The following is a 123812-nucleotide window of genomic DNA, read 5'->3' as shown; positions in this document are numbered from 1 at the left end:
CTGACGCTTTAAATGAACGCTGTCAAAATTAAATACTTTTTAGTAGTTTACTGGTTTGGGTCCGCACTGGACAACGTCTGGGTCCGGACCCGGACCGCAGTCCGCATATATGTGATCCCTGGCCTCGACCATATACACGGTTTTGTTTTATAAAACCACTCTTTGCTGCCCTGCAGAGAACAACAGGTTCAATGTTCAGTTTTACAGTGTTAAATATTTCAGGTCAAGAAAGACTTTCTTTATTTTTCTTTTTTATAAAAACAAGTATTTATGTTAAGTGAAATCAAGAAAGACCATATTTTATTTTTTATTAAAAAAAATGTATGTTAAGTTAATTCAAGAGAAATTTTCTTTTATTTTTAAACGTATTTTTTCAGCAAATAGTTCAACTTTAAATGTCTAGAGATACATTGTTGATGTTAAAAATGCTTTTTCCAATAAAGGGAGTATTGGCAAAACTGGTTATAATGTTTATGTTAAGGCGGCGGGAGGTGGTGTCTGCAGCTGCTGAAAGTAACTAATAAAGTAACTTGTAAAGTAACTTAGTTACTTTTAAAATCAAGTAATCCATAAAGTAACTAAGTTACTTTTTAAAGGAGTAATCAGTAATCAGTAATCGGATTACTTTTTCAAAGTAACTATACCATCACTGGTCTTGTGGACCTCTCTTAAGACCCCATGGTTGAAAAGCATTCAGTAAAACGCCCACTAGAATGGCACAAATGAGATATGAAAAATCTTAATCAATGGCTTAGCATTCGCTAGTGTGACTCTAGCTCATGTACAAAGTTTATTTGTAATGTTATTGTGTCTAAAATGTGTTTAAAATAACATATATAAGTTCCTGCCTTTACTTGTGGTGCCCAAACTTTTGCATAAGACTGTAATATAAGAACATAATATATTACTAATAAATTACTAATAAATTAATTATTGATTTATTTATGAATGGTCATTAAAAAAATAATGAGGTTGTTTATTATCGATTATCATTGCATTATGTAACATCTGTAATCAGAGTATAATAAGCTTGAATGGTATTTATAGTGGAAAATGCCCTGGACCACAACACATTTATAAACCTCTTATCAATTTAAACAGATTTTAAAGTTAAGTATGAAAACATCTCTAATTTTAAGATACAATTTCATTATTATTATTTTTTAATATATATAAATTAGTTTTATATTCTCTTTTTGATTGCTTTATTTTGGTCATATGTATTTTTATTAAATAATTTATATTTAAATAAAAAAAAATAAAGATAGCATTAAGTAAAATCCCCACTAGAATGGTACAAATGAGATACTAGTGTGCCTCTAGCTTATTAATATTTTTGATAATGTGTCCTAATGAGTGCCCATCTATTAATACCCTCCTGTCCTTCACTAGAAAAGGGTGCCATTATGAAGTGCCTTCTATGCCACCTACAATGAGTTTTAACTTAAATTAATTAAATCTGTTTTATGTAAAATGTGATATTTCCAAATATTACTCAACTATTATAAATTAGGTGAACATTTGCGGACACAAACAGAGACCTTAGAGTTGAGTCAGCTTATAATAACTGTGTTTAGTCTGTTTGGGACAAACTATTTGCATTTTGGGTGTGTCCATCAGTTTGTAGTCATTCCCCCCAGGGCTACCTTTGGTAAACTTGTAGATCATTTATAGAGATTAACTGCCTGGCCTCTAAATTCACCTTTTCCAGGCTTACAGTGTGAATATTTATTAAAAAAAAAAAAAAAAAAAAAAAAAAAAAAAAATATATATATATATATATATATATATATATATATATATATATATATATATATATATATATATATATATAAAGTTAAATGGAATTCTAAAAGAAAAGTAAGAAAAAAATCAACATATTTATTTATTTGGAACAGAAGATACTAAGTGGAATTTTTGGGCAAATTAATTAAATTGGTATAACAAAAATAAAATGCCTTTTAGGTGTAATAAATTGATGTTTTAATTTATGCTAACTTAAAAAAATGTAGCAAACCAGTTGCCTGAAAAAGTTAATTAAACTCAACTTATTCAGTATTACAGTATAACAAAAATAATTTACAAAAAATAAATCAACTTCCTCTTTTAGTTTAATTTAACTTTTATGCTTACTTAATTTAAGTTTTCATAACCCATTACTTAACGTTTTTTTAAGGGAACCGGTTTGCTCAATTCTTTTTTAGGTAAATTCAACTTAAATGGGCTTGAAGTGTAGAGTAAATTGGAATATAGTGTTAAACAGAGTTCTTATTCTCCTACAAGTGAGAAAACAGGAAGAAGGGTCCGTCCATGGATTAAATGTGATGTGGTGCCCGTATAGGAGCCCATCAAAGTAGGATAAATTGCATTTGCTGGTAAAAAAGGATGTTTGTAGAAAGTAAACTGTTGTCAATGATGGCACACAGTTTAAAAACTCAGTTCCATTGTTAAATTCTCATCTATTTCATCCATTTATATTTTTTTAGGTTCAGTCACACCCCCTCTAGAATAAACAGGCTTCATGTTGTGCATCAGATGACACCAGTCTTCCACTGGTGTTGCCTGTATACAATGGTCAATATTACCTACCAAAAATGATTCAAGGACCACTGGTGAACTGGCAACTGATCACCCAAAGCTCTTACAGGACCTAAAGGATCTGCTGTACTGTCTACAGGTGTCCAGATGCCACATGCTGCCTTTTTTCGAGGTCTTGTGAAGTTTATTTAGAACTGTTTTGATGGCCCAAAATTGGCTGATTATGGTACGTTAAAATACTGGTGCTGTTTCAGTGAGTGACTTTTGGCTCCATCTGTTGGAATAACAGCAAAACTGACATTTAGTCTTATAACTGCATGTAATCATTGATTTTCTACTTTTAATAATACATTTACACCTTTCTACCCTGTACCCTGACACAACACACTTCTGCACATTTTTTTTATTTACATTATTTAATCAATCAAAAAATATAGCATGCACAAAATGTATTTATAGTATTACTATATTTATAATATAAATGTATATTTATTTATTTATTTTTTTAAAGTGTACTCATTTCCTCTAAATATCAGCATTACTAACCAGTCAAATGGACGTGTATATAAGTTAACATGTATGTGGTTTTCTTTGCTTTTTTGTCAAAATACATAAACTATACTTTCCAAAATTAAATTAATACTCTGTAGTATAGTTATTAATGTTTGTATTTGTAGCTGTTTATTTTTATTCACATTATTCACAGTTTTATTCACATTCACAACAAAAAAGGAAGAGGGCAGTCTATGCATAAACAGGTTATTTTTTTTATATTCTCGCTCGTTTCATTGCTTTATTATTAGTGATTATTATTATAAACACTAATAAAAAGCATAATATTCTAGAATTTATTTCAATAGATTCTACAATGTATTTCAAGTATCGAAAAATAATATATACATAATATTATACTAACTATATAATATTTAATCACCTATAGACAAAAACACTAAAAATTAGAAAGGGTTTAGAACAAGTATATTAAAAGAACAATAAAAATTGTAGTTAAATAAATAATGTAACATAAAAAATAGTGTATTGTTTCCTTAAGCTCCTGTTGTTATTTATACTTCATATGTTTTAGAAACCTAAAAATATATTTCATATATGTGTTTTATATAAATATAAAATATATAAAATATATTTTATATAAACATACAATCTCTCATATTTTAAAATATAATAATCCCTTTTTGTAACGTTTTCACCGGAAGTGACGTGGTTAGCTGCGTTCACCGACCAATCAGAGGCCGCGGCGCAGTTTTCGAATGTTAACGGGCGGAGGAAGCGCTGAGAGAGGAGCTACGGGATTTCAGATAAATGAGATTTAATAACGCTTTATAAACGGTGAGTTATTCTATATACAGTAACCGGGTAGTAATTATGCGCGTTATTACTGTAGATAATATAATCTGGCTCTCTGTGATCCGCTGGTTTATTCCGTGGAGCTGTAGGGCTGGTGCTGCGGAGCTTTAACGGCAGCCTGTTTCCTCCCCGTTCACCAGACTCAGCCTGTTTAAATTAGCTTAGCTACTGTTTTGTAATAAATACACATTTAGCATATTTTCTTTAAATTCTATAAATTGTTTCATTATTATACATGACAGTATGTGTCACTCATGGAGATACTAAGGGGCAGTGGCTATAAGCAATAGTTAGATGTTTTAACTAGCTAGGGTTAGGTTAAGTCATTGGCCAGGTCTGTTCAGTTACTTCACGTTAACTAGATTATTTCGGTGATCCTGTGAAATATTAACGTTTTTGTTATATTCTGCTATGTTTATCTAGCCTATTTAGCTACTGAAGTCTGAAATGGTTCATAACTAGATAACTTAATTATAAATTATAACTTGCACTCTGCTCTTCATGTTGCTGCTAAGGTTACTTTCCTACTTTTCTTTAACTATATTTAGTGTATTTATATTGATATCTATTTTATTTTATTGTATATACAGCTCTGGAAAAAATGAAGAGACCACTTCAGTTTCTGAATCTGTTTCTCTGATTTTGCTAATTAAAGGTTTTTTATTATTATTATTATTATTATTATTATTATTATTATTATTATTATTATATTGAGTCCCAGTATGACTTTCTGTTTATGTACTGATCTTCATTGATTAAAAAAAGAAGTATTCGATTTTGTTTTGTCTTGCAGAGCGGTTCATCATGGTCCGGGAGCGGGTGGTCCAAAAAAAGTCGTTCCAGCAAAGCCTGGACGACATCAAGGAGAAGATGAAGGAAAAAAGAAACCAGCGGCTGGCAAACGCTAGTGCTAGTGCTGCGAGCCGCGGGCTTTCAAAACTGAAGAACAAAAATGCAGGTAACAAGGAGTGTTGTGAGACACACTGCCTGGCCAAAAAGAAAAAGTTACCCACTCTAATATTGTGTTGGACCACCTTTAGCGTTGATTTTAGCACACATTCACTCTGGCATTGTTTCAATAAGCTTCTTGCAAGATTTATTTCAAATCCAGTGTTACTGGATTAATTTTTCACCAAGATCTTGCAGCAGCATTGATGATGGTAGAGTCTGACCACTGCACAAAGCAGCCCTTCTCCATCCAGCACATCCCAAAGATTCTCAATGAGGTTCAGATCTGGACTCTGTGGTGAACTCTCTCTCAATCCATGTGTGAAAATGATTAATGATGATCTCATGCTCCCTAAACCCTGAACTCTTTCACAATTCCAGCACCATGAATCCTGACATTGTTATCTTGGAATATGGCCGTGTTCATCAGGAAAGAAAACAAATCCATTGATGGAATAACCTGGTCTATATTCAGTACATTTAGGTAGCTGACCTCATTCTTTCAGCACATACTGTTGCTGAACCTAAACCTGCAGACCAACTGCAGCATCAACCAACCAACCCCACATCATTTACTTACTTACATCCAAGTGGAGACTCCTTTTTTTTTAATATAGTTTATATAGGTATAGTAGTTAACACAGCCCTACTAGCCATGCATTTTGCTGAAATCCTACAGAGAATACAGATCAGTATTATATGCTAAATATAACAATAATCGTGGACCTACATTCATTATACTTTCTTTCTACGAGGAAAAATACCATCAGCTGCCCTGATGATCTGTGCATTTCAAACAATAATGAATATGATACTGTCCTAATTTACATCCTTTGTCTGTGGTTAGGCTTAATGTAGAACATATAACTCATAATTTCAGTGTTTTGTAAGCCCTGCTGTTTTCTTCTCTACAGCAACAGTGAAGCCGTTCGTGCTGAAGAGCGTGCAGGTGAACAACAAAGCCCTGGCCCTGGCTCTGCAGGCAGAGCGGGAGAAAGTACGGCAAGCGCAGGGCATCATTCTGCAGATGAAGAGAGAGAGGCAGGCTCTTATTTTCCACCTGCTGATGCTGAAGAGGGCTCTGAGAGAAGCAGGGGCACTGAAACCTGCACAGGTCAGTTTTTATTACAAATATTTTTTTTTTGCGATAGTAAAAAGCTCTATCTATATAGAGAAGAATTGGTGCCAAATTGAAAAGCAAACAGTATTGTGGAAAAAATTTAAATTCTGTCCACATGATGCAAAACTTTTCCATACTAACATGCAGTATATGGAAAAACCACTATTGTATTACATTTATATTACATTTCACTACACTACAGATCTCTTTATTGAAAACAAATACACAAGAATTTACATTTTCAAAACCAAACGCAGAATTTGTGTCTAAATTTCCCTTACAATGCAATGCCATTCTTTTTAGGGGTCCTCTACTGATGAGCCGAAGTTGAGTCTTCCTGAGCCCACCAGCCCTGAGTGAGTGTGGTGCATTTCTGTATCTAAGCATCCTACTGTCAGAACTTACGTAGTATTAATGTGTTGGGTATTTATAGTCAATCAGAAAATGTCTTTTTAAATATTACTCCTGTAAAATGATTCATTTATTTATTTAGCATTTTTCGACTGTGAAACCAAAAAGTTCTGACTAGCTAACGCACTGGTATGTTCTCTTATTGTTTGTTATTATTCATGTATTGTCATTGTCAATTTTTAAACTTTCATGCATCTGTGCTTCAGGCCCATAGATACAGCAGAAACTGTCCCTCAAGATGATGAGCTCTGCCCAGCTGGTTCCTCAGAATCTGGTAAGAGTTTCCTACACAAGTTCAATTAGTTTTTTTTATCAATACCTTATCTGTACAGGGCATACAGAGAATTGAAATTGAAGGGGGAAAAAAATCATTTAAATATATTTTATTTGAAAAATGCATTGCGTCCATGATTGGTGGGATGTAGACGATGTTCCTTCCAATATTTACGAATATTTGTTGATTTGTAGACCTCTTCCTATGTATTATGAATTCCACCTGGTTCTTCAGCCTTTAGTACAGTTCTTTTGAGGGTCTGGACACCACAAGACAGTCCAGATACGTGCTATATTTACTCCAGAATAGATTTATACTTATAAACCTAAACAGAGACCATAGAAGATAGTAATAACTAGGGTTGGCTACCACCACTGATTTTCTGGTTCGATTTGATGCTGATTTAGCTTGATTTTCACTTTAATATTGATGATGTATGTTAGGATAATTCAGTTACTGTAAAGAAAACATTATATCTATCATTTTTAAAAAAAATAGTGCTTAAATTAGGAATTACTCATAAGCAGTTACAAAAAAAAATTGACATATTTGCTTTTGTTAAAAATAGGCTTCATTTGAAGTATTCCAGGTAACTGATTGATGTCTTATTTTAAAGGACTTTTTTATTTTTCTAAATTCAGATAACTAGTTAATAACCAGGTAAATGTGATAAACATGGAGGGACAATATTGAGAGCACTAAAGACTGGTCTGAGAACAAGATGAAGCCAAATAATTTGCTGAATTCTTGTGAAATCTTTAACCGAAACACATATTAAACCATGTTAAAACTGTTTTGTTTTGTTTTTTTAAACATAGTTTCCAGTGGATCTCAAGATGGTCCAGCTTCTTTGCCAGCGACTGTGGGAATGCGGCGTCGTAGAGATGGAAAGAAACGATCTGAGCGTCTGCGGAGGCGGAGCTCGCTGTTCGACCCTGCCTCTGTGGGAGGTACTGTCACAGAAGAGGTGGAGCCACCGTCCTCAGACATGATGGAGGGACTTTCTGAGCAGGACCCTGAGCTCAACCTCGACGCAAATGTAGATCAGAAGCCACTTCCTCCCAATTCAACTGACGGCTCCAAACCAGGGCTGGACTCAGAACCTCCTGAGATATCAGCCGTCAAGCACTCGACTCCAGAGCCGCCTCAGCGCAACGTCTCCAGGCAGACCAAGAAGAAGAACACCCAGGTCGCCCCACGTTCCAAACCCGAGAGGGGTCGCAAGCCGGACCGCGCCCCTCTGAAGAAGCCGTGGGAGAACACAAAGCCACGAGCGCGCTCCAAGAGCCGGGACCGCTCACGCACCCGAGCCCAAACGGCACCAGTGCCATCCGACCGTCTCAACTCCTCTCTGGGGGGCAACGATACGTTCGATTTTGACTGTGAAGAGGCGGTCCACATCACGCCCTTCAGAGCCGGCAGCAAAGCGTCAGAGAACCAGCCGGAGAAGGCCCCGCCCTCTCCTATTGCCCCTCCCTCTCCTGTCACTATGGAGGTGGAATCAAGTCCCTCTGAACCTGAAAAGGAAGCGGACGACAGTCTGTACGTTCCGGAGAAGAAGCTCAGACGAGCTCGAAGCCCACCACCCAGACGAGCACGGTCCAAGAGAAGGTCCACTCAGAGAAAGGGGAAAGAGAACGCACCCCCAAAGAAGCCCCGCACTACCTCTGAGAACACAGGTGAATATATATGAATATAGAATATATGTAATAAGCAGACGTATAAAGTGCCCGTTAAAAAGTGACGAAGTTAAAGTGTTGTTTTGGTGCCACACTAAAGTAGTCAGTACTGTTATGAAGCTATTACAGAAAGCAGTGGAAAGTTCTCTTTAAGTTTTCTTTTTTTTTTTTTTCTTTACTATTTCACAGCCAACTGTCAGTGATATTATAACACAGTGGTGCTTGTGATTTTGAGAGGAACATAGTAAAAAATATTGTCTCCTTCTCACAATTAACAAAATTATATTTAGTTATTTCTCAGCTCTTATCCATTATTTTGATATAATCAGCACTACACACACTATTCAGTGAGGGAAATAAGGTTGTGCAGGCTTAGATGGCTTTTTCAACGTTTTTATTACAGCAGTTGAATGTGAAAAATGTTCTATTATGTGAATAGAATACCTACTAATGCTTTGGTTCAGCCAGGTTCATGCTGGAAAATGGTTATATCACATTTTTATAGCTGCTCATTTATTAGTAGTAATATAACACTATTAGAAGTTATGCCAGGGTTTTTTTTTTTCATTAGACATAATTTAATATTCTTTCTATTTTTGGTATCTTTTTTTTTTTTTCAGAAGTCAGCAAAACGTGTGGTTCAGCCTCGAACGATGCTCTACCGACCCGTACAGGACAACATCTCCCACAATCCCCGGATACAGGCCTGCTTTTCCCAGAGTCCCCTATATGTTTGCCTCCTGAAAATTTCAAGGAGTCAACCCCAAGCCTAAAGACTAATAAAGGTAAGCACACTTAACCCTCAACTGCTTCATCAGATTCATCGGTTACATGTCTGCTAAAGGATTCATAAAAAATATACTGTAAACAGTAACAAAAGAACATAAGCTACACTGAAATAGCAGGTAAAGTGGCTTAAATCTTATGAGTTCTTGGATGATATTTCTAACTGTACAGCTTTCTGTGTCTTTATTGCTTCTGAACTGTAGGTTCCGTTCCACTGTACACTGTGCCACGTCGTTTATTTATTTATTTTCTTTCTCCGAACATACTGATTTTCTGATGATGATAATCATAATGATTAATGATAATAATAATGATTTTCTTTCCAGCTCCCTCCCCTGAACTGGACACCGCATCTCCACTGCCTGTAAATCCTGCTGAGGAGGCAGAGCTGATGATCGACAGTCCTTTCTTTGAACTGGCAACCTGCCCGAGCCAATCATCCGAGCAGGAGAATAACATGCCTGATGTGATGAATAAACCTAAAAGGAGAAAAGGTACCATCTGGGGATGTCCCTATCACATTTTGCTCCCGAGTCATTTGATATTAAGTATTTATCACAAAATAAACTTAAAATTAATAGCCATATAAATGAATTAAATTTAAATACTATAGCATCTTTTCTTAAATAAACAGTCTAAAAAATGTCACACAACAACAATTCTGTGATTTAATTGTTTTTAATGCTGGTATTTTCCTTTATTTTTGGGAGGGAGACAGTAATAATAGAGTACGGTAGTGTGGTTTAGGCACAGCAGAGTAGATTTAGACTTTTAGACTTAGTTCACAGAACTATAATAGGGTAATTTTAATGCTTTTCAAGTTAGAATATTTTAATGAGTTGCTAAGTAACTGAGTGTACATAAGAAGCTTTAATGGAGGAAATAAACAATATGACAAAACACTGAATTAAATAAACTATTTAAAGAATACACTACCACAACAAAATAGAAATTATATTTTATTAATGCGTGCAATATAATACATGCATAATAATGCATTTTATTTTCAGCTTTCTCCTCTGAGCTGGACACCGCATCTCCACTGCCTGTAAATCCTGCTGAGGAGGCAGAGCTGATGATCGACAGCCCTTTCTTTGACCTGGCAACCTGCCCGAGCCAATCCTCCGAGCAGGAGAATAACATGCCTGTTCTGATGGATAAATCTAAAAGGAGAAAAGGTAACACCCTGCAACTAAATATGGATTTATTACATAATAATACAAATGTAAATTCAATACATATTCAGTGTGCATATGTTTCATGTTCCAGCATTTCTTATTCTTCACAGATTCCTATTGGTTTTCTTTTCATCACGTCACATTTTTTCTCCTGTATTGTCACATACTTTCTTCCTCCACTGGCTTTTCCTAATGACACATTTATTGCACATTTATATGTGATCTATTGCTTACAGAGACATGCAGAAGTTTGGGCAATCTTGGTTTAATGTTAGTGTTGAGTAGGGCTGGATGATATGACTAAAAATAGTAAATAAAACAGTATCAGTATTTATTTGTAACATTTTAAATAGACACGTGTGAGTGTCGGGTTGGACAATGAAACTGAAACACCTGTCATCATTTTAGTGTGGGAGGTTTCATGGCTAAATTGGAGCAGCCTGGTGACCAATCTTCATTAATTGCACATTGCACCAGTAAGAGCAGTAAGAGTGTGAAGGTTCAATTAGCAGGATAAGAGCACAGTTCTGCTCTAAATATTGCAATGCACACAACATTATGGGTGATATACCAGAGTTCAAAAGAGGACAAATTGTTGGTGCACGTCTTGCTGGAGCATCTGTGACCAAGACACAAAGTCTTTGTGATGCATCAAGAGCCACAGTATCCAGGGTAATGTCAGCGAGATACCACCAAGAAGGACCAGCCACATCCAACAGGATTAACTGTGGACGCTGTAAGAGGAAGCTGTCTGAAAGGGATGTTCGGGTGCTAACCCGGATTGTATCCAAAAAACATAAAACCACGGCTGATCAAATCACGCAGAATTCAATGTGCACCTCAACTCTCCTGTTTCCACCAGAACTGTCCGTCACCACAATCAATTACTGTGCTCTAAAACCAGGTGTTTCAGTTTCATTGTCCAACCCCTGTATATATGTGTATAACTTGCGTAGCTGTTCAAAATAAGATATTTTGACCAAAGATGCCCAAACCTTTGTCTGCTACTGTAACTTCACCTGCACTGTAGTTGTAATATATATGTCTTTCTTTGCACACCTGCACTATTTATGTCTGTCTCTACAGGTGGGCTGGTTGTACGTTCCTGTCTGGGGTTGGCTTTGAGTGATGTGACAAATCTCTCCCCTGCAGCCTATCAGAAGCCTCTGCCTGGCCGAGACTCCACCCCCGCTGCCGGCCGTAGGAGACGCTGCAGTAGTAGCGTCAACTACAAGGAGCCATCGATTAGCTCGTAAGTAAATCTTTTACTGTGAGTTACAGTGGAGGGGAGCAGAGATGGATGCAATCTGACACAAGGTTTTGCTAAATATTTAATTAATAATTTGTATATATTTATATATTTTAACTTCAGAAAAACGCTAGTAGAGATGTTAAAGTTTACCCTGTTAACGGGGATTGGTCACTGTTTAAAGGTGGTGATTGCTGTGTTTAGAAAGATTAAGCAGGTTTCCTGATGTGAATGAGTTTCGGTTTAGTTTTGCAGCGGTATTAGCGTTAGCCGCCGCGCTAGCTCTTTTGCCATTTTGAGGTAAGTATTATCAGACTGTAGCCTGTGTGTTTATTATGTTAGAACAAACTTAATGGGACGAACCGCTAGCTGATAGCGCCCTGGCTTACCAGAACACTCAGATTTCCTCAGTGTAGCGCTGCCAGGAGGCGTTAGCAGCTAACCTTGGCTAGTGTTAGCAGTATAGCTGCTAATGCGTTTTCAGGAGATAAATCTCTGTAGATCTTGATTTTAAAAGAACATGTTTTTTAAGAATTATAGGTTTGTTTACTTAGCTTAGCTTTACAGCTGAATTAGAAGAAAAACACATGACACCCCTGTTCCTTACTAGTATAGTGCGAAAAATATGGTAAAATATTTTAAAGCAGCAATTCTTAAGATCTTTTTTTTTAAAGTTGAAAATAGCAGTGTTCCTAAGTGAGGAAAAGACAAAATATTAGAATAAATGGCATCAGTGTGCTTCTGCTACCATTTATGCAGAGCCACATATATTCATTCTAAAAACATGGAGCTCTGGTAGGGTTTCTTTTTTTAACTACGTACTTATACCTATACCTTGGAGACATAGAACAATTTGGTATGAATATTTCATAATTTGCATAGTCAGTGTGCTCTGCCAACAACATTTTGCTTAAAAATGTAGATAATTTACTTTATATTTTCACTCACGCTGTGTTTCTGTTATTTTGTCTGTTAGGAAGCTTCGCCGTGGAGATAAATTCACGGACACCCAGTTCCTGCGCTCCCCCATCTTCAAGCAGAAGTCCCGCCGCTCGCTCAAAACCATGGAGAAATATAACGAGTCGTTCGTTGGGCTGCCGCTGATCTGAGTCTGCAGCTGGAGCAGTTTTTTTTTGTAATGTTTGTGTAATTTTTGTTGGATATTTTTATTGTTTTGTTAAAGTATTGTTTTGTGTTGTAAACAATATATTCATAGTGTAAATATATCAGTGTGGTTTTAACTCATTTTAATGGCGAACCATGAATAATAAAGTTTGTCTTTTAATAAACACACTGGTGTGATAAAAGCGATTACATAAAGGAACATCAGACACCTGCAGGTCTGTCTCGATACCATTTTTTTGTGGACGATATATTGTCCCAGAAATTATTGGGATAAATTATATTATTTCCAATTTAAAGTCATTAAATGCCACTGATATAACGATAGTGGAACTGCATAACAAAGCAATTATACACTTATAAATAAAACACATTTTAATTTATCATATTTAGGGAAATCTATATTTTTTTTCTTTATCTACTGCAGTCTGTGCACACTGTGTGTTTGTTATTGAGTCACAGTTATTAAAACGTTGGTCTGGTTTTGCATGACCTGATAAAATGTCATCTGCTGGTGTTGATCCACTGTGTTTTATTATCAAGTCTAAAGTCAGTGCAGTTTTGTTTTCCCACAAAATCTTACAGCAGTTCATGCTTCCCTCTGCTACTGGCAACTTTTAGGGAGATGCAGATTTCATTTTCCAGCAGGACTTGGCACACTGCCAAAAGTACCAATTGGTCTCATATAATTTTCTAATTTTCTTAAACACTGATTTAGGGGGTTTTATTGGTTGTAAGCCGTAATCATATAATCATAAACATCTAAATGTGTTCCATATTGTGATCTGAATTACTGAAATAAAGTAGAATAAGTTTTTTAATGATTTGTATTTTATATTTTGTTGATCACAGTGCAGGCAGTTATTCTGCATATAATCATGTACATTTTGATTTGGATCAATCAGATCTATTGATTGGTTAGAAAACGTGGGCTCGTCCGGGATTTGAACCCGGGACCTCTCGCACCCTAAGCGAGAATCATACCCCTAGACCAACGAGCCGCGTGACCACCGTTAAGCCCAAATTCAGTCTCCACAGGTCGCCACGTGCGCTGTTTTTATGTACTACTGTAACTGTACCTGTTATTTTGGCGCCATCCTTTGGCTGCTTTGTGGAACTACAGCGTGGCTGCAGCTGATTTGTGTTAAATATGAAAACTTCAGATTTACAGAAAAATAAAGCGTTATTACGTTTTTATTTGTTTTTAATTTTGGCAGTTTTGGTCCTCCATACTGTTTAACCTTAGTTAGGCTGTGAAGTTTTTTGGCTTATTATTTAATATATTTTTCCTTTTTTTATGTAATAAATCTATAATCAATTTAATTTCATGAACTGTTCTCATTTGAATACAACTTCATATAATTTTCATAAACTGCCACACTAATAAATAATTAAAATCGTTATATTTACATTTATGAAATTTAGCTAACGCTCTTATCCAGAGTGACTTACTTACTTCTTATTACAGAGGTGGGCCAATGTAGTGCTAGGAGTCTTACTTAGTGTTATCCACGGCAACACACCAACTGAAACAGTTTAATACTTTTAACAAATCTTTCACTTAGTTAAAAAACTATTTATCCTAGTTAAAACGCTATGTAATGATTAATTTACTAATTTAGTAAATCAGTATTTCCATTCAAATGTAAGTATTTCTTCTAATTTAATTAATAAAACTTGTTTTAGTATATTAAATGATTAAATATATATATTATTTAGACATTATAACACTGTGTGCATGATTGTGCAGGGGGCATGTCATGACGCGCCGCGGTGTGTTGGAGTGCGCATGCGCAGGAAGTAGTATGAGCGCTGAGCGGATGTTCGTCCGTCCTTTCTACCCCGATCTGCCATCATGGTGAGTGTCGCTGCGCGGAGCGAGGCTCTAATTTAATCGATTTTCGTTTTTTTTCAGGCTGTTCTGGGCTCCGGAGTGGCTCGGGCGGTGTTGTAAAACCCTTGTGTGCAATATAGCCGGTTATTTACGGGGTTTTAATCGCTTGTTTGTGAAAGTTTGCTCGGTTTTGTGGACCGAGTTCAGAGCAACGTGGTGTCGGAGCTGAGTGTCCCGGCCCACAGCGGCGCCCCCTCCGCAGCGCGGCCCGCCACCCAGCCCCCGTGTTAGAACCGCGGTACAGCGCTGTTTATGTCCGCGATTACAGGATTATTACACTGAAAACCTAGTAAATATGATTATCTCCCAGGATCTGTGTTGTTAACCCAGCTAGTTTAGCTATCTTAGCCTGTTAGCTTTAGCTCCGTGGCCACCTAGTGGTTTATTGGGCTGCCTTCACTCAGTGTAATAATGTGGTTGTGTTCTCTGTTTAAAAAAATGGTGCCTCAAAATGGTCATTTTTATGTTTTAAATATTGTTAACAGCGCTTTTTATATAGTTATTGTGTCCCAGCACTATACCATGGGTTGTACACAAGAATCCAAATGAACCCTGGGCTGTGGGCAAAACTTTGGAAGTTACATATGGAGTTAGGTTAGTTATTTTACATTTAATATTGTAGCTATAATGTTTTCTCTTTAATACAGTTTCAGTGTTTTTTTGGATGTGTGGATATCTTGATAAAGTTGTAGCTTACAGGTTGAGTGTATTTGTGTGCTTTTAACACTGAGAGTTAACTGTAAAGCTAGTTAACTCTGTTCTTGTTTTTGTCTTGTGTTCAGTTAAAGTATACTAACATTTTTGAGCACTATAAACCAGCTCTTAAACCAGTATCTTTGAAAGTTGAAGAAAAATAATCAAGGTTGTTTTTAGGATTAGTATTTGTATATTAACTTGTACGTATAATATACTCTAGTTTATCTTAATTTCTCTAAACATAACATGCTAACCTAGCTATCTGTTCTGGTTAGATGTCTTATAATTAGTAAAAAGTAGACTGAACTTTAAATACTGTGTAGTTCAGCTCATCTGTTGTCTGCGTCTTTGAATGTAAAAGAAAAGTCAAGAAGAATATATTTAAAATTGTATGTTTAAAATTTATATATTAAATTATACATGCACCCAAACTTAATCTCTACATATTAACTAAGTATAAAGCTTAATTTCTCTAAACACAAACTACTAACCTAGTTATCTGTTCTGTTTGGATATCTTATGTTGTCTTGTAGTCCGTTAAAACGTGATTTAAATGAAAGTTATATGAATGTGTTACAATAACACTAAGGTAGAGATTAAAGTAGAGAACACTATAAACCGGTTCAGTTGTTGTCTGCAGCATCTAGGACTTCTAGTATTTTTGGTATTCTAGGAAAGCTTTCTCAAACCCTGGACCTCTAGAGGATTTATTAAGGCCTAATTAGCTGGTTAGCTGTGTTTTTGTCTGTGTGAAAGCTTGAGTGCAGGTCAGGGAACTCTCCAGGACCAGGGTTGGAAGCTTCTCTGGTGTAGATTAACTTTAGCAATTAGTGCATTAGCAATGTTGGCATACTGTCATCGACAGTCATAAGGTAACATTTGTGTCACTGGGACCCTTTAAAGATTTTACTTTTAAGATTCTTCTTGCAATGCAAACTGCATGTAGGAATAGTTTTAAATTGGTATAAACTGAACAACGATTAAATAAATATTTTTCCCCTTCTCTCCAAACAGGTGTTCAAGCGCTTCGTAGAAATTGGCCGCGTCGCCTACGTTGGCTTCGGACCTCACGAGGGAAAGTTGGTGGCGATCGTAGATGTCATCGACCAAAATAGGGTATGAAGGAGTCTAAGAACAGTTCTGATCTGTTTCTGTATCAGTATACCTGTTACATATGCACTGCTGTCCAAAATGCTGTTTTTGTTTTTGTTTTTTTTTATTAATGAAGCAAAAAAAAATAAAATACATAACTTTCAATGGAAGTCAGGTTCATTATGTAATAAATTGCTTGTTTTGGTGTGTGTAGGCACTGGTGGATGGTCCCTGCACTGGTGTGAAGAGGCAGTCAATGCCATTCAAGTGCATGCAGCTCACCGACTACGTCATCAAAATCCCACACAGGTGAGTTAATATGGTTCTAATATGCTTGATTGAAGCTTGAGTGCTGCAAGCCACTCCCACCTACTTGGGTATAATGCCTTTCATGTTATAATAATCTATATATATATATATATATATATATATATATATATATATATATATATATATATATATATATATATATATATAGTTTGTTTCCTGTCTAGTTTAAATGAGAGATTTGTTTATGAAGTTGTTGTTCAGAATGATGGTAAATAAAAGTTACTGACTTCAGCAATACTTATGAAACAACCTCTCAAATATCACAATATCTAGTGAAACTTGGACCTAATTTTGATGGAGTATCTAAATTAACTGTTCTAGAAAAATAACATTACTTCTATAATTTAAAGTGTTAATCCCAATTCTACCCTTTTGAAAATTGAGTAATCTGCAGGACAGTTTAAATTATTATTTAGTTAGTTTTCATTGTCATTTTTTATTTAGCTCTGACAATTAAGCACTTTTGTGTAAATTGCTAACTATTGCAAACTAGCACAGGAGTGCAGCATTATCTCTTGCTGTATTTTCCACACTGTAAGGTGAAAATCCTTTAATATTCCCCCAAAAATCACCAGTGTGCTATGTAGTGTTCAAAAATTGTTGGTTGGGGTGTTTCCATAGAAGTTAATGTATTTTGATTGTGTTTGACCTACATCTCTTACAGTGGGATTAAATTGGGCATGTGTAAAATAGGCATTTTTTGTGGTTTAAGAAATTGGCCCTTCTTTGTAATAACGGTCGCCTCGAAACGCACATTAAACCCTGCACTTACCGGTTGAGTTGAATTTGTAGTGATTGGACAGGAAAAGGCACAACTGTGCATGAATCCCGTGGTTATTTGTAATTACTATTGAGAGAAAATACTATCCAAGTTTCAAAAAACGTAAAGGTAACTCCCATGAGAAGTAATCACCTTCCTGTTTACCTCCACAGTGCTCGCCAGAAGTTTGTGAGGCGTGCCTGGGAGAAGGCTGAGGTCAACAAGAAATGGTCCGAGAGCAGCTGGGCCAAGAAGATCGAAGCCAGACAAAGGGTAAGGAGTTCTATAGTGATTCATTACATACTAAATACCAGCACCTATTAGTGTTGTGAAGTTGCTAGAAGTTAAATCCTGGAATTGAGAACTTTTATTAACATACTTTATCCTCATGTGAATTTTTTTTCTTTAACAGAGAGCCAAGATGACCGACTTTGACCGCTTCAAGGTCATGAAGGCCAAGAAAATGGTGAGTTTTATTAATTAATGTTTTATAAACTTGTCCTTAAGCATCACTTAACTAAAGTAAAGCTCAGAGACTAACCTGCTTTTTCCCTGATGTTTTTCTCCACAGAGGAACAAGATCATCAAGCAGGAGGTTAAGAAGCTCCAGAAAGCTGCTTCAGCAGCTGCTGCAAAAAAGGCCTGAATGCTCTTTAATAAATCTGTTTGACTTGTTCACCTCGCCTCTGTGTGATTCAGTTCAGTGCTGTTTATCATGAGTATATTTACAAACTTTAAACCTGGTCGTGTGCACTTAGATATATCAGAATATTATGACCACCTCAGGATGCTGTTGGCTGGATATTTCTGATTGGTGGACTATTCTCAGTGCAGCAGTGACTCTTAGGTGTTTAAAAACTCCAGCAGCACTGCTGTTTCTACTTTACACACAACACACTAACACCTCATGCACCACCACCATGCAAATCAGTGCTGAAAAGAGGTGGATTAATCTTTCTAATGCAGATGTTTACATCTAAGTGGTTTCTGTACATTTGATTGAGTTCAATAGTTGCTAAATGAAGTTAGCTTTTTAGAATTTGACAAATTAATTATAGTAGCAAACATTTGTACTTAAGTACAGTGCTTCATTATTATTCAGTCTAAATAATGAGTAATCATCTCCATATAAATATTTGCTGTTGTAAAAACCAATAATCTGCATAAATGGGTTTCTAGTATTAAAAAGACTTTAAAAAAAGAATTGCTTTTTTTTTCTCTGTGAAAACCCTCGAGTCTCCTCACGAAGCCTTAATGTTTCAAGCTACCATACAATTTTTACAGAGCTAGGTTCTAAAAACGAAAAACTGGTTTAAACTTTCACTGAGAAAGGTCTTTAAAACTTTTTAAACTTTAACTCACTAAAATGGTAAGGATCCTGAGAAATACTAAGCATCTTCATGTAGTTTGTAATGATTGGCCTACAAGTCCAATAATATAAAAGAACTGAAACAAATTAGAATACCATTGATGGACAGATTTGGCTGCCATCTCAAAATACTGAGACCTACTATCTCAATAATGTGAGAGAATTACAAATTAAGAGTATGTCAGATGGATGGAATATAGTTTGCTCACGGTAAGCACCTGTCCTCTTAAACTAAAGATATGATGTGTAAGGTATTAAAAAGACTGACAAGGTAGTCTAAAAGTGTAGTTCGGTACGGTACGTTTTCTGTACGGTTGTTGGAAAAAATAAAGAGGCTGGTCATTCTGTATAACCTCACATTTATTAACTTCATATTTGGGATGGAATATTGTAACGGGTCTCAAGCTCTTTTTTATTAAATGCTTAAAACCAGAGTTATTTCCTACTGTCATCATGAAAGGCTCTGGTTTTTGGATCTTGTTGGAACAAATGAACAATGAGTCTGATTGTGGCTCTTTTTTACATAAAAAAGTAAAGTGTACTTGCTTTACACATTTCTTCATTCAATAAGACACTTAACATAACTTATGGTAGTAAATAAAACAATTGCTTTCTCTCACAAGGCAGAAATGTCAGATATACTGTGTACTGTATGGTTAAGTGTTTGAAGGGTTTTATTGTGGCAGGCATAATTAATAAAGAACATAAAACAAAAATGGGCCCTGGGTTTCTTTTTAATGGTGGGAAAGAGCATCCATAAAGTAGCAAAAACAAAATGTTTCTGGTAGTACTTCAATTTTTTATCCATTTAAACTCTCAAAAATAGCTAACAACAGTTCCTGGTAACAGAAAAGGCAACACCCAGGCCCACTGGGACCAGCAGTGAGGACTGGAAGTGGGAGTGAAGAACTGGGAGACTGGGTGAGAGGTCCAGTTGTTTCTTTTCTTCAGGATTGTGTTCCTCAGACTGCTGTTACACGTTCTGAAACAGAGCGGCCGTGAGAACACAGCAGAACTATGGACAGAGCTTTACAGGACTTTACCGTCTACAACCAGAGGTGAGCAAACAGTTATTAACAGTATGTGCTGTTAAATTTACCCTAAACCTCTATATTGAGGGCATTTACAGTCATCACAGTCCAACTGATACGTCTTATACAGAGGTCATACAGTGGTATGAAAAAGTTTGGGCATTCAATTATTTTCATAATTGTTCTTAGTAAATCATTGGTTGTTGGAATCAGCATTTTCATTTAAATATATCATATAGCAGCTGAACACAGTGATATTTAAGAAATGAAATGAAGGTTATAGCATTTCAAACAAGTCTTCAAACAACAGAACCATTACATCAATATTTAGGAGATCCTTCTTTTGCAGAAATAACAGCCTCTAAACTCTTCCTGTAGCTTCCAATGAGAGTCTGGCTTCAGGTTGAAGGTATTTTGGATCATTCTTCTTTACAAAATATCTCCAGTTCAGTTAGATTTGCTGGTTTCTGAGCATGGACAGTCGGCTTTAAATCACACCAAAGACAAACCTTTGTCTTTTGGAACAGTTTTACGCATATGAATATATGAAATTCATGTGAAAATTACTGAGAGACATACACATACAACTTAGGAGCGGGCTTCGGCTTTGCCGTTCCATTCCATAACTTTCTGTTTCTTTTTTTAAACCATTCCTTTAAGGATTTACTAGAATATTTTGGGTCATTGTCATGTTGCCTGACCCACCTGCGCCTCAGTGTCGGTTTTGCAAGATGTTGTCACATTTTCCTTTTAAAACTATACAAAAGTGATACTGTATTTTATGATGGAGAACTCTCCATGCCCTGCCATGCCATGCTACCCAGCTGGTATGAGGACATGGTTTTTATGGTACATACTCAGAAACAGGTGATTTAAGGTGTGGTTATGAGGAACTCTACTATCTCACAACACAATGTGAAAATAAGGAATACTCATGTTGTGTAGTATCCTGCCATACTTACATCTTTAGGATTATAATACAGTTTATTCCTCATATTATTATTAGTGTATAGTACGCAATTGGATGCAGCCTTTGGCTGAAGTTTAAACATAACAGGCTCCTCCAACATCTAACTTAAAAATTAAGTTTTTATTTATTTTATTTCTAGAATTGTTTAAAAGCTGTTTTTTTTTTTTTCATTTGTATCCATCTCTCAGTATTGCTCACATAAAGAATTCCAATTTATTGTGAGGTAAAATAAATTGAGGCACAACAGAGAACAGCCAATCAGATCTGGTCATTTACATACAGCAGTTGTAAAGTCATAGTGAGACGTTTTATTTATTTGAATTGTATATGTCTAATCATTGTGTGTTTATTATGTTATGTATCGCAGGTCCTGGTGGATCCTGAGCTGGTTGCCCTCCTGGTGCCCCAGTTCTCCATTCCTCCTTAAAACTGCTGAGGACAAGATTCTCCAGCGTAAGCCTCCAGCATACATTTATAAAACACGCAAATAAGTTTTATTAATGCCTAGTAAATGTGATTTATTCAAAAGAACACCTTTTTGTTTACCAATTAATTCCACATGCTTTTTTTCATAGCTTGGATGACTTTAATATTAATCTAAAATGCACTGAATTTAATATGTGTCTAAACTTGACCAGACTGGTACTGTATGTTTGTAAATTTTATATTATTATTTAGACATCCTAGTTGTGGAATCACTCACAGATAACTCAGAAACAAGATGAGATATTAAGCATAAAACGAGCAGTTCAGCCTATAACTTTTAGTTGAGTTTTTCTTTTTTCCTTTTATTTATTACATTTTTTTGTCGTTTTATTTATTATTGTTTTATTACTGGTTTTACATTTGGCCTTTTACCTTTTTATTCCATTTATCTCGTCCTTTTTATGTACTTTGTTAACTTATTATGATTTATTTATTTATTTATTTTAGTTCTATCATTTCCTTTTTCTATAATTTTGGTGTTATTTCAGCCCTCTATTTCTTAATTGTGTTTACATTTTATTATTGAAATCATTTATCTTTTTGTTTTATTGCTTTACATTTTACAGTCTGCATATCCTTTTATTCTGATTTTTTTTTCTTAATTTTTCTTAATCTTATATTGTTTGCTTGTTTTTATATTTAAACTTATTTTTCATTCCCTTTAATTTTGTAAATAAAGGTTGACTGATTTACTGATTGATTGATTGATTGATATTTTATGTTTCATTTTTCCCATCAGCCATCAAGCTCCAGTTTAACAGAGGTCATGTGCCCATCTCTGATGGAAACTACATCTGGACTCTTTCTATTAATGAGGCCCAGCTCTCGGCTCAAGCCTCTGCAGAGGAAGACCCCCAGGTCTCGTTTGTGCTGCTGCATGGGTTTGGTGGGGGTCTGGGCTTGTGGGTGAAGAACCTGAGCGCCCTGGCTCAGACCGGACGGCCCGTATACGCCCTGGACCTGCTGGGCTTCGGGCGGAGCAGCCGGCCAATGGCAGGCAGCCAGGCAGAGGAAGTTGAGGAACAGTTCGTCCAGTCTCTGGAGGAGTGGAGGGAGGCCGTGGGGGTGGAGCTTATGGTTCTGTTGGGTCATAATCTGGGGGGATACGTCTCGACGGCCTACGCTCTAAAATACCCCCACAGGTGAGCCGAGTGAAGCCTCTGCTGACTGTGTATCATATATATCTTTCAATACTCACCAGGGGTGGGACAAAATATCGGTATTACGATATATCATATGTTGTTTTTTTTTTTGTGCGATACAATGTGCTTGAGGTTGCATCAAATATCGATGTATTTATTGAAAAATAGACTTGACCCCCAATCTGACTTACTAAAGTTACTGCCGGGTGGTAGCACTATAATCAAATGAATAGGGTTAATAAACCTGTGGTGAAGAATATTTATTGTAAACCTTTGTGAAACTGACACCTATAAATTATTTTAATTGTATTAATTCCCGGTATTTGCTTATTTAGGACCATTAAAATACATACATACATATATATGTGTATTTTTTTATTTTGTTATTATGTTTTTTAAGCTGTAATATGCCATTTCTATCACTCATCTTAGCATAACCTCGCCAATTTAAGAAAGTAATCTTTGCCATCAGTATGTTTTAATTCAAGGGACTGCAGACATTTTATGCTGCATGTTCATTAAATTATAATATAAATTTTTATATAATATTTCTCATGTTGTTTTTATATTTCATAGCTGAGGTAAAACTTTAAAAAAGTGTAGAAAATCAAAAATTAATATTTGAAATAGAACAAGGTCATCATAAACAAATGCTAGTTTTTACTAAAATTATCCACCATGTTGCATTACAGCAAATAAAAAGTGAAAGCAAAAAGAACATTAACCCATAAGAGCCCAGACCAATTCTGAATGATACACAATTCATAATTGAATCAGATAAATTCAGTGAGCAGATCATTCATGTTTTTTTTTTTTCTTATTGTGGGCATATTACTGTAAATATGTAAAAGTTAAAATCCTGATTTAACATAAATTACAACTATATGTTAACACTTTTCTACAGAAATCCTCTAAGAACTAGTTATATGCAATGTAAAACATTTTATTAAACAAAAATACACCTTTAAAAGGAGCTAGTTTAGATTTGAGCACTAATATATCACTCCTACATTCTGTAAATAAGGTCAGATAAAATAATGCTCACAGGAGGTTTATTGTGTCACTTAGGGGCTTTATGAGTTAAATTGACTGAGAAGCTGCTGTAAGGCACACAGCTTTTAAAAGGTGATCCACCAATCTCTGAACCTGCTGCCCTCTGCTTTGTGTGTGTGTGTGTGTGTGTGTGTGTGGTGTAGGGTGAAGCACTTGGTGCTGGTGGAGCCTTGGGGTTTCCCAGCAAAGCCTGAAAATCTGCAGATGAACTGCAAAGTCCCCATGTGGATTATAGCTCTGGGCACTTCTATGAATCCGTTTAACCCCCTGGCTCTGCTCAGACTGGTCGGTCCTTTAGGTAACTATAAACACACACACACACTTTCACAATAGCTGTGATCCAAAGTCTAGGCTGTTCTGAACAATTTGGAAGATGTAGTTGTGCACATCCAACATCAAGCGCATTTTGAAATTTGAAATTTACACTGTTCCATATGTATGGCCAACGCACTACTGATAAGGAGTTTTTATAGGACAGTTCTACAGAAGATCCATCCTACCTCAACTGCAGCGTCGACTCAAAAACACGGCTAGGTGCAGCAAATTGCAGTTAAAATAACTTAATACAAGATTGCAGAGATTTTATTCCCTATTCTCTCTCTCTTTTTCAGGACCCTTGTTGCTGCAGGCCCTCAGGTCCGACTTTAAGCAGAAATATTACTCTGTTTTCAAGGACGACACAGTGCCTGATTACATTTACCATCTTAACGTTCAGACTCCAAGGTAAACACCCTTAATGTGCTAACACATTAGTTGGTTCCTTTGTGCACTACGCTCCTCAGCATCCGCTGACCCCGCTCTGTTATTTTACACTGACAGAGCGCTGTCGTTCCCAGTCTCTTCCACTGTGTTGACCGTATAGAGTAAATCTCTGTTTGTCCTTGTTATCCGGCAGCGGTGAGATCGCCTTTAAGAACATGACGATCCCGTACGGCTGGGCCCAGCGTCCCATGATGCACCGCATTGAGATGATCGATCCCGCAATCCGGATCTCCGTTATCTGCGGATCGCGCTCCTGCATCGATGGCCAATCAGGACGAACCATTCAAGAGATGAGGCCCCATTCTCAGACAGACGTTATTGTGAGTATGGATATTGTGAAATGAATATTGACAGGGTGCAGACATACAGGGCAAGAGCATGCATTTGGGATAGAGCCATGTGACGTACAATATATGGTATACAGAGGTATTGGTACACCTGTTTTTTTGATTGTTTAAACGTGGAAAGTACTGATATTTAGTAGTTAAATATATAACCTGTTGTGTTTGGGCACTTTTGAATACACAAACTGAGTTAAATTAAACTGTGTAAGTGAGCCATTTATCCATCTCACATTGCACTTCTGTCCCCAGCACTGTGTGTAATGCAGTACAATGCAGACTCTTACAAATAAACGATTAGTCGACAATGAAATTTGTAGTCGACAAATTTAAATAATCAACATTGTCGATTATATTGACTAATCGTTGCAGCCCTACTTTATACCCCTATAGCCTGGCACTATTAGGTATGGTGCAGATAGTTTCATAATTATTTAATCCAATTCTATTGGCAGTAGTTCTCTACAGGAAGTAGGCATTCATTAAAAGAGGTGTCCACAAACATTTGGACATACATGGTAATTATCCAACATCCTATCCTCACAGTAATGATCCAAATACTCTTAGTTTCTTAGAGAATACAGTGCATTGTTCTCAAACCATAATCTTACATAATCTTTCTTGCTTCCTCTTAGGTAATCTCAGGAGCCGGACACTATGTGTTTGCAGACCAATCAGAGGACTTCAACCAGGCCGTGCTGAATATATGTAGCAAATATCTGGACAAAAAGGAGAAAAGGAAAGAGAAGGGACTGGGGAAAGGGATGGAGTGAAGATGGGTGGGACAGGGGTGAGGAAATAACAGGGAAACAAGACTAATGGACAGTGGATTAAATTTAATTTAATTTACTAAAAACATTTAATACGCTGTTGATAAACTTTCAACACAATTTAGTTATTTTTCTAGTTATTTTACTAGATTGCAAAAAATAAAAGGCTTTATTGAAAAAGGGCAATCCAAGGACGGTGAGACAAGACAAGTCAATAAAACAGCAGGGTAGTATAAGAGGGCAAGGAAAATCGTAATCATAAAGGTAATACACAGAATAAACAGAAACACAGCCAAGAGAAATGCTTTGTAATAACAGACAGAACCAGATCAAATACTCAGCAGGGAGTGAGTGAAAGGAAGGGGTGTATATATAGTGAGGGGAACAGGTGAAATCAATACTCTGGTGATTGTTGTCTTAGCAGTGAGGAAAGGAAGTGTGAAGGAGTAAATGAGTAATGTCAGTGTGTTGCTTAATGAATAATCAAACATTTTGTAATATTGAAATACACGCTGTATTAATTAAAAGCTTTCACTACGGTTAATGATGACTTTTATTAGTTATAATAAAGTGATAAGCTTGTGTGTTGGACTGTATGGTGTGATGTTTTGGCAGCATGTGTGCCTGTACTGTTCTGTTGTTCTATTTTTAAGCAATTCAAAAATGAAGAAATGATTCAGAAATGCAGAATTTGGGTCAGAGGCTGAGAACACTTTGTACGCTAACTGTTAAAGACTGCTTTTACAAAGTGCAACTGCCCCTCTGAGGCATCCTGGGTCTTTGTTTTTATAATGTGGATACTATTTTTAATGAAATACTGTACTGCAATCCGAAAACAAATACATACTAATACAGATTTATAGGTAAAACCTACTGGTTGTATAGTTAGCATAGCTATAGTTAGCATAGCTATTAGTGATGTTGTGAAAAAAATGGATAAAAGAGAATAAAATCATTTAAATCCATTTCAGAGCCCGAACACCTCCACCTCACACAGGCTCAGAATCCTGTCCTCTCCTGGCAGAATCACGGTCACGTGGCTCCCCTCCAGCAGACTGCTGCAGGTATAGTGCTCTGTATGTCCTGCAGGGGTGGAGGACACAGTGGCACATCTGGAGAAATAAAATACAATATGTGAATTTAAACACATCTGACTGCATTTTATAGCCCAGAGCATCTAGCGACCAGCATTCACCAGCAAATTCCACCACTCTCACTATCAATTCACCTTTACAGTGTTGTATTTCTAGAACAGGGGCGGAGAACCAAGGGCCAGACTCCAGCTGCTGGAGCTTTCTCAGTTATAAAAAAAAAAAAAAAAAAAAAAAAAATATATATATATAGGGCAAGGCAAAAATCAGAGTCGAGAAAAACAAAAACTAGGTTACAATAGGTAGGTATGAGTGAAGTGAGGGGTTTAAAGGAGAACTCTGGTGTTAAATGGACTTTGAGTGTATTAAAACGTGATAAAAAGTCCTTACCTTTGTTGAATAGCCACAATAAGTCAGCAATCGAGCATGAATAGTAAACATTTTGTTGTTGATTCGTTGCATTTTAATATCGACAGTAACAGAAACAGCTGAAATTCATGCATTTCCAAGGAATTCATTTTGCAATCTGCTCAACTTTCCTACCTATTCGCTTGTGCTCGAAGGTTGACTTATTGTGACTTAAATTTAAGATTTGAGTCACTATGTGATGTAAAAAGTGTCTTTTAATAAACTTCTTGTGCAGTTTTGAAGTTCTAAATGCCTCATATTAAATGTCAGGGCTCTACTGATTCTACCAATGAATTGTGATGCTACTTTGAGGCTGGATAAGGGAGGAAAATGTGTTTTATCTGCAGGGGCAAGACATGCCCCGTCTCACTCATTCCAAAGCCTGTTTGGGAAAAATCTCAGAAAGCTGGAGATACCCCTCGCTGCAGAACCACAAGTCCAGGGGGTGGGGCTGGATCTGATCCAACTCTTCCTACGTCGTGTTTTCATTGGTCTGAAGCAGATCGGACTCTTCCCCATCCGAGTCAAGTAAACAATCACGAACGGGGAAGAGGAGAAAGAAAAAATATAAATAACAATCTGGCAGTAACAACATCCTCATTCTATACTCTCAGTGTACTGGGCATTTTTCCAAGCTCTTTGGAAAATTATACATCGTTACACTCTTTTTATAGAACTCTGTTTTTTGTTCGCCATTTTGATTGTGTATTAATATCTGTAATAATAAATGAACATGGTAGCTGGTAGATAAGACACTCATTGGCATCCTTTATTTTAATTATTTATTTTTTATTTTGTCTTTAGGCCCTTTTTATTAAAGATAAAAAATGAAATAGTTAATATTTATATAGGAAATGTACAGCATTTTATTATGTTTGTAATCACAGACATGTTCCTTCTTTTAAATCTGTATTGTGTGATTTAAATGTGCTACGTAGCAAATAACATTTTCCAGGATTTATTTGATAAGATAAAAGTCCTGGTCGGGAAACGTAAGCGACACGTGTTAAGTTTAACGACGAATTGAAATGCGATGACTTAAAACCAATGAAAAGAAGATATGGGTGGTCAGGAGGGCAGGCTCCACCCCTTGGATCAGATCCAGCCCCACCCCCTGGACTTGTGGTTCTGCAGCGAGGGGTACTTGGAAAGCTGTGGGAGAAAGAAGGAGCGCTATTCAACAAAGATGAATACTTTTTATCACATTTTAATACACCCAAAGTTTATTTCACACCAGGGTTCTCCTTTAATTAGAGCTGTGGACAGGTGTTCAGTATTCAGGTGATTGGCTTCCTGGAAGTGCAGTGTCATGTGATTCACTCGAGACAAATGACACTTGTACTCTACTTACAGTGGATTATCTTTCCCGTCATTGTGTAGGGAATCGCCAATCCGGATCTCGGCACCGTCCATGCACTGAAAACAGTGGTCAGCTTGCCTTGTCAGAGCCACAGAGAATATTGTAGATTTGTTCTGCAGGCTCACCCTCCACCAGGGGGAGCTCTCCATGTCCGTCTGCGTGCAGGAGCCCTTCCTCAGGTCCGAGTTTCGGTTCCCATCGACGGCGTTTCGGGCAAGAGCAAAGCCAGCCAGCAGACCGTAAGGGTGGATACTGGACTGGTTGGCAAGTCCTTTAAGAGCAACGTTAGGCAGGACATCATAATCTGAGGAGGAAACATTAGCTCAGGTCAATTTTTTTGTGTTGGTATAAGTTGGAAATTAATATTAGCTTTTAATATGAATTAAAGTATATTTAGAGCAGCACTTATGTGTATATTTGTGTGTACTGGGTGCTAAGAAAGAGCAACAATGGCCAAAAATTACTACTAACAATCACCTAATAATCATTACCACTGCATTATAATGCCGACTACCAGCCTCATGCATCGTCAATACTGTGGCTTTAGCACAAACTGACTACTGTCCTCATCCTCTATCAGTGGTTAGACCAATACCTTAACCCTTTCAAACCCTGCGTCCATTACAATGGACAGCATGTGTTTTCTTTTTTCTTTTTTTATGCAAATAAGGCCAATTAAAGCCAATTGTCCATTAGAATAGAACACTTTAAACAAGCCAATGTACAATTTATACTAGCTTAGCAACTCAGACCTCAGAACATGGCAGCACTAGATCCAACAAAGCAGAGTAAGAGCAATTCTTTTCTGGAAATCTACCTTTCAAGCATTCAAGCAAAATTCAACATCTTTCCAAATCTAACATCTCCCCTCCATTCAGCCAGCCAATGACTTCTGGAGGCAGGTAGGAGCCAATGGTAGCTCTTCAGGATCAGGGCTAAAGACCATTATCATATACTCACCATGTAGATGAAAGGATTCAGGGCTGGTTACTTCATCTACACTCAAACAAATGCATTAGTCAGTTTTCAATCCTTTTTTAAAATTTATTTTGTCAGGTTATTATGGAAATATCATTATTACTCTCAGATAGCATATACTAAATGTGGTGGGGCTTGTATGGGTAGCACCAGTGGCCCCACATGGTCAGTAATGGGACCAGGAGGGTGTAATATGGGCCCTATGTGGGTTGTACTCTGCACATTGGGCCTAGATGGGACCCATGTTGCATTAAGGTGGATTTAGATGATTGGCCCCAATTAGAAAGCCCAACTTGGTCCTAACAACACACCATAGACTGTGTATAGCTGGACAGGGCATCGTCTCTCAAAAGTAAAGCCACCACAGGTCGGGCGCCCCCTGCTGTTCGGTTGCAGAAAGCTGTGTAACCCCACCCATCCCCATAGGTTTTAATGGCAAAACAGACAAATTTCAATCACTTTTTTTCACAATATACTGTAATTCTCCATTATTCCCCATTATTTAAATGCAGCAGCTAGTGTAACCTCAGCTTATATTGTCAATTTTTATATCCCCACAGAATTCGTTTTTCAAAACGTTACTCAGCTCTATTATTAAAAAAGGTGTGGTTATTGGTGTGTAAAAGGGCTGGGTTACACCTAGCCGGGGTGGCACCAATGACTGTATGGGTGGAACCATGGGCTGTGTGAGCTCTTTGGAGGCAGCCCTCAGGGGCGGGGTTATTTAAATGAGTAGGCTGTCTCTCCACAGTCTTTCTCCATCCTCTGGTCTCTACTGCGCTCTACAGACTCGGGTATCAGGATCGCCAACATGGTGGAAGATTTTGGCTTCATTTTCACTGAATGAATGGTAACGGCGACATGGCGTCCATCTTTTTTACAGTCTCTGGAATGCACATACAAATCCTACTTCTGGAACCCACATAGCCAGCCAAGTTCTACCCATGTAAGCCCTACAGGAGCATGCTGGCTGGGTACTTCTCTTCTTTTACCTGTTTTCTTTCTTACCTGCGAACACCTTCACCTCACACACTGTGAGTATTTTCTCCTCTCCTGGTAAGAAAATGTTAACGTACCGCCCCTCAGTGGCTTTAAACCTGTACGTTCTTGTGGCGCCATCCTGTAGGGGGCCAATAACGGCAACACTGCAGATACAATAAAGTGTACAAATCTGAAAGTTCATTGTTAATCAAAATAAAAGGACTTCTTTATCTGATTCAATTAATAAAATATATTCATGTAAAACTCTCTCACAGTTTGTTGTCATTGCCGTTGTTCTCAATGCTGTTCCCGATGCGAATTTGAGCTCCGTTGATCCTAAATCCATAGCCGTCTCCACGGTTAGTGATGGCTACAGAAGTCACGTCATAGACGCCAGGCAGCTCCACCCTTAACCAGGGATCCTTTTCATAATTGGTGTGACTGCATGAGCCATTCAAGTAGTGTGAATCACTGTTGCCGTCTACAGCATGCTCAGCGTCTGCTAATTCATTATATGTAGACGACTGTACTGCTTTGACTGCGGGCACAATATTTTCTGTTAAAGAAAATGAGTAAAATTTAAATTTTCTAAGACCTATTAGCATTTAATGCATTTAATATTCAATTATATTAGAATTATGTGAGAATTGACATTCATTGCTCTTAGGCTTTCCCCACAATCAAGAAGTGTGGTTAGTGCTTTGAGCCCCCAGTAAAAAGAACATGCACTACACATGCATTTCTGGACAAGCTGAGAGATCACTGAGAAAACCCTGATCACTGATTGGTGGAAAATTCACACTAGACCTCGAGCAGTTTGGACTGTGTGTCTCTCCACTCTTCCTCCAGACTCTGCTCCCTTGATTTTTAAACAAAATGTAAAATTTACTGATGATCAGTGATGGTTTGAAGAGAGATGTCATCTGCTGGTGTTATATTTGGTCCACTGTGTTTTATTATCAAGCCTAAAGTCAGTGCAGTTTTGTTTTCCCACAAAATCTTACACATACACTTCATGCTTCCCTCTGCTGACAACTTTTAAAAAGATGCAGATTTTATTTTACAGCAGGATTTGGCTCAATGCCCACACTGCCAAAAGTACCAATTGCTCTTATATATTAGTCAAATTTTCTAAAAAAAAAAAAAAACAATGATTTTTTTGGGTTTTCATTCCATTCTGTGTGTAATACATCTATATATTTGAACTGAATTACTAAAATAAAGTTACTTTTCAATGATATTCAATTTTTCATATGCACTAGTATATGTATATAAAGTAAACTGAGTGAACACTCACCGTAACGCTGAAGAGATTCCTCATCTGTAAGAAAATGATGATGAATAAAATATGATTTTTTTCTCCATTATTTTTCTTTGTTATAATATTCTGCATTCTCTTTCTTCGTTCGTTTTTACCTGCAAACACCTTCACCTCACACACAGTGAGTATTTTATTCTCTCCAGGTAAGAAAATGTTAACGAAACGTCCCTCAGCTGTAAAGTTGTATGTTTTTTCAGCTCCATTCTCAAGGTTGCCAACAGTAGCAACTCTGCAGAAGTGATCAAGATAGCGAGGGTCATTGAGAGTATTCAATATCACTGACTCTTAATCGAGACTCCAGCTGAACGTGCCAGCAAACCTTAAAAAAAAAAAAACACAGGAAACTCACAGTTTGTTTTCGTTGCCGTTGTTCTTGAGGCTGTTCCCGACACGAATCTGAGCTCCGATGATCCTAAATCCACAGCAGTCTCCGCGGTTAGTGATGGTTACAGAGGTCACCAAATAGACGCCAGGCAGCTCCACCCTCCACCAGGGATCTTTTTCATGCATGGTGTGAGTGCAAGAGCCTCTAAAGTAGTGTGAATCACTGTTGCCGTCTATAGCATGCTCAGCGTCTGCTAATTTATTAAATGTAGACGACTGGACCGCTCTGGATCCAACTGCAATGTTCTCTGTTGAAGTAAATTAATACATTTGAGTATTTCCCAACCCAGTGTCTGTCCAGTAGTTACATTCCCAACTCTCAGCGCACCAAGTTTTCAGTGTTCTTGATGGCAGTCCTGGATTTATGGATAGGCAACATAGGCAGCTAACCAGTACTGTACCGTATTTTTCGCACTATAAGGCGCACTCTCAATGAACGCCTATTTTCTGATATATTTTCATATATGAGGCGCACCGAATTATAAGGCGCAATATGCAACACTAGTAAGGAACAGGGGTGTCGCCATGTTTCCCTTCTAATTCAGCAGATCTCACCACTGCCGGGTGGTGGGGAAGGGTAGTTAACTAATTTAAGTTAAGCTAAGTAAAGCTAAAGAAACAAAACTGTAATTTAAAAAAATAATTTCCTTCAAACAAGTCAAATGAGTGCTGGATGTTAATCTACACAGATTTCTGTTTGAAACCTGTTTATTTGGGTGAGTAAAGCACTTCTGTTTACTTAAAGTAAGCATATTCTGATACTAGTGCTTAGCATGGTAAGCCAGTAATGATAATACTGCTTCTGCAGTGCTAGCCAGTATTAGCGGCAGGCTACAGACCAATAATACTCACCTCTGAATGGTAAAAAAGCTAGCAACTAGCGGCTAATGCTAATGCTACTCCAGCCCCTGTTCTGGAAAACTAAACAAATTTTTTTGGGGGAAAATTAAAATATTTTTAGTGCACCTAACCCTAATTATTATACCAGGCTACTAGATTTTTACTGTTTAGTCCAGTATCATTTGTTTTACTTTAATCCTGGCTATATGGAGAAATTTGAAAGAGTGCATTATAAGTATCGTGACATTCCGGTTTTCTGACTTTTGTTAACTATCTGTAATATCTCAGTTAGGGGGGTGCCATATCACATCGTACGCAATAATAACATTTAATTTTCATTTTGTATTTCATTTTGCAGTTTTGTATTCATTTTGTATTATTTTTTTTATATTGTGTTTTTTTTTTCATATCGCGAAAATACCATTAAATATTGTGATATTATTTTAGGGCCATTTTGCCCATTCGTAGCCTACATATACACATGTTATGAATATGCAGCTGCAAATTGTTTAACTAAATCATATTTTGTTTTAACATTAATGGGTTCTGAGGTTATTATCATGTGGTTCTGTCATAAATATTACAGATATCCTGTAGTAACATTATATTATTCAATCAGTGTTAATTATCTTTAATGTTAAGTTTACTCACCAGGGAGATGGACTGATTCCTCATCTGGAAAAAAAGCATTTTTTTATAGTTATTATTTTACAGTTTTGATCTTTTGTTCACTTATGTTTTCTGTTGTCTCTTTCTCACCTGCAAATACCTGCACTTCACACAGAGTGAGTATTTTCTCTTTTCCTGGTAGGAAAATATTAACAAATCGTCCCTCTGTGGCTTTGAAACTGTAGGTTTTTGTGGCGCCCTTCTGAAGAAAGCCAACAAGGGCAACTCTGCAGAATATAGAAAACAAAAGTTTTTTTAGGCTAAATATCACTTTAAATATATTATACCATTTTTAAATTAATAATGGGTAATAATATAAAACTCTCTCACAGTTTGTTTCTATTGCCGTTGTTGTTGAGGCTGCTCCCGATGCGAATCTGAGCTCCGTGTATCCTCTGTCCACAGCAGTCTCCACGGTTAGTGATGGTTACAGAGGTTATATTGTAGATGCTGGGCAGTTCCACCCTCAACCAGGGATTTTTCTCATAATTGGTGTGACTGCATGAGCCATTCAAGTAGTGTGAATCACTGTTGCCGTCAACAGCATGCTCAGCATCTGCTAATTCATCATATGTAGACGACTGGACCGCTTTGGCACCGATTGCAATGTTCTCTGAGGACATTAAAGAGTGAAGCAAAGATATGAGTCACTATTAGACTCAATGGGAGTGCAGGGGGGGCAACTGCCCCTCTGGTTCCCCAATGATCGAAAAAGCACCACTTAAGTGCCCTATAGAGTGTCAAAAAAGAGACAAAGTGCCATATTTGCTCCACAAATTGATTGAAAGTGGCTACTACTCGTGCAGTAAATTATAATGATTATGTGCCTCAATATCAACACTATTCATTATAGCACACACTATTGTTTCTTGGTGTGTGCCCATCTATCTGTGCCCTTTAGCCATAATGATTTTTTGTTTAAACCCCTGCCCTTCAAACAGCCTGAGTTTACCAATGGAATAAGTAATTTTTCATCATTTATAAATAAGTACCTTTGGCCGCAGCAGCTACCGCTCCAGACAGGAGTGTGAGCAGCAAAAGCACAGTTAGCGTCATATCTCAGTGCCTGAGATAAAAGATTAAGTAAATTAGTCCAAATACACTGACACACTATTTGTGTCAAATTGTGAAAAAATTACAACATTTTTACATGAAATTGATAAAACATTTTTAAAGATTTTTACAGGTTATATTACGCATTTAAGTTATTACTGTCTTAATCCATTGCATTATTAACAGATGCAGAGAGTATTACCTGTCTCTTTTCAGCAGGAAAGTTTGAGGATTGTGGTCTGGATCAGCACTGCTGGATTTGTGTTTGTTCAGTCAGAGCCTCTGGACTTTGATCTGACCACAATGAATGAGAACCAATTAAAAAAGGCACGAATAAATGAAAATATATTCATAGTTTTACAGGTACATATATATATTTTAAATGTAATTGATTTTTAAATAATCACTAACCTACAGACAAATAAATATAATATAATTTATTCTTTTTATAATATATATATATTTGGTAAGCGTAAGTCATAAGTCATTATATATGAATTAATGAATCAATGTAAGAACATTGTAAAAATGGTTTTAAAAAAACAAGGACAATTGAGAAATGATTAACCTATATTAAATTAATATAACCTATATATTAAAAAATAATAATTAAATAAAAAAAACATTTATCCAAAAATGCATATATATATATATATATACATATATATATATAGCCTATATGTACTGTAGTTAGTCCGTACTGTAGTTAGACAGACCTTTTTACCTGTTTCTTTTAGGAGAGATGTTTGAAGTCTGAGGTTGGTGACTTTGTAGTTTAACAGGTACAGTATATTTCACATATAATACAAATACCACTCATAATTAACTACAGGATAAATGAAAAGTATTTTTACAGGAAATTAATGTAAAGAACAAAAAATAAGTAAAAATCTATTTTATATATATATATATATATATATATATATTTCACAGGTACAAATATAATATACATATCAATGAGAATTCCATAGACTATTTTAATGAACCTGTTTTAGAATGTATTTCATATATATATATACTTGATACTAATGAATGAACTGTGGTTTTGAGGTCAGTTAAACTTTACTGGCAGTGTTTTCCCAGCATGTCAGTATTAGAGGAACCCAGAGTAAACAAAACAATTGAGCAGGCAGTTATATGTTACATATGTTGTGTAAATTATAAATACCATAAGTAACATTCAATAATTTGAAACTATCAAAACATGAACAAAAAATTATTAATTTTTTTATTAATCATTATTCAATTACTCACCAGTGCTGGTATGTGAGACCAGCTGAGACATTTTATGAATGAAAAGACCTGGTACTAGTTGATAAATGAACAGGAGTTTAATGTCCAGTACTGGTTAATTAATTATTGAGTATTTAGCTATTTATATATATATATTTTTTAATTATTTATTTTATTTGTTCCCCAAATGTCATGGAATTGCATATAAATATAACCTGTTGGGATATAATCACTGCTATCATATACAGTGTGTACAAAACATTTCACCAAGTATCCATTATGGCTGTGGTTCTCATTAATAGTGTCTCTAACTAGACCCAGCAGGACAAGGGGATAGTATTAAAAAAATCAATTATTATGTATCAAATTTATGAATAAATGGTTGTGGAAATGTTGTAAAGCTGGATAACATTAAACAGAAAAAAAGACGAAAAAAGAACTCCCTTAAAGCTAATTTTTCAACAGAATGGGAAATAAATAGAGATGAAGACATTTAAAGTTTAGTGAAATCTTGAATTTAATTGGCTACAGTTTTGAATAATACATTTTGTAGTAATGAGTAAATAAGTAAATAAATTTTATTCGAATGCATCGACGCACTGGTCCGCTGGCATCCCGAACACCTCCACCTCACACAGGCTCAAAGTCCTCTCCTCTCCCGGCAGAACCACGGTCACGTAGCTGCCCTCCAGCAGACCGCTGCAGATATAGTGCTCCGTCTGTCCAGCAGGGATGGAGGACACTGTGGCACACCTGGAGACAGGGATACTTGGTTAATAAAATATACAGCTCTAGAAAAAAATCAGTTCAGTTTTTCTAAATCATTTTCTCTGATTTTGCTATTTATAGCTTTATGTTTGAGTAAAATGAACATTGCTGTTTTATTCTATAAACTACAGACAATAAAAATATTGTCATTTAGAGCAAAAAGTATTTGCAAAAAAAAGGCTGAAATAACAAAAAAAGATTCAGCGCTTTTAGACTTAAAATGCAAAGAAAACAAGTTCATATTCATTAAGTTTTAAGAGTTCAGAAATCAATATTGATGGATGGAGTAACCCTGGTTTTAATCACAGTTTTCATGCATCTTGGCATCATGTTCTCCTCCACCAGTCTTACACACTGCTTTTGGATAACTTTATGCTGCTTTACTCCTGGTGCAAAAATTCAAGCAGTTCAGTTTGGTTTGATGGATCCATCCATATCACTCTTGATTATATTCCAGAGGTTTTCAATTTGGTAAAATCAAAGAAACTCATCATTTTTAAGTGCTCTCTTATTTTTTTCAGAGCTGTAAGAATTTCAGCACAGTTTTTCGAGAACAAATATAGATCTTGTTTTTTTTTTTTTTTTTTTTGAGCCCAGAGAAGAACCAACTTTCTAACTTTTTAAAATTCAAAAATGCCACAAATGTTACGTAAGTTGTCTAAATCATAAAGGTGCCAGTCTCATTTGTCTGTATGTACCCAAATACTATATGTGTCATTTAATGATTTTAAATCAACCAAATTTTTAGTTAAGGCGTAAAATCGTGTGATTATTAATCATTCTTCTATTATTCACCAGTGCTGGTATGTGAGACCAGCTGAGACGTTTTATGTTTTATAAAAGAGAAGACCTGATATTGGTTGATATACAGTATGAATAGAAGTTTAATATTCAGTACTGGTTCATTCTAAGGAGCAGGGGCACGCAAATGACCTTGACTGCTTCTCTGTTAATGGCTGTGGCGAGCAGCTGCTCACCGTGGCGAGGATCAGCCTTGAGCACCAGCGAGCCGCCACTAAACCCTTCAAACACCACACCTACGACTCATTGGTGGTTCTTTTCAGGGCTTAAAGAATTAGTATTTCTAACTCACACCTCTGCTCTTCTCTACTTACAGTGGATTATCTTTCCCATCATTCTCTAGGGAATCACCAATCCGGATCTCGGCACCGTCCAGATTTTCAGCGCAGCAGTCTCCTCGGTTCGTCAGAGCAACGGAGGAGACAGTCTGTCTGTGATGCAGGTTCAGCCTCCACCAGGGGGAGCTCTCCTTTTCCGTTTCTGTGCAGGAGCCCTTCCTCAGGTCTGGATTTCGGTTCCCATCAATGGCGTTTTGGGCGAGACCGAAGCCTGGGAACTTCCCAGAGGTGAGCAGACTGGACTGAGTGGCTCTTCCTTTGGGGGCAAGATTGGGCAGCTCACCATAATCTGAGGAGGAACCATAGGAGAACATTTAGCTTAGGTTATTCACTGAATCAATGTATGAGTTCGAATTTGGCTCATTTGAGTTTAGAATTGACATTCTTTTGTTTTTGGGACCCAGCAAAGAAACAAAAATATTGTAGCATGATGTTTAATATCACTTGAAATTGCAACACTCTCAATTCAACTATTGCAAATAAACACATTGCAATGGTGATATATTCCGATAGAATATATTATTCCAGGTACTAAAAAGGAAATTCTAACTGGAACACATGCACAAGTTGTATTTGCTATTTGATAACTCTGGAAATCTTCACTAACATGAGTTCAAAAAATCCAAGAGTAGTAAAAGTAACAGTAATAAACCGTAGTTTAATACAAATGCAAATGTGTAAAATTTAATCTGCTTTGATTAAATGATTAAAGTGTTTAACAGGACACCATTTCCCTCATCATTACCCTTCCACGGTAGTGAAACACTGCATCTGTATTCTTTATTTAATGATTTAGCTCTTTAGATGGTTTGGAGGCTCTGGGGAAGAACAATAACTCTCTGCTGTTCCCAAAGGCCTTAACAGGATCCAGTCATAGATTGAACGACACTCACCATGAACATGAAAGTCTTCTGGGCTGAATTCTTCATCTGCAATGGAATGAATGGTTTGAACAGAGAGTTATCTCACTGTTTTGTGTTGTTTTCAGGCTTGATTTTTCTTTCTCAAGCAATTTCTTACTCTAACTCTTTCTTACCTGTAAACACCTTCACCTCACACAGACTGAGTATTTTGTCTTCTCCTGGTAAGAAAATATTAACAAACCGTCCTCTGGTGGCTTTGAACTTGTACGTCATTGTGATTTCAGACAATGTGGGGCCAATCACTGCAACTCTGTAGAGGCCGATAATATAGAAATCATAAATTATTGATTGTAACAACAATCAATAATCAAGAATATTTAGTATATAATGAGAGCCAATTTCTCTCTCTCACAGCTTGTTGTCGTTCCCTTTGTTCTTGAGGCTGTTTCCAATGTGAATCTGAGCTCCCTTTATCCTGTCGGAACAGCAGTCTTCCCGGTTGACGATGGTGACAGAGGTCACGTTGCAGACGCCAGGCAGCTCAACCCTCCACCAGGGATTGGCCTCAGTCAGAGTGTGACTGCATGAGCCTCTTCTGGAGTCTGTATCGGTGTTGCCGTCTACAGCGTACTCAGGGTTTCCTAAAGTAGGGGTTGTAGACGACTGGACTGCTTTGGCCCCAACCGCGATATTGTCTGTTGACGATAATAAACAAAGATCATCAGACACCAGAGACCTGTTAGGTAGGTGTATCCTGAAACAGTACTGACTTCGGTTTTTCAAATTCATCCCCTTTGTAGAAGGAGTAGAGTGGGTACTTTAATGGAAGTGACCAACGTAATGTTGTTGATACTGGAGAGCAGCACATCTCCTCCACTGTTAGGTAGGTTTACATTTTAAGTTAGAGTTAAGTTAGAGAGACATACGGACAGTCCACGTTTTAACTAGACTGCAATCAGATGTGCATGCAACTGGCTAGTCGGGTAAAGAAATAACATGAGTTGTAAGTAGTCCTCAGGGACATGCTTGGGAAACATTGTTGTTTAAGACAATAGATTTCGATTTACATTTATTTATAGCATTCAGCTGACACTCTAATACATAAACTCTATTACAGAGGTGGGCCAAATGTAGTGTTAGGAGTCTTACCCATGTCTCCCACATGAAAAGGTAACTGGGAGGTAGTGGTGTTATCCACTGCACCACACCAATTGTATGGAATAGAACTACAGTACACTCACTGTGGACACCAAGAGGCTGACTGAATGCCTCATCATTTACTATAAAAAACGATTGTCTATCATCATTTTTTTTTTCAGATTAATTGTGTGTGTTAAATCGTCAACATTGACAGCAATAAAACCAACAAGAATGATCAATGGCGCTACACTCACCATAGAAATCAGGAGACTGACTGATCACCTCCTCATCTGCAATCAAAAACAATTGTGGAGTGTTATTATTTCTTTTTCTCTTTTTCTTTCTTTCTTTCTTTCTTTCTTTCTTTCTTTCTTTTTTTCTCTTACTTTTTTCTTTCTCTCACCTGAAAACACCTGCACCTCACACAAAGTGAGTATTTTGCGCGATCCTGGTAAGAAAATGTTAACAAACTGTCCCTCAGTGGCTTTAAAGTTGAATGAATTTGTGACGCCAGATGGGAAGGAGTTTATAACGGCAACTCTGTAAAAATAAATACAAAAAAATACAAAGAGTTAATCATTAATACGAGGGGCATCTTAAATACTAAAAGCCGAAGATTACATGAAGCATGTACAGCACAAGATCTCTCAAAGGGGGGTGCGATATGATTTCGGCCCTTGCTTATGAATATTCATATATGCAAACATATTGCTTCTGATTGGCTAACCACACTGCGAGGCAGTGAGTCAGACAACAGTTAGAAAAGTTTCAAAATAAAGAAATTTTTACACTTGGCTGGTGGTGTTTTTCCTCCATAGTCAAATTCTAAACATTTGTTTCTTAGCTCTGAATTACTGGGTAAAGCATAGAATACTGATGTGTTATTTGCACAAATAACTCAGGAATGACCTGCCATGCTGTTCCTAGCGCTGTTAGCTCCTATCTGACGAGACTCTAACCAGACCTATCTGGGCGGCCCCGAGCTGAGGTGGGCGGGGCCATGAATACTAATTCACGGGTTGATGTAGACACGGTGCTTTTCCTGATCGACTTGTTTTTCTGATTTTTTTCCAATAATGTAAAGGCTTCTCACAGTTTGTTTCTGTTGCCGTTGTTCTCAAGGGTGTTTCCGATGCGAATCTCTGCTCCAATTATCCGCTTTCCACAGCAGTCTCCGCGGTTAACGATGGTTACGGAGGTTATGTTGTAGACTGCAGGCAACTCCAGTCTCCACCAGGGATCAGTCTCATAACTAGTGTGACTGCATGAGCCTTTCCAGTAGTTTGCATTGCTGTTGCCGTCTACAGCATTCTGAGCGTGTCCTGAATCGTATGTAGACGACTGAACTGCTCTGGCTCCAATTGCAATGTTCTCTGTTCAGGGAGAGAAGTCTGCTTCAGTTCAACTTAAATTCTTAAATAGGCCAAACAATAATTCAATATTGATATATATTGCAATACTGTAGAAAATGTCAGGTCACTGTGATATAATTTTAAACACATTTCCAATAATTCAGTGTACATTATTTACAGTCTCTGTCACTGATCTGCATTTATTACAGGGCGCATTGTCATATTTCAATATTTCAGAAGTGTGTTGGTACAGACATTTGTATTATATATATAGGAATTACATCACATTGACTGAAATATATTGTGATATATATTTATCCATATAATGCAGCCCTTTATTAAGACACTTTTTAGTTTTTTTTTTTGTTATGTTGGTTTGTTTTAGCGGGTTTTATTTATTGTTAGTTTCTTACTTTTTCTTTTACTATAGTTATTGCTTGTTTATATTTTACTATTTTATGTGTTTACTTTTTTTATTTATTCATCTGGAGTTGAATTTTTTATTAGTTCTATTACCTTTTATTTACATATGATTATATGATTCGTACCCTTAAATTATTATATTTACCTTATTTGTATTATATTTTGATATATTTTTTATTATTATTATCCTCTTTTTAAAATAATTCTTATAGCTTATTATAATGCTGTTTTTTATGCTTTTTTATTACTTATTTTATCCTATCTACTTTTTTGTTGTTGTTGTTTCTGTCAATCCCTTCCCTATGTAAATACTCGGCTGCATTGTAAATGAGGGCCACCCTCAATGTACTCCGAGTTTAAATAAAGGTTGATTGATATAGATGGGCCCTTTGAGCACAAACTGCAAGTTTGCCATTTAGATAACCAGGAAATCCCAAAAAAACCTCCCATTTAAGGGGTTTGCTGTTTCTGTTTTGGGTCATTATCTTGGTGCATAACCCAATCACATTTAAGTTTCACCTCATTCTCTATTCAAATTTGCTTCTTTTTTTTTAAGTAGTAACATGTTGTACATATGCTGTGGCAGCACTACCACCACCATGTTTAATGTGAGTATACATACATTAGATATTTTTTTCCATTAATTAAAAAAATAATAATAATTTAAAAAGTACTTTTTATATTTACTCAGGTTATATTTTTATAATAGTAAAGTTTGTTTGATAATCTGGAAAATGTAAGTATGATCTATAAGGGGTCAAATACTTTTTCACATCACTTGTAAAAGCGAAGAAGCATTTGGAACAGTGGCAGCTCAGTGGTTAGAGTGCTGGGTTTTTAAGTACTGATTTGAGGATTATGAATAAATTTGGAATGCTTGTGTATAAATATATTTTATTGGTAGATATTGGTAGTTTTTTTTTTTTTTTTGTTTAGACCTTTTTCCCACATTATTTAGATGTTGTTACCTCTGATGGCAGTGACTCCTGGTCCAGGCAGGAGGGCCAGCAACAACAGCACAGTGAGGATCATCTTAGAATCTGAGATCAGCCCTGTCTGTGTGTGGATATGAAGTCATTTTATGTTTAAAGCATTAAAAATCAGTGCATTTAAAAAAGCACAAGGCTTTTCAAAATATGTAAGGCATGCATTTCTAAGGACTTTTTTTTTAGCAAAATTCAGCAAAACATTCCTGGTAAAAATAGTAAAAAAAAGTAAGTAATTTTTTTATATTTTACTACAAAAACATGAATATATGTTCTGTACAGTGGTACATTTCTGTAATTCCTAAAATATAATTACAGGTGCAAAAAGTAATGGTACATTAAAGACATTTTTGACCACTTATGGCCAAGCCCAATTTTTGCAAAAAAAAACTGTATATACAGCACTGGGAAAAAAATCCAATTAAAGACACCACTTAAAAAAGTGTGTTTTTTATTTTATTTTACCAAATTTGAAAACCTCTGGATTATAATCTAGAGTAAGATGGATGATCACAAACCATCAAACCACCAAACTGAACTGCTTGAATTTTTGCACCAGGAGTAAAGCAGCATAAAGTTATCCAAAAGCAGTGTGTAAGACTGGTGGAGGAAAACATGATGCCAAGATGCATGAAAAAAACTGTGATTAAAAACCAACAGGGTTATTCCACCAAATATTGATTATTTCTGAACTCTTAAAACTTTATGAATATGAACTTGTTTTCTTTGCATTATTTGAGGTCTGAAATCTCTGCATCTTTTTTGTTATTTAAGCCATTTCTCATTTTCTGTAAATAAATGCTCTAAATGACGATAATTTTATTTGGAATTTGGGAGAAATGGTGTCTGTAGTTTATAGAATAAAACAACAATGTTCATTTTACTCAAACATAAACCTATAAAAAACTAAATCAGAGAAACTGATTCAGAAACTGAAGTGTCTAATGTAAAAGATTAACTTTAATCAGTGATCTAATGCAATCAGAACTGAGTGGATGACTCCAGCTCTGGTCATTTCTGATTATGGTCTACAAGCTCAGCACTGTTACACTGAACTGGACCGGCCCAATGCAGAGATCTAATGATTCTTACCTGTCTCTCTCTCTCTCTCTCTCTCTTCAGCTGGGATGTGGTTCCAGGTTTGGATCACTAGTGTGGTGTGAGCCCAAGCTCCCTTAGTTTGGGCAGTGCTATTGGACTTTGATAAGTCTGTGACCACAGGATGTAAGGGCCAATCAGAAACAAGGGTCACGATTAAAGCATAATAATAATTTCCCTAACTAAACTTAAAAATAAATTAATTTTAATTTAAATACAGATTGGATTCAGCTTCATTTTGCTGCAGAATGTTTGATTGGTAATTTGGTACTGTGGATAATAATGTTAAATATGTTTACAGGTGGGTAAGGTATGAATGAGTAAAGTATGAATGTGAAATTACTATAATGGTTTCTCTCATAATATTGTATTCTGTCGCTAAAATAACTGAGTTCAGCCTGTTCTAAAAAAAGACAAAAGCATGAGGCAGTGTTTTTGTGGGAGTTTTTATTGCTCTAGCTGTTAATATTTACTGGGTTACGGTAAGGGACTTGTGTAAATAGTGGGTTTATCAGTTTTTTACAGTGCATGACCTTTATTTGGGAACAGTCCAATAACCCATCCACAGCCAGTGTAAATATAGAGCATACTGGAGATCCTCCACATACATGAGATCAGTTGTAACATTAAATTGCATTGCTTTGCATGTATTTACCAATTAATAGTCCCTGGGTGTAATAAAAGTCAGACAGCATAAAGCAAACTGATAGAATAGTTCATTCTTAATTTGCACCCTTATATACTTATTTACATTCCTAACTACATTGGTGTCAACAGATACTTCAATATATGCTTCAATCGGATTTATTTAATGTGCAATTGTGTCTCAATATAAAGTTTTCCCATATAATGTACAAGTCTAAAGTCTGGACATACCTTTTAAATCAATCTTTTAATTATTGTTTTTTCTACATTAATAAATTAATATTGAAGTGATCCAGACTATATGAAGGAACCCATAAAGAATCCTGTAGTTAATTAAAAGTGTTACACAAGACAAAATACTGTATACAGCATTTAGGTGCTCTTATCTAAGAAACTGTTTCTGAGGCTGAACTTATCCTCGGGCAGTCCTGATTAGTGCCAGTTCCATCATCATCATGTTTTTGATGGTCTTTGCAATGACTGCACCTGAGGATACTTTTAAAGTTCTTAAAAAATCTTATTTCGGATTAAATTACCATTTATTCTTAACATATTTTTTATTCTTTAATTAGTTGAGTAGTTCTTGCTTCTCATAATCTGGATTAGAACAGTACTCAAATATTCACTATTCACTGTATACCTGTAACTCTACCTCTTCACTACTTTACTTTAACTGATGCTCTCAAACACTTTATTAAGAGGCAAGAAATTCAAGTTATTGACTCTTGATGAGTTCAGCACAGCTGTTAACTGAAAGCCTGAATTCCAGGTGACTCTAACTCATAAATCTGACTGAGAAAATGTTAGAGAAAACTCTTGCTTTGATTAATCTAATATATAAAATATATTCTGGTTTCTTAAACACTTTTTCTGTTTATTAAATAATTCCATATGTTTTTCTTCATAGTTTGGATGACGTTAGAATTAATCTACAATGCAGGAAATAAAAAAAAATGAAAAAACACAGACAGACTGGTCTTTAATTTATGTGTGTGTATATATACAGTCATGGAGGAGATAATGATGTCATTTTGTCTACATGATTAAAACTGGTGATAATGGTAAATGTACATAGGTATTGTACATAATCCATAATCCCGCCCCCCTGTTGACGTCAAACCATCTGCGTCTCACAGCTTTCAGAGGCACAATGCTGCTCCTGCCCTGCCCCTAAACCCATACATCACCCAGTGCCCCTCCCAAACTACCCCTCCCATTTTCTTTTTTTATTTGAGCTGAGGAGGGAATCAGTAAAAATCAGGGGGTTTAGTTACCCTTTAACAAATTGTACCACATACAGACCCTTGAGGGTATCATCCCAGTGACACTTTTGTACTGTTTGTTTTTTTAACAAGCAAATTTACCGTGGATTGAATTTGCCTTAATTTTTAAGGGAATTGGGAATTACCAATCCAGATTTCGGCCCCGTCCCACCATTCTAAATACAGCAGTCTCCGCGCTTGGTCAGCACCACAGAGGTGACCACAACTCACGTCCTCCCATATGAAATGAATGATCGCATATTCAGGTGAAATGAATACAGTTAAATTTTATTGAATATAATTTTTTTTATTAGACCAAAAATCCACAACGGGCAACCGGAAGCCCGAACACCTCCACCTCACACAGGCTCAGAGTCCTCTCCTCTCCCGGCAGAACCACGGTCACGTAGCTGCCCTCCAGCAGATCTGTGCAGTTATAATGCTCAGTCTGTCCAGCAGGGATGGAGGACACTATGGTGCACCTGGAGAAAGAGAAGAAATAGAGAGAATATTAAGCCCTTTCCAGATGGGATTTGTTTTTTAGGAGGTTCTGGGGTAATTTTCTCTTTTATGAGAAAATTATCTCTTTAATTTTCTCATGACAATGAAATGTCATGTGACCGAGAAAGCCAAAAACTCTCACTGGTTCTCCTGTTTTTCAATTGCAGTCCGGACGCAAGAGTTTAACCACTGAGTAAAAAGCACTATCCGAAGGGAATTCGCTTCTCCGGGGGGCATCCGTGAAAAATATTTCACACTTCTACTCAGTGATAAAACTCTTGCATCCATTTAAATGCAAGTTCAAGAGTTTAGAAATCAATATTTGGTGGAATAACCCTGGTTTTAAATCACAGTTTTCATGCATCGTGGCATCATGTTCTCCTCCACCAGTCTTACACACTGCTTTTTTTTTTTTAGAAAACTTTATGCTGCTTTACTTCTATTGCAAAAATTCAAGCAGTTCAGTTTGGTGGTTTGATGGTTTGTGATCATCCATCTTCCTCTTGATTATATTCCAGAGGTTTTCAATTTGGTAAAATCAGATAAACTCATCGTTTTTTTTTAAGTTATTTCTTTTTTTTTTTTTAAGAAGATAACAATGGGTGAATAATGAATCACTAAGCAATCTGTGTACCCTGATCAATTTGAACTTCTCAACCATCCTACTTACAGTGGATTATCTTTCCCCTCGTTCTCCAGGGAATCACCAATCCGGATCTCCGCCCCGTCCACATGTTCTGAACAGCAGTCTCCTCGATTGGTCAGTGCGACAGAACTGATGACGTATCTGCGAGGCAGGCTCAGCCTCCACCAGGGGGACGTCTCCTGTTGCGTTCGCATGCAGGAACCCTTCATCAGGTCTGAATTTCGGTTCCCGTCAATGGCGTTTAGGGGCAGACCAAAGCCGGCTGAGATCTCTGAACTGTGCAGGCTGGACTGGGTGGCTGTTCCTCTGAGAGCAATGTTATCCAGGTCTTCTTTGTCTGAGGAGCAACCATGTGACCAAAGCATCTTAATCATGAACATCACATCAACTATGAATCAACTTCAATTAATGTTCTGATACTCACTGTACTGGGCATTGAGTGGTGTACTTTTGAGAGGGGTATCCAGTTAATGTTATGATACTTACTGTACTTGGTCAAGTCATGTACTTTCAAGAGGGGTATCCAGTTAATGTTCTGATACTTAATGTACTGGGTTTGAGTAATGTAGTTTTTAGATAAGTATAAGTAGGAATCAGTCTTTCTCCTATAGTCTCTAGCAAACTTAAAGCAGGTGTTCACAGATATTCAGTGTTACTCAGTCATTATTCTTGATTGGTCAGTCTCACAGGAGTTTAAAGCTAAACTAGATAACAAAAGAGGACTGTCTGGAACTTCCCAAGTCCCAGACTGAATGACACTCACCATGTAGATAAAATGATTTAGGGTCGAATATCTCATCTGCAAAGAAATCAATTATTAGCAGTTAGCATCTATCAATTTATCCATTCATTCAGCTTTATTTTATAAATTCAGGTTCTTTCTTATCTTCTCTCTCACCTGCATACACCTTCACCTCACACAGAGTGAGTATTTTGCGCTGACCTGGTAAGAAAATATTAACAAACTGCCCCTCGGTGGCTTTGAACTTATACGTTTTTATGACCTCAGACCCCATTGGACCAATAACAGCAACTCTGTAGATGCAAAAAAAAAAACAAGTTAGGGCTACAAACTTCACAACATGTTCAAAAGCATTAACTAGTTATCTTTAAACATTTTTATTCATTATTATTTAAGTATTTTTTTCTTTTTTACGATCTCACAGTTTGTTGTCGTTGCCTTTGTTGTCGAGGCTGTTCCCGATGCGAATCTGAGCTCCGTTTATTCGGTCTCCACAGCAGTCTTTACGGTTCACGATGGTAACGGACGTTACGTTATAGACGTCTGGAAGCTCCACCCTCAACCAGGGGTTGTTATCAGAATGGGTGTGACTGCATGACTTTTTCAAGTAGTTTGTGTTACTGTTGCCATCTACTGCATTCGCAGCGTCTCCTAAAAAATCATATGTAGACGACTGAACTGCTTTGGCCCCGAGTGCAAGGTTTTCTGTTGAAGATAAGGAGCAAATATGAAGCATCAGAAAATAGCCAGCATAGTCAGATTCAATTCAAAATTCTAATTTATTTATACACTGTAAACCGGCCTGTAGCCTCCTGTTAACCCCAGGTAGCCCTGCTGGGGCAGCATTAGCATTACCCACTTACCGTGCTAAGCGCTACCTCTTTTGCCGTTTAGAGGTGAGTATATCGGTCTGTAGCCTGCGTGTTTACCGTGTTAAAACAAACTGCTAGCTAACAACGCCCTGGCTTACCAAAACACTCAGGGTTCCTCAGTGTCACGCTATCGGGCAGCATTAGCCACTAACCACTGCTAGTCTTAGTGGAAATCTTGAAATCTAAGCTTACTGTAAATAAATGGAAGTGCTTTTCTCACCCAAATAAACAGTTTACAGGAAGATACACATACATCTGTGTAGAAAATGTTTTTTTTATAAAGAATTACAGTTGTGTTTACTTAGCTTAGCTTTACAGGTCTCACCACTGGGTGAATTAGAAGGAAAACATAATGACACCCCCGTTCCTTACTAGTGTCACATAATGAGCCTTTTAATCTTGTGCGCCTTGTGTATAAAAATAGACGTTCATTGATAGTGTGCCTTATAGTGCGAAAGTAATGGACCTGCAAGAGAATGACTAAAGCAACAACAGCAGAGTTAGGATCATCTAAACATCTGAAATAAGAATTTTAATCCAAATACATGATCAGCAGCAGCCAATAATTTAGCCAATCTAGTCATATCTTATGATCCGCATTTCGCAATTTGATGCAGCTCTTTGCAAGGTCACATGACCCTGCAGTTCCTTGATATGATACCAATACATAGCTGATCAATCCTTCCATCTCTACGAACAACAAGTAAAAGCAAGAAACATTAATACCCCACAATATTTAATGTCAAATACTTGGAGAAGTCAGCGTAACAGCTAAAATAGACCTAAATGCAAACCTACATATAGAAACACATGTGGATGTCCTTTACCTACAGCATTTAAGCTGAATGAAAAAAGAGTGTCTTTAAATTGGAGTATAGTGAGAACTAGGGACGTTTTTGTCTGTTGTAACATGAACTTTTTGCCTGAGAACTACAATATGTCTTTTTCCAGATTATACGCTCTTTTTTTTTTTTGTACAAATTGTTTTTAACATCTAAACGATAGCTTTAAAATATGTGCATTAGCTTTGCTATATTGGTCGTTAAAAAAATTTGACATCAAACCTTATGAAGTATTAGCACCCCCTGCTGGGCTGGAATGTTTTTTAGTAATGCTGCTGAAGATGAAGGAAAACAAATGTGATTTAAAAAATATCCAGATATGTGTGGATGGGGTCTTAGATAAGTGTTTCTCGGTCCAGTCCATAGGAATAAGTATCTCATTAGATAAGTCTTTCCCAGTGCCGAGCACACCTAAACAGGTGTTCACAGGGATTAAGTGTTATTTAAACATACTGTATAAATCGTGTTTAAACTTCACTGTGTAGAAATTTCTAAGAATTGGGTTTAGAAACACTTTCTTGGATCAAACTGTACTTACCATGTAGATCAAGTAATTTAGGGTCCACTTCCTCATCTGCAAAGAAATCGATAATTGGGAGTCAGCATTCGTCCATCAATCCATTTATTTAATCTAAATCAATTTATTTTATCTTCTCTCTCACCTGCAAACACCTGCACCTCACACAAAGTGAGGACTTTCTCCTCTCCTGGTAGGAAAATATTAACATAGCGCCCCTCAGTGGGTTTAAACCTGTATGTTTTAGAGACTTCAAGCCACGTTGGACCAATAACAGCAACTCTGTTCATCAAAACAAAAGAAAATGACAAATTACTCATTCCATCGTTTTTTCATTCATTTTAAAATGTATAGTTGTGGTCTGTAGTATGGATGAATTCCATGTGAGCCGTTTTTTGTGGAAAAAAAGTGCTCCGTTTTTTCTGTGTAGACTTGTTTTAGTTCACTGAATTAGAGGTCTCTGAAGAAAGACAGGATTTCCGCTCTCATGAATATACGTACATGCAAACATATCGCCTCTGATTGGCTAACAGCACTGCAGCAGAGAGCGCCTATGTGCCTTCCCCCACAGTCAATTTTACAGCTCAATTTTAAAACTCAAAAAACAAAAATGTTTTCAGAGATATAGCCTTAGTTGTAAAGAGATAGCACTGAGTGCTAGGTAAAGTTAACCCTTAAAGGCGAGGGGAGGGACACCGTGTTATCAATGTCGCACTATCAGCTAAACTAACGCTACTTAACTGTTACCTCAGACTTAGTGATTCGGTACCTGGGTACTATATCATAAAATTGCCTATTGTGTAATTAGGTTCTTTGTTAAACACAGAATCCACCGGAGATCCAATTTAAACCTATAGTAACTTAAACAAGATAGCTAACGCTAACTAGCTCTGTAAACAAAAGCTGTAAGCTCTTTATCCAACAAGACAGTGTCGGCTCTGCTGTAGCTCGGTTTCAGCTCTGCTTGTGGGTGGTCCCGAGCTGAGGTGTGCGAGGCCTTGAATACTAATTTTACGGGTTGACGTAGACGTGGATGCTTTTCCTGATACAACTCAGAGAGACCTACTGTATTTCACAAAGAACAAGAAAAAGTGGAGTGTAGCGAAAGGAGACCTTTAAAGCTACCAACAGAAGGATTTCATAAGCATTGACTAACATACAAAAATGCTATGAAAATCATGCATTGGAACGATTCAAAAAGCGAAAAATAAATAAATCTACACTCTTGGTTGTGCGATTGTCCCAGATTTGGTGGTTGTAGCTCCTGAAGCTCTGTATACAGGAACAATATTCCAGATTAAGTTATTATTAGGATTGTTTTGTCAGTGATGGAAAGGGGTTGACTTTAAAACAGGTTTATTGTTTACTGTGATCACACTAATGATTTTTCGGTTAAAAACATGAATACTGAGAATGTAAAACTCTCACAGCTTGTTTTCGTTGCCGTTGTTCTTGAGGCTGTTCCCGATGCGAACCTGAGCTCCGTGTATCCTCTCACTGCAGCAGTCTCCACGGTTAAAGATGGTAACAGATGTTATTTTGTAGACTCCAGGCAGCTCCACCCTCAACCAGGGATCTGTTTCAGGCATTGTGTGAGTGCATGAGCCTCTCATATAGTTTGAATCACTGTTGCCGTCGACAGCATGCTCAGCGTCTGCTAATTCATTATATGTAGACGACTGTACCGCTCTGGATCTGACTGCGATGTTCTCTAAAGAAAATAAGGATCAAATATTAGTGCACAGAATCAAGAGTTTTCTATCATTTAGATAGAAAAAAGGTACCTTTGGAGGCAGTGACTCCAGGTCCAGGCAGGAGCCCAATCAACAACAGCACAGTTAGGATCATCTTAGTTTCTGAAGGGAAAAGAATAGATTAGATTAGTATTGTATCTGCTGTACACTGTAATATATAACGTGTTCTTTTTCTCACGCACCAAACTAGTTATTTTATATTGTTCACAATACTATACATCACTGCTGTCCAGTGCTGCCTGTTTTAGGTTTTCACCATGGTTTGAACACTGTTGCTGCTCCTTACACCGTGTGATTAATTCTGGAGGAAAAATAAGAGACCACTTAAAAATAATGAGTTTTTATTATTATTATTTATTTATTTTTTTTACCAAATTATAAATCTCTTGAATGTAATCAAAAGGAAGATGGATGATCACAAGCTGATCTGCTTGAATTTTTGCAGCAGGAGTGGCGGAAAGTTAACCAAAAGCAGTGTGTAAGACTGGTGGAGGAGAACGTGCCAAGAAAACTGTGATTAAAAACCAGGGCTGTTCCACCAAATACTGATTTCTGAACTCTGAAAAACCTTATAAAATCTTTTTTGTTATTTCAGCCATTTCTCATTTTCTGCACATAAAGGCTCTGAATGATAATATTCATATTTAGAATAAAACAACAGTGTTCATTTAACTTATAAGTTCTCCAGAGCAGGTGGTAGATCGAACAGCAAATTTACTGCACATTAATTATCTGTCAACATAAAAAATAAATTCTATACTGAACACAAACCATTGGGATCTTAGGCCAGCTTCTATTCTTATCTGCATGTTTAAAAATCATTCAAGAAGCTGAAAGTCTTACCAGCAGCGTCGTTCTCCAGCAACAGTGTGCTTCAGGTTTAGGATCGTCACTGTGATGTCTGTATCAGTATAACTCAGTGTCAATGGACTTTGATCTAACAGGCTTTTTACACCAATCAGACGACCACACAGAACAAAACTGTACAAAAATGGGTTAGAAACATGTCATTTTATTTCAGTTTGAGGTTAATAATGCTGTTAAGATACAAACGCACCAAAGTCAGAGCTCACCTGCTTCTTAAAGGGAATGAAAACTGGCACATTGATTGGTTTATTTTACGTCATGCCCAAAATTCATTAATTAATCACACCCACGATTATTTAAGAGAATTAGTTCATGCCTTTTGCCTTTTGTGTTTTTTTGCACACCAACACGCCCTAAACCAGCTGCAAGATCTGCAATTGACTGGTGCACTATAGATCACTAATATAGGGCCATCCTGGCATGTTGCAAAAAATAAAAATAATATCCATACAAAAAGTGGTGGATTTAGCTAAAATTATAACTACTTCTAATGCATGATTAAGAATTACACTGAGGAAGGTCAGTTTAATGTTTTCTGTTTATCTAACTGTTAATATTCACTGGATTACCGTAAGAGAGTTGATGACCTCAGGTACGCTTTTTTTTTTTTTGTGCAAATAAGAACCAAACCTCAGGTTATGTAAATAAACAGACAGCAGGGATGATCTGGTGGGTTGGGGAGGCTTATGACTGAACGGATGCTTTGAGGATTTGATCTAACAGGCTTTTTACACCAATCAGACGACCACACAGAACAAAAATTGTAAAAAGAAATTACATAAGCATCATGTCATTTTATTTCAGTTTGAGGTTAATAACATCCTTTATAATATTATCTTCAGCCAAGCCAACAGTAAATCAGCTGATAGGTGGTTTCAGATGGTCTAAGCTTGGTGTATTTAGGCTTGTAGACCAGCTAAACCATCACAGTTCCTATGCTGGCTAAGAGCTTTGCTGTTTAACAGCTTAACCGGCTTGACCACTGTTCCAAAAACTAGGCTGCACTGGGATCTGTTAAATGTGGTTTCATGCTGACCTCACATGGGAATGTCAAGTGATGAGACTGAGGAGCAAAACCTGTGAATAAATGAAATAAAGTATAAATAAAATTTTAGATAATAAAAATAAACATTTTTGTGTCAAAATCTGTTTGACTGTGAATGTGCAGGTCCGTATTCTCTGCTAAGATGCACAAAAGTGCCACGCTGTTAAGATACAAACGCGCCAAAGTCAGAGCTCACCTGCCTCTTAAAGGGAATGAAAACTTGCACATTGATTGGTTTATTTTACGTTACGCCCAAAATTAATCACACCCACGATTAATTAAGAGAATTAGTTCATGCCTTTTGATTTTTGTGTTTTTTTGCACACCAACACGCCCTAAACCAGCTGCAAGATCTGCAATTGACTGGTGCACTATAGATCACTAATATAGGGCCATCCTGGCATGTTGCAAAAAAATAAAAATAACATTCATACAAAAAGTGGTGGATTTATCAAAAATAATTATAACTACTTTTAATGCATGAATAAGAATCACACTGAAGAACGTCAGTTTTTTGTTTATGAACAAAATGATGAAACTTCTGTTTATCTAACTGTTATTATTCACTGGATTACTGTAAGAGAGTTGATGACCTCAGGTACGCTTTATTTTAGTGCAGATAAGAACCGACCCTCAGGTTATGTAAATAAACAGACAGCAGGGATGATCTGGTGGGTTGGGGAGGCTTATGACTGAACGGATGCTATGAGGATTTGATGATAAAGAACTGAGAGGGAATGCGGAGTTCACCCATTAAACAACACAAGACGAAAAAGAACTGGTGTTGTGTCAAAACCCGACTCTCCATGGCGTGCAGGTGTGCATCATGCAGCAGAATGGGTCCAACAGATTACAGTGCTGGTGATTCTGTATCTACTGTAACTGTAGATTACAGTAGATTAATAAAGTTACTGTAGATTAATAAAGTTAAACAGCAAGATACAGACATATCCAACACTGTTGTACTGAATCTTACTGTAAATAAATGTTTGAGCCCAAAGAAAAAACAGACAATATATATATATATTTTTTTTCTTTTAAATGAAAAGCTTTATTTAAACAAACTTTATTTTTTCAACTTAATGGAGAAAATGATTTCAGAAACATTTCTGTTGAGGTCTACTACTTTTATTCTGTAATCGCATAGATACGAGAGTAACCGAACACCTCCACCTCACACAGGCTCAGGGTTCCCTCTCTGGGCAGGACCACGGTCACATAGCTGCCCTCCAGCAGACTGCTGCAGTTATAATACACAGTCTGTCCAGCAGGGATGGAGGACACTGTGTCACAACTGGAAAAAGAAACAGAAAAAAACATGGGTGTTAAAAGTAGTTATTTTATAGTATTAAAGGGAGACCACAAAAACTAGCCCCACGAGTCCAGACCTCAACATTATTGAATGTTTTTGTTTAGAAGGACGTGGATGGTGAGAAGCAGAAATGCTCCAATTCCTTAGACTCTCCTTTTAAGCCGGGGGGGGGGGGGGGGGGGTATGGGGGGGGGGTGTCCCTCCAAAGTCATTAACACCCCCAGCACCATGTTTAACAGATAATGTGACATGTTTACATGTCACATTATCATTTTACATTAACACTAGTGTGTTTTTTTATCCATATACATATAACCCTGATATTTAAGGAGTCTAAAACCAGATACAGATCCAATCAATGAAACCACTTCAGGAGGTTGGTTTAAAATCTGTCTTCCCAAGACTCTTTGCACAACGAACCCCTTACAGTACAATTGAGACACCAGAAAATTTGAACAAGAAACATTATATTCTGCCCAACCCAGCACTTACATTTCTGGAGACTCTACCAAAGTTAAAAGCATGAATATAATCCAGATACTAATCACATGGCAAGAACTGGGCCAGAATCTCCCCACAGATTGTATTCCACCACCACCATGTTTAACAGATGTTGTAATCAGTGTTGGGCACGTTACTTTGAAAAAGTAATTATTTATAGTTACTCGTTACTTCTCCAAAAAAGTAACTGAGTTACTAACGGAGTTACTCCACTATAAAAGTAATTAGTTACCAGTAAAAGTAACTATCGCGTTACTTTTTATTATTCGCCTGTCAAAAAAAGGAAATCAATTATGCATTTACTATTATTATTAGAAAAATAACAAAAAATAACAAACGAAAATAAACCCAAAATGTTGACAAAAATATAATCTAACGAATTTCAAAAAAATAAAACGAAATTCTCCACACAACCAAAGAAAATTACTAAAACTTGTAATACTGAAAAAAGCGGAAAAACGCGTCTGGGGATGAAATTTAACAAACCAAGCCACACTCAAAAGAAATATGTATATATAAAACAAAATAATGGACAAAAACAACAATTTAATGCCCCTTAAAATGGTATTAATATAACAGCTTCACCAAAAGAGAATAGAGCTTAGATCGTGCCCAAAAAATACGACCCAGCCGGAGCCCGTGCACATTCTGCCCAAGCCCCAACCATAAACTGTCATTATGAGCCTGACCCGATCCGCCCCATAAACTGTCTGTTTTCGGGCTGATTGAATGAGCGAAATATAATCAGAATTATGTTAATTAACACTGTAACATAGAAGCATAGAACTATTATTTAATTTAAATGATTTTTAAGAACAGCTACACACAATGCTGCAAGTCAAACGCGGAGGCGTTCACGTGCGCCCAGAGCTACGTGATTACAGTTTTCATTTTTATTATAGTTTAATTTTATTTTGTTTTTATTTTTTCTGTTCATTTTAGGGTGGGCTTGCTAGCGCGAGCGCTTTACACAAGAACTAACGGACCACGAGTGCCGCGCGCTCGGCACAACAACTCCCGCTGTACAACTCCGCTGTACAACAGCGCTTATAAATAGATTAAACACAAAAATGAGGGTATTCTATCAGTAATTTCAGTTCGTTTTAGTTAGTTTTATAAACACAAAATACAGTTCGAGATAGTTATGTTTTTCCTTTTAATTACCGTTTTTATTAGATTCAGTTAACACAAATGTTTTTCACTTTCAATTTTCGCTATTTCGTTCGCTTTAGTGAACAATAATAATTGGTTACTTAGCAACATTGTGATTATCACACCAGAGCTTTATATAAAATAAAAATAGGAGCCTGATTTCGGGTCGGTCCTCAGGTCAGGTGGGATTCGGGCAGAGAATCTAAGCTCTAAAATAGAAAGCAGCAGCACCACAAAAACCGGAGCAGCTAAAAAGAGCTTAACGTCCTTAATTCGGAACTTGGGTTGTCCACAATCACTGAATTGATTAGAGCACGCAAATCGTCACAATTGTGCCTCACTTCACCACGCCAAACCACAGGCACAGCGGCCAGAAGCTCAAGTTCACCGGACAGAGGAGGGGTTAACCAGGGCAAAGCGAAATAAAAAAAAAAAGTTAATAGAGCTGCTAAAGTAACGTGCAGTAACGGGGTGTCGGAAATGGTAACGGCGTTATAGTTACAGTCATAGTAATTAGTTAGATTACTCGTTACTGAAAAAAAGTAACGGCGTTAGTAACGCCGTTAGTTTTAACGCCGTTACTCCCAACACTGGTTGTAATATGCTTTGCAACTTGGACAGGAGAAAAAAATGATTGCAGATTCCTGCAAAAATTAAAACAATGAAAGTTAAAGGGTGGAGCGCTAAAGACCCAAACATCTGGAATTAGATTTAGTTGTTGAGACGTCTCTGTGATTTACTGTTTAACCAATGTTTACTGTGTTTTTTCCCTAAAGTCAAAATGGAATACTACGTACTTTATGGCACTTTAATGAATGAAAAATGGGTACCTGAATCTTGCATCCTGAATCCTAATTCTAATCCACAATATAACCATATAAACCTATGTAATAATACTTACATTGGATTATCTTTTCCTTCGTTCTCTATGGAATTCCCAATCCGAATCTCGGCACCATCCAAACCGTCTGAACAGCAGTCCCCTCGGTTGGTCAGTGCCACAGCAGAGATACTGTACTTTAGATGGAGGTTCACCCTCCACCAAGGAGAGCTCTCATTTGCTGTTTGGGTGCAGGAACCTTTGGCGAGGGCCGAGTTTCGGTTCCCATCGATGGCATTTCCAGCGACACCGATGCCGGCCCACATGCCAGAGCCGTTCAGACTGGACTGGGTGGCTCTTCCTTTGATGGCAAGGTTACGCAAACCGGCTTCCTCTGAAGAGAAGACACAATCTTATCTATTTAACTGAGCACAATTTTTGAAAAATCATTCATTCTAATTCTGCTGCACATTTTGCGTGGCATAGGATCCTGGTAAAACATCAATACCACCAAGCCTAAGCGTACTCTGTATCATAATGCCTGGATTTTAACTGAAGTGGGATTTTAAATCAGGACTCACCAGCTAACTCAAGCTCAAAACTAACAATGTATGAAACACTTCTGTTAACTCTTGTGTGGTGTTCGGGTCTGTGGGACTCGTTTTTTTCATTTTTCATCAAATGATACTAAAAAAAAAACATTTTTTCTAACTCAAACTCATTGGCATATCACATTTTTTGTGAAAAACATATATCAAAACACATTTTCGATAAACACACTGTACACAAAATTTGAAACTACACAAATTTTCTACTCATATCTTGAGTTTAATTCATTTTCTTTTACATTTTATTAAAAAAACTAATAAAAAACAGAGCAGCACTTTTTGAAAGAAATGTAACATAAGAAAGGTAAAGGGCAAATATTAACCATGTAAGCTGTTTATATTGCTTGCAATTTAGATGAAGCAAGCATGTGTAAAGCATTTTAATGTAAAATTGCTTAATTTTGCTGAATTAAATACAAGTAACAAAGTAAACGAGTAACAAAAATATGAACACCACACAAGGGTTAATTTCTTCAAATGTTTTACTTACCAGGAAGCAGCGATGCCTTGTGTGCATCAGTCAACTCTGCAAAACGACACATGGTAGAGTTACATGACAGTGGTATTGTTAATACATAGGTACGTATTAAGCTGATTTTTAAGCTGGTCAAAACAGATAGTTGTTAGTGTTGTAATACTTGAGCCCAGTCTTTGTCTTAAGACAATAAAATGTCTTGTAGATTGTTGTCGAGACCAGCCAAGTCCAAATTGTCCGTCTGAGATAACATTTATTAGAAACTGAACTTTTCTTCTATATATTTCCTAATGTTATATTTTAGAAAAGACTACAATAATTTTTTTCTAACTTTGATAACCAATTTATTTCTGCTTTTCCATTTTCCACTTGTTCTTGACTTGACCAACTTTAAGTCTTGGTCTTGACTCTAGCAGTAGTGGATTACAACACTTCTAGTTGAACCAGTGGAACAGTGTGGTTAGGCTGATTTTTATAACTTCCACAATTATGATAAATGTACCATTAGCATGAAATGAGATAGATAGATAGTTACCGACAAACACCTGCACCTCACATAACGTCAGAATTTTTTCCACTCCTGGTAGGAAAATGTTCACATAGCTCCCCACTGCGTTCTGTACCTGGTATGATTGCGAGTGGCCACTTAGAATAGTTTCTATAACAGCAACTCTGGGTGAACAGAGAAACAGAGAGAGAGAGAGACAGGCATAAACCTAAACGCATCAAAATGCGCACCAATAAACCATAAACCACACAAGCACATTCTCTTCTCTAATTGGAGTGCAGATGTACACATAGTAATTGAAGTCACACAGCTTCGAGCAGTGAACGCTGCACATTACTGCACGTATATACAGCATGGAGCAGCAGAGACAGAGTTTGTTCATAGCTGTGGTAATTAGCATTATCTGGCCAATATATCAGATTAAACTGTGCCTTATCAGTAGTTTAGCTCAAATAAAAGGAGTATACTGGATAGCTGGGTCGGATCGACACCGGATCACGTTCTCACTACAAGTGAATCACTCCAGAATTCGTTTGGGAGCAGACCGAGAACACTTCCTCTAGTTTGGTCTCGATCCAGTTGTTTTGATCCGCACCGAGTGTAATTACTGTGTTCACATCTGCTCAATCAAACCGAACTAAGAGTACAAACGATTAACTGGACCAAATAGTGCTGGTGTGAAAAAAATGCCCTATGACCACTCCCCCCCCAGCACTTTATCATTACAAAAAAAAAACTATGTTATATTTTCATTGAAAGTAAAAGTTGAATAGTCGTCATTTTAAAAAGACCTCTATTCAACTCTCACTGATAACCAAATCTTTTCCAACCATGAGGCACCAAGGGGTTGGACGCCCTTACAACCCCCCCAAACCCCAAAGTTCGCCAGAGTTCGCCACCCGAATTGCCCCAATAGTTACTCACTTCTCGTTGCTGTTGCCATTGTTCCACAGGCTCTGGCCGACACGGATCTGGGCTCCACTGATTCGCTCTACACAGCAGTCCCCTCGGTTGGTGATGACAATCCTGCTGATGTTGTAGGTTCTGTTCAGGTCCACTCTCCACCAGGGGTTATCCTGTTGTGCAGTGTGAGTGCACTTCTTAAGGTGGTAATTCGTTTCCAGGCTGCCATCTACAGCATACCTGGCCAAACCTCCATAACCGGTGGAAGACTGTACCGCCTCGGCTCCGAGGGCCACATTTCCTGATGGAAACACATAGCGTTAGCCTTAGCGTTTATCAACCTGTTAGAAAAACTGCTGGTGTTATTTGGCTTGCTGTTATTTAAATGTGTTTTACGCTAATAGAAGCCTTACTTTCTTCAAGCCTTGGGATTGCATGAGTCCTCAACAGTCCTGAGACCCCACTCAGTATCAGCATCAGCAAAGGCAGTTTGGATGCAATCATCTTCTTTCTACCTCAGACAAAAGCAAGAGGAACAGCTATGTTTGTTAATATTGGCTTAGCATTAGCCTGTCTCTATTAGCATTTACATGAACTCAAAAATCCATTCATAATTGGATTTATTCAGTTATCTGGTTATTTGAGTCATATGAATAGCATAATTAATGAATTAATAAATAATAATGAATGCAGGCAAAACATATTTGTTTCTCTCATCAACTCTCTGCACTGTTATTTGCAAGTGATCAGATCAGATTTGTGCATGGGTTGCTGTAGTATCTGAATGGGTTGCTCTGGTATCTGTATGGTTTTGCTGTGGTATCTGTATGGGTGTCTGTAATATCTGCATGGGTTGCTCTGGTATCTGTATGGGTCGCTGTGGTATCTGCATGTGGGTTACTGTCATAACTGTATGGGTTACTGTGGTATCTGTATGGGTTGCTGTGGCATATGCATGGGTTGCAGTGGTATCTGTATTGATTGCTGAGGTATCTGGGTGGGCTGCTGTGATATCTCCATGGGTTACTGTGGTATCTACATTGGTTGCTGTGCTATCTGTATGGGTTACTGTGGCATCTGCATAGGTTGCTGAGGTTTCTGCGTGGGTTGCTGTGTCTGCATGGTTGCTGTGGTATCTGTGTGAGTTTGATGGAGTCAGTGTTTGTTGCCTTTTGAGTGGCGCCAAAGACAATCTAAAATCTGATTATTGCGTCTAGACTGAGACATACTCTGTATACATCTTTGTAAAATCGCATTTCAAACCAGCTCTAAAATTACAAATGACAAATTTCTGATCAAAAGTCAATCTGGATACAAAAAGCCAGATCCTTCAAACACCAGTTACTGTCATATTTCATCTGAGCAAATCTGTAGGACTGCCATAGTACTGTCACCTTAATGAACAACTTCCACTAACAATTTATTGTTAACTGAATAAGTAAAAATAAAAAAGAAATACATCCTGAAAATCATTTAAATCTTCTCACCTTTCCTGATAAGCTTCAGCACCAGTGGAGATATGCAGAGAGAGAGGTCCGGTCTGCGTCAGTTCCCCCCGGGAGTCAGGACTAAATGTGTGTGTAAACTGACTGGACTTTAGCCACACACTTATTCGGTTACGTATCATTGAAGGGGTTACTGACCCCAACCATCCTAAATTGATTTTAGCTCTACCAGCTGCTCTCAGTTGATTTGCACCATTTTTGACATATAAATGTCAAATGTCAAAACAAAAAAATATATAAATAGAAAGCAGATATTGTTTGTATTTGCTTTGCAATTCACTGTATTTACTTTTGTTTGTTTGTCTGCTGTTTATATGCGTGAAATAAATTCTGCAATTCTGCAATATTTCTGTTGTTGCATTACTTTATTTTGTTACATTTTTAATACTGTTACGCTACTGTTATTTGATAAGTTCTTGGTAAGTCTTGGTAAGTTACAGTTTACAAAATAGCTAAACGTTTAGAGTTTTGCGTTCCTACTGAATGTATAACACTGTTTTATTTACACAAAATATTTATAAATATTTATTTAGTTGCAGTAGTTTATTCTTGAAATTAATAAAAAGCACCAATGTTTTGACATGTTGCCAATAATATTGTCATCACACAAAAAAACATATTATAAAATAATATTTTTTATATATTCTTTTATATTAAATATTTATATTAAATATAATAATTTTAAGGCCATATCCCCCACCACTTAATGTGCAGTACTCAGAATAACACCTAATAAGGTCTAATGTAAGAAAATCCAATAATAATATGGGAATAGGAATAAATGTGAATAAAAATATTACTTTTATATTTTAAAAAATTCCAGGCCACACAGTTAGATCTTCTAGACTAGTGGCCTCTGATCCTGCATGGCAAACTACATAACAGGGTGGGCAATTGAATGAAAGCTGGGGATTTACTGCTGTGTATCAGCAGCTTTCAACCAGTAGGCTGCAGCCCTCTAGTGGGCCATAAAGCTACTGTCAGTTCCTTCTTTTAAACTTTAAAAAACATGGTTACAATATACAGAAAATTAACATAATTTGGAATATAACACGATCTTTTTGTGATAATTGTGTGTATGCATATATAATAAATTAAGCATAGATAGTGATAAAAATGGGTACAAATTAATTTACATCTTGGATGATTTTAGTGTTTTTATTGAGATGAAATTGAATTAAAAAAAACATTTCATCTTTACTATACTGAATGGAAAAAAATTAAGTTTTATAACGAATTTTCTATTTTCAATTTAAGCTTGATACAGTCAGAAAATTGGTGTTGATTTTGAAAAAGTGAATCATTGTTGATATGGCAACGTTGTTTCAACGTCGGATGTTGCACTTTTAATGAACCGTGGCTCACATTCGGGATGCTAAAAATTTAACGGAAGTGAAAAAAATATTTATGTCATGATAAAAAATAATAATAATAACTTATAGAGAGTAGAGAATATTCTTTTTTGATTTTGTTAATTGTGAGATGCAGAAAAAAAATATGAAAAAAACATTTTTCTATATTACACCAAATGGTAAAAGGTAAATAATATAAGTTTTACAGTCAGTTTGCTAAGACATATAAATTGTCAGATAATAAACGTTACACTGACCCTATAAACTAGGTTTAGTGTAAGAAAATATTGTTTAAAAAAACAACATAATCATAATAGTAATAATTTATTTTTACTATATGTTTTAGTATAATGTATTAATTTATTAAGTAATTAATAGAATTACTTAAAATGTTACGAAAATCCTCTGAGATACAGCTCTGGAAAAAAAATAAGAGTTTTACCAAACTATAAAACCTCTGGAATATAATCATGAGGAAGATGGATGATCACAATCCATCAAACCACCAAACTGAACTGCTTGATTTTTTTTGCACCAGTAGTAAAGCAGCATAAAGTTATCCAAAAGCAGTGTGTAAGACTGGTGGAGGAGAACATGATGCCAAGATGCATGAAGACTGTGATTAAAAACCAGGGTTATTCCACCAAATATTGATTTCTGAACTCTTAAAATTTTATGAATATGAACTTGTTTGAACTTGTTGTCTTTGCATTATTTGAGGTCTGAAAGCACTGCATTTTTGTTATTTAAGCCATTTCTCATTTTCTGCAAATAAATGCTCTAAATTACAATATTTGGGGGAGGGGAAATTGGGAGAACTGTTGTCCACAGTTTATAGAATAAAACAACAATGTTGATTTTACTTAAATATATAGCTATAAATAGAAAATCATAAAAAAACTGACTCAGAAACTGAAGTGGTCTCGTATTTTAAGGATAGACGGTCTTCATATGGGAAATATGGGCGTTAACTTTATCTGAGCAGCTGTACGTCAGTTAGCTTAGCAAGCGGTAGCTAACGGTTGTCGGTTCCCCGGGCGAACGCGTATTTACACGGGTTTTGCTGCTAGGTCACATTTAATACCGTAAAGTAGTGGTTTAACACCTATAAATATTCGTAAAATCGTTTGAAGCGGTGAGTAGGTAGCTTAGCTAGCGTTAGGCTAGCTAGTTTAGCTAGTTAGCTTTGCTAAGCTAACTAGTTATGTTAGCGTTAGTTAGGTAGTTAGTTGGCTAGTTAACTTAGCCAGGTTAGCTAGGTTAACCTAACGCGCTTTTATAGGCTTTAGCGAAGCGATGCTGCCCTCAAACTCATCAAACCGGATTAAACTGAACCGAAACGCGTTTAGACTTGAAAGCGGTTCAGCTCCGAAACGGCGGCGGGCTGTGGGCGAACCCCGCGACCCCCTCCTGGGCACGGATCCAGCGTTAACCGGCTGCGGCCCCCGAGCGTCATCGCCCCCCAATGCGCGGGAGCCGGTCAGAGAGCCTCCGGGAGACACCAGCGGCGGAACCGGAGAGGGTGCTCTGGATCCGTTCCGCTGCGGCGTTACTAACGACACAAACAACAACGATACCGTGTCGGAAAATCCAACGCAGCCACAGCCGATTAGTTGCCATTTGAGTTTCGCCTTGCGTTTCTCCGACGCAAAAAACGCAACGCGAAAGCCCAGCACCGGGCCAGGGACCGTGGCCTGCTACGTTAACGGTAAGGTGTGTGTGGAGTCCTCTCTGAGGTTTGGACCGGCGGAACCCAGCGGACTTGACCGCACACCTGAAGGGGAGCAGCGGGTGGTATCACCGGTGCGCCGCGGGAGGGGAACGTCGCGGTGCACCCGCAGCTCCGGGGATAAACCGACCCCGGATACCCAAATAAAGCCGCCGTGGACTCGAGCCAGCACGGCTGAAGCTTCAAGTAAGAGCCGGTTAAGGCACCACGTGGTGGTAGTTGTTGTGGTTTTGTGTTTTCTGCACAAATGTTTGCAAAAGTCAGAGACCCTCCCTCCTTTGTTCATATAAAATAATTCAGAACAACCAGATCGTGAATTGGTTAGTTGTAACGTTAATAGGTTTCAGGTTTTCTGTTTTTGCAGATTTTTACTTGCTTTTGCTATTTTTCCAAAATTCCACAGCTGGCATTTCAGCGTTGAATCAACCCAGCTTGCACACAACTGATCTTTAACGTTGAAATGTGGTTAAACTAATGTCTAGTGTTGTTTTAACGTTGAAACACCCTTTAATGATAAATAGTTGTGCAAACGGTAAAATTTTAACGTTGCATTAACATAATGCCCTTAAACTTTAACATTAAACCTTAAGCATTTTACATTTTGTCACCATACAATTTGTGAAAGTGTTTTCCTTCCATTAGCAGTAATTGCTTTTTAATTTGGCACCAATTCTTCAAAATACCTGTTCTATTTGTTTTACTGTTGTGTTTTTGAGTTTAAATGTTGAATCAGAATCAGGAAGTGGTGGGTAACATTCTTAAGTTTATTGTTAACACTGTTAACCATAAGAGTTTCTAGTTTTTGAGCTATAATTTATTAAAAGTAGAACGTATGACGTTGAAACAATGTTTCCATGTCAATGTTGATTCATTTTTCAAAATCAACACCAATTTTAACGTTTAACCATAACATCAACATTCCCAGCTGGCATTTCAGTGTTGAATCAATGCTAATGTTATGGTTGAGTTTGTGTAAAAATAAAAATATTTTTTGTTAGGATTTTTATATAAGAATGTGGCTTTTCTATGGTCAGAAGTATGCAGAATAGAAAACATTAGGCTTTAAATGAATGTTTTGGTTACTATAGGATTTACTTTGTCCCACAAAATCACACACTATATGAAGGAATCAGTCTGCATTTGCAATTAAGCCAGTATACAAGATAAAACTGTTAACTGCCCAGCGCTGCTATCTTCATTGGAAATCTTATTTATACTTTGATGTGCTTTAATATTTTTCTGCACCCCAAAGTTGAGCCATGTCAGATTTGCTGTGTGACTGAAAGACATTCATTAAAGGTAGTTGTGAAGGAACCTAGATGAGGGCATTGGCTGCATCTATGAAATTGGCTATTTACTTTTGCCTTTTGTCTTCTTCCCTATTATCTGTTCTTATTCCAGATTTGAATAAGAAATCTAAAGGGAAGAAATGCTTCGATTTAGTCACAAGATTTGGTTCAGGGAGACACGTCAAACGATCTGTGAGAAACCCATGCTGTGCTTTGTGTGGCGATGTAAAATACACAGCTCCTGTTCATAACAACCCAGCTGGTTTACGTAAACCAAGGCTGCGGTTCCCTGGCCTGCCACGAAGGCGCGAGGTGGCCAAGGTTCGTCCTGCAGCAGCACAAGCTAAGCAGAAAGGCACTCTTATTTTCTGGTTCAAAGAGTATCCCAGGGTGAACCTGTGTGACATTGCCCGGGTGTTTGACGTGACTTCACATGACTTTTCATGTGTTTTGCCGGTGGTGATGCACCAAAATTGGGACCAAAAAAGAGACCACAAAAGTGTGCCATGCTTAAAAACAGAATTGCGGTCCCTGATGCAACATTATTCCAGCGATGATAGCAAGTGGATTGGCAGCCAAATCTCAAAGGTGTGTGCCCCAACCAATCGCTGTCCTTCTCTCTCGTCAGGTGAACGAGATTCAGGAACTACTGAAGACCAGTCTGTTTTGAACACAGCGTTGGTTCATGATGATGATTGTCCTGAGACTTCGGAAAATCCTGTTTCTAAGATGTTCGACCATAAAAGAATGAGGCTGACTTCATTTGAAAGAACTCCATGTCTTCCCATCGGCTGTGGGGATGTATTGCATCCTGACAAGACTAATGCAAACTTTGTAGAAGGATCGGCCATGGCTTCTGTGTGTCAGGAAGAAACGATGGCTCCGGTGCCCAGGCTACCTCCTTTGGTACCAGAGTGTGTGACAGCTTGCAATGGCTTTGGTTCTCCCCAATCTTACCATCTTACCTGCAAGCCTTCAGTTGACCATAAGAACTCTACGGTTGGAGAGTCTGATGCGCTTCACAGTCGTCTGAATGAGAACGGTATGATTGAGGATTCAGATGAGGAAGTGTGTTCTCCTCATTCATTCTCATGCCAGAGAACTCAAGCTTACCTAACTTGGACTCGCTTCTCCTGTGCCCGCACTTGCAGGTCTTGGCCATTTCCCAGACGTGGTCCTCCTGCTGAAATGAAGTCAGCTGTCCGGACTGGCCCTCGTTGGATAACAACCTCAAGAACCGCAGATTCCACAGACCAAACAGTCAGTGATGTACAACCTGGTCTCCAACCCAAAATGACCCATGACTGTATCACTGGGAAAAATGTGAGATACAGTCCTGTCAGGATTCAAGGGTCAAGTAATGAGCAAAGGCTGAACAAGATGGAGACAATTCCAGAGGAGGTTCAGGAGGCTCCAGCAGAGCCAAGAGAACATCAGAAAGAAACAGGCAAAGCTGCTTCATCTGATCATAGTATGAAAAAAGATGGAACCATTGGAAAGAATATGAGAGATTGTCTTTTCAAGATGCTTGGGTCAAGTATTAAAGGCCTAGTGGATCAGAAAGAACAAGGACAGACATCCTCCACACAGTTGAACAAGATGGAGACAGATGGAGATTCTGAGCAGAAGTTGCTCCCTTTGGCCAAGTTTCTTGAGGGAACTGAAAATGTTGAAAGGCTCGAAACTTTTCAAGCTCTGGAAAGTATTAAAGACTGTGGTTTAAAACAAAGAACTCAGCAAACCTCACCCTCGGACCTCAGTAGGCTACATCCTAGAGAAGACTCGTGTACCACCTCCACCTCTTCCTCACCCTCCAAGATGGTATGTTCCTCAGTGGAACCCCAGGCCAGTTCCTTGGTTCCAATAAAGAAACACGGCTCTATTTCTCCTGTAGAGAACACAACTGATCCACTGTACCTCCTAAGTGCATTAAATCCAGTCAGTTCCCCATCAAAGTCCAACAGCAAACAAAGCGAAGATGAAACTTCTTCCCCATCCTCGTCTCCTGCATCCTCCTCTTTGTCTTCCTCTGGTGAGGACAACTCCACCAGTAACTGCTCTCCTGTACAAAGTTCTGAGGAATCTGAGGTTGATGCAGAATGTTCATCGCTACAAGATGAGCTGTGTGAGAGCGGAAGGACTAACTCAAGCCCGTCCCCCTCTCGCTCGCCAGAGTTCTCTATAGAGGCTGCTGATGACATGGATGTTTTACGAGCCTATGAGGAGGATGCGATCATACTCGATGTGATTCAAGATGACCCAGATCTCTTTGGCGTTGTGGAAACAGCTGAAAGACTCACACAAACTCAAGGCCAAGTCGCCTTAAAAAAAGGATATACGGTGTCCTTGCAACCTGAGAAGACCAGTGCGATCGGGAATCGAAACAGGATAGTATGGAGTGAGCCAGAAAGGTGGGTTTGTCTGTTACCAAGAGCATGATAATATTGTAAAATTTAAATTTTGATTTTGTATTTTGTTCTCTGGAAGAGTACAGTGTTTAGATAGTGTGGTGCTACTAGGGCTGGGTGATATGGTTAAAACTATTATATCATGATACACAGTATTTCTGGCAATATTAATACTTTGAGTACAGTGATGTTTCTTTCCCAAATTACTGCAATTCCTCCAATTTATCTGGACTAATTAAATACACAGAGGGCCAGTGTTCTTTAACAGCTGATGATGTATCAATATACTTTAAAAACTGTATTGTTAATAAGATAGTAAAATGTATGTAGGCACTCATCTTCTAAATTTAGCTTTTTAGAGAGTCAAAACAGAACATTATAATCACTTCCTTGTTTTACACTCACTGTAAAATAGGCACCGAATGTAGAAACAAGGAAGATCTCCTTATTGAACAGGGCTGGGTATCGTTTAAATATGTCTTTTAATACGCTTTCCTTAATTGTAAAAAAAAAAAAAAAAAAATACAAAGGGCAATATATATATATATATTTTTTTTTTTTTCACACAATGTTTATGAGTTTAAATGTAAATAAAAGAATCAGCATTAGATTGGCAAAATTTAATTATACATTTATATTAGTATTTTAAGTCACTTAAACATTAAAAAGGCAACAAAAGACAAAAACAGAGCAAATATTTCTTAATCTGCAATATTTTTAATTTCTCACACAGTCCCAGGAAACTGACTGCTGATTGCAGGATGGGGAATTCGTTTGATTTTCACACAGGTGAGTTTTTTTTTTTTTAATCTAAAAAGTGTGAATAGCTGAATAGAAGGTAATATCATTTTTATTTTAAAATTACGTGCATATGGATCGATGTATGGTTGTATATATTTTTGTTTTTGTTAGGAAGAAAAAAGTTAAGTAGAGTACTTTTTGAGCAATTCCAAAGAAGCACCTATTTTTTGTTCTATAAGTAACTGTTTTTGTAAAAGAAATGTGATGGTAAAGAGTTTTTTAATAATTTAAAGGTTCTTCCCAGTCGCTCTTTTTTTTTTTTATCTTATGAAACCCAAACTGGGTCTTATACTCTGTATTTGTAGCAGTTTAATTTGTAAGGTAGTAGGTACATAAGTTGAATATATTTGCACATATATATTTGTTTTTACACAGTGGACATTAGTGAACCATCTCAGGGCTCCGTGACTCAACTCGGCAGGAGCTGGCTCCCACTGAAGTCAGAGCAGGTGAGTGGAGATTACAGTACCTTATTTAATGTCCTCTAATGCAGGGTTCTTCAACCTGTGGTGTAGAGCTGGTCGGTACTGTAAAAAAAAAAAGTATCTTAATATTCTTCAAATATATAAGCGACTCTCCCTTAAGATTACGATTTTTATGTCTTTCATAACTTAATTTATTTATTTGTAAGCAGACAACACCATTAAAAGTAATGTGTAACTATTGCTTCCTTTACATTTAATTACTTATTTTTTAATGAACAGTAAAAAAGAAATATGATATGGCACACCCATAACTGAGATTATAAAAAATACAAGAATTTTATCAGATTTGTAACAGAAGTCAATGATCCAGAATGTCATGATACTAATAATAATGCACTTCAAATATCTCCATATATCCAGGATTAAAGTAAAATAAATGATACTGGACAGATATTATCTATCTCAAGTAGATATATAATGGGAAATGATAAAAGTGTTTTTCTTTAGCTAAAAACAGCAAAAAAGTCGAACCCTGTGATAATTAGGGGTGGGTGATATTGCACGATGTTTAAGGGTATAATTTTGTTCATGTTATTTAAAAATATTGGCGATATTATTGTGTTCTTTTTCCAGACTTATACAGATTACAACAATAACCTGGGGGAGAGATATTCAGATATGAATGCTGACAACGTGCTGAACAGCACTGGATCCTCACGGCTGGTGATTGATTCAGGCAACAGTGGTATGTCTGCAGATTTTTTTTTGGTGTCATCTTACATACTGTATTTTTCACTCTATAGGGTAAACATCTATTTTCTCTGCTATTCACCATATTCACCATATGCTGTGTCACCATATTTTCCTTCTAATTCAGCAGGTCTTAAATAAGTTAAGTAAAGCTAAGCTAAGTTAAGTAAACAAAACTGTAATCCTGAAAAAAAAAAAACTTTTAAAGTCAAACAGTAAACTTAGATTTCCAGATTTCCTCTAAGAGTAGCCAAGGTTAGCAGCAGGCTACAGGCCGAGATACTCAGGTAATGCTAATGCTGCTCCAGCAGTGCTAGCTGGTGTTATCAGCAGGCCACAGGCTGAAAATACTCTGAACGGCAAAAGAAGCTAGCGCTTATCGTGGTCAGCGGCTAATACTGCTCTATTCTCGAGTCACTGTGCTGCAAAACTACTATTTTTGGAAAAGTAAAAGTATTTTAAGTGTGCCTTATAGTTGGGGTAAAATGCAGTACCTACATTTTTCCTAGAAAAATCACTATATTTATGGGTAGCTTTCGTCAATTGTGTCGCTATCTTTCCGTGATTTCTCATAACCCTCCGTTTTGAAGTGTAGCTTTACAAAATCTTAATTTGAAACCATGTAAAACCTTTCCCCCATCCCAACAAGACTAAATACACACCCTACCCCTAGAGTGTGAACACTCAGAACAGTGAGTGTAATTCTCTAATTCTTTCTGTGCAGTGCGTTCCACAGCTGGTTCAGGCTTCAGTGCTCCGAGATCTTCATCAGTCCAAGTAAGTAATTCGTCTTCAGAATGTTTTGTGATCTCAAATCTACTTGAAACAGAAGGAACTAATGGTCTCTCTCTCTCTTTTCTCTTCTCAGTACTGTTATTATTACTTCAGTGAACATTACACTTGCAGGAAAAACTTCTGCCGGTACCTTCATTCTGCCAAGGCTGAAGACGAAAAGGTGGGGAAGTGAGGGTGCAGTAGCGCAGAGGGTGGTTTAGACTGAGTACATGATGGTGATTAATCTCATGAGGGAATCTGTGTGTTTTTACTCCAGTTTTGTATGGACACTGTGCTGAAGTTCTGCCGTGCTGGAAACCCTGTTGTTCTACAGCGAGCTGGTAAGACACACCCAGAGTCTTGTAAACGTGTTTGTTTAGAGTTCAGTTTCTATTGACAGTGTTTTTTTTTTTTACTCTATTGGAATACTCTTTTGATTTTCCATAGTAACCTCTGGCTGCTCGTTCTGTTTTATGAACATATGAAAACAAAAGTGTAATCAAAAGCTCAAAATTATGACTTTCGATACAATACCTGCCTAAATATCTCGATACCGATACTGAAACCAAGGCAAACCTAAAAGATCAGAAAATAATGAAAGAATAGAACATTTTATATTAATAAAAAAACAACATAAAAAAAACGTGATTAACAATGTGATGTGATATTTCTTATTTAAAACATAATACATTTAGGAAGTTTAATTGATAGTTAACTTTGTGTGTGAGCTGTAAGCTGTCTGAGAGGAGAGCCCGTTCTAACCAGACATTTTCTGAAAAAATAGAAAAAAAAATCCAGTTTATGTCAAAGTTTATGTTCAGTGTTTGGATTCACTAGATCGCTGAAAAGCAGAGAAAAACGTAAAATAAGGCATTAAAAAGCTGGTAGACATTTAAACTTTAAAACCTACACGATGACGAGCCGACTCATTGAATGATTCAGAACACAATTTGAGTGCGAATTCGGAAAAAACATTATATTATATTATAATTATGTAATTATTGTTATTATAAACAAAATATTGTTTATAAGCCCATGCTTTGATATGAGGCTCTGAGCTGGTATAACCATTAACACAGCTACGGGGAACTTAGAGACGACACAGAGCTCTCCTCAGACACTGGATAATACTTCAGTACGTGAGTTTGTACTGAAATTTTGAGAAATTAAGTCTCATCGACAGAGCGAAGGTATTAAGAAACTGAAGGATTCCTTTCAAGGTCTTTCTAACGATACCCAAGGGTTATGTTGGTGTGTTAAGACTTCTTGAGTTATTTCACCTGGTGCCGATTGGGTTAAAGTAAAAAGTGTATTGTATGAACAATGGTTTTTAATGACTGAAGCATTTTCGTGCTCATATGCAGTAAATCAGTCCTGTCTCTCTGTCTGCAGTGGCAGTGCTGGTTGAATACTACATGACCAATTCTCCTGGTGTGAGTTACAATCAGAGCATCGTGAACTCTCTGCTGTCCTGCCTGCTGAACCTGGCTCTGATAGGAAAAATGCAGTCCGTCATCAACACTCTTCTCACCCATAAGAAAACCGTAAGATGAACGATTTATGATGTGTTGTTTTATTTATGGTCATTAGCGGCATGGTCTTCTGTGCTTTTAATGCTAGTGGTGTGAAAATAAGTAACTGCTGCAGAGTGAGCTTTGTGCATTAATTTTTTTATATTGCGGGTGTAAGAAATCATGGATATATTGATGTATCGTCATTGATTAAAAAATACAGTTAATTTTTAATGAATAGTGTAAATATAAAGATTGGTGTCAGAAAGTGGCTCAGTTAGAGTTGTGTCTGAGCCCTGCCACTAGTTGGCAGTGTTGTAATCTTTTTCTCAGTGTTTACAGTATCACAATTTGTTACGTGGGACGAACCTCTAGGGTTCCTCAGTCTAGTGCTGTCGGGCGGCATCTACTAGTGCTAGCGCTGCAGTTTGTGGCTAATGCTAATGCTGCTGCACCCAGCCTTAGTGGAAATATGGAAATCTAAGCTTACTGTAAATAAACAGAAGCACTTTACTGACCAAAATAAACGTTTTTTTTTCAGGAGAAATACAGTTTTGTTTGCTTAGGTGCTTCACCCAGATTCCCCATTAGAAGGGAACATGGCGACACCCTTGCTCACTTTGATGTAGCATCCTTACTAGTGTTGCTTAATTAATTCGCCTTATAATTTGGTGCATTTTATAGTCCGAAAATATGGTAATTATTCACAAAACAGCTTTATTTTAGCACAGCTAATTCTTTAATTATATATCAGCAATTATTAACAAAAAAACTCAGTATGCCTGTAAATGTTCAGCTTTGTAACAAAATCTAAAATTGTTCACCTCTTTCTCTCCCTCCAGCCTCCTCCTGACCTCATTATGGCACTTTATGAACGTGTGAGGGAACGAGGACTGCTCAAAACTGTACCTGAGCTCATCCTCCTCACGTCAAAGGTGAATCTTTCATCAAGCAAAATGTCATCACTAATCTAAGTCCCGACTTTTATTATTTTAATCTTAAGCAGATATTTGTTTGTTCTGTTGTTCCATTCATGTGTGTATCTTTCTTATATCCAGAGTTATACCCAACATGGGTATAATGGCTAAGCCATTCTTTCAGCATGTGTGAAGGTTTGTGCTCTAATGGTGTGTGTCTGTAGATCATAGATGCAGGGTGTGTGTTCACGGTTAACCAGTGTGAGATGATGCAGTCTCAGCTTCAGATGCTGCAGGTGCCCGGACAACAGATGGAGATATTCCAAGCTGTCAAATGCAGGTAAGTCTCGTCTACTTGCATATTTCTTGCTCCCTCTGGTGTGCTCTTGTTGCCATTAAGCATTTCTTTGTTCTGTTATTTGTTTGTTGTTTGTTGTTTGTTTGTACTGAGCGGGTCAACCCGAGTAGGATGGGTTCCTCGGACTGAGTCTTGGTTCCTTCCAAGGTTTCTTCCTCTTAAAGGGAGTTTTTTTTTGCCACTGTGTCACCATAAAATTGGCATCTCTGTGGTGCTGCTCATAAGAGGCGTGGACCTGTTTTTCCTGTAAAGCGGCTTTGTGACAACCTTTGTTGTAAAAAGCGCTATATAAATAAAATTGAATTGAATTGAATTAAGAGAGCTGCTGCAATAAGGAACTTTTTTAAATTAATTGTTTAAAAAAAACTGAAAGCAATATTGCTTTTTTATAACCAGTCCATATGTTTGTTTCATGTATGTGTATGTGTATGTTTCACAAAATGAGTTGGTGTATCTGTAGATGTCTATGTCTGTGTCTGCAGAGCTCTGGCCACGAACCCGCAGACTGCTGAAGTGTCGGTGCTGGCTCAGGCTGTGGTCCAAGTAGAGGTGATGTTTAAGATGTATTTCTGTCATTCTTTATCTTTCATTAACAGGGTGAGTGTTGAAGTATTAACGGTTTACATACGTTTTTTAAAGTTCTGAAGCAGCAGTGGCAATTAAAAGTGTTCAGTTTTTGTTCAGTAATAACTGTGTGTGTGTGTGTGTGTGTGTGTGTATAGATGTATAAGGAGCAGGAGAACTGGTCTGAACTGGCGAGAGTATTCTGCAGGGTGTGTAACGGTCATTACAGTGCAGGAGAGGTAACACGGTTCTGCTGCTGCATCACTGTCGTACTGATGACAGAATCTAAAGACAAACTGACTCTGCCCTTCGAACCGTTCGCTGAGTCCAGTACGTATGTGTATATACACACACACACACACACATATATACTGCATATAAACATATAGATTGGACATATTCGTTTATCATTATTTATATATATATAAGAAAATAAGAGAGCACTTAAAAATAATGAGTTTCTTTTATTTTACCAAATTAAAATCCTCTGGAATAAAATCAAGAGGAAGATGGATGATCACAAGCCATCAAAACACCAAACTGAACTGCTTGACTTTTTGCACCAGGAGTAAAGCAGCATAAAGTTATCCAAAAGCAGTGTGTAAGACTGGTGGAGGAGAACATGATGCCAAGATGCATGAAAATAAATCTGTGTTATAAATACAGGGTTATTGCAACAAATATTGATTTCTGAACTCTTAAAACTTTATGAATATGAACTTTTTTTTTCTTTGCATTATTTGAGGTCTGAAAGCTCTGCATCTTTTTTGTTATTTCAGCCATTTCTCATTTTCTGTAAATAAATGCTCTAAATGACTAAAATATTTTTATTTGGAATTTGGGAGAAATGTTGTCTGTAGTTTATAGAATAAAAAAAATTGTGCATTTTCTCAAACATAAACCTATAAATAGCAAAATAAGAGAAATTAATTCAGTATCTCTCTATATATTTTTTATGTATCATTTATATATTTATTTCACGTTGTGTCTGTGTTTGTGGGCTTTTCAGTATGTGAGAAGGAGCCGCCTGGTGGACTGGTCAGAAGCTTTCTGGGACGGGTGGGAGTCTCACTAATGTTTAAATATTACAGAATCCTCGACTGGGCCAAGGTGTGTTCACATTAATCAATTTGTTGCTTTTTGCCCAATCAGTGCTATAAATTGCATTCTCCCATAAAATATGACTGTTTGATTCGTAACACTCGTATTGTAAAACGTTACAATAATTAATATTCTGAAAAATTCAGTGTAGCTTTTAAACAGGTGTACGTGTTATATATTATATGCATATCTTTTTGATTTGTGTCTGCATGAAGGGAATGAAGGTGGTGCTTGCAATGTCCCGACTGCACGTGGAGTTCTCCACCCTTAAAGGGCTTTTCAGCAGTGAGGAGTGGATGTCTCGTTGTAAGCTCATCACCACAGCCACAGAACTCTTCCTCAACAGCGGGAGCATCGAGGGAGCGCTGAACGTGCTGCGAGGTGACATTCTGCAGATTTATCTATGTAGAAATACATGTATGCACAGAACCAGTGAAGAGTTTGGGTGCACCTTAAATTTAGTGGGGTTTTTTTTATTATTATTTAAAAAAGTCATCCAAATTATTATCAAAAATGTGAAATGATTTAGTTAACAAAAAAAAGCTTTTTATATTTTTATATAAAACCAGAATATTTTTATATTTTACATTCTTCAAAGTAGCACCTCTTGCTTAGATGACAATCTTACACATCTTGGCTGGTTTTTCCTCAGTCACAGTTGGCCTTGCTCTCTGGGTGGGTACAGTAGATGGCAGGTGATGTGGATCAGCACAAGGCTGCGTCTGTGAGCTGATGTATCAGAACCGAGTCACTGCACTTTCCTCCGAGTGCGCTGTGATGCTACTCGGTAATGCTGCATCAGCAGCAGTTCGAAAAGAGGCGGAGTCTGACTTCACGTGTGTCAAGGGCTAGTCTTTACCCTCTTTTTTCTAATGTGTGTGTGTGTGTGTGTGTGTGTGTGTGTGTGTGTGTTTAGCTGACGAATGGTTTGTGAGTTCGAGCGTCTGGCCTTGTGAGGCAGGAGATGTGGAGAACCGGAAGAAGGTTTTGACTCAACTAGCTGGGAAAACGTCATACAGAGACACACTGGAAGTCCTCAGCAATCTTCCTGGACTCAGCAAGCCACTCGGTGAGCCATGAAACACAAACAGTTCACTCTGTCCTGTAGGTCATTTTAGACCATACTGCCAAAAGTATTCGCTCACCCATCACCACACCTCCAAACTTCATGTAGCTTCAGAATAGATCAACAACAGTAGAGTGTAGAGAGACTTATGGGATAAAGAGTTTCCATGGCCGAGTAGCTCAAATCCATCCATGCCTCACAATCCCCAAACGCAGCAAAGCAGGCCAGCGGATACTTCTGGCTGTGTAGTGTATATTTTCATATCATGAACGGCTGTATGTGTGCATTTTTTGATAGAATGTTCTTTCTTTAAAGCAGCGTTATATCAGAATGAATATGTTCTCCCTACTAGTTAGGTAGTGCAAGCACACTTTAACAACCTGAGTTCAGTTATATATGGATGGAAATATAGTGTAACCCCTCTACACATCTTAATATTATAGTGTTGAATTTACTCTGGGTATTTTATGTTGGTGTGTATTTGTTTGTGCACTGGTCAGATGGTGTTCAGGTGGGTGAGTACTGCAGTGTTTTTAACACTCACCTACGGAAGTGTGTGATGAACCAGGTTTTGCCAGTTGCTGCGGACACTCTTGAATTCATGTTAACACAGGGAATCCCCCCGGACACTACGCAGCTTCAAAACGTCATCCACAAACTGGGCAAGCAGAACAACTGGAACCGGGCCAGGGCTCTGTTTAAGCGTGAGTTTCTCAGATAGTCACTCTGTGTGTGTTTGCATTTTCTCTGTAAGAATGTGTTATTTTATTTCTTTACTCTCGTCTCTGTAGGAGCTCGTTCTGCAGGTCATTACAGTGAGGTGGGGTGCGGGACAGATTCTTTGGCCTTGCCGTGTTGCCTTAATGAGATTGAGATGACTCTGGCCTTTGAGATGTTCATTACTGGTGTTGGAGCTACCTTTCAAAATTTCAGCGATCCTTCCCAGCCTCTGCTCATCACACTCAAACGGTGAGTTTTCTACACTTTTGTTATTTTAAAAAAAAATATATATATATATGTATATATATATATATATATATATATATATATATATATATATATATATATACATATATATATATATATACATATATACATATATAGACTACAAATTAACACATTAATGAAAAAATAGGCTCAAGGGTTTGCAATATGGATGTTATAAAAGCTCCTTAAGGTATAATATAGAGTATAAATGAGTGAAAGGCAAGTAGTGTGTACTAAAGAAGAGTACATTTTGGAGTTAACACAAAAAATTAATATATAAAATAAACATTTTCTTTAAAAGGCATTAGGTTTAAGGATAAATAAATGTGCAAATATAGACATTATTGTCCATATGAATGTTTGTTTAAAAAGAATATTTATTTTGCATTATAGATCATTATGTTAAAAACTTTGCTTCTTTTTGCAGCAAGTCAGATTGGTTGTCATTTAGTCAAGCAGCAGCAGTACCGTATTGTACGGATTATAAGGCGCACTCTAAATTAACATCTGTTTTCATGCATTATTTTCATGCACTGCATTATAAGGCGCTTTTTAAGTGTTGCACCGTAATCTACACAGATTTCTCTCCTGAAAACTGTTTATTTGGGTGAGTAACGTTGCTCTTCGGTTTATTAACAGTAATTATCAGCTAGCGGTTTGTCCTACATAGCTTGTTTTAACACAATAAACACAGGCTACAGTCCAATATACTCACCTCTGAACTGCTATAGTGCTAGGGCTGCGGTTAGCGGCTAATGCTAATACTGCTCCAGCCTTAGTGCTGGAGAAACTTCACTGAAAACGCACCCTCATAACTTTGTACTTTAGTGGAGTGGCATTACTGCTACTTAATACCTGACTGGTAAAGTTCATACATTATTATAAGATGCACTGACTATTTTGGTGCGGGGAAATGAAAGGATTTTAATTCATTAAATATTGTTTAACATGGGAGTAAGTGATGTTTCTCCTGCAGGACCTCTAGTGGTGAGGCGGTGATGGAGAGTCGGTATTTAGCCACCGGCTGCTGCATGCTCTCCGCTGCAAAGATCCCCAACCCCAAACTGAGCATTCGCTACATGGCTGTAAATCAGGACCAGGAGCAGATCTTCCACCTGGACCGTGGATCTGCTGCCAAGTGGCTCTCTCACAACTACACCTGGGCACAGGAGATGTGGGCAAGCTAACATGAGCTAGACCCTGACCAAGAACAGAAGTTTGTTCATTAGAAGCTACCTCTTCAAAGAATGGCCGGATTTGAGCGTTTCTTCATCTTTGTTTTACGCGTAATTGAAAGGAATCTCACAGCTTGCAGTTAAGATGTTTCTAGACAGTAATAGACCATAATACAAAAATTATCATTCCATCAAAATGACTGTTTAGACAGTTTACACTGTTTACACTTATCTGTTCCAAATTGTACTGTTCTTTTCTACAGTAGACTCTACATGACGTCCTCAGCACTTATTAAGATTACATATCTACACCAATAATAAAGTCCAATCTGAAACACTACATACACACATGGACACATGGAAGTTAAGGTGGAAATTTAGCCCCAGTGTTTTATTTTTACCAGGGACCAAAATTGCATGTTTTTCTATTAACATGTTTAACGGGCTTTTCCTCCTTAAGTGTAATTAGTTGTTTTCTTCTTTGCTGTACATTTTAACTTCCTTTAAAAGATTGATTTGTCTTTGCTCTTTGTTTAAAAACGTTAATGTGTCAGATGCACAACATCTAAAAAATATAAAATGCATCACGGATCTAAGACAACTCTGATGATCATCATGCTTTGCATGTTTTTAGACCGTATGCAGTTTGAGTTTGTTCAGTTCTCAGATTTCTGTACATGTTTCAAAATAAATAAATAAATGATAAAGAGCAAAATCATTCGTCTTTTTAAATTATTTATTTATTTATTTAATTCTGTAGTGTGTGTGTGTGTGTGTGTGTGTGTGTAAACTCCCGATTGAGAGGAGAAGAGGAGGATGAGGCTAAGAGGGGCGTGGCTTCTGGGGGCGTGGCTGGGCTGGGGCTGAGATAGGGGGCGGTGGGAGGAGCTGTAGTTGGGGGTCTGAGGTAAAGAGTGTTTTGTGCGCGTGCTCTCAGCGAGGAGTGTAACACACTCGCGCGACGTGACCTGTTCAGCTGGAGATACGAGATTTTCTCTCTCTGGTTGTGAACCTGCTCTGCGCGCGCTGGAAATGTGCAGCGGCTCGTGAGCTCCGGAGATCGGCGGTGAGGCGCGAGACCAACCGGCTAACGTAAGTGCATTTACACAAATTGCTTAATATAACGCAAACAAATGTGTCACGTGACGTTTTTTTTTTAAAGCTCCAGCGTATTACATTTCTATATTAAAATAAATACCACAATTTTATATTTACGATAATCGTAATTAGTTATTACAATAAGCAAAAATAACTAAATAAATATAATTTTATTTTAATTTAAATTTAACTAATTAATCACAGTTTATTTAGTTGAACTAATTGAATTTTCCTTTTTATCACTAAAGTTTACATAATGGACATTTAAATGTAAAATACAGTATTTAAAACAGTGGGATTTTTTATTTCTATTCAAACATGTTGCTTAATTTTATATTTTTAATTTTAATAAAACAGTTTTTTTTTTACTGTGTTCAAATACCAGCTAATATATATATATATATATATATATATATATATATATATATATATATATATATATATATATATAAAATGAAGAAGGAAAAATTCTTCATAAAGGAGAACTCGAATAGCCAACTAAATATGCTAGTGATAGGGGCATAGTGATGCCCATTCAAATAAATCACTATTTCTACTCCATTAACACGATAATTCTTGATTAGTCGACTGGCTAGCACAAACAAATTTTCTTTAAACTAATTTAGCAATCTGTTTCTCTGACCCCTGTCTTAATTTAAGGCTACTTTGAGTTTGTTAATGGTGTAAAAATAGACATTTATTTGCATGAGCAATGCTAAGCCCCTATTTTTTTAGCATTTTGAGCTGTTGGGAGCATCTGCTAAAGTGCTGTATTTGGAAATAGAGGGGGGGAAATAGAGGTGGGCTTTTGACAAAAAGTCGTACTCATTATCATGCTTCAGATGCATGATTTTAAACAGTTCTGGGAGATTTATAGGTACTAAAGCTTATTGAAGACTGTGATCACTGTTGCCTCATTGTTATTCTCTCATATGTGTCCTCCAGCCTGTGGTCAGCATCAGATGGCTTCAGACCCAGAGACATGTCCTCTGTGCAAGCAGCCCTGCAGCAGCCCCTCCAGCTCCTCTACCTCATCCTCATCACCGCTGCAGGTGCTGCCCTGCCTGCACGCCTTCTGCCAGAAGTGTGTGGACAGCCAGCTGCAGTGTCCGTCCTGTGAGTGGACGGGGCAGCAGTGTGAGGACGGGGAGGACCCCCTGCCCATCACCAACTTCCTCCTGAGTGGGCTGCTGGAGGCTGTGGCCTCAGTGGAAGAAAGCGAGGGGCGGAGTGGGTCTCTGAGTGACCCCCGGCCCGCTCAGTGCAGCCCCTGCGAGGAGGGAAACCCCGCCAGCTCCTACTGCCTGGACTGTCAGGTAAAGGTGGAACATATGGGTCTAATATACAGCTCTGAAAAATAATAAGATACCATTTCAGTTTCTGAATCAGTTTCTCTGATTTTGCTATTTATAGGTTTATGTTTGAGTAAAATTAACATTGCAGTTTTATTCTATAAACTACAGACAACATTTCTCCCAAATTCCAAATAAAAATATTCTCATTTAGAGCATTTATTTGCAGAAAATGAGAAATGGCTGAAATAACAGTTCAAGTTCATATTCATAAAGTTTTAAGAGTTCAGAAATCAATATTTGGTGGAATAGCCCTGTTTTTTAATCGCAGTTTTCATGCATCATGTTCTCCTCCGCCAGTCTTACACACTGCTTTTGGATAACTTTATGCCTTTACTCCTGGTGCAAAAATTCAAGCAGTTCAGCTTGATTTGATGGCTTGTGATTATTCATCTTCCTCTTGATTATATTCCAGAGGCTCAAGAAACTCAACATTTTTAAGCGGTCTTTAATTTTTTTCCGGAGCTGTATGATGATGTGATGTCATTTCTCACAATAATCATGATAATATATCGGGATACATCAAATATTTGGCAGCAGTAATTATATAGTTCAGAAAAAGCTCTTGCTGTGTTTGGCGACATGAATAAAAAGACAATCATTTATACAGCACAATAAGTAGTATATATTTTAATTCATTTCTAAACTCTGACTGCCTTTCTCTTTGTAAATTTCACTCACATTGACTTAAGTGTCATTGCTAATGTGTGCCATTATTTATGATTAGAATAGCACTGCTGAGGAAAACTTATGACTAAAATAGCACAGCTGTGTAAACTTATGAATATTGCTATGGAAATCTATGACTAGAATACCACAGCTGAGGTAATTTTATGACTAGAATAGCACTGCTGTGTACATGTATGGCAAATTTCACTGCTGAGATAATTGTATGATTATAATAGCACTGCTTGATGTATACTTAATAATAAATCATATCACCCATCTGTTTTATCAGGAGTACCTTTGCAGCAACTGTGTGTGTGCCCACCGGCGAGTGCGTCTCACCAGGGATCACTTTATAGAACGGCTTGAGGAGCTCTGGAGTCCAGAAAGCAGCAGAGCTCTGGAAAAACTGGAGTCCAGCAAGTTCGAGTTCGGCTCAGCACTGCTGTCCGGCCTTCAGGACCAGGACACTTTCTGCCATCAGCATGAAAACGAGGTGAGCGAACCTTGTTGTAGTGAGTTTTAGAGAGGTTGTGGTGGGTGCAGATGCATTGGGCATTTTTTTATTTAGTTGTGAGTGCATTTAACAGTACTCGATCCACAGTCTGTACCGGGAAATATGTCATAGGACTCAGTGGGTGGTAATAATTGTGACCGGTGGTGTCTGGCTAAAATTGTCCATGTGAACTCCATGTCTACAAGTGACACTAGCAGAAATCAGGAATCACTACATACATGTTTAGTGCAGGAGAACCTTCATAAATATCCCACAGGTCAGTGCAGCTTTCTTTAGCATTCATGGGCTTTGGCAAAACTCAACTTTAAAAATAACAACATCTGATAGTCCTGTCCCATGAACTTTTGTAAGTCAGTATATAAACCAACACATTTGAAATTCACTTTTTTAAGAAAAACTCATCAAGGAACACCATCTCTGCCTGATACATCTTTGTAATTTTTGTCTCACATTTGACTTAGGTGTCACTGCTAATATTTACTGGTACTGTACATAGATCATTAAAAACATAAAACAAACAGTAAAACAATAAGACAAAGTAACAAAATAAAACACTTAAAAGTAATTAATAAAACAAAAAAAGGGAAGAAAAAAACTACCAAAACAAGTTCAAATCTCATTTTGGCTCAAAAGCCAAAGAATAAAAATGAGATTTTCATGGGACACAATAATATGACACAATTATAGGTCCTGTCCCAATTAAGAAATTCTCTTAAAAAAAAACAACAAAAAAAAACTCACAAATACCTTTTATGTCCATTTGTGCTGTTCGTTGGTAGAGCCAATGGGTGAAATGGGATTGGGCCTAAGTCATATTTCCTTCTGAGAAACAGAATAACACACAGTACTGGGATTGTGGTGTCTGAAATGATTAAATCTATAGAGAATATAGTTTTTTGCTTTTAAAAGCACTGAGTGGTATACTCTATTGAATCTGTTCATTGATTCAGCAGCCTGATTTAAACCCCCAGCCTTCTGAACAGCCTCTGAAGCTAAATTAAGCTGAGGCTAAAAGGTGAAGGTCGCAGTTTTGCATTGCTGCTCTGAAAATGGGTGTTTGTGGATCTTCAGCAATGGCCTGTACCCACAAAAACAAAGTGTTGTGGAAGCACTTATCCTGGAAAACAAATGCCTATTGTCTTGAATTGTACACATATTATTTTTTATCCCAGTCTGTTTGCAGCCAATCAGAGAGCAGCCTCAGGACCACCGCCCTCTTTTCTGCAGTGACACAGTAAAGCGGCGTGTCCTGTATGTGTGAGTTTAGAGAATGTAGATTAGATCACCACATGGCACTCATGGCTTTACTGAGTCCAGATGACTATTTGTCCAACCAGAACGTGATTTACTGCCACAGATTTACCACTGGTTGTAAGCCTGTCAATCAAGATTTACGCTGGATTCCACTGGAGTGTCTGTTATTGTTCAGTGCTGTGCAGAAGCAAACGCTGGACAACAAACCAGAGACAAAGTCACACAGGCTGGGAATTAAATGGATCTTTACTCACTTATCAATACTGTGCAACACAGAGGGACTGCTTAGGGTGATTAGACACCTATATTTGGTTTGCTCTGGTCTGAATTAGTTCATGATTTTCTAAAGTTGGAGTGTTTTCCCCATGGTTGGGTTTGGGTTGGTTGGTTTGTTATAGTATAGTATGGTTTAGTTTGCATTGGTATGGTTTTGGGTTGGTTAGGAATGAGTTAAGTTGGTGTAGTTTGGTTTGGCATAGTTTGGGTTGAGTTTTGGTTTGGTTTAGGCTTTGGTTTTGGTTTAATCAGGTTGGGTTTATGTTTTGTTGTTGGTTTGGTTTGATTTGGGTTGAATTAATTTGGCTTTAGTTTGGGTGGATTTAGTTTGGGTTAATTTGGGTTGAGTTAAGGTTGGCCTGGTTTGGTTTGGGTTGGGATGGTTGAATTTGGTATAGTTTAGGTTGAATTTTGGTTGGCCTAGTTTGTTTTTTTAGGTTTAGGTTTAGTTTTTGTTTGATCAGGTTGGTTTGGTTTGTTACCGTTTGGGTTGATTTTGGGTTGGCTAAGTTTGGTTTGGTTTGGTTTAGTTGGATTGATTTAGTTTGGTTCTAAAACTGATCATCTAAAACTAGTGTACTTAGGTGTACTAGTTTAGTGTAATAGTGTACTTAACAGCTCAGGGACAATACATTGACATTTTCAAGACCTTATCATTAGTGTTAGGTCAGTTCTGTAGTCCTAATTACAAAAAGGGGCGAATTCCAGGCAATGTCCAGGGATTGCATAGCTCAGAATGATTTTTTTTTTCTTTTCAGAAATCAATATTTGGTGGAATAACCCTGTTTTTTAAGCAGTTTTTTTCATGCATCTTGGCATCATGTTCTCCTCCACCAGTCTTACACACTGCTTTTGGATAACTTTATGCTGCTTTACTCCTGGTGCAAAAATTCAAGCATTTCAGTTTGGTGGTTTGATGGCTTGTGATCATCCATCTTCCTCTTGATTATATTCCAGAGGTTTTTACTTTGGTAAAATCAAAGAAACTCATCTTTTTTTAAGTGGTCTCTTATTTTTTCGAGAGCTGTATAAGCTAGAGATCACAATTAATGCACTGGCTTCAGATACAGTGCTTCAATTGGTTCTTTGAGTGATGCCAAAGAGAAACCACTTTTAGTAGAACCATCACTTGACAAAGGATCTGGTGGTTCTTCTTGGTGACAGTGACCAACATCATGAACAGAATGGAGCTGTGGAGTGCTGTGTGCTGCTCTGCTCTGGGGGTGGGGGTTGCCGAGGTCTTCTCATTGAGATTGAAATGTGTTGACCAACAATGGAGAGTCAGAGCTAAAGACCTTGGGTTAGATGGAGTTCTGCAGGGGGGAGATGAGGGTAAAAGGATGGTGGGGGGTGCAAATCCCCCTGTTTGTCCTTCAGTGATGTGTCTATCAGGGAGATGGTTTTGAGGTGAGGTGGACACTATTTGTGACCCCTGACTATTTGGGATCATGAGGTGGGGGGTGTAATGTTTCCAGTGAGGGTCTGGCTGAGGGCAGATCCAGGGTAACACTGTTTTATTGCCAGTGACATTGATCTGCTTCCTTACGATTTGTGCTAGTCAGTCAGACTGTCTAAGTACATCAGCTTAGACATAATTTACCAGTCAAAAGTTTGGACACACTTCTATCATTGTTCTAAAAGAAGCTGAATAATGCCTTTATTATTTGATGCACTATAAGCTTCTGATTGAGCAAATATATTTATAACACTATTCATGGTAATGAATATTTATGGAAATGCTTATTAGTTTGCAGGCATGATAAATACTCTAGTCAGGAGACATCAAAAAATAATTTAATGTGTATATATATATATATATATATATATATATATATATATATATATATATATATATATATGACATGAGATATATGACAACTGAAGTAAGTAAAGAAAAAAATGACTTTAAGAAATGAAGGTCTGTCAATCTGAACATTTTCAAGAACTTTGAAAGTATCCTCAGGTGCAGTCATTGCAAAGACCATCAAAAAAGGTGATGGTGATGAAACTGGCACTTATCAGGTCTAACCCAGGAAAGGAAGAGCAAGAATTCCCTCTATTGCACAGAATACGTTAATTACCTGTTGGGATAAATATTTTGGTTTGTTAAACACTTTCATTTTACTGCATGAATTATTATGGGTTTTCATAGTCTGGATCACTTTAGTATTTATTTACATTATAAAAAAAATCATAAAAAGAAAGAAAACACATTGAATAAAAAAATATGTGTCCAAACTTTTGACTGGTACTGTATGTTGCTCTCTCACCTTAGAGTTTTAAAAGCATATTATGCATGAATAAATTTAATGTTGCAATTTTTATATTTTTTGTTTAATTAATAATAATGTTATCTACTTCTATTCATATGGAATTTGTACCTTTAAATCAAGCAAATGGCATGTATTCCATTTTTCCATTCTGTGTAACCTCCAAAGCAGCCATATTCCCTAAACACCAAGCTTCTCCAGCCTCTGTCAGGAGTAAAGAAGGGGGCGTGAGGGGCGTGGCCTGGCCTGCGCATGTGAATGAGCTTTCAGGCCCTTTCATTGGATGCTAATGAGTCTTAGCTCCGTGTGTCAACAGTGATTAATTGGTTATTGATCCTATTGAAGGCCAGCTCTTGTGCAGAATGAGATAAGTTGACCAGGATTAGAACTACTAGAATAGAAATGGAGGCAGATTGCTTTAGCTCTATAGTAGCGGATTCTTTCTCTGTGGGGTTTGAATAGATGGGTTTAATCAGTTTTCCAGGGGGCTCAAATGGTCCTGTAGTGCTGGTTCAGCTTAAGACCTAACCCTGCTCTCTGTGAAGGATTAGCATTAAAGCTCTCTTTACTGCTTACAGAAATACACCACGGGTCAAAGATTTGAAAAGAGATTTGTGAAGAGATAACTGTCAGTAAAATGTTTATTAACATTTACATTTACAGCATTTATCTGACGCTTTTATCCAAAGAGACTTATTACAGAGTTGGGTCAAAATTAGGACTGTACAATATTGTTAATATTGTTACAATATTGTATATCGCATGCACTATAGTCACATCGCAGGACGTTCGACGTCACTTAAGCCAATTAAATCAAATACGTCATGTTGCAATGTTTTTTTTTTTTTTTATTCTTGACACAAGAAGTAGATACACAGCGCTGTCTCTGTGTCTGTGTAAGTAACAGGCTGCTGCTGCCTGAGAAGCACAAGGTGGAGGGGAGTGTGAGGGGAGGGCAAAAGTAAACAGAGGTAACCGCAATGATTTTACAGCTAAATTCATGCTTTTAATCCCAGAAAACGCTCTTATTTCCTTTTTAGCCATTTAAATGCCTGATTAAAGGACCGATTACTGTTGTTTTGCTGTTTTTGTCGTTGAAAAAAAAGACAATTTGCAATGTAATTTTTTTCAAATATCATGCAGTTCTAATCAGTATAGTGTTAGGAGTCTTGCCCTTGCACTCTTGTTGGTGTAGAGCAGTATAGTCACCCAGATTGATGTGGTAGCTCACTGGCATGCAGTGGAGTTATCCACTGCACCACACTAAACATAGACTGAAAGTGTTTAAATGTGCCATAATATGAATTTATTGAGTATTCTAGATGTCAATTGATGTCTAAATAGTAAGAATTATTAAACAATGCTTAGATAGAGTTTAACAAACCTATTTACCTTCCTGTTATTTTACCATAGAATGAAAAATTTAGATTTTTATTTTACTGAGAGCATGTAGTGCTTCTCTGTGGATATGTCTAATGCTATTAATATTACTAGCATTATTAATAATATTAATATTTGATTTATTGCTGAATTTATTCCATTTCCCTCTCTCCACCGTTTCCCCCTCAGGTGTACCGCTATTTCTGTGAGACCTGCTCTGTGCCGGTGTGCCAGGAGTGTGCCGCCAACCACCACAGCACCCACGGCTTGGTGTACCTGAAGGACGCCGTTCTGGAGTCCAGAGCGCTCACTCTACAACTGCTGAACGAAGCACAGCACGGACGCCAGGCAATACAGGTCAGACCCCAGCTGTGGGACCACTCCTACTGCATTATAGATCACAGAGGAGTCCTTAACTGCCTGCACTAATTACCAGCGTGAAAAGTTCAATAGCAGACATCAATACATCAATAAGATGATCATTGATCGGATGCTGAGATGGACAGGGGTTATGGATTGGAAAACAGTACAAAGTGAGGTGAGACTGTGAAAGAAAGTGAATCTTGTATTTGCATAACATTGACATTCATCTAAATAATAAAAGAATAAAGAAGTGATGTCATAGTAGCATAATGGACTAATGATTATACATATATGATTATACATTTTAGAAGATAAGGTGGAAAAATAAAAAAAAATATTATTCTGCTTTTGCTGTGAAGATTTGATTTCTTTCAGTGACCAGATTCAACTAGATTGAGTGTGATTGCATTGCTGATTCTTGGCTGGTTGCTATGGTGTCTCTGTGTAATGCTAAGGTGTTGCTAAGCGGTTTCTAGGTTATTGCTATGCTGTTGCTATATTGTTTCTAGGTTATTGCTATGGTGTTGCTGAGGTGTCTGTGGTGGTTGCTATGATGATGATGCTAAGTGGTTGCTAGGTTCTTCAAGAGTTAATTACTTGAATTTCTTGTCTCTTAATAAAGTGTTTGAGAGCATCAGTTAAAGTAAAGTAGCGAAGAGGCAGAGTTACAGGTATACAGTGAATAGCTCAGCTTGGATAGATAGTGTGTTTACAATTAATTTTTTAATTATTTTTTTTTAAATGTTATTACTTTTGAGCCCCTGAAATGAGGAGGCTTTCTAGAAAAATCTTTGTAATTCCTATATATATATATATAGGACTTTCCAAGATCCTTCTCTCTCTCTTAGACTATCAGAAAGACAGAGTCTGTCGGGGGGGAGGGGGCTTTCAGAAGCAGGAAGGGGCTTTGAGAGGATGAGGGTGTTGCTGGACAGATGCTTTCCCCTCCCCCTTTTCTCTTTTAACCCTCCTTTATTAAAGGGTTAATGTACCAGGACACTTTTCATCTAAACACATCCATTACCTGTGATGACCTTTCACCCTGTTTGGTTGGTTTGGTGTGTGTGAAGTCATAAAATGCATTGTATCGTGTCCCATGAATTTTGCCCTTACACTTAGAAGTTAAAGAGTGCAGCACTGGCCTGTGGGATATGTGTGTGGGGTCTCCTGCATTGAATGTGAACACTCCAACTTCCCATAATTCACGTAATCATGCACAAAACTCATTGTGTTTAGTGTTCAGCCTCACTTACAAGATAACACCTCACAACCAGTGGTGTTAATTGTTTAAAAAAATTATTATGCTTAATCACAACAATGTAGTGTGATTAACTGTGATTAATCGCACTTGTTCTTCTTAAGACGTGAGTTTTCATAGTAGATATTTAAATGTAATTAAAAGAATGTAAGAATTTTAAAATGCATTTATATATATTTATATTAGTGGTATAAATTAAAATACTAGTATATACTATGTTTGGGGGAGATAAAGTCAATGTAGGGATCTATGTATATATATATATATATATATATATATATATATATATATATATATATACATGTGTGTGTGTGTGTATATATATGTGTGTATATATATATATATATATATATATATATATATATATATATATATATAATTATTTTATTTTATATATATATATTTTTTTTTACTTAATTGTAAACATCTCAGCAAATTAATTGAGCTTGAGATTCAGAGATTATTCATCCCCGGGGAGGGGGAATTGAAGCTCATAGAGCAGCAATAACGTAGGAGATATAAATATGAGAATAAATATATAATATACAAAATAAAAAAAATCTAAAAATACAATAAATGTCACAATAAATGTCTGTAATACAAAGTGAGTAGTAGCAATACATATAAATATATAGCTAGATAAACACTGGCATGCTAGAATTAGGTTTTCAGCTGAGTATAAAACGGCATTTTTACTCCTGTAGTTGGTTTCTCTGGTCCAGATCAGTTGATTAGCAGTAATGGAGCAGGTGTCTACTGGTACTAGCTGTACTGACACTCAGACTGTATTGTGCTCCTGACGGGGCCTTTAGTTCTATTTCCTTCCTGTCTTTAAAAAAAACCCGATAGATTATAGCCATTTGTTTGTCTTACGTTTAGCGGTCCCTTGGGGGCCTGACTCAAATGGCTGAGCAGAAATAAGACCCCCGGGACCTTCCTCTATTATGTAAAGATTTTCTTTTACATGCACAGGTCACAGGTCAAATGCTAATCGGCTTCAGATAACCTTTGACCCACAGCTTGGGATAGATAGTGTTTTTACATTTAATGTGCCTTTTTTTTAATGTTATGACTATAATGTTTTTGAGCCCCTGAAGTGAGCAGGCTTTGTTGGAAAATGGTTTTAATTTCTAAACGCTTTAATAGTTCCACGGTTGTTTTGTTTGTAGCTGTGCTGTTTGGTTTGTAAGCGCTGCATCGTTGCTAGATTACCTTTATGAGGCAGAGTAATACATGGAGAGCTTCGGTTACAGTGCATTACCGGCTGATAATGGCACTCATAGAACGCCTCTCAGCCAATCACATTGCAGGGTCGGACCTAACTGTGGTATAATCTTCTTTATAGCTGGGTAAAGACTGCTGATGTTGAAGCATCTGAGGAACTCGGACTGCCTCACCGATAATAAGCTTTAGTGTAGCATCATAGAATAATCCGTTATACCAGAGATGCTTTGTAAATGTGGTCCAGGATCATCTGTGCATGTGTTTAATATGAAAATGTGTTCCTCTGTGTGACCAGGTGAGCATAGAGAAGGCCCAGATGCTGGCCCAGAAGGTGGAGATGAAAGCGAAGAAGGTTCAAGCGGAGGTCAAAGCAGCCATCCTGTGCCACAGAAAAGCCCTGGAGGAGAGGGAGTCCGAGTTACTCTGGAAGGTATGAGTATGTGGACCAAGGGGTTCCTTCCTTCTTCTGGCATCTTGGTTGGGTCTGCTTTAATTTTAGCAATTAGCCATGATGCTAATGTAGAAACGTTGGACTAAGTTCACACAGCAGCCGATTTTCTTACCAAATCCAATCTTTATTTCAGGGTGTTCACTAGGGCTGCAACGATTATCGATATAATTGTCAATGTCGATTATTTAAATTTGTCGACTACAAATTTAATTGTCGACTTATCGTTAATTTGTAAAAGTACTGCATTACACAAAGTGCTGGGGACAGAAGCGCAATGGGAGATGGGTAAATGGCTCACTCACACAGTTTACACTTAACTTAGTCTGTCTCTAAAAGTGCCCAAACACAACAGATTACATAATTATTTACTCACTAATTTTACTTTCCACGTTTTAACAACATCTAGAATTTTAAGTGGCTTTTAAAAACTCACGTTCAGCTGTTTCTATCGTTTTTTAGAGATGTAGGACATGACAGAAATAATTGTTGACTAATTGACTAATCGAAAAAAATAACCATCTGATTAGTCGACTACAAAAATAATCATTAATTGCAGCCCTAGTTTTCATTTTATGTTTTCAATTTGATCTCTATCTAATGTTTTTTCATTTACTATGTAAATGATGTGCATGCACAAAACAGCAATGCTTCACGTGAAGTTTCAGTTTCAAGTTTCACAGAATCTATGAAGGAGTTCACTAGTGATATTTGGGCTTATCATAGAACACATTCTCTAGCTTGCTGTAAAAGGACATGCCATTTGGCCACATCTACTACCTTTGATTCATATCCTTTTCTTTCAACCAAATTTTTAAGCTTTTTAAATTTCTTTCAACACTGCATCCACGTCCTTTGGTCATGCTTGCAAATATTTCATATTTCAGGGGTTGAGATATTGTTGGAACAATAAGTCATCAATGAAACCCTGACTCAACACTATTGTCCATTTTTTCCCATCTACTCACGTCCATTTTCCCTTCTCCTCAAAGCCTTTTTTCCTTCTCTTTGACATAAAATTTGCATGAATTCTGATTCTAAGTCACAATGCCACAAATCAGATAATTATCAGAAACCACATATTAAAGTGGCCCAACTTTCACTATTCACATTCATTAACACAGCCACACAAATAACTGCTGTGTGAACATACTGTAGCCATAATGCACCAAAAAAACACTGATTAGAGAGCATTCAGGCTACATTAATCATTAATCTCCCTCCACCCATCCCCTTCTGTTCAGGTGGAGAAGTTCCGCCAAGTGAAGGCCAAGTCCCTGTACCTGCAGGTGGACCGGCTGGAGCAGCACCTGTGCGAGCTTGACTCCACAGTTTCCGCGGTGGTGCGGCTACTCGACGCAGGCTTTGGAAGTGGAGGGCATGCCACTGAGCTCCTGCTGGCGCAGGAACGCATGCTTGCGCAAACTCAAGCCACGCAGGAACTGCGCTCTCTGCTGCGGCCGCAGGAGGACGGGCGGTTTCTGTTCATGGGGCCTGACAGGGGGCTGCTGAGGGACCTGCGATCGCTGGGACGACTTGACACGGGGGCTTTTGCTCCTCTGTGTATCGTCCGAGACAAGGGTCTCCAGGAAGCTGTGTGCAACAAACCCACCTCCATCAACCTTACAGCAAAGGATCATGAGGGTCACTGCCGGCAGGAGGGAGGAGACCCTGTTTCAGGTGTGATCTTGGATTCCAACGGCAGCGTTTCCATTGCAGAGGTGTCTGATCACGGCAACGGCACATATACTTTGACCTATATGCCGCAAAGTGAGGGTGAAAGCATGGTGTCGGTGCTGGTGGGTAACAGGCACGTGGAGGGCAGTCCTTTTTCTGTAAAAGTGACGGCAGGCTGCAAGTATGGTTTGTCAGGGTTGCCTGTTGCAACTTTTGGAAGTGAGGGTGAAGCGGAGGGGCAGTTATGTCGTCCATGGGGCATCGCGGTGGACTCTGAGGGATTTGTAATCGTGGCCGACCGCAGCAACAACCGTGTGCAAGTGTTTGGACCTGATGGAAGCTTCCAGCATGCTTTTGGAAGCCTGGGATCGCAGCCTGGTGAGTTCGATCGACCAGCTGGAGTCGCTTGTGACCTTCAACGGCGTATAATCGTTGCTGACAAAGACAACCACCGCATCCAGATCTTCACCTTCCATGGCCGGTTTCTGTTCACCTTCGGAGAGAAGGGCTCTAAGAACGGGCAGTTTAACTATCCGTGGGACGTAGCAGTCAATTCAACCGGCCAAATTCTTGTGTCTGACACCCGCAACCATCGCATTCAACTCTTTAGCTCCAACGGCTCCTTCCTCAACAAATACGGCTTCGAGGGGCCACTCTGGAAGCATTTTGACTCCCCACGCGGCGTATCCTTCACTCGCGAGGGTCACCTGGTCGTCACCGACTTCAACAACCACCGTATGCTGGTGATCCAGCCTGACTGCAAGTCAGCACGGTTTCTCGGCACGGAAGGAACCGGCAACGGGCAGTTCATGCGTCCGCAAGGTGTGGCCGTGGACCGGGAGAACCGCATCATTGTGGCCGACTCTCGGAACCACCGTCTGCAAGTCTTTCAGCAAGATGGAACCTTCCTCTGCAAATTTGGCACTCAAGGAGACGGCCCCGGTCAGATGGACTGTCCGTCTGGTCTCGCCGTAACACCAGACGGGTTGATCGTCGTGGTAGACTTCGGCAACAACCGCATATTGAAGTTCTAAGTTCTAATTTCTTTTTAACTCTTCCATGTGGCGTCTTTCTAGCCAGTAAATCAGTAAATATGATTCAAGAAGAGATGTTTAAATATGTTATTTATAAGTTTTGCACCAAGACTTACTCCATGATGATCAGTGCTGGGAACAGAAGCTGTATGATAATCAGAAAATCAGTCAAACATTTTTTTGACTAAGGACCAGAAGGGTCACTTCTGTAAACTCTCTCAGGGATTTTGTTTTTTTTTTTACTACTCAGGGTTATCTAGCTGCTATCTACCTCAGCAGTATACTGATTCTACCTCATTAATATGTCTTTTTTTGTGTCATTCTACACATATACAGTACAATACAAATAAATTCTTACTTCAGGTCCCAAAGCAGAGAGTTTGAAGACCTCTGAGCCACTACTGCCTCCTGCTGTTTGTGAATAAAAATGCAATATTCCTATAAATATACATATACTGGAAAAAAATAAGAGACCACTTAAAAATGATGAGTTACTTCGATTTCACCAAATTGAAAACCTCTGGAATATAATCAAGAGGAAGATGAATGTTCACAAGCCATCAAGCCAAAGATCTGATGTTCTGGAATTTTTGCACCAGGAGTAAAGCAGCATAAAGTTATCCAAAAGCAGTGTGTAAGACTGGTGGAGGAGAACATGATGCCAAGATGCGTGAAAAAAAAAAAAAACTGTGATTAAAAACCACCAGGGTTATTCCACCAAATATTGATTATTTCTGAACTCTTAAAACTTGAAATATGAATATGAACTTGTTTTCTTTGTATTGTTTGAGGTCTAAAAGCTCTGCGTCTTTTTTTTGTTATTTCAGACATTTCTTATTTTCTGCAAATAAATGCTCTAAACTGGAAATAAGCCAAAGATATTTAAAAGCTGCTTTGTGAAAACCAGTTAACTACCTCACTTGTCTTCTTATTCTCGTCCTCTGGCTGTAATGCTGCGTTCCATTTAAACTTAGTCAAAATTTCGTTGTTTCAAAAGTAGAACATTTCAAATAAAAAAATATGCTTCCACAGGTCTGATTATCTACTCTGATATGAGGAGAGTCTCACCAAAACTTGAGTTCAGAACCCAGGATAGCTGCCCTAAACGTTAACAATGCTAAAAGCAGTTTTATTATACAGTTTATAATCACTTATCAAATGGTATTGCTAACATATTAATGTTATAAATTACTAAATCATGTCTATATATATTTTTGAGAGGACATTTAGACAATAAAAATATATATATACATTTACCCATATAAAACTTAACATGTGTCTAGGATCAGTATTACTTTTTGAATCACTATAAAATAGAATAAAATCGAAAACTCTTTCATATATTGACATGCCAAAAATCATGGGACAAGGTGTTATCTGGGTCCCAGGGTCTCTGAGACCATTTGGGGACACCCAGATCTGTGTTAGTTGTGAGGTGTGGGAGGTGTTATCTTCTGAGAGAGGCTGAGCACTGGCCAGATATCCCACAGGTCGTTGCAGCATTGTTTTAAGCTTCTATTGAACATGGCAAAAGTCATGGGACAGTATAATAGTCACTGTCTCATGCACCCCACACTTAACCTCAACCCCACACATCTACAGTATTAAAAGCAGTTTAATTATACAGTTTATCATCATTTCTGTTTATTAGTGTCTCATTAAATCAGTACTGGTCCTACACACAGTATTGTATAGAGTGATTTGATTGTGCAAAATACTGTATAAGACTTTAGTATCAACTGGTATTGCTAACAATGCTAATCTGGGACATTAAAAATTGGACATTTTGCTTGAATTCATCATAAATCAGCTGTCTAAAGTCTTTTAAACTGTTTTTTTTTTTTGAAAATGTTTTGAACTTGTTAATAATGTAAACTTATCAGAAAGTTGAACAGAATTAGTGTTTAAATTCGGGGGTGACGTCATCCCCAGCGCCGACATCCGAGTTCTGAGGTAAATGTAGCGCAGCATAAGTGTGATCTCAGTCCTGGGGGAAGAACGATGAGCTCAGGGAAGGAGGTGAAGATGCTGACAGCTCTTTCTGCCGCGTGTTGGTTTGAACTCCTCGATCAATCATACTGATGATGCAGGGGTTGTGCTGTGTCTAAATATGGTAGAGAGAAGTTGCTGTGACTCTCTCTCTCTCACTTTTACACACAGTCTCTCTGCCACGTTTGGACTTTAAACAGTTCCTATGCAGTTTTTCTTCAGTCAAACTTTAATAAAAAACAAACTTTCCAACTTCCTGAGTGTCCATTTTTATTGGGCTGAAAGTTATAAGAGAACTTTTTTTTTTATCACAATGACCAAAGGTACGCCATGTGGTCAAAAGTATTGGAACACCTGCTAATTTATTGCTTATTCTCAAATCAAGGGTATTAAAAATGGTTTTTTTCCACTCTTGTTTGAGTAACTGTTTCTACAGTACGGGGAGGACAAGAGCATTATTAAGGTCAGGGTTTGGATTTGGGATTTGGATGATCAACACCCCCTCCTTATCCTAGAAGTATTGAATGGAGCTCCATCATCCATCATCATCTCAGAGAACACAGTTCTTCCACTGATCCACAGCTCAATGCTGGGGAGTGGTTGAATCCCTCTAGCCCACAAGTGGCATTATGCATGGTGCCAATAGGTTCATGTTAATCTGTTCCAGACAGTCCTATTCTATTGGCAGTCTTTCTTTACAGAGAATTGTCAAGCTGTGTGTGTGTGCATTTGCACATCTGTGTCAGCAATAGGTGCAAGTTAATGTATCTCAGTAAATTAGTTAACTAGAAAGGGTGTCATAAAGTGCATGTTTTGGGTAAAAGAAATTGTGAAAGTGTATTATTTCATGCAAAGAACATATTTCCAACTGTGAAGCACAGGGACCGACTGAGGTTTGTGTTGCAGCCAGTGACACAGAGAATCTTTTATTGGTAGAGGAAACAATGCATTCAATTTCAGGTTAAAATTCCTGTTTAGATTTAGACCAAAAATATGTTCCATTCTGGGATACATTTTAATTTTGATTTTAATTGATGAAAAATATAGAACTGAAAATATGAGTAGGTTCACTATTGGTTTTTGAATCACTAATAAAATGGCAAAACTCTTTTATACACTGACATGTCAAAAGTCATGGGACAGGGTGTTATCTTGGGATCATTTGGCAATGCCTGTACCTGTGTTAGTTGTGAGGTGTTATCTTTTCTTGGCAATTCAACATTACATGTAAACGTATGGGAGTTATTTTAACTTCTATGGTATATGGCAAAAGTCACTGGACAAAATAATAGTTATTGTCTCATGACTTCTGTGTATTTTATCAGCCAATTTTAATCATAAGAAATCAGTGGAATTCTCCTTCAAGGCACCCCCACTCCGGAACCAGCACACATAAAATAAAGCCAGCGTTCTATATGTTACCTGTATTTTAAATTTAAATAAATTTCACCCAAAGGTCCACTTATTTGTGTGGTTCATGTACCTACAGTATATCAAGTGACTATATTTTACAGAGAACTTTAAATTACAGTATTATGGTCCAAGTCTGATAAGATGAAATTATAGAAATTTTATATGATGTTGCCATATTGCACTAGAGTGTCTCCTTATAAAGCACTCTGGGGGTGCAGTCTATTGGATATATTGGATATATAAATCAAGCCAGACGACTCTGTGTTATAGACCCTTTAAGAAAGAAAGAGAGGAAGATCTACTGCACTGGTGAGGTGGTTCCATGTCACAGTTTAAACCAGACCAGTTAATAGCATTTGTTACTTGTTCCCACTCTCTAACTATAAACTTTACCATTAAATATAATTATTACAATTCTTCAGAGATGCGTTTTTTTTTTCTTTTCAAAATAAATCCATAATATTTAAGTTAAAATACACGTTTTAGTAGTGTTCCTGGGTTTCACTCAGTCCTGATACCGTAACACATTACCCTGTTCATCTGAAACATCTAGAACATTCTGCAACAGGAAGTCTTATCTACAACAGGAAGTGACATCAGCTGGTTCTTCTGAAGATCATGGGAAGACCAAAATTAAGCTCCCTCATTAGTTTTTCTGCAGATTTGATCTTATTTTAATGACGACTGAAGGGCTCAGTCTCAACACTCAGTCCTGTTGCCTAAATTAATTCTTCTAAATCACTAGAATGTGCTCAGAATCCTCATGCTATTAGCATAGCCGCCATTTAGCTATGTTTCCTGTTTTTGCTAATTCTATACTAAAAACAAATTCCTGTTACTCAAAATACAGAAAAGTAACAGGAGTGAGTCCAAGTAACAGGAGTGATTTTTTTTTGTCATAAATATCAATAATTTGAACATGCAATCAACCATTTATTTAAAATAAACACATTCTTGAGAGAAAATCATGCTTCTGAACCTGCTTTTTAAATGTCACATGAGTTTTGGTAAAAGGAATTAGAAAAATTGAACCACCAGACTAGAAAAAAATTAAAAGCTGTCTGAGATTGACCAGTGCATGTTTTGAATAGTTAAATTAGTTAAATGTGTTATTAGATTCAGAGTTGAAAAAATGTTTAATTTGGACGCGTTACAACAAGCATATACTTGTATATATAAATGGTTTTCTGATCTTTTAAAATATGTTTATTTCATATTTCTTTGTGGTGTATCGTGGGCCACTGGATGTCGCTGTTGCTTCAAATCTGTATGAAGAAGCTGCGAAAGGCTCAAGTTTTTAGACACACTGAATGTAAAGCCTTTATTAATCTTACAGTGGAGAAATTTACAGTTACAGCAGCGCAGAAAACAGAACAGATGTTTCTGGAAATATAGAATACTCTAAGATCAATTTAAAATCTATATATACAAAAAAAATGAAATACACTGAAGTATAATCTGTAAGTTAAAATTCAGTTTTATTGTTTCAGGGCAAGAAAACTGCTGACAGATCTAGATTTTTGTTTCACCAATATTGAAATATTGAAATGTAGCATTAACTTACATTAAATTACATTAAGCAATTTAGACACTGTAAGGATAGTAAGAGTTTAGTTCATTGTAGTGTCTGCGCTGTATTGGATTCACGTTACATCCTTAAAGAAAAACGTGACCCATCACGTGAATCTTCCTAATCTTAATTAAAATGTTGAAGAAAATGGAAAATGTTCCATCTTTAATATTATGCTTTTTGCCCAAACTTACGCACAGTAAAAGGCAGGTGATAATAACAGAGCTGAGTCACTCAGTCACTGCTCTTCAATGAGTTTATCAGTGAAGTTGATACACTGGGATGAAGATGAAGAAGCTCTCGGTGTGTAAATGGGCTCAATTCTGGAGAACAAATTGAGTGTCTCTTTAGCCGCATCACTCCGGGTCAGCAGGTCAGCACTTAACCCAACGTCCTCCACAAGTACTGATCCCAAACACTTCTCCCCCTCTCACTCAGATCAGGTTCAAATCAGCAAATAAACCATCAAACAAACAAACAAAAAAAAAGTTCTGTGCTCCAACAGGTCAAGGCTTCTGTTCCATGACCACTTTATGACCATCAGGTCAGCATCAGCACCTTAGAGGGTCACTATATACCATTACAGGCTGTGTGTACGCCCCAGTCTATATAATATGGACACTCTGGTTCCATTTCTCTACTCATTTTTTAGACTCCACCTCTTCTCCCAAATCTGGTGTCTCAGACTGCCTTCATTGAGTTTACAGTGCAGCCTAAAGGACCACAAGTAGAGGAGATTTTTACTGGATTCCCAGTTTGTCCAGTAAGTGTAATGTCCAAAAAGTAAAAGTGCAGTTCATGTATTTTATTAAGAAAACATTTACATTTCCATCAAATTACAGTACCTGCTCTGTTCACTGTTAGCTGCTGCTATAGAGTTCCCTGAAGTGAATAATTCCAGCTTGCTGGTGGTGCTCTGTAGCTAAAAGCAGATTTCTCTCAGTACCTGACAGGTGATCCAGCCACCTGAGCAAGTCTAATAATTACTGTTATTTATTGAGATCAGAGAAAAATGATTTAATATTTCATTTTATAAAAATTATTTTTCAAGCTCCCGTCCATTATTTTAGAACCTTCAGATTCTCAATGTATTAAAAATTAATCAATGTCAGATTTGTTTTCTTATATACACAATACACAATTTCCTGACTGCTTTCAAAACACATTCCAATTCAATTGTCAAGTACACCATTACTCTGAAACACGGGTATTTAATTTTAAGTCAGTACGGTCCGGAACGTCGCCAATGTTAACTTGTCTTATGATTCAGTTCTATATATATATATATATATACACACATCTGATCCACAAGGTGGTTGGAACTATAAAAAATATATAATAATAATAAAAGGCCTCTCTGGCCAGATTTTGTTTACTTTCCTCCCCTGTCTCTCTCGTGCTCAGCGTGTCTTTAGTTTTTCTTGTTTTTCTACCAGTTCTCGGGCTCCCTATCTCTTTATAAAGCCGTTTTTTTTTTTTTCGGCCGCGTCCCAATTCACTAGCCGGGGCAGCGGTCTGCACACTTCTCATTGGCAGAGGAGAGCATTTGGTGATCTTACAACACACGTGATTGGTCTGTGAGTTTACTGCGTCCCAAAACACACACTGCAAGACGAGATGCGAGATGTGTGAGAACTCTGGGAGCGGTAGCGGCGCGAACGAGGCGAAGCGAGCGGCAAAAAGTTGAGATATTTTCAACATCATGCAAATGAGAAGCGAGTTTCGCTGGGCGGTAGCCAATCAGCGCCACGCGGACAGGTATACAAGATCAGCCAATCATCTACATACAGCCTTTTATAGGAGCTCACCTGGACAGTTTACCATATCTTACTGAATACCTACGATTTGGAATGGCCTACAATCTTATCTAAAAAAAAAATGTAAAAGAACAACTAAAGGATCATCTCCTCTCAATTAATGTTTCAAATGTGTAAAGACTTATTCTCTTTTCCTAGACATGTTTAGTTTTTTTTACTACTGTACAGTGCATCATAGATCGCTTCCTTCTTTCACATATATGTGCAACAACAACAACAACAACAAAAAAATAATATATATTTTTGCTGTTCATGACTTGCAATTAAAAAGATCCAAATCCATCAATAAGAACTGGTGTCTGTGACTCTGGAGGTTGGGTTAGTGATGAGATGATAAAAAAAGGAATAGATTAAGTAAGAAAAGTAAGACAGCAAAAAAATATATATCTTAGTCATACGAAAAAGTAGTGCACCACGCTTCTGCCACCCGGTCGGGTCACGCAGAGACATCTGCTCTGCAGATCGTCCCCGGCAGCGACAGGGCGACTGTTTACAGTGCTGCATGCCCCGCGGCTGCACTCGCGCGCCGAGCAAAAAAACAGCCCCGGGTACGAAAATAATTCCCAGCATCAGTGGAGATTTCAGCAGTAACTCAGACGGCACACGGTGGGCCGGGGCTGACAGCTGAGAGACGCCGTCGTGATTCAGCGCTGGCATAAGCGTGTCTCTCACCCTCTCAGAAGAACCACGGCTTCCATGTGTCATCCCCACTTCTTACTCTCTCTCTCTGTCTCTCTATCTCTCTCTGTCTCTCTATCTCTCTTTCTCTTTCTCTCTCTCTGCCAGAGACTGCCTGCTGGTGGTAAGTTGTGCCCGGGCACAAGAGAGCAGATCTCCAGATTTTGGATCGCTGGCACTGACTGACCTAAAAGTTCCATTCAGTGGATGAGTTATTTCCCTTAAAGCATTTTCCCCCTTGGTTTGGTTTGTTTTCACACAGGCACAACCCTGAATGTACCAAAATGGACCCAAAGAAACGGTCTCTCCCACACTGTGTACTACACACTGATGTCACTCCCTCACATGTCACTGCACATGGCATGGCACCTCCAAGTCAATCACCGGAGTATTGATTACACCTGTTCACACCTATATAAATACAACCTCACTCCAGTATTGCTGGTTTTCCACATAAAACATGTTTTTTTCCCATTGCCTGTCTTAACCCTTTCATGTAAGACCTTAAAGTAGCTAAACACGTGTTTCAGAAGGGATGTCCATAAACACATTTTGTTAAAAAAATATATTTTTCTCATATGTGTTGTCCAAAGAGCAGACCTTCTTAAATTAGGCTCTCGCATAGATTCTATACATTAAAATCTATACATTAAATAAGAAAACATTGCATTACATGAGAATGAATTCAAAGTAAAGCTAGCCCAGCTCGTTTAATATTGTTTAATATTAAAATGGTAATAATCTGATTGATGACTTGCTTTATAATGGCGTTAGAAACCCAGAATACATGTTACTAAAGTGTTTTTTTTTTTTTTTTGTCTAAATTGATTTTTTTTTTTTATCTAAGAACCGTTCTATGCTGTAATGCAGGCCAGTGGAAATGTCTCTTCCTGTCTGTGAGCTGCACCACTTCTATTTCCAGCTTTTATTCCAGGTTCCTCAAACAATATGGTTAAAATATGGTCAAATTTCCTGGACAGAGATTGAGTCATAACCTAAACTAAACAAGTTTACTGAACAGAGAGCCATCATGTCCAGGAAAACACAACCTGGTGTTTTACTGAATCACGACGGCAGTGCTCATTTTCCATAAATATGGTTTAGTCTACAGACAGTTTCCTAAACAGCAGTCTCAACATCTGAACCAATATCCTTGAGATTTTAGCAGTACTTGAGGGATTATGTCATAAACCCATAACTCCATTGTTTCAGTTCTGTTTATGAAAATGATTTCATTTCCAGCATCGGTAGGGGAGGCCTGTGGACTAAAATAAAATAAATATTTTATGCTTTATGCTTATATGTGTGATTTTGGTCACATTCTTGCAAATTCTGACAGGTTACAGAAGTATTTTGGTCACTTACTACAATTTCAAATCACAACAGGGAATGAATAAATCTCCAATGATAGTTTTTATGTCATCCATGAATCTGAATGAAATTTTAAAACAACTAACATTAAGCTATATAATAGCTGATAGATCATGCTGCAATGTTTTGATTCTTGACACAAGAAGTAGATACACAGCACTGTCTCTGTGTCTGTTTGAGTGACAGGCTGCTGCTGCCTGAGAAGCACGTGTGGAAAGCTGTGCACCTCAGTCCAGCACAGTTTTGCAGTACAGATATTTCCAGTTACAGCTGAATTCACACTTTTAATCCCCCCCAAAAAACGCTCTTATTTACCTTTTAAAAAGCCGTTTAAATCTCTGATTAAAGGGCCAATTACTGTTGTTTTCCTCTGGTTTTTGAGTCCTCGGCACTGACTCAGCTCTTGATCGGTCCAGACATGAGAATTTTGAGATATATATCATTAAAAAAAAAATTAAATGTACATTTTTCCAGTATCGTTCAGCCCTACACTAAGAAATATAAGTACAGATTTGTACTTAAAAGAGTACAAAGCTTGTCGCTGGGGCTGTACCTTATATTGAGGCACAAGAAAGTACCTTTCAGTGAAAGTCCTTTTTTGTACCCATGGTTTTTGTGGCAGTAAAGATCATAAAGATTATAAACATTATCATCAACTGAATATGGCTCAAAAACTTGATGATACAAAATTGTCTGGCTTTCAAATAAAAAATGTGCAATTTAAATATATATTGTTTATTAGTGCAGTGATACAGAATACTGAATGTACCTTTTGGCTGCAGGTTAAATGGTACAAATTTGTACTTATTGCTGTTAGAAATTACTTTGTACTTCAGAGGGAACAAATCTGACCCTGTAAAGACCAGTTTTGTACCTTTGAGGGTACAATTATAAAGAGTGTACCTTCGAGTACAAAAAAGTACTCATATCGTACCTCTGTTTTTTAGAGTGTACCCTCCTCCCCACAACTTGAGAGGGTAAATAATCCTTAGACAGCAGAACCACTACAAAAAATTAAACCAAGAAACATCAAAATAAACCACCTCCAGAAAAATATAAACCCTTACTAAACAATCAAACAAACAAAAAGATTAAAACATTGTGCTTGTGAACATTAAAAAAACATAGTATTTCATGTAATAATTAGAGAACAGGTCATGAATCCTGTCTTATCAGTCAATTATCTGTTACTTTTAAGACTGTGAAATATATATAAATAAAAGGATGAAATGAAATGTACAAATGTATTAATCTAAAACACTTATAAAGCTGTGTTTTTCCTCTTGCTCCTCTCTGGTAATACACAGTGTTATTTCCATGTTTTTTTTTGCTCTTAGCATTTGAGGATGCACTTCTTTTCCGTGTCAGGTCTTTGGTGTATCGTTTCAGTGTTAAAGCTGTAATTTCTCAGCTGAAGCTCGAGGCTTCCCCATCAAATATTTACAAAGTTTGCTATTAAAAATGTAAAAGTCCACAAAACACCATGTTTCTTCAAGAATTACAGCCTTTACTCATCTTCTGCCTCATGTTTTTCCTGCTTATGTTTTGTGAGACGGATCTTTAACCCTTTAGAGCCCTACGGACGGATTTTCCGTCCAAAATCTCACCTTGTGTTCTCAGCTTAATTACTCTGGAATCCCTTCACACATCAACATAATCCATATATGGTTAGAAAGGGCGGAACTCACACTTTTTTAAAAAATAGTGATCCCATACATCCCAGTGCAGTAAAGCTAAATCTACAAGAAACCCATTGAGAGAAAAACACCTAAAAAAGTGAAAACTCTCCTTCCCCAACCAATATTATTTACCTTTAGTGCTTCAAACATATTTATATGATGTTTCAAACCAAATAATATCAGTAAATAAAGACTCAAAAGTGTCCACAGAAAAAAACAGTGTGAAACTACCTGCTTTACTCAAACTAAAGCTAGGTATGGTGTGCGCACTACTTTATACAGTTTTTTTGCTAAGTAGTTATTTTAGACTAAAAAGTTGTACCTGGTTATTTTTAATTAAAATACTGAAAGGCATAGGCTGCTCTGAGAGTCAGGTTTGTAATAATCTAAATGTATCCTAAAGGTGTGATTATTGATTATCAAGAAAAATAAATCCGTCTGATGCTGTTTCTCCATGTATTTTGTCAAAGTAATAATTAATAAACCATGTAATGAACTCAAATCATCAATATTCTTATGCTTTCAACTCATAAACACTCTAGTCTAACCATTTTTGAAAATATATTATGAAAATTTTAATCAAAACATGATCAGTTCCAGGAAAATATAACAATTCTGCTTCCTTTTACATTTTAAATGATTATATATTTTTTGAGCGGCCGTATGTCTTCTGGAGTAAAAGAGATCAGGGCATGTGACCGTCTGATATAATTACTGTGTTATAAGACCTGAAAAAGAGAGAGAACTGAAAACAAAAACGGAGACGAAAAACCCACCAAAACAGCTTAGAGTTCAAAGGGTTAAACCTCATTCCGGAGCAGCAAATCCACCTGTTGCCAAAACTCGGATTAAGAAATCTGATTAACAAATTACTCCAGACTTTGTTTAATTTGAATGCGAAGCGAGAACGCAGCTTCGTTATTGGCTACACCATCATTATGATGATCTGACCCATCCAGGTGCATCACACACAGCTCCTGTAATTGCCTCCGCAATCCTAATTTGGCAACAATGGAGGGGAACATGGAGGCCTGGGGTCTGTATTTGAAATGTAAATACCTCGTCCCTCGAGGTCCCGCAGAAGTTCAGAATGAAGTCCCTAATTAAAACCTGAGGGACACCAGCCAACATGACGTGTCAGACACAATAAATTATGAATAAATAACCAAGAAAAAAAAAAAGATGAAAAAGGCCAGATTTCTCTAAAGCCTGAAGAATTCAGTCCCGTCGTATGGAACGGGCGATGGCGGGGGGTTGACGGCTTTTGATTTAGCAGTGACTCTACGACTACGGCTGACCCGTATTTGAAGACGTTAAATATTAAATGCTTGAAGAAAGGCTTATGCAACCCATTCATCTAAGCTTCCCTTATCAGTATAGTATCAGTATAAAACAGTGTATAAAAGAGTCATTTGCATGAATTTTAATAGCAAATAGCCTCATTTAAGGTGTAAACATTTCAGTGGTATAGTGAAGCATCCAAGAGCTAAACACTTCCTACTTTCTAGTCATTTTCCTGAAAGTCCTGATGTTTAAATGAGCTCCTCTTCAATGCTTCTTCAATGCTTTTCATCTGACACGGCCGTCTCCCGACTTATATTCACATATTCATTACAGAAATAACCATAATCAATGATTTAGAGCCTTCCACCCAATGAGACGCTCAGCAGTGCACTGCTAGCTCAAACAATGTGTGTCTTCAGAGCATTTGGGTGCTTGGAAAAATAAGAAAATAAAGCCATCCCAGCATCCCATTCTTCTCTTTATTGTACTCACTAATTTAATCTAATTAACTGATCAGCCATAACATTAAAACCACAAGCATTAAAGTGAATAACATTGGTTAAAATTAATTGGTTTCAATGGCACTTGCAAAGGGGTGAGATCTGCACATTAGGCAGCAAGCGAATAGTCAGTTCTTGAAGCATATATATATATATATATATATATATGCACACACATTATTCTATATTTAGCTCCATTGTATAGTTTAAATTCAAACCTCAGCAAAAAGTAAAAGCACGAGCATACGGACAAAAACAGAAAGCGTAAGCAATCCTCAGACAAAGCTTTCCCTCCAGATACAGCAGCTCTCCAGACTACCAGACGCCGCAGTTCAGATTAATATAAAGACGCAAGAGATGCAACTTCCTGTGCTTGTGAATGTACAGTCTATATGTACAGTTTATATGTACTCAGAAAGTGAAAGCTCCGCAATGTGAAGTTTTATGTACTTTTATGTACAAAAAATGAGCTGTCCTCCACAGTCACCGGACCTGAACCCAATCCAGATTTAAGGTTTGGGCTGAGCTGGAGCACAGAGTGAAGAAGGCAAAGGAGCAACAAGTGCTAATGAATAAACACCTCTGGGAACTCCTTCTTTCCTTCAAGACTGTTGGAAAACCATTTCCATTTCAGGTGACCACCTCTTAAATGAAGCTCATTGAGAGAATGATGCCAAACGTATGCAAAGCAGTAATCAGAGCAAAGGGTGGCTTTTTTGAAGAAACTAGAATATAAAACATGTTTATTTTTGAGTTATTTCACCTTTTTATTTGTTGAGTACATAAAACTCCACATGTGTTCATTCATAGTTTTGATGCTTCAGTGAGAAGTCTTAAAAAGTGAAGGTGTGTCCAAACTTTTGGCCTGTACTGTATACACCCTCCACATGCCAGCCCATCAGCTTCCTGTGTGCTCAGCAATGATTCACGCAGTATTCGCGCAGGATTGTGAGCAATTATCAACAGGCAGAGTCTGTTTTTGTTGACTTTACCTGATACGAGCGAGTCTGTGCGACAGTAGCACAGCGATATCGTCAGTGCTCATCCACGACAGATGTAAACGAGTCAGAAGCCAATCAGATCCGCGCCGCCCGCCCAATCCGATAACCCGAAACCGAGTGAGCCAACAGTGCTTATTGACGAATCAATTAATGTATTTGCTTTTGTGATTGTGGCCTTTATGGGTTGATCCGGGGGCCTGAAGAGCACGGGTAAAAGGGCAGAGAGAAGGAGCCCGGCATTCCGGAGAGAGATTGCACAGGGACAGAAGGATCGGGGGGGGGGGGGGGGAGGGGGGATTTCAGGCACTCCAGACGTGCCTTCATTAAATATGTGCTGGAGGTACAGGTGCACATTAACAAGGCAAGAGACAGGCCATCTGCTGCTACTGCTAAGACATGCTGGAGATGAAATATTCATAGATACGCACACACACACATACACACACATACACACACATACACACACATACACACAAATTCTAAAAGTAATTAGTTATAGTTACTCATTACTTCTCCAACTAACTGAGATACTCCACTATAAAAGTAACTAGTAAATTGCGTTACTTTTGTTTTACTCGCCCCATAAACCCGCACCCCCAGGCCCCCACCTTCTCAGAGCGTTTGGTTTCCTAAGCCAGATGTATAGAGTGCACGACAGCAAAGACAAGTACCTGCATAGAGCTTTGTCCATTACTTATTTTTTGTTCGGGGACATAATGTGATAATGTGACTCGATGGGCACATTTTAACCTTTGACCTCAGTGAGTTTGAAATAGTGTCGGTATTTATATCTGGAAAAGGCTGTTTTGCCTCGCTATGCGCTGTAAACACCCACCCACCTAATTTTTCTCTGATTGGCTGAAGACGTAATCTTACTATATCCTAGCCGATCATTGCTTAGGTGTTTATCTCATCCTCCCCTCCCTTCTGACTCACACACACAACGCACACACACACACACACACACACACACACACACACACACTCACTTGCGTCTTTGTCTGTATGCGCGAAGTAAAAAAAACGTTCATTGAGCGGCTAAAGTAACGTGCAGTAACGGCGTAGTTAGATTAGTTAGACCACTCGTTACTGAAAAAAGTAACGGCATTAGTAACAAAGTTCATTTGTTATCACTGCCCATCACTGCTCAACACACTCAAACACGTTTTGTAAAAGTGGTATGCAGTGTGTGATATAAAACTCTGCTGTAAAAAATACAGTATTTTTCCTGAAGTTCTGTCATGCAATTCTGCTGATACCTACAAATACAGGCTTTTGCAAAACACGTCAAAACAGTTCATTTTTATACTACCATTACCAAAAGTTTCAAAAGTACCGACCTTCATTACTCTGTAGGTAGAAGATAGTAGAGATAGTAAGTAGGGTTTAATTGTGACGCCAGGTAGTGAGGAGTGACGCGAGCTGAGTTAAAAATACAGACAGGTTTATTAGCAGGAAGGCTAACAGGTTCTGCTAACAGAATAACCAAGCAAACAATGATCTCACCAATAACAAGAGACGTAGTCAAAAATACAGTCCGAGTTCGAAACCGAGAAACAGTCCAACCGTACAACAAATCCAATAAGGGCAAAACAAAAGACATAAACCGATAATCCGAAAACAGGGTCGTAACGAGAAGGCAAAAACAGTAATCAGGAAACGCTTAGTACGCAACATAAGTCGGCAATACCTCACGGTGTTTGTTTACAAACGGATGCCTTAAATACAGGATCTAGATAAGAATGAACCAGAAGTAATTTAGTACACAGGTGAATCAGAGCGTCGGAGCGTAACGTGATTGGGTGAAGGTGAAGGGTTATTATTGATGTCATAATCAGGGGAATTCTGGGAAATAGAGTCCGGTAGTGTGGAAGGAGAACCAGGCTGCGTAACGTTAATAAAATACTTCTTTACAAAGTTACAAAAAACATCAACTCAAGCTTTTTACTTTTTAAGTAAAAGTGTTTAATAAAGTACTGGATTCAAAACTACTTAAAGTATAAAAGTAAAAGTAATGTAAGTAATTTTTTCTAAAAGCTATAATGACTTTAATGTAAACAAAAAATAGTGAAAAGCTAATGTTGATAATATAATTTGGAATGCATTAAGCTTTTTGTGTCAGCTGCATATATGCCCATATATGGAAATGAATTTATTTTATATACAGAACAATTATAGTACATCCTGAATCATTTATTACTGATGATAAATAACTCATATTGAAGACTTAACAAATAGGAAATACTGGAAATTTCATATCAGATATTAAATAATCAAATGCAACTAAATAATCCTACTAAATAATATATTATATTGAATAATTCATAGTGGAAACTTAATGACTAATCATACAGTAGCTTCCCAGTAAAGCAAAGTATATACTTTTAATAGAAAATCACTCTATAACCGTATGGAATATGGAATAATTATTATTTATTGTTAATGATACAGAATTTTTGATCAGAGAAGGAGGATTTTATACTCTACAGTATATAAGAAGACTCCATTAGTAATTCTTAGACTTTTTCTGTACAGACGTGCAGCTTCATTATCTCTATAAAGCATTCCAAACATCACATTCCTGAAATAATTCAGATTTTCTGAGTTTTTTTTATTTGGTTTGTTTTTCACAGATGAAAGAGGTCTGAGATCTGTTGTTCATTTTCATCTCATCATTTTATGGTTTGTTAAGGTCTGAATTCATGCAGTTTCTGTTCGTTTTAAGCGAGTCTGTTCATTTCACTGTAGTTAATAAAGCAGGATGTTATTGTGTGTGTTTTGTTTGTGTGCTGTTTATGCTTCATTTAGAGAACTGTTTCGTGGAACGTGTCTCATTTTAGGTGATCAATCATTCTCATTACAATACATTTTCTGCAAACATGACCTAAAGACAGTGGATTTAGGCTCGGAAACAGTTTTATAACACTCAGGCATCTGACGTCAGCCTGAAAGTGCCTGTATTTACACCTTAATTATTTTTATTTGAATTTCTTGTCTCTTAATAAAGTGTTTGAGAGCATCAGTTAAAGTAAAGTAGTGAAGAGGTAGAGTTACAGGTATACAGTGAATAGTGAATATTTGACTAATGTTCTAATCCAGATTATGAGAAGCAACAACTACTCAACTAAGTAAATAAAAAGTGTAATTTAGGAAATGGTCAGTTTTGAGAAGGTTGAAAATTATCCTCAAGTGTATTCGTAATGAACATCAAAAGTTAGGATGAAACTGGCACTCATCAGGACCGCCCCAGGGAAAGAAGAGCAAGAGTTTCCTCTGTTGTACAGTTCATCAGAGTTACCAGAGTGTGAGAAATGTCTGTATATGTATATTCTTATATATATATAGTATACTTTTTCATATTTTTATACAGTTTTATTTGATGTAGGGAGTAGGGCTGCAGCACTGGGTGAATATGTTGAATAATTGTTTTAATTGTAATTGTTTGAAAAAACACTTTTTTTTGTAAAATTATCTATTTAGCTGTTCTCCTAAAACTATTAAGCTATTTAAATTTTCCAAAAATGTCCTGCCCTCCCTGTCATTTTCTGATAACCCCGCCCCTTTAAGAAAAAAAGAAAAATGAAATCAGTGACATCATAGCGTCACAATGTTCAATGTTTTATATTCAAGTGATTGAAGATGCTGCTGCATGTTCACAAATTAATATTTCAATATTTATGGTATTTTCGTATGATACGATATGGCACACCCCTCGTCTAAAGTCTTATAAATATGATGCATATTTATTAGAATTAAAAAAGAGCCCATGCAGCAGTGATAAACTCTCTATTTAATTTCAGGGCCAATTAAAGTGCAGCAGTAAGAGCATGTGACCTCTCTAGTCTGCAGTGGCTGCAGGCTTACTGTCTGCTCTGATCCCTCCGTCCCTCCATTCATTCATCAGTCCAACATAACAAACTCCACACCTTCAGCCTCTTATTAGAACTACGGGCAGCGCCGACCCCGGGGGACAGCGGCTCAAACGGTCTGCATCCATTACAGACCACCGCTGCCCACCCAGAGGCCTCATTCTGAGAGCCAGAGCCAGACTCCAGCCGGGGCTTAATAAACATCCAGCACAGAACCCATTTACACTGAAGCACTGAAGTGCCCTCGTTACGCAGACTGCAGCCGCCAGGAATTTATGAACACCTGAGCTGCTCTACCTGCCCTGTTCCCACTGTGCTTCGGATTGACCTCTGAAGAAAAGAATAAGAAGATGATGATACTCTTTAATATTAAAGTGAAAACATGTTTCTGTAAAGTAATGTCAATTGGATACAATATTCATATTTTTTTATATTTTTCTTTCTTTTTTTTTTTACTAGGCGCTTTGTGATGCTCGTTGTTATCTTACACCTTGTCAACAGACAGTGTTTAGAAATATATTTACGCTGATAAGTGTGGTGGTCTGGAGGTGAGGTGTGTTCAGGTAAATATCTGGCGTGCTTCTATATTGGCGGCAGGAAACACAGAAGATCCACTGACTGATTAAAACCCTGACAACAGCCAACAGTCAGACGCCCAATCCTCCATTTGTTACACACACAAATAAATGCACTGCAGCAAGCAAATCCAGCTTTTACATCAACAATAAACAAAATAAGGAATAAAATAACAGATGAGATACCAACATGCCAAAGTCAGAGCTCACTGACTCTTAAAATGAAAGACAACATGCATACTAATTTATGGTTTATTCGACATTATGTGAAAAACACACCCATGATTAATTAAAAGGGCTTTTCAATGCCAAGACAGCAATACGCCAGAAATTCATAGATACTGTATATTCACAAGTACTATCGCTATTTAAGTGATGCAAGCCCAAAGCATGAAAATAGAGTGTTGGTGGGGTGTAGAATAGCAATGAGCATTATGACACACCTTGCACAAGGTGTGTTTAATTCAATTTAAGTTAAAGCTTGAGTATAAAGTATATATTGTTGCTGTCCAATGAAAAACAAGTATCTCCAAAACATCAACTTTAAAAACCTTTCTATAAAAAGTCAATGTAAAAAGAGTTTCTTTCAGTTCATTTTTAAGTATTTCTATTGGTCTGTTCATCAAGATATTTTGGCACAATGTTAGGGGCAGTTATGTAGTAAACTAAAAATCGATATGGAGATACTTTATGTATGTGTGTGAAGTCTTTTCATGACAGTGAGACAGCATTTACAGCTACACAGATAAAAAATAAAAATATTAACATGATTTATGGAGTCAGATTGGATAGGAATTAGAGTAATTTCAGCACTGTCAGAACTAATCATTAAAACACTGTTATTCCTTTATTTCACCCCAAAGAACGATAAATAAACATAACCTACATATAGCCTAGCTGGCTAACACATCAACTGTCTATTCTCTTTTACTGTCTCTTTCTTTCTCTCTCTCACACACACACAGACACACACACTTTACACAGAACAGGTCTGAAAGGTGTGAAGGATTGAGTGTGGCTCAATAGAGCGGGTGTTGTTTGTAATTAATGTTCTGTTGGGTGGCACAGCTGACTGGCATCTTCTCAAAGCTCTGACTAATGGAGCTCCGACTGGTGAGATGTCTGGGGCTGTGGTCTGTCTTCTCTCTGCTCTGTACTTTGCATTGTTTGCTCTATTTTAGCTGAAAAACTTTAGACTGTAGAGTTTTAGCAGATTGGCATCTAAACCAGGACTACAGGACCCAACAGGACCCAACAGGACCCAATAGGCATTTCGCAGAGGAACTTTTATTTGGTTGGTGGGTCATTCTCAGCACTGTAGTAACACTGGAATAAGATAAGATAAGATAAGATAAGATAATCCCTTATTAATCCCACAATGGGGAAATGTACAATGTTACAGCAGCACAGAGGAAAGGACAGAGAAACAGATCAGGAACTAATATAAACAAATAATAATAAATTTATGTATACAAAAACAATTACAGGAAATAAATAAAGATACTTAAAAAAAATATATATTGTAAAGGATAAAATATATACATCTAGTGCATAGAGATATGATCATGGTAGGGTGTGACCACACTGCAAAAAAAATAATTTTAGCAAGTGAAATTTTCTAAATTTAAAGCAAAAAATCTTATTTTCTTCTCTGATTAGACTGGTTGTCTTACCAAGCATTGTGTGTAAGTGTTAGATTATTTTGCTTATTTTAGGGATAATTATTAATTTATTAATTTAATTAATTTTAATTAATTAATTTTTCTTACTTAGAATCTGTACCTTATTTTAAGTCATTTGAACTCAAAATAAGCACAATCAAGCAGCAATCATGTTATTCTGATTCCTGTGTCCAAAAACAGTGACTTTTTAGCTTGATTTAGGTGTTACTTAAGACTTTGTCATTGCTTTTTATAAGAAATCTTACTAAGAAAATTGTGCTTACCCCATTGGCAGATTTTTTTTGCTTAATATACATGTACCTGTCTTAATTTGCATATAGTTTGCAGTGCAATATTATTGCACAAAGAGTAACAGTGAATAAATATTAAAAAAAAATAGTATTGCACGTTATATTGCACGTTAAACATATTGCATATTGCACAAATGGTAATAAGGGGATGGAGACACCCTAAGTGCCCTCACTTTGTGCCTCACATATCCCTCCCTAAACTCCTATGTTTCCTCTTCCTGCACCCACTGCAGTGTTAAAAGCAGTTTCCAATGTAAGTTGGGTTCTCCAGAAATTTCGCACACATTCAGACGAACAGAGAGAGAGAGAGGAATCTAAGGTCATTTTCACACCAGCACCATTTGGTTCGGTTCTTTTGTGGTGATTTCATGACCCAGTCTTGATCTGACCCAGCTCAAATCAAATATACTTCTTTTATGTGAGCTAAACTGCTGATAAGGCGCAGTTTAATCTGATAAATTATCCAGAAAACGCTGATTATCACAGCTATGAACATACACTGTCTCTGCTGCTGCTGCTCCATGCTGTTTACACACTGAGCCTGTGGTCTGTGCAGAGTTCACTGCTTGCATCTGTGCTGCATGTCCCATTAAAAAACAAACCACTGTGTTTGAAAGCACAGCATTTCAGCATTTTGATAGACAGATATACGTGCTGAAAACACAGAATCCAAACAGTCAGAAGAGATGATGTGCTGGCATGGTTTATTGGTGCGCATTTTGGTGCGTTTAGTTGTTTTTATGCCTGTGTGAAACTAAACCAAACAGAGGAAGAAACGCTTCAAATAAACAAATTCATCAACTGATTCAAATCATAGAAACGAAATACAGGTGGAAAACTCACTAAGGCAACTGGACCAGACTGGACCATCCCGATCGAATGAGCTGTACTGAATTAAAGGCCGAATTTCTAACACACCACAGTTCATGTTTTTCAATAGATCAGAGCTGTTTTTCGCAGCACTAGAAAGACAAGATAAGAAACAGCCCTCATCTTCCCCTCACACATGAATATAATGAATCTTCAGCTCATCCTTCCACCTCAATTACTGAATAATAAATGACAAACACAAAGCGGCGAGTGACGGCCTGATTGAAAGCCATAGACTGTGACATATCTGCAATAACTGTATGTGATAGAGTGTGCTTTACAAATGCCAAGAGGCCACTTGCCTCGAACCAGGGCCGAACACTGTGAGTCATTACTTAGTAATACTTTAACCGTTTGTCTCCTCCACCGCCATTAATAATTCAGACCCATCAGCTATCGCACCACGGCGGACCAGGAGGGAGGGAGGAGTGATAACTGCATCAAAAAAACGTGTAAAAAACAGCTGTGTTATCTCACCTCCGGCTAAAAGGGACTAAATGTGCTAGAGTAAAATGCTTTAAATACTTTAAAATCCTTGTTCACAGTAGACAAAATTTAAACAAACCCACCTTTAAAAACTTTAAAAGGCAGTCTACTTTTGGTACCAGTGTTCCGATGATTACAAAACACGTGTAATATTGGGTGATGAGCCAAAAGTTTGAGAGTGTCTATAAATGTTTTATGCTACACATTAAAACAATTTAGCAACTGTTTAAATAGAGTATTTGGTAAATTCAAAGTTCTCATATCTCACATTTTTACTGTGCTGCAAGATTGTTTTTCCTAAGTCACATTTTACAATTTCTATATCTATTATTTCATTTGATTATTGCAGAAAACTTTGACTCAGTGCAATAGTATTCAAAGAGTAAAAAACTAATTTTGTGGCCAAAATACACTAACTGTAATGTAATGTAATGTAAATAAAATCTTTAAATATTGTGTTTTTTAAACTGCATATACTACCCTTCTCTTTGGTCTTCTGCAGAATCTGGTTGCACATTTTAAAACATGGTGGACATGTTTGTCCTCTTTTCTATAAAACGAAAGGAAATGAAAACATTTTGAAGTTTTATATCTACGACGATGGGCGTGGAGGTCTTAAAGTGACGTGTGTTCAGGTAAATTTCTCAAGAATCGCTGTATTGCTATCTTGGCAAATGAAAACACAGGTGCACATAGCTATGCAAACTTTTACATCAACAATAAACATCAACTGAGAACCTTTTGGTCACGTCCAGGTAGCTGCACTTTTTAAAATAGTAATTCGCTAAAGTAATTTGTCAGAGTTCACCAAGCTCTTAAAGAGAATTAAAGGCAGGTGACACGATGATTGGTTTATTTCACATCACGTCCAAAACACACCCAATATAAATTAACTAAGAGAATCAGTAGACGCCATTTGAATGTTTCAAGCTGCGTAATGCATACTTTTCCTGTTGTTATGATAGCAAAGACACACTGACACGCCCTAAATCAAAGCAGCTTGCTTATAGATCACTAAAATAGGGCCCTAAAACCAGTTCAATTCAGACTGCAAGTATCTAACACTCCATACAGGCTCCACCCACTTCTGAAACCAAAACTACTTCCTCCCTGATCAGTACAATGATCTGTTTACTTAATGGAGCCACACAAATGCTGCATCCATGCACTTCACCTTCTCCCGGAGGAGCAGGACATAAACACAATGAAGCATCACCACATTTCCTGCACAGGGAGAGGCGGTGTGGAGCAGACTGATGGTGAACGCAACCCAAAACTCTGGTGATCAACTTCCATCCGTCTTCACCAGAGCGTTTAAATGGGCCCGGGCACGTGTGGACCCGGGTGTACTATACACAAACACGCCAGCTCCAGTCTCAGAGTAGCAACGAATTACAGGCCACCCGCCAAGGCCAGCATGAATAATTGATCATAATGCCTAAAGCTGCTGTACAGGTAGAGATTATGGACTAGCGTCTCTCTCTTTCCCCACTCTCTATCTTTCCTCACAAACTCCATCCATCCTCCATCCATCTCTCTCTCCCTCCACACAGACAGCAGATCATTAACGATCATTAGCTACGTAATTGTGGACGGCCTGGCCAGAAATCCAAGCTTTCACTGAAAAATGTCTTAACTTTCAGCTGCTTAATCGAAAGTAGGGGATTCTCTATCTCTTCCTTTCTCAATCTCTCTCATTTCTCTCTCGTTTCTCTCTCTATGGGAGTATCCCTCCTCTCACATGTCTCAGATTCATTCATAATTCAAGACATGCCCATCACACAGCCCCACACGTCTCCAGCTCGCTCTCAGGAGCCCCCCAGAGTCACAGCATTACTGCAGACGCCTATCTATCTATCTATCTATCTATCTATCTATCTATCTATCTATCTATCTATCTATCTATCTATCTATCTATCTATCTATCTATCTATCTATCTATCTATCTATCTATCTATCTATCTATCTATCTATCTATCTATCTGGAGCATCACGGAGCATCACGCCGCCGGATGAGCTTCCCTGCCTTTCACCTCACACTCTCAAGAATCGTGAGAGTGGAGGAGAGGAAGTGCGCGAGAGTGAAAAAGAGTTCAGCTCGCTCTTATAAACACTCTTTGTTAGGAATTTAGGAATCTAAATTGACGATCTGTTGATATTTGTCGATATTTGTGCAGTGTTCTCCTCTAACAGTATTAAACTTGTATTAAATTACTACAAAATGCACAATTTAACTCACAATTTCCACACACACTGACTGGCCGGTCAATTGTGGATTTCGCAGCTGGATTTAGGGCATGTCATGTCTCTTTGGTATGGTGAGGGCACAAAAAATAAGCCTTTCACATCTCAAAACGTGCAAAAAGCATGAACCAATTCTCTTAATTAATCACGGGTGTGGTTAATTTTGGGCGTAACGTGAAATAAACCAATCAGTCTGTCACTTGTCATTCCCTTTAAGAAGCAGGTGAGCTCTGACTTTGGCACATTTGTATGCTAACAGCGCAGCCCTTTGTGCATCTCAGGATAGTTGCATTCAGAAGGAAGTGTCTGTCGTGCTAATCCAAAGAACAAAAAGTTACCAGGAAGAACAAACAATAAACATTTTTAACAGATATAGGAAAGTCATGGTCATATTTATAGAACTACAAAGGTAGAGGTGTGTTGTAGAGTTGTAGAGGTTCCTAATGGAGTCCTGTTATAATCCATCACATGTATAACTTGTCCAATAGCATTCCACACATTTTCAATCAGGGATAGATCTGGTAATGGGTCTGGTCATGGTTTAGCATCTGTCCATGTCTTTAATGGCAAGTTATTGGGATGGCAGAAGAACGTGCATGAGCCAAACGTTTTAGGACATATAGTCAAGACCGAAGGTGATCTGTCATCACCTTTGCATGCTGCACCATGACACCAGATTCAGACTCTTCACATCAATTTGTTGGTCATCTCCATCTAGACAAAAGCATAACCTGCTAACAATCTGAGTCACTATATGATCATCTGTCATGACTGCCCATCAAGTTGTGTTCATGTCATTTGGCTTCTTTTGGGTGCAGCTATTTTTTGAAAATGAGTCTATTATACCATTTTAATCACCATTGTCACCAATTACCAGTTGGATTCCAGAACTGTTGCCAATTACAGAGACTTATCTGCTAAAGCTTCTCAAAGAAATATAATAAATGCCTTCCTCGAAGCTGCAATAGAGAGATCAGCCCCTTCAGTTCCTCATCAGGTTCTCTGACCACTTTCCTCCAATCGCTGGTTCTGAAACTCATTGCCAAATTGTAATTGTAATTGTAAACTGATTAAGAATGTTTCCCAACCTGAAGTGAGCGATCCATCTCCATAGAAACTGGATCCGGGCTTGTCGGGCCAGACTGACCCAACAGATGAAAAGGGGGGCTGGTTCTGGCTCGCTCTGAAGACTGGCCATACTGCATGAACACACAAACCCAAGATTTTTGGACTGGTAGGTCTTAAAATGTGAACAAGCGCTTTGCATACTAAAAAAAAAACAGCCAGTTATATTGCTTGGCCTTGCACCGCCACCATGTAACAACATGAAACATTTGCTGTGGAGATTTTAATGAACTTGGCTAATAGTTTCCTATCCAGCCCTTATGGTCAACAGATGCAATGCTTTGAGTGCAAACAAGAAAAAAATTAACCCACACTGTTAGAGAGGCTTCAATCACTTTATACAACCTTACATTATTATTAGAGCTAATCACGCTCGCTAACAGCTCATCCATCTTCAAATTAGGTAGACCAGGTGGCTGTCATAGGATTATTCCTGCAGTCTGGACCCTTCTTGTGGAATTTTCTACACCTTAAGATGATTTTTAAGTCATTTTCTACCAGACAATGAAGATCAGACCCTTATTTCTGTAAAGAAAGCTTGCTTAACTGCTTATTATCCAGATAATTAAAAAAACACAGTGAGGTCTTTCTCCAGGTTCAGAATGGAGGTAATTCATCAAAACCATGCCGTGATTGGATAGTAGTCATTCATTAATGCTGATGATTAATACGTAATACGCAGCCATGGCAGCAGCAATGCTGATAACAGAGCAATCAGTGCCATCATATCTGACTGGTTCAAATTTGCCAAAGAAACATCTTTGGTCAGGAAAGTTTAAATCTTTGCTGAAGTAACAATAACAGAGTCCAGAAGCCGAAACAACAAAACAGAATGAAATTAAAAAGACAAAAAAAAGTACACTATTTACTAGTTGTGTACTCAATTATCTAATATGAAGTCAAAGATTGCATTTATCAAGTATTTATGTTTAATTATTTAAGTTATTTAATGTATAAACAGTAAATGTGTGACTTTGGTTGAGGCCAAAATGAGCAGATGCAGTTTAACAAGCCTATTTACCACCCTGTAACTGTGACACATTCATTACTATAGCATAGTTTTTTACGTTGTGACAATAACATTGTAATTATTCATACTGGAAGCTTAAACAAACAAAACAGAATAAAAATTAGACTTTGTGCTCTATTAATGGACTTTTAATAGAGTTTATTGCAGTTACTTGATATTCAAATGGAAAATCTTCAAAATGAAGCCAAATATTGCTTTAATTGAGTATTTAGGCTTTTAGTTAATGTATAAATAGTAAGTTTGTGACTTTGGTTGAGGCAAAAATGATCAGACGCAGCTTATAATAACCACCCTGTTATTTTTCAGTGAAATACACTGTAATTATTCATACCAGATAGTGCTGTTGTCCTGTCTTCATGTTCACTCAGCACAGTTATGTGCTGCTGTTAGCAAGTTGAAGAGAGTGTAGCTAGTCAATCTTGAGTTTTACCAGTGGAAAATAAACCCCTGAAATGTATGTTTAGCTCCAGTTCTGAGGCAGTCTAGTTTGTTGTTAACGCAATAGCTAAAATCTAGTTGCCTAACATTAGACCTTAGCATAGCATGGATCTCGGTTTGCTCCCCTTGGCTTTAAATATTTCCTTCTGCAAACATAGACACAAGAAAAGCTGCAAAACCATAGCCAGGTTAAAATAACAATATTCCCATATTCCCAAACTAATCTGGAGGTGATGAGCTGCTCTCCAGTATCAACAACACCATATTAACCATTCTCGTTAAGATGTTAAGATTCTGTTGTATTTCTCCAACTTTGAACAGTTCTGGGTTGTGGTTTTGGCTGTTTTACAGCTTTGTTTTTTTTTGGGTGAGGTTCACAGTTTGTCATGTTCATCACTTCCTGAACTCTCATTGTTATACTCTGCTGCAGTCTATGGTCTTTATTCCTATCTAGGAAACTTACCCCCAAAAACACACACACACACACACACACACTCACACACAGTGCGGCAGCTGGTATCACACAAAGAATCCGACATGATGTTCTTTGTTTTCCTGGAGTTTCCTGTCAATATTATGGATCGCGTACCTCTAAGTCTCAGGCTCTTAACAGAGATCCTCAGATAGGTCTTTTAATTAGCACTGGATCAAACAGCGCAAAGGATGAGTAAACAAAGACCAACTCGGGTGAATACTAGTAGCAGAATATCCATTCCTGGAGGTGGGTAAAACTTCCTATTTGCTGTAAACAGAAATAATTGTTTCACGAACAATCTAATGTATCTGAACAATAGGTCAAATGGATTCACACTCTGTGGAAAAAAAAAAAATACACCACTGAAAATGATTTTTTACTCAGTTGACAGACTTTGAGAAATGGTGCATAATTGGACAGGATGGTGGTTTTGCTAAATCCCACCATCTAGGTCAGGGGTGTCCAAACTTTTTTTGTTGGGGGCCAGAAGGAGAAATATATTTGAAGTCACGGACCACAGACTCTGTAATAAAACAAATAATGTAATATACCACTTTAAATAATACTTTTTTCCTGATTATTTCATTTACACACCACTTACTATCTTTATCTTTGACAGTGTTGTGTAAACTAAGATTTTTTAAATTCATGATGTTTCTTAATATTAAACTCCTTAATTACAGCAACTTTTAGACTTTTTTGCCCCGTTTTTCTGAGCTAGAAATGCGCACCCTCTCCGCTTATAGACTTTTTGCCCCGTTTGTCTGCGCTAGAAATGCGCACTCTCTCTGCTTTTAGACTCTTTGGCCCGTTTTTCTGCGCTAGAAGTGCGCACTCTCTCCGCTTTTAGACTCTTTGGCCCGATTTTCTGCGCTAGAAATGTGCATCCTCTCCGCTTTTAGACTCTTTGGCCCGTTTTTCTGAGCTACAAATGCGCACCCTCTCTGCTTTTAGACTCTTTGGCCCGTTTCTGACACCTAGCGTTCAAACTTTGAATCTCACATTATAAAAACCTGCTTAACAGCGGGCAGACTTTCATTCTATTTCTAAAATACCTTGCGGGCCGCTCCAAAAAAGGAAACACCCCTGGTCTATGGTATATAACCATTTTTTACAGATAATCAGACATTATATAACCACCAGAAAGTCACTAAACCATCTTAAAATCCAACCAAGTAAGATCTAAATCAAACCCCTCCTCCAGTTCCTTCAGTAAGGCCTGTGTATTCACCAGCCCATGTGTGAACAGCGTTTGCAGGGGAGCAGGTAGGATAATTGCTTGTCTATTCTTTTCCTCGTCTTCCTCAGTGTGATGGAGATGAGGACGGGGTGGTGGGAGAGGGTGGGAGAGGGTGGAGGGTACAGGTGCCTCTTTCAGTGGAGCCCAGGTGCCTCTCCAGCCCTGATTCATTCCGTATGAAGTGTCATTGGCACCGACGCAGGCATCTCATAAACACAGCACAATGGGCCACCGCCTCTCCTACGCCACCGTACACAAAGATAATTACCGTGGCTTCATTTTTCTGCCGTGCTTCGGCGTTCCCAACGGATCCCAACTATGCGCGTTGGAGACAGGAGCAGAGCGTGCTCGAAAGCCCACTCCTCAAGACATAAAACTCCACGCTTTATTGGGAGAACGGAGGTATGCAACAACCCATCATTTAAAAATGAGACAGATGCCTCCAGAAGCGATGATTACATGATTACAGTCGTGATCTCTGTTCAACTATGGTCTCTGTTTCTTGTCATCTCTGTGGAGGAAGCTTCCGTCAAGTCAACACCACAGCTTGACTTGACTAAGCTTTTCTACACTGGCCTACACTGTTATGTCCACTGCTGCTCTGGAAAATTCAGATCAAGAACTGCTTTTCTTAACTGTTTTTGAATGGTCTGCGCTGGTTTTGATGGTCAAGGTGATTGAGAGGCAAAAAATGATAAGTAAACTAGCTGGTTAATCAGTTCTTGAAAAGCATGGTGTACAGATTTGGAAAAAAATAAGAAACCACTTAAAAATGAGGAGTTTCTCTGAAAACCTCTGGAATATGATCAAGAGGAAGATGGATGATCACAAGCCATCAAACCACCAAATTGAACTGCTTGAATTTCTGCACCAGGAGTAAAGCAGCATAAAGTTATCCAAAAGCAGTGTGAAAGACTGGTGGAGGAGAACATGATGCCAAGATGCATGAAAAAAACTGTGATTAAAAACCAGGATTATTCCACCAAATATTGATTTCTGAACTCTTAAAACTTTATGAATATATATATAATATATAATATATTTTCATTCGGAATTTGGGAGAACTGTTGTCTGTAGTTTATAGAATACAACATAAATGTTAATTTTACTCAAACATAAATCTATAAATAGCAAAATCAGAGAAACCATTCATAAACTGAAGTGATCTCTTAATGTTTTCCAGAGATGTATGTTGCATTTGATCTCATTTGATCTCATTTGATCGTGTCTAAGGTTAGTCTGCTTCTGTTTATTCTTGAGCTACTACTGAATGTTCTACGAGGTTACGGAGGTTAAAACGTCCTGATCTGTTCTGGAATCAGCCAATACAAGGTTTCACTGCTGGGACTGGAGAAGAACTTCTGGTATTTCTACCGTCTTCACGAGTGCTCTTCACTCTTCACTGCGGCTAATTACTGTTTATGACCCTGGAACAGTGGGGTTCTGCAGGGTCTTATTGGTTTATCTGATGGGGGGGGGGGGGGGGGGCAAATCGATATCACTACAGAAACAGTTGGGTATCATTCTGTCTCTCATGCTGATTACTGAACGTGACTCACGCATCACCCGGTGAGCTCTCTGACGAGCGCTGATTCTCTTCTACAGTACATGTAATAATAGGAATTATATTTTTGTATCTCCGACATTGATTAAATGGGAATTAATGTATTAATGTAGTGCTAGACAGTGCAGACAATGGAGTCATGTCTCATCTGCACCCAATGAAAACCTTGTAAAATTTTGTACTAGTGCATCCCAAAAAAAAAAAGAATATCATTAAAAAAAGTTTTCACTTTATTTCAGTAATTCAGTTCTAAATGTGAAACTCATATTTTTTATAGAGATAAATTAAACACACAGTGTATATCTTTTTTTTTTTAGTGATTATGAAGCTTACAGCCAATGAAAACCCAAAAATCAGTGTCTCAGAAAATTTGAATATTATATAAGTCCAATTGGTAATTTCTGCAGTGTGGGCAGTGTGCCAATTCATGCTGGAAAATGAAATCCCCATCCAAACCATCACTGATCATCAGTAAATTTTACATTTTATTTGTAAATCAAGGGAGCAGAGTCTGGAGGAAGAGTGGAGAGACACACAGTCCAAACTGCCAAGCTGAGATCTAGTGTGAAGTTTCCACCAATCAGTGATGGTTTGGAGAGACATGTCATCTGCTGGTGTTGATCCACTGTGTTTTATTATCAAGTCAAAGTATCAAGTCAGTGCAGTTTTGTTTTCCTAGTCAAAATTGATGATCTTTAGGGTATAATAAAAGTCATGGAGAATTAAGGTTAAACGTAATATAATATAATATAGTAAAATCAAATGTTATTTGTAGTAGATTTACTATATTTAACCCTATAGATTTATAACATTGTCCTCCCGCCCTACGCCCCAAACAGTGACAATGCTCACACACACAGCAAGACACACACATTAATACCAGTGTGAATTATTTAGGGTGTTTACTGAAGGCTCTGTGTACAACCTGTGACTCCAACACCCGGGGCAAAGTGTGCAGAGCGTGTGCCTTTACCCCTCATCCCTTTCACCCCATTCTTTACTTCTTTCATTTTCTTTAATATCCAAACCTCCTAAATCTTACATTTCTCACAACCTTATTTATCAGACGTTCCCGTTTTCGTCCGTCACCGCTCGTCTTGGCCTCTCTCTAGCTGTACGAGACGTGATATTTCAGGATTTTGACTTTCCTCGGCTGAAATGCTGTAATTAACTATCAAACCGCCTAATTATACACAGTTAGCAAGAGAGCGAGCGAAAAAAAAAAAGGGAGAGAAATTACCGTTACTCACTCACCTGCGAAAGGAAAGTTAGGAAAGCATTTTTAGCTTCTTTTTCATACTTTTCACTAATTTTCCCGCTGGGTCTTGGCAAGGGTCCTCCACAATTATGCTTAATATGATTTCAGTTAATGGCAGGTTTAATCTTTTCTGAGAATCATGTCTAATACACACCTTTCCAGCTGTAACCTTCAGTCCAAACCACTTTTTTCTCAGATAGCCTGAGAAACTCTTCTTAGCTCGAACGTGTTGGAAAGGGAATTACAGGTGCACCTGACCTGTAAAGATAATTACTGAGTAAAATGATTCTGACCCTCTGGTAATTGTCCCTAAGGTGAAGCAACTAAAAATGCCAGATAGTTTGCGTGAGCGAGATGGACGGGCTGAAAGCAATTTTTAGCAATGTGCTAAAAAGCTATAAGTGTTAGCA

The 123812-nt window shown here is 37.6% G+C and overlaps 7 protein-coding genes and 1 non-coding gene across 16 annotated transcripts; 5 read left to right on the top strand and 3 right to left on the bottom strand.

The window, feature by feature from the left end:
• Positions 1–3785: 3785 nt before the first annotated feature.
• sgo1 (shugoshin 1) lies at positions 3786–13491 on the top strand. 3 transcript variants are annotated; one of them, XM_049467724.1, is made up of 12 exons: positions 3791–3885; positions 4494–4558; positions 4697–4861; positions 5766–5965; positions 6275–6327; positions 6589–6656; positions 7475–8335; positions 8956–9120; positions 9448–9615; positions 10132–10299; positions 11386–11551; positions 12525–13491. In XM_049467724.1, the coding sequence occupies exons 3-12, from the start codon at positions 4708–4710 to the stop codon at positions 12655–12657; spliced, it is 2136 nt and encodes a 711-aa protein (XP_049323681.1). In that variant the 5' UTR covers positions 3791–3885; positions 4494–4558; positions 4697–4707; the 3' UTR covers positions 12658–13491. The 3 variants fall into 3 exon arrangements, with proteins under 3 accessions (XP_049323682.1, XP_049323680.1, XP_049323681.1); XM_049467725.1 differs by lacking the exon at positions 4494–4558 and having other exon boundaries at positions 3786–3885; positions 11452–11551; XM_049467723.1 differs by lacking the exon at positions 4494–4558 and having other exon boundaries at positions 3786–3885.
• A 108-nt stretch (positions 13492–13599) lies between these two features.
• trnap-agg (transfer RNA proline (anticodon AGG)) lies at positions 13600–13671 on the bottom strand. The gene has a single exon. It is a non-coding gene; the product is annotated as a tRNA-Pro (tRNA).
• A 762-nt stretch (positions 13672–14433) lies between these two features.
• On the top strand, positions 14434–18120 carry rpl14 (ribosomal protein L14). Its single transcript, XM_007245588.4, has 6 exons — positions 14434–14528; positions 16275–16376; positions 16567–16661; positions 17616–17715; positions 17855–17908; positions 18014–18120. The coding sequence occupies exons 1-6, from the start codon at positions 14526–14528 to the stop codon at positions 18086–18088; spliced, it is 429 nt and encodes a 142-aa protein (XP_007245650.2). The 5' UTR covers positions 14434–14525; the 3' UTR covers positions 18089–18120.
• Positions 18121–19717: 1597 nt separating this feature from the next.
• On the top strand, positions 19718–25386 carry LOC103045728 (1-acylglycerol-3-phosphate O-acyltransferase ABHD5). Its single transcript, XM_007245625.4, has 7 exons — positions 19718–19869; positions 21180–21265; positions 22038–22440; positions 23637–23791; positions 24105–24216; positions 24389–24575; positions 25232–25386. Exons 1-7 carry the CDS (start codon positions 19829–19831, stop codon positions 25367–25369), a joined length of 1122 nt encoding a protein of 373 aa, XP_007245687.2. The 5' UTR covers positions 19718–19828; the 3' UTR covers positions 25370–25386.
• Positions 25387–25426: 40 nt separating this feature from the next.
• Positions 25427–43576, bottom strand: si:ch73-359m17.2 (uncharacterized protein LOC799904 homolog). Of its 5 annotated transcripts, none has more exons than XM_049467726.1 (13): positions 43448–43576; positions 42338–42425; positions 33729–34011; positions 33489–33625; positions 33381–33404; positions 31855–32137; positions 31601–31734; positions 31482–31505; positions 30458–30740; positions 30212–30348; positions 29186–29221; positions 28217–28529; positions 25427–26478 (listed from the first exon to the last, which is right to left on the bottom strand). In XM_049467726.1, exons 2-13 carry the CDS (start codon positions 42399–42401, stop codon positions 26334–26336), a joined length of 1863 nt encoding a protein of 620 aa, XP_049323683.1. In that variant the 5' UTR covers positions 42402–42425; positions 43448–43576; the 3' UTR covers positions 25427–26333. The 5 variants fall into 5 exon arrangements, with proteins under 5 accessions (XP_049323683.1, XP_007245651.3, XP_007245652.3 ...); XM_007245589.4 differs by lacking the exons at positions 42338–42425; positions 43448–43576 and adding exons at positions 34391–34464; positions 34654–34736; XM_007245590.4 differs by lacking the exons at positions 29186–29221; positions 42338–42425; positions 43448–43576 and adding exons at positions 34391–34464; positions 34654–34736.
• Positions 43577–45627: 2051 nt separating this feature from the next.
• Positions 45628–61067, bottom strand: LOC103046043 (uncharacterized). Its single transcript, XM_049468259.1, has 18 exons — positions 60913–61067; positions 59839–59936; positions 59447–59726; positions 58550–58686; positions 58030–58065; positions 57013–57325; positions 54276–54440; positions 52078–52106; positions 51491–51535; positions 51265–51336; positions 50909–51191; positions 49626–49762; positions 49502–49537; positions 47672–47954; positions 47406–47542; positions 47271–47306; positions 46532–46844; positions 45628–45842 (listed from the first exon to the last, which is right to left on the bottom strand). Exons 1-18 carry the CDS (start codon positions 61050–61052, stop codon positions 45671–45673), a joined length of 2712 nt encoding a protein of 903 aa, XP_049324216.1. The 5' UTR covers positions 61053–61067; the 3' UTR covers positions 45628–45670.
• Positions 61068–63112: 2045 nt separating this feature from the next.
• On the top strand, positions 63113–78852 carry topaz1 (testis and ovary specific TOPAZ 1). 3 transcript variants are annotated; one of them, XM_022676202.2, is made up of 19 exons: positions 63123–64197; positions 65413–67711; positions 68442–68497; positions 68885–68958; positions 69568–69679; positions 70409–70461; positions 70553–70639; positions 70736–70799; positions 71851–72002; positions 72812–72904; positions 73111–73226; positions 73727–73793; positions 73967–74138; positions 74818–74918; positions 75125–75290; positions 75826–75978; positions 76476–76679; positions 76767–76944; positions 77939–78852. In XM_022676202.2, the coding sequence occupies exons 1-19, from the start codon at positions 63579–63581 to the stop codon at positions 78147–78149; spliced, it is 4977 nt and encodes a 1658-aa protein (XP_022531923.2). In that variant the 5' UTR covers positions 63123–63578; the 3' UTR covers positions 78150–78852. The 3 variants fall into 3 exon arrangements, with proteins under 3 accessions (XP_022531932.2, XP_022531923.2, XP_007245654.4); XM_007245592.4 differs by having other exon boundaries at positions 63130–64197; positions 65929–67711; XM_022676211.2 differs by lacking the exon at positions 77939–78852 and having other exon boundaries at positions 63113–64197; positions 76589–76679; positions 76767–76894.
• Positions 78853–79050: 198 nt separating this feature from the next.
• On the top strand, positions 79051–95198 carry LOC103046967 (E3 ubiquitin-protein ligase TRIM71). The gene is made up of 6 exons (XM_022676218.2): positions 79051–79229; positions 80181–80551; positions 81546–81749; positions 87140–87307; positions 90091–90225; positions 91488–95198. The coding sequence occupies exons 2-6, from the start codon at positions 80198–80200 to the stop codon at positions 92952–92954; spliced, it is 2328 nt and encodes a 775-aa protein (XP_022531939.2). The 5' UTR covers positions 79051–79229; positions 80181–80197; the 3' UTR covers positions 92955–95198.
• Positions 95199–123812: the final 28614 nt, after the last annotated feature.

This window comes from Astyanax mexicanus, chromosome 19, assembly GCF_023375975.1.
Source record: "Astyanax mexicanus isolate ESR-SI-001 chromosome 19, AstMex3_surface, whole genome shotgun sequence".
Classification (NCBI taxonomy): Eukaryota; Metazoa; Chordata; class Actinopteri; order Characiformes; family Acestrorhamphidae; genus Astyanax; species Astyanax mexicanus.
Note: the sequence above shows the minus strand (reverse complement) of the source record. Positions and strands in the feature narration are given on the sequence as shown.

What these genes read in the sequence shown, in the direction of transcription:
- sgo1 (XM_049467723.1), top strand. Translation starts at nt 4,708, where the DNA reads ATGGTCCGGGAGCGGGTGGTCCAAAAAAAGTCGTTCCAGCAAAGCCTG. An exon ending in AGCTGGTTCCTCAGAATCTG is followed by an intron (nt 6,657 to 7,474) that starts GTAAGAGTTTCC and finishes TTTTAAACATAG; the next exon opens with TTTCCAGTGGATCTCAAGAT. An exon ending in CACTACCTCTGAGAACACAG is followed by an intron (nt 8,336 to 8,955) that starts GTGAATATATAT and finishes TTTTTTTTTCAG; the next exon opens with AAGTCAGCAAAACGTGTGGT.
- rpl14 (XM_007245588.4), top strand. An exon ending in ATGTCATCGACCAAAATAGG is followed by an intron (nt 16,377 to 16,566) that starts GTATGAAGGAGT and finishes TGGTGTGTGTAG; the next exon opens with GCACTGGTGGATGGTCCCTG. An exon ending in AGATCGAAGCCAGACAAAGG is followed by an intron (nt 17,716 to 17,854) that starts GTAAGGAGTTCT and finishes TTTCTTTAACAG; the next exon opens with AGAGCCAAGATGACCGACTT.
- LOC103045728 (XM_007245625.4), top strand. Translation starts at nt 19,829, where the DNA reads ATGGACAGAGCTTTACAGGACTTTACCGTCTACAACCAGAG. An exon ending in TTTACCGTCTACAACCAGAG is followed by an intron (nt 19,870 to 21,179) that starts GTGAGCAAACAG and finishes TATGTATCGCAG; the next exon opens with GTCCTGGTGGATCCTGAGCT. An exon ending in TGAGGACAAGATTCTCCAGC is followed by an intron (nt 21,266 to 22,037) that starts GTAAGCCTCCAG and finishes TTTTCCCATCAG; the next exon opens with CCATCAAGCTCCAGTTTAAC.
- si:ch73-359m17.2 (XM_049467726.1), bottom strand. Translation starts at nt 42,401, where the DNA reads ATGATCCTCACTGTGCTGTTGTTGCTGGCCCTCCTGCCTGGACCAGGA. An exon ending in AACGGCAATAGAAACAAACT is followed by an intron (nt 33,626 to 33,728) that starts GTGAGAGAGTTT and finishes TATATTCTGCAG; the next exon opens with AGTTGCCCTTGTTGGCTTTC. An exon ending in AACGGCAACGAAAACAAACT is followed by an intron (nt 31,735 to 31,854) that starts GTGAGTTTCCTG and finishes TCACTTCTGCAG; the next exon opens with AGTTGCTACTGTTGGCAACC.
- LOC103046043 (XM_049468259.1), bottom strand. Translation starts at nt 61,052, where the DNA reads ATGATACGTAACCGAATAAGTGTGTGGCTAAAGTCCAGTCAGTTTACA. An exon ending in ATCTATGCGATTACAGAATA is followed by an intron (nt 52,107 to 54,275) that starts AAAGTAGTAGAC and finishes CTAAACCTGAAG; the next exon opens with CACACTGTTGCTGGAGAACG. An exon ending in TGAGGTGCAGGTGTTTGCAG is followed by an intron (nt 49,538 to 49,625) that starts GTGAGAGAGAAG and finishes ATTTCTTTGCAG; the next exon opens with ATGAGGAAGTGGACCCTAAA.
- topaz1 (XM_022676202.2), top strand. Translation starts at nt 63,579, where the DNA reads ATGCTGCCCTCAAACTCATCAAACCGGATTAAACTGAACCGAAACGCG. An exon ending in TCCCACTGAAGTCAGAGCAG is followed by an intron (nt 68,959 to 69,567) that starts GTGAGTGGAGAT and finishes TTCTTTTTCCAG; the next exon opens with ACTTATACAGATTACAACAA. An exon ending in GAATCCTCGACTGGGCCAAG is followed by an intron (nt 74,919 to 75,124) that starts GTGTGTTCACAT and finishes GTCTGCATGAAG; the next exon opens with GGAATGAAGGTGGTGCTTGC.
- LOC103046967 (XM_022676218.2), top strand. Translation starts at nt 80,198, where the DNA reads ATGGCTTCAGACCCAGAGACATGTCCTCTGTGCAAGCAGCCCTGCAGC. An exon ending in ACGGACGCCAGGCAATACAG is followed by an intron (nt 87,308 to 90,090) that starts GTCAGACCCCAG and finishes CTGTGTGACCAG; the next exon opens with GTGAGCATAGAGAAGGCCCA. An exon ending in AGTCCGAGTTACTCTGGAAG is followed by an intron (nt 90,226 to 91,487) that starts GTATGAGTATGT and finishes CCTTCTGTTCAG; the next exon opens with GTGGAGAAGTTCCGCCAAGT.